Source organism: Thamnophis elegans, chromosome 8 (genome assembly GCF_009769535.1).
Source record: "Thamnophis elegans isolate rThaEle1 chromosome 8, rThaEle1.pri, whole genome shotgun sequence".
NCBI classification, from domain to species: domain Eukaryota; kingdom Metazoa; phylum Chordata; class Lepidosauria; order Squamata; family Colubridae; genus Thamnophis; species Thamnophis elegans.
In genome coordinates, this window is record NC_045548.1 from 41,778,288 (window position 1) to 41,922,466 (window position 144,179).

The window sequence follows — 144,179 nt, forward strand, 5'->3', positions numbered from 1 at the left end:
CATTCGTCTCTTTATTTTTTAAAAATGCTTCTAATTTAAAAAATAAATAAATTTGAGGCTTAAATGCTGGTACTCTTCTGCTAAGAAAAGAAGCGGGTATTTACAAGCCAGGGTTACCTAAGAATGGATCTGTCCCAGTGGTGGAATTCAAAATTTTTACTACCAGTTCTGTGGGCATGGCTTGGTGGACATGGCATGGCTTGCTGGGAGTGGCAAGGGAAGGATACTGTAAAAATCTCAATTCCTGCCCCACTCCAGGGGAAAGTTACTGCAAAATCCCCATTTTCTCCTGATCAACTGGGACTTGGGAGGCAGAGAATAGATGGGGCTGAGGCCAGTCAGAGGTGGTATTTACCGGTTCTCCGAACTACTCAAAATTTCCGCTATCAGTTCTCCAGAACTGGTCAGAACCTGCTGTATGCCACCTCTGAATTCTGCCCAAGAAATGAAACTGCAATTGCAGGGAGTAACTGTCAGCGTGTATGAGAGTTCATGACTGGCAGAGACATGGTAACAAAGTCAGTCAATGAATAGACATGGCAACTGGGTCAGCCAATGGGGACTGTTTGGAAACTGAAACAATATTTGCTGGAGAGAGCTAGGAGTCTGGGTGTGTCTTAGTTTAACTTCTGTACTAAAGCTGCAACTAGTCTGAGCTCTGAACTGAAACAAAACCCAATCTCTCCTCTCTACCACATTGGAAGAACCACTCATGGTATTGTATATATGTCTTGTGTGTTATATTATATATAAGAAGATGTAATGAATCCTGCTGAATCGGTTACCTGTGTTTGCTTTCTGGATTTGATTTCTGCAACACACCCTGACAGTATCCTGAGAGGCCAGCGGAAATAGTCCATGTCACCATTGTACTTCCCAGAAAATCAAATGAACCACACCCACGCTTGATCATACTCACCAATGCAGCCACTTTTCATTTTATTTACTTATTTGTTTTATATTTAAACAATGTATAGACTGCATAACTCCAACAATTCTGGGCAGTTTTCAATTAAATTGTTTTGAAAAACAGAAACAGAATCATGAATGTTTCCCAAAACAACATATAACCAAATAACCCCCAACCAGCAGGGACTTAGTCTTCATTCTGCCCTTAAGGTAACCCTTCAGTAACCTTCACTATATTGTTTGCATTTATTAAGGCACAGATTTTTTTAAATTTCACCAGCTGTAGTTTATAATAACTATAGAAACTGGAAAAATATAATACAGGCTTGATTTGAATACTGCATTTAGCCCAACAAAGATTTCAAGTTATTGAAAGCATGCTGAGATGAAACGAGTAATGGTTCCTTTTTTTCTAAGTAAATTCCCTTAAGAATTCCCCTTAAGAAAAACAGATTGATGACTTTATTTAGGGTTTTTTTTTTTTTGGCTTTATACATCATTTTCTTTCTCATCAATCTTGTTTCTCAGTAGAGATGGTCTATTTCTCAGTCATTTTTACAATAGAATACAATAGCAATGATGATAGGGGGCTCAACCTTCATGATAAATACACGGCTGAAATGAAAAAAATAGTTAATGGGGAAGGAAAGACTTACAAAGGGACAATGACATTCAAACCAAGTTCTTCAGTTGCTTCGGTTGTAGTGTGTGTCTTTTGTACAAAGCCATGGTTGCTGCATTTCACATTTCTACCAGCCACAACATCAACATCAGCACTATAAGACTGGACTGTTAAGATAATATGGGGAAGGACACCTGTGCAATCTTTTTCTAGCTACTGATATAGGAAAAATTATAATGAGATAAAGCTTAAATTGTAAAGTCCTCTCTTTTGAGTTTTACAGAAATCCAAAGGTCCACCACTAGGTTTTTAGGATCACAATATTGGATAACTGCAATTGCCAGTAAATGCTTTCCAAACATTTTTCTTCATTCACGTCAGTAATCAGTTTTGTCCTTATTTATATGGCCCTGCCATGATCAGGTAATGAATTCATATATTGTTACCTAAAGAAAAAATGCTTTTACCCAATTTTGGTTAATTTACCCAAGTTTGGTAAGCAGTGTTTAAATGAGTGCTGCAAGACATTATTCAGTTCAATGAATATACAATATGACTTGAAATATAGTGGCCTCTGTACTTAAACAAAATTTGGAATCTTCCCAAGCTGCTGTGGATCCAAAACTAATCTTCACAGACTGTAAAAATGAAGCCATTTTGATGATTTGGATACTACATTTCTGCTTCATTCAAAGAAAGAACAAACTTCCATTTACAGAATAAGAGTTGTAAGTTTTATGGATGCACTTCTCTGAAAATAATTTTCATTCTATTCATGGAGGAAAAGCATAAATAGGCAATATATTTGACATATATATTCAGCCCTACTATATACTCAAAATTAATTGAAATAGCATATTTATTTTCTAAATATTTTATCAGAAGATGTCTACTTTTTGGTAAAGTAGCCTCTTTTTATTTGTAAAAATGATAACTTCCTCATAAGCTATTAATCCATATTTTTATTTACATGTTCTGGAGAAATAAAAGTGATTTGAACATTCAAAACTGCTATTTAAAAAAGTAACTGATACATCTGATATACCTGCTGCTGTTCATTATTTTTCCATCAAACATGCTGAAAAGTATAGGCCATAACAGAGGAGTGCTGGACAAAACCAGAGCCTCGTGAGCAATAAAAAGTTAAGAAAGCATGTTGGACGATTTAATGTGTTTTCATCTTGTAACATAAAGCTCATTCCCAGAATTTCACTGGACCATGTGGATAGGCCAACTGTCACAGCTGTCTATCATTCCTGAATTAGCTGAAGGCAGACAAAGCAGGCTCTGTAAGGAAAGGAAAGCAGGAGCCTCCAGCGGTTCCATTTCTCATTCAAGGGCACTGTGGCAGCATTGTCTTCCCCCTGTCTGAGAAGAGAATGGAACAATTATGTTAGTGAAATTCCATAGTGAGTTTGAAAGACTGTTTATGTCCAGCCAGGGAGACAGTGAAGACTGAAAAGAGTTTCGTGACAGCAGGATAGAAGGTTTGACACAGATTCTTCTGTGGCAGGGCAGATCTGATGGTCCTTTCTCACAACAGTGTAAGTCAGAAGAAAATCTACAGATGGAAATAAGGTAGAATTCGTATGATCATGTATTCCTGACTTTTGTAGCAAAACCTTTTCATTTGGGAATTTACAAAATTTCTTCTTCAGCTAGTGATTTTTATTCTAGACCATCTTTCAAGTGCAATCTCAAGTCTCCATTTTGAAGGACAGAAAAGTAAAAAGACTACATTTTGAATGGGATATAGAAGTGTTATAGAAATGTACATATCACTGAAATCTTTTATAAAAAATTAGAAAAGTGAGTTCTGTGCCTGTGAAATATTGTGCAAGATTTCCATTTGGGTTTATTAGTTTAGTTTGTGTAATAATACTGAGTCATCAGGTCTCCACATTCCTCAAAGTTTAATATATTGTCACCCAGATTTCCTCAGCAACTTCCTAGGTCAACTTAATACTTTATAGATTACATCAATCTGTTTTAACAATAATTATTTTTCCTTGTACTGTTTTTGCTTAAGGGGACTATACGTGGAATAAGAAATTCTGTATACACACACCAATAAAACATACAAAATACTTTATGTTTTTATTGATATGCAAACAAATATTCATAGGAATGCAGTTGGTCTGTAGAATGGCTGTCTTAATTTTAATATCATTAAGTCACTTCTGTAACTGAAAATTGAATGTGATCCTAGTATTTTTTTCTTGTATTTAATTTTTCTCTTTGAATACCAAATTTTTATCATAACAAACTATTGATCAGTTTTATTTCAGCCCTAAAAATATTCCATAGTCTATTGTTACTGGAAACAGTCAGTTGGGCTTAATTCTAAATTTCCAGTTGCCATCAATGGCAGTCCCATGAAATCAATGCCCAGGAGCACAATGTGGTTCAAAGAATGATTGTCCCCCTCTTCCAATTCTATGACCGGCTCTGAACAACCACTAATTTCTACGGCTGATACAGAGAGGAAAGTAAGTGCAGAGGAGGTGGGATGAGGATGAAGAAGGATGAAACAACACATACAGAAAGAAGTAGAGTATGGACAAAAGGTTAGGATGGAGAACAATAACACAGGGAAATTGAATGAATAAAAACATTTGCAACAGAGTGGTGGCATGCAGCAGAGAAATTGTGTACATATCTAAGAAGATTTACTCAGATAAAGGTGATTCATATGAACTGAATGAGAAGATTGACAGAGATGATAGCAAGAGGGCAAATAGGATGAGTGTGGTAAGGAAATCTGCAAAGAGCACCAACTTATTTTCCTCTCTGACACATACCCACATGAAGTGAGGTTACCATTAGGCTAAAGAACATTTTCTAAAATGGAAATACACCCTTTGGCAGTAACTCTTCAGGACAGCCATTTTCAAAACAGTTTTTAAATTAAAGCTTGGACTGTTAGGAAGTGGGGTAAACAATTCCTGCAAAAGACCAAAAAACTCACAGGTGCATTTCTCTCTATCATGAAAGATTTGGTTTCTAGATCAAATTACTAATTTTTCAGTCTCACCAGATTTCAATTTGGTGAAATGAATATAGTCCAGTGAAGCAAAACACTGCACACATTTTATTAAGGCTTTATAAAGACTTCATTGTCATTAGACAAAACACATGTTTTCATTGTTGGTTTGGCCACGGCTGTAGTTGGATGGGATGATATTTGTCTTTTGTATCTTCTAGGACTGAGTTTCTGTAATAATTCCTATTCTGCACATTTCTGCTCACTTATATTATTGTGCTTTTTAAATCATCACTTTTTAATGTGAGTAAAAGGCACATTATTTTACTATTGATTGTAGAAGAACTTTAATGCCAGAGATCACTGAACAAAGTTCTGAGAAAATATTAACTAAGTACTTACAAGAAAACAGAAATATATCACTTAATTTAGAACATGGCCTATTGTGCAAGTTCCATGTCAAGATATAAAAAGTTAAGCTGCACCATTACAATTATAATGGCTTTTGCTAAAATCTCTTAGGACAAGCATATACCTACTTTCTCGGCCTCAATTAGCACTAAACTAATTAACACAGCTCTCTTATATACTTGTGTACAATAGCTCCATTATTTCTTGCCAGTCCCTGGTGTGATGTAAGAGTGATTGAGTAGCTAATTAGTCCATAATTGTATTTAAACATTATATACTTGTTCAAGCTGAGTACTCCTTCCTAAATAAAACTAAATGAAACTGAGCTGGAGTGATGTAAGAAATATATTCCCAGTATTAAAGAAATAAAACTTGTCTGTAAAGTATCGAACAAAAATGAATTTTATTAAAAGTAGTGTAGATATATAGAAAATGAAGTAATACAAATGTTTTGGGCTGATTTAGAAATTATTACATCAATGTATGTTCCTTTAATCATTTGTTAAAAATTAATATCTGATTGTATTAACATATAAAAATAACACTTTAGGGAGTAGTTACATTTTCTTTTTTAGCTATATGATTGCATCAGGTTAACAATATATTGCTTTTATACTTGAAATCATATTGGCTTTTTTGTATTCTTATTCCAGTAAACTTGCTTCTTTAGTTCATATCTGACAATTTTTAAATTATACACTGTTTCATTTGATGAGGCTTAGAATAATTACATGGTTAGCTACATTAGAATTGGATATGATATAGTCTTCATCTTATACCCACCACTTTCAAGAAAAATACCAAGAACACTTGGAATTCCTGAACCTTATCAATTGAGAACTAGAAGAAAATCAGAAAGAAATCAAAGAAGTTGTTAATGAAGAATTTGAAAAGAGAATGCCAAAGACCAAGAATAAATGATGGAAATTGCCTAGAAGAGAAACCCAAGGCCAAGAAAGACAAAGATCTAGTGAAGGAACTTAACAAAGAATTTCAGAGAGCTGTTGTAAATTACAATGGCATGTGTAAAGGCATCAAAAATTAAGAGACAGGAAAAAACAAGGAAAGCCTTCCAAAGATCTCTGAACTCAGAAAGAGCCTCCAATCTTGAATTGGTATGTAAAAGAACAGCAGTAGACAGATAATAATTGATCAAAAGAGTATCTAAGAAAGAGGGAAGGCGTATGCTGACATTCTGTATGGTAGAAGTATTAATATCTAAGCTACCTTAAAAGACATTCCCTTTTTTCAAGAATTTCTGATACTAAAATATAAAGTTAGATCAGCATTCCAGTTAGTGCCAAGTCAAAAAGCTACAGTAATAGATAGATTCTGCAGATACATGGCAAGCAACAGAAGAATAACATGTGAAGGCTCTAACTAAAATCTATCATCAAATCTGAGGAATAACATAATTATGAGATAGTTGGAAAAAAATAATCTATATATCAGTACAAAATAAAGGATATTTGACAGAGAGCAAACTAGTATATAAGTTCACCCAAAGGAGCTTTTTCCAAAAGGCAACTGGACTTTCTTGTTGTTTTCTTTGAAAAGTTTTCGCTTCTCATCTAAAAAGCTTCTTCAATTCTTCAGAATTTATTTAAATCCTTGAAATAATATGAAGGTTGGTTTTATAGAGGTAATCCAATTGAAACTCTTTCAAATTAAATCAACTTTAAGATAGCCCCATGCAGTTCTACTAGGCTGTATGTAAAAATGTAAAACAGCATTCAAATATTCATTAACTTTACCTTACAGTCTAAGGCACTTTTTTTTCAAACGTCACAACTTTAAAAGATCTGGACTTCAAGTCATAACTGAATTTCAACTTTTAAAGCAGTATTAGTACTGCTTTGTAAAGCCTTAGTAAGACTACACCTGGAATACTGTATCCAGTTTTGGTCACCACATTATAAAAAAGATATTGAGACATGGAAAAAGTGCAAGGAAGAGCAACTAAGGTCATTAAAAGCCTGGAGACAAAAATATAAGAAGAACCATTGCAGGATTTGGGCTTGGCTAGTCTAGAGAAATGAAGGACTGGGAGGACATGATAGCAGTATTCCAGTATTTGAGAGGCTGCCACAAAGAGGAGGGGATTAATTTATTTTCCAAAATACCAGAGGGCAGGACAAGAAACGACGGATGGAAACTAATAAAAGAGAAGCAATCTGGAATTGAGGAGACACTTCCTAACAGTAAGGACATTTAACCAGTGCCTGGTTAACTGCTTGCCTTCAGATGTGGTTCAGGGGTGTCAATCTCACAGACCAGACCACTCCCAGTTTAGTGAAGGGGAAAAAAGTTGTGATACGTCATGTGATAATATGTCATTGCATGTTGGACACATGTTGCGTGTTGTGGATACATCATCACTGTAGGTTTTTAAGAAGAGACTGGACAGTCACTGGTCTGAAATGGTATAGGATCTCCTGCTTTAGCAGGAGGCTGGATTAGAAAACTTCCAAGGTCCCTTGCAGCTCTATTCTGATTCTGAACTCCATGCTGGCTGGGGAATTCTGGGAGTTGAAGTCCACAACTATCCATGATGAAAATCCTGGCAGCATAATTAAGTTCCCCACTTTTGTACATATACTGATATTGATACTAATTTGTCCCATTATTCTGCTCCATAGAATCAGTATATAAAAAATGTCACTTGTAAGAGAAGACTAGAAGTTTTTCAGAAGTTGCTTCAAAATTCTTCCCCAAACAAATAGCAAATAAAATACAATAGAGGGAATGTTTATTCAGTTATACCAACACACTTCACTGCAGAAGTTTCCATTTCTTTCCATTTAATGTCTCAACACATTGCAATTCTACACAGTGACTTTTTTTCAATTATGCTTCAATTAATAACCACTCATTCAGCAACCAATGAAAGTTATGATGGTGCAGAACATATGGTACTTATGACTGGTTCTCAAAGTTCTGGTCAAGTGATCACAATTTGGGCTTCTGACAACTGGCTCACACAACAGTTGCAGTGTCCTGTGGTCACCTGATCATTGTTTGCAATCTTCCCTGCCAGTTTCCTACAAGCAAAGTCAATGGTCATAATTCACTCCTGTAAGTCAGTACCACTCATTGTTTTTTCTTCTGTGGAGCCCAGCTATAAAGTATGAGCCAGCTGTGCACAATCCTGTCTCAGGCAACAGTTCCTCTCCCCTTCTGTTGTGCCATGGCAATCACCTGGGTGCCTTTCCAAACTTGGCAACAGCCACACCTCATATGACCATGCTCGCAATGCACCATACCAACCAATTAGCCACCTTCTAGACAGATTGTGAGCCACTCAGTCTTGTCATTTCACCACCCATGATTCTCATTTAACAATAGCAATAGGAACTGTCAGAATTGCCATCACTAAGCAATGCAGTCTTATGATGTCACACATTATGAACGCATTGCTTAGCAATGGAAATCGAAGTTCCTATTGCTGTTGTTAAATCAGGAATAATTGCAAATTTATTTCTGGAAAATTTTCTCCCCATCCTGCTCTCTTGCATCTTTAGTTCTATTTTCCAGGTTTGTTTCTTTACTGGACAAGATTTTCAGTTCCTCTGACAATCTTTACATTAATCAGGATCCCTAGATTAATCTCAATTCTTCTTTATTCAAGAAGTTTCTGAGTTTAACTTTTTATTGTTTTCTTAAAGAATAAATCCCTTGGCTAAATTAGTGGTCTTTTTTTTCAGGGCAGTATTTAAAGAAGAAGGAGCTATGTTAGATCCAGAAAACAAAAACAAAATAATTGAATATTTCATTCTTTCTCATAAATTCTTCATGGGTATGCTTTCTTTCATAAGATATATCAAACAGTCATGTGTAAGTGCATGTTCAGTAACTACAATCTCCAAAATCCTCTCTGTTTTATTGTGATAAGTTATTACTGTGAATAATTTATATGGTGTCAGAATGATACAAGCATGAAAATACATACATATTTAAAAGAAGATACTCTGTAAATTTAAGTCCTTTGAAGTATCCCTTTTCATCTTTTATCCATACCACATATCACAACATAAATATGAGTGTCCTACATATCTTATTTTGGGTGGAGGGTAGAAAAGGAATTAAGTATTAAAACACTTTGAAGTGTTTTAAGAACGAGTGACTTAACACAACAGATTCTACAACCATCAATTACTAACAAACTAACAAAATATTTTTCTCACATCACGTCTTTATGTGACAATTTGTGACAACGTGACATACACAAGCTTCCAGGATGAAGTCATTCCACTGCTATTTGTCACTGGATACATCAAATTATCTTGCGTTTCACTGCTTTGTGCTTTGCTTCTAGGACAGAACATAAAAGGGCTCATAACAGAAATAGATTCAATCACTTCTCCTTTATAGGAAGCCATTAAATTCAGTTAATAACATTAATGTGCACATATACTACACTCAGTTACAAGCAGTCCTACACCAAGTGAATATACGTTCAATTAATGGAGAGTATTGGAATTGACTTGAAGCAGTTGGAAAACTATAGATGCCAACAAGCAAATAGTAAAATGAGAATGAAGATTATTAAAAAAAAGCTCCACCAAAGCTTGTGCAATATCACAGATCTTTATTCCAACATAAACCTAAAATTATGTAAGCTCTTAAACAACAATGTAGTCTCAAAACTATTGTTAGCCTTTAGATAAAAAGAAACAGTCTTCAAGATTATATCTTTGCGCTGTGTAATTGATGAATGGCTCCACATTACATCTTCAGCCATCTCTACTGAAGCAAGTCATATTAAGTCAATATGTCAGTTCAAAGGGGAATCATATTCCTTGCTAGAAAAATTCAGTTCAGTATCTTCAGAAAAGTATCCAGCAATGTGATCCATTATTCAAAAAGAATTCTAGGGTGACTCTTTTTAATAGCTTTTAGGCAAGTCCAAGGACCACAAAATCTTCAGACAAGATCAACTGGCTTAGATCAGAATCAAGGGTCTGGGAGATGAAAAAGAACATAGTATATCATAGTTAATATATTTTTCATTGTGTAATTAAAATTCCTATTTGAACAAGCCAAAGTTCACAGTCTGTGCAATAGAGTTAGCAAGCTACAGAAGGAAATCCATTTGTGGTTAGCTACCTCTATGAAAGTAAGCAAAGAGCATGATCTGAATGTCATGCACCAGCTTTACTGCTTTGTTATGGCTTAGTGTGATATCCTAATGAATTCTTAGATTAATTTGCAACCATGGATACAGTCAAATACTGCAGAAACCTTCATTACTCTGTAATTTTGTCTAGCATGTTTGTGATGTGCATCCAAAACACAAAATAATGCAAAATCACTAAATACAACTTGATATAAGGTTAAATGTTTGAACCAGTGTGGGAGAAAATAATATGAAAAACTTGACATTTATATTCTACAATTCTAACTGAATATCGCCTTCCATGAATATTAATATATTCCATATTCAGTTCTATTATAAGCTTCTAAAATTGCAAGTTATTTTAAAAATTGCAGCCAAAATGTAGCCTTCATTTCTTCCCAGACAAAAACAAGCTAAATGATATGTTGGAGATCCAAAATCAGCGTTATCATTTATTTCAAAATCAACTATTGAACATCTCATATTGAACGGACACTTTGCCAGAATAAAAGATTTAAAACTTTTCCTTCAAATTTTTCTAAGTGGCAGTTTTCCACGATTTCCAGCACTATTTTCCTCATTAGGGGAAACATTGAGAAACATTTGTTCCCTAATAAAACAAAGAGCAACAACTGAGAGAATTTAATTTTTTAAAAGGTGCAGTGGGGAAAACATTACTTTTCATCTTTCTCAGTATTGTGCTCCCAATGCATTTCCAGCAATCCTGAAGCTGCTTTGCACAGAATTTAAAAAATGGTGCAACAATGGAGATCTACTATCTCATCTTCTTGCACCCAGAACTGCTGAAGAAACAAGATTAAAGAAAGGGATCTTGTAAAATTTAATAGTTCAGCCATCCCCTTTATTCTGTCCATTATGAGAGTAAAAATTATATGAATTACGATAACATTTATAAGACTAGCATTTTATAAACTAATTATTATCATTGCAATTTGAGATTCTGCTGCTTGGCCCATCATAAAATTGGGCACAGGGCAATTCATTTAGCTGATAGCCCTGCCATCATAAAACAATTGTCTTAGCTTCCTAACTTTCAGCTACGCATGCTATAAGGATTGTTTTATTTCTCCAAACCTTAAAACCCTTAGTTAAAATGCTATGTGATCCTGTTAAATGATAAAAATCATTACTTTTAGGTTTTTAGTTACAAGTAGTTCTCAATTTATGACCACAATTGGGAGTAGATTTCTTGTTTTAAGTCATTGCAATCAAAAGTCAAGGTACACATATGACCAGATTTGATTTTACTTTTTTTTAATTAGGATACATCAGCATAGCTGTTAAGCGAATCCATGTTTGTTAAGGGAACACAGCAGTTGTTAAGTGATGGTTTTAAATCAAGAACTATCTGTATAAGTTACATTATAAGGACCTGTCCTAAAATTTATCAACAACAAATTACACATTTGAGAAGAGAAGATTATTGGCAGAAACATGACATCATTATCAAATGCATCTGACAAAGGTCAAGGCTTATTTTCTGCCATTCCAGAGTACAGAACACAGAATAATGGATTTAAATGAAAGGAAAATATTAAGAAATATTTCCTAATATTGGAAAAAATATTAGAAAATAGGAATATTAGGGAAAAAATTGTAATAGTAAGAACAATTTATTGACAAAAATGGAAACAAATAGTCAAAAAGGGGATGAGCTCCTTTTTCATTGGATATGCTAAAATAAAAGGCTGAATTGTTATTTGCCAGGGAATCTTATATGAAGACTTTTTGCAGAGTGCAAGATTAGATTTAAGGTATAAATGTCCTCTTTCAGCTCCGTGATTCTCTGACTTTAAAAATGAGTTCATATCATATTGAAAATATGGTCAAAACACAATGTACAGATATTATACTTTTCCACTTCTCCAAAATGAATGAATATGTCTTTAGAGGAAATTATGCTGAAGTTAGCACAGAAGTCATATTTTATACAAGTCAGTATTTTCATTTTTCACTTACCTATATTTTGACTTCATTTCTTTTTCTTTTTTTAATTATTTGTCTCTGCTACTGGAAAGCAGCCCTTATGACTCTGTCATTAAGTGGCTGTGTTGGTCTGAAATTATCTCCTAAATTTCCATCGCAACCTTCTAGGAGCTCTGCTCCTTTAATATGATTCCTCAGTCCGCGAAACTCTTCTATCTAATAAAACAAGGACATTGTTATTTAACTCCCTCAATTAGTAGTTACACTGTTAAAGATATAGATTTTTTAAAATTCTATTTATTTTTTCTCTCTTTAACATACACCCCACCATTTCAATTGTTATGACATATAAAGCTTTAAAAAACATGTAACCAAGAATACATTTAAACTGAATTAAAATTAACTAAAATAAAGAAATAAAGTGTATCAGATGCTCCCCATGCATTAATTCCTTTCCCCTCTTCTCACATTAAAATTTAAATTTCTTATCATCTTCTTATCACCTTCTGAGGAAGGCTTTTGAGGCATTGTAGACTTTACTGTATCAAACTAGTGATTGTTTCCAACAAAAATTGGATTAAAATAGAAATGGAAAAAAATCATTATGAACTTGGCAATGTACCAACATTTCAACAGGTTTCCATTCCTTTGTTTTATGACATGATTACAAGGCTGAAATGAACCTACTACACCAAAGCCACTTCGCTATTCTAACTGAAGACTAAGCTTTGATAGCCTATTCTTGCTTAATCGTAACATGAGCCTTATATTTCCACAAGGAGACATCCCAATTGTTGGAAAACCAGGACAAAATTGACCTTTTAAAAACAGAAAAATAAAGAAAGTGTTTATGAGAAGTAGGCAAAACTAAGTCTTCCACAGAACAATATGCTTTTAAAATGAATCACCAGGACAATGTAAGGACAAGATTTCTTTATGGAATTTATTTTCAGTTTAGTAGTTTTCCTTTATATGGAGGAAGTTTTTAAAGAGTTGAAGTGAAGGAAAAGGGCTAAAATACATTTATTAATTCAATGTTAAATATAGTGCACTACTGAAACATATCTTCTTTTCCAGTAGGACCTGCCATTCTGAATAAAGATTTTAATTCTTTATAATCAGGTTTTTTAAATTTTGGAAAACAAATCTAATGGAATTCTAGCCAGAAATTATTCAGATTCATAATGGAGGGTTCCAGATTGTGCACCTTGCAGTTGAGATGGGGAGTTACATTTCAAATAGGAAAAAGATATTAAAATATCAGAAATGCATGAAGATGGCTTCTTGGATGTGTTTCAAAGTCTTTTATTTTTGGAACACAGGAGAGAAAAAGCAAATCAGAAAAGTGGAGAAAAATTATTCCAGAATTACTGAGTTATACTAGTGAGAAAATATCAGTCAATGAGTAAAATGATTTTCTTCCCTCCTTACAGGGACTATAGAAAGTGTCATAAACACAGGAGGCAAAAAATTTTTTAGCCAAGCAAGAAATGTCCCACTTCTCACCAAGAAGACATTACTGTATAATCAACTGATCTATAAGCAAAAAATAGAGAAGGGAAGATCTGCTCTGATTGTTAAATTTTGTAAACAGTTTATTTTAACTATGTAGTATTGTTAGAAATGACCTTATGTAAAACAGAAAACTTTCTTGCTGAAAAAAGCAGAATACTGTAAAGTTAATAGTATTGAAGGTGATGGCTGTACTACTATTTAACAATCTATCTGATTGTTAAATTCTGTAAATAGTCTATTTTAACTATGTAGTATTGTTAGAAATGATCTTATGTAAAACAGAAAAATTTCTTGCTGAAAAAAGCAGAATACTGTAAAGTTAATAGTATTGAAGGTAATGGCAGTACTACTACAAAGCAGCAGCAGAAGAATGAATGAGTGAGGACAAGAAACAGCAATGAATATAGATAGATAGATAGATAGATAGATAGATAGATAGATAGATAGATAGATAGATAGATAGATAGATAGATAGATAGATATAGATATAGATATATAGATACACAGACAGACAGATATAATACTCTCTTCTGGGACTGCATGGACAAATCCTTGTTATCTCAACTATCTTCAGCAATATTTTGTAGGTCTTCCAAGATAGCCCTGTAATATCTTTGATCCCATCTATCTACTTTATCTGTTGTCTTTACTCAATGCTGTCCCACCGTTGTAATTTTTTTGTCTAGAATATTACCTAGGTACACCACATACAGTATCCCAAATAGGTCAGGCTTAATTTTGTGAAAAATGAATGAGTTCTTTTACAGTTCTGTGGTACACTTAGTAGTTACCTACATATTCATAATTCTCAGCAATATTATTCTTTTGTCTTCTGTTTTAAAATCCAGCTATCAGATCCATATATTGCTACTGTGAAATCTACTACTTTTAACTATTCTGATTTTTCTGATCACAGCAATATTCTTAGCCTTGGACCTTTTCCCTAGAATTACTCCTCTCCTCCACTGTTATCTATTCTTTAGTTCAGGAAAACTGAACCATCTTTGCCATGCTTGTTGACAACACCTTTGTCTTTCTAATCTGTAACATTATCCCAGATTTTTCAATTTTCTTTTATGTTCCTAATGAGATCTTCTAAATCTCTTTTATATTAAGTGAGGAAAATGCTTCTGTCTGCATATCCTCATTGTTTTAATGTGTACAGAACTCTACAGTATATATATATATTTATCAGTATTTTCTATTTTGTGGCAAGAAGCCTGGAACACCCGTACACATAATTTAATGCGTCAAAACTTTATATAGGACATATTTTATATATTAAAAAATCCCCGAGGTTAGTGAATGAGTATGCTTGGTAATGACTTATTCCCCTACAGTTTATGGGATTTTTACTTTTAATGGAAACTACTAGTTTCTATAGTATAGAGATTATTATGAGTCATTTATGATAAATAAGAAAATACTGAAGCCAGACATGTATATAAAACTTTGATACTGGATCACTCTTTGTCTACTGGAGATTGTCAGTCATCCATGCCATGGTTGTTGCAAAGGTGCTTTTTGAAAAGGCAACTGGACTTTCTTGTCATCCAAGAAGCTTCTTTGGTTTTGACAGAACTTCTGCACTTCTGACAATCCAATCTGAAGAAGTTTCTTGGATGAGAAGAAAGTCCAGTTGCACTTTCAAAAAATACCTTTGGGGTACTCTTTGCTTTAAAATATGCTAATCAGATCCTTCTGTACACTTTGGCATGTTCCGTTGTAGGCAGACTGTAGCAGATTTTTATCTGCAGCCACTTAGAAATAATGTCCTGAAGTTCACATTTCATTAAAAGTAAGGTATCTGTCTTTACCTGAGCAGGAATACCTGTGAAGCTGATGGATTTCCACTCCATATAGTTAGAATCTACTACTGTAGCCATTTTGAGAAGCTAGTCTTTTGTAACAAAAACAACCCAAAATCCTCTAATAGTTAAAAAAAACTAATGAAATAAAAATGGTAGTCATTGAAGAAAATGAGAATTAGTTTGACACACAGTTGCTTGCCACCAATGCAAATGAAATAAGTCAGGCGATTTGAAGAAGAAAAATACTATTAACCTGGTCTGGTTCAGTAGCCTCTACACCTCTATTTAAAACAAGAACAGCAGGTGACCTGCAGTCTATCTATTAAACACAGCATGCCCCTAACTATCTGTTGCCTGCTGGCCTCGCTTGCAATGCTGTAATCATGTCCTTCATGGATAGTAACAAGAAGGAAGCCTATATCATTCAAAAAACAAGTCCTTTCAGAGAGGCAGAAACCGAAGTTTCCCATGAAGAGAAAATTGCATGTATCAATAATTGTCCTCTAGACTCACGTGAGTTCTGTGTCAGCTATGGAATATGCTGGCACTGGTTGAAATGGCTCTGGAGAGCAAAACTAGCCAGCAACTACTGGATAGTATTGCATTAAGTCCTGGAGCACACAAATAAGGCTATTTTGCACATCTGTTCAAACATCTGCTAGTGTTTATTTTAAGGGGAAAAAGCGTAAAGGTTTTTTTAAAAAAGAAAACTGCTTGGCATTTATTGATTTATTTCTCTTTTCCCCTCTACGTTTCCGTCTCTCTTTCATAGTAAGTTTTCATTTTTATAATAAATGAACAAAATGGCAACCACGTTCTTCATTTCTGACCTTTCCATTTTAATAACACAACCTTTATTTTGAAAGCCATAAACTGGTCAATTTAATGAGATTTCCAGGAAAAAAGCAAGAATAATGCCTTGCAACATATTTGCATGCTGTAACCTTTCACTGAGAATTTCAGGTTGTGGTCATAAGAAAAACCATTACCTGAACTTGGGATACAGTTAAAGGATATCTAAATAAGATCCACGTAACACCTTCACTGCAGGGTGGGACCGTGAGAGAGCCTTCATACACCCAAAAGTCTCTTAGTAGTGGATCTGAAATGGAATGAATACCTTGGTTTGAGAGCAATAATGTAAACATATTTGAAGAAACGAAATCATTTTACCATATGCAATCTACAACTGTTCAGAGTCTCTAGGAAGTATCTCATAAAAGGCAACCTGCAGGATTTGATCCCTAGATCATATTGCAGCAGAGAGAGGTTTGTGTGGGGTGCAACAGAATGCAACAGAAAACATGGTGATCTGCTTCCAAGGATAGTTCTTATAAAAGCAGTCCTTTCCTTTAGAAACATTTCTATTCTTCACAGGATAGAAACATTTCAAACAGAAAGTAGGGCAACCACAATGCTTCTTCTAGTTTGTTACTTCCAGTTTGAGGACATCCATATGATCTTCTAACAAGAAAAACCTCTGAAATAGCCCAGTTATCCAAACTTCCCCTATTGCACTGAACTCAAGATATGATGCATGGTATTTGTGCAAATAGACTTTTATGTTGTTTTGTGCCTATGTAGATTTCATTTCCAACCCTCTGCTAATAGCTCCAGTATTAATCATCTTCTTCACTTTTCAGAATTATCCTAAACAAGTGTACAGATTTAATGCTGATGATCTTTTCTTCCTAACAATTTTTCTCTTGCATATGTTCTTGAAGTTCCTTTCATGTTCAATCTAGCTTCCTCACATGTAAATAGTTATCTAATTCCTACTGAAATCTATTAATAAGTAAATATGTATAAAACTGTTGTTTCTATACACTTAGCTTTATCTTGTTTGGTTGAAAAATACTGGCATGCAATTATTTAATGCACTTAAATAATGGAATTATAGGGACAAAATTTAAAAACAGATGTAAGATGTTCTTCCCTTACAAACAAATAAAGGTCTAAATGCTAAAGGTCAAAGAGGAGGAAGGCATTTGTTATAAGCTACAGATCAAACAACAGAGCAGATTAATCTGAATATTGGTGTTACTGTGGAAATTAGAAAAGATTTTTAAAAAATTTAAAGTTAGATGAAAACTAGGGTTGGAATTTGTCGGCCAATTTTATCATCTACCCTGTAGCTTTAAGTAGAAAATATGTTATTTAAAAATTAGATACTGTTCAATGTTGTTGTTATTATTATTATTATACAATTGTATCACAGCGGCCAGTTGTTTCGCCAGATTTGGCATTGGTTACTAGTCAGGCCCCACCCAGGGGCCTAGGACGCCGTAACGTATTTTCATAATATGCGTGCAGATCCAAGCAGTGCGGCTTTTTGCATTTGACTGATGGTGATTTTGTCAATTTTTAACTGTTTTAAATGTAATTCCAGTGCTTTTGGAATAGCACCCAGTGTGCCAATTACCACTGGAATTACCACTGCTGGTTTGTGCAATAGTCGTTGAATTTCGATTTTTAAGTCCTGGTATTTTGCGATTTTTTCATGTTCCTTCTCGGCGACCCTGCTATCACCTGGTATTGTGATGTCTATGATTGTGACCTTATTTTTCTCAACCAATGTGATGTCTGATGTATTATGCACCAGTATTTTGTCGGTTTGTATACGGAAATCCCACAAGATCTTGACCATCTGATTTTCGGTGACTTTTTCAGGCTTATTATTATTATTATTTAGGATTTACTCTTCAATTCCATTCACAGCCTGGGAGTGGTGAAAACTTAGCAATTCACGTACTAACAAAGGACATAAGCTGTTAAGATAACATCTGAGTAGTTGTTTTTTTTTTTTTGCAAAGTCAAAATATTCAGTTCTAATAAGTTCAAAATGTTCGTGTATCTTGGCAATCCTTTGGGTATTGTTCTTAGAATGTATTTCTTAGTTACGGTTCGTGAAAAATATGTGTAAAACTCAGAATCTCGATACCTATTTGCTAAGTAGTTCATACATTCCATTCATAATAATTTCATGTGTCTATAGACAGAGCAGTAACTTACTTTATTTCCAACCTGAATTACAGAATATGAACACAATAAATGTACTGTGAAACTAATATTATATATATATGTGTGTGTGTGTGTGTGTGTGTGTATGTATATATATATATATATATCTTAGATTTACAACCCCCGGTATGCCCAAATATGGGAGGAAGATCACTACTTCCATTCTCTGTCTTTCGGCTCGTCACAAGAGGCTCGATTCCCAGTAAGGGTATGGCTAGCTGATGAGAGCTAAATAGCTTGAAATAGATCTATACTAGTCTCCCCTTATTTATTTATCAGCACAAATATAACATACATACATACATACATACATACATACATACATACATACATATATATATATATATATATATATATATATATATATACATATACATACACACACACACACACACACACACACACAAACATTTATATATATATATATATATATATATATATATATATATATATGTATATATATGTATATGTATATGTATATGTATATGTATATGTATATGTATATGTATATGTATATGTATATGTATATGTATATGTATATGTATATATATATATAATTTAATACAGTAATAAATACTTCAAAAACTATGATTCAATCCTGTGAAGAATTGAATATGTTACCTGATGAGTATTCCACACGTAACGTTTTCCTCAAAACTTTTGTTATAATGGGCTATACCAGTATTCCCATCCTGATGATCTCTTAATGAGAATGAATTTGCAATTCTGAGAATGACTAGCTGAAGCTGCAGCCTCAATGTAGCTAGAGTATAACTAAATTACAGAACGCTGAAGTGTCTTGTGTTCAGAGATATATTTGTTAACCATTCAGTTAAGTCAAAACTGTTGGTCAAAGTTGATAACTTGACAGCAGTTTAATTTGATTCATATCCCATTTTTATGCAAAGACTGTAATTATTAACAAAACCAGGAAGCAACTGTTTAGTGTATTCAAAAATATGTACTCACCTGGTAATAATGTGTTAGGATTGAAGCAAGGTATTATCTTGGAGTTTCCCTGAAAAGTTAATAGAATCCAGATTGTTTTTAGTTTTTAAACGAAGAGGATATGAATTTAGGGGAAAGTGGACTGTAATTTCTGCAGTACGAAGGAAGGAAGGAAGGAAGGAAGGAAGGAAGGAAAGAAGGAAGGAAGGAAGGAAGGAAGGAAGTTATCCTTAAGGTATCTATCAATCTCTGACAATATCAAAGTGATTGGAATTTGTAGTACTTTTAATTGAAAATAATGACTTGATCTAGAGAGGACTGTTTGAATACTACAAATATAGAATTTTCAAAACATACAATTAAATGGTTTACATAATCCAATTCTATCAACATGGAAACCAATATAGTTACAAAGCATCTGGAAAATCTTCCCTACTGTAAATGTTTACTGCAGGTTCAGTATCTAAAATTCCTACACAGGGCTATAGTAGAAGACTATTAATGAATGGTATCCCTTTGGACTGTCTGGAGGGATTGATCTTTGGGGTCTGCAAGAGTTATGTTCCCTTCTCTCAAGCCAAGCTCCGAAAGAATGTTGATACTGAGTTATGGTGAGCCATATGATTTCATTTTGCCTCCCTTCTGTTCAATACTATTTGGTGAGGGGATGGGGTGTGGGGTTATCTAGGTTTTTGGAAAGGGTATAATCAGTAGGCCTATAGTATTTTAGAATCCAAATCCAACAATGCTAGTACCATTTATAATTGTCTAAATTCAATAATAACAAGAAGATTAAAGTTAAATTCAGATAAGATAGATGTGTTCTTGGTAAACTGGAACTAGGAATTAAGAGAGAGCTTAATTTTGGATTAAGTTTTAATACACCTGTAAAGCCAGGTCCCTATTTTGGAATGCTTATAATTTTAGCTTGTTTTGTTTGTTTGATTGATTGATTTCCATAGCAAATGACTTTGGGCGGCTCACAATTCAGAAATATATATTACAATTAAAATCCTAAAAACAGTTTAAAACAGTAAAAATAGTAAAAAAAACACATTAAGACACTAAAAACATTACAATCTCTAAAGCTGTTTATGGCTTCTGAACTGGAAGCATATCTGCAAATTAAGCACCTTTTCACTTTGGCTATCAAATTAAACTTTACATTTTAGCTGCCTCTTGTCTTGATTATAAAGATGTTTCCCTTTTTTATTAATTAATGTTAATGTCAAATATGTTTTTAATATATAATTGCAATTGATATTTCAATATTTTGGAAATATAAGTAAATTAAATAAATGGATGCTAAACATTCCATTTCTGCAGAAATTAAGATCACATTAAGTCCCTGATCCCAAATTGTATATTGAAATTTTACCTTATACTGAATGTCTTGCAGAATCTCAGTCACAGCCTTTAGGCCTGAATGTTCTTTTCCTATCTGAAATAAAACCAGCAATAAATACTAAAATATAATAAAGGTTATTCTACGTCTAAAATAGGTTAAAGAATACATTGTTCTCTGACACTTGGGTATATCAAACTAAAAACTTATTGTTAAATAAGTTTATTTATTCATTATGTATATGTGTTATTCTTATGTGAAGTTCAAGACATTTATGTTGTTGTTTCTTACATGAAAAACCATCTTCCTTCTAAAGAGTTCAAGGGAACTTACCTCTATTACAGTGATGGCTGACCTTTTTGTCCTTGCGTGCCGAAAGCATATGTGCGCATGCGATAGCATGTGCATGCCCACACCCATAATGCAATGTACACGTGACACACCCTGGCATGCCCCACCCCCCTGTGCATGCACAAACAACTCACCCATCCATGCATGCACGACCTCCACCCATACCCTGTTTTGGGTTTAGCAGAGCTCCCTGCAGTCTCCTGGCAAAAATGGGCCGTGGGGGAACCACATTTCCTTGTGCCCTGTTTTGGGCCTCGCAAGCCCCCATGAAGCCTCCTGGGACCAAATATGGGGTGCAGGAGGGCAATGTACCCCCATGCTCTCCTCGCGCATGGGCACCCATGTCCTGCAAGCGCAACAGAGACCCAAAATCAGCTGGCCAGCGGGAGGTGCACACATATGCACGGTGGAGCTGAGCTGGGGCAGTAGCTCGCATGCCCGCAGAGAGGGTTGTGACATGTTGCAAGGAAATAACTACCAGAGTTATCCAGTTTTTTTACAGTGTACTTGGATTTAAGGTCCTAGTCTGCACTACTCTTGGTACACTGTGTCTCATTTTCTTTCGTCTGTTTTTTCTTTTCCACATTTAACTTACATATTCTATGAAAGGACAAAACAGAGAAAAAAGGAAATAAAACTCAATGAGTCGGGAAGGCTAGGAAAGCGTAATTTAATTATCCAAGAACACTTTGCATGATTCTTTACTGAGTAAGGTATGAACTGTTGTAGACTTCTTATCTATGATGCAACATAGGCTATAAAGTAACTGCATAATCAGCAGTTGAAGGCAAGATTCCATGCAGATATTGTATATATCCCAATTTTGTACAGGTAGTTGATCATGATTATTGTTAGATTTTTTTAAAATCCCACCTTTTTATATAATTGTATATAAAACACATGTCATGCATATATTTATAACATTATTCTATAATAATTGCAAGCATGTACCTGTGTATGAATTAGGAAAAAAACCTATTCAACACTGAGTTTGAACGGGATTTTTAAAAATTAGCTGGTTTCATTGAAGGTCCTTCTATTACTCCAAACCTTTGTTAGTGGGCCAGACTTGACAAACTGAATGAATTGAATTGAATGAAATTGAAAGAATAAATAAATGTTGGCAGAGACATGAAGAATTAAAGTTACAAGGAATGAGTTAAAGGGAATGCTAATAAGTCAAGTTCAATCAGCTAATGTGAGACACCAAGAAGGAGAAAAGAATATTTTTTTTGTAATATTAAAGGTATCTGAAGAAGCAAAAATGAACATTAATAAACAACTATAGGCTATTAAGACCCACAATGCTTATGACGTAGTTGTCTTCCTGCCTGAAAATAGTATTTGAAGTAAAAGCAAGTTCATAGCAGTCCTTGACAGTTTGATTATGGAACCAATTACACAGAATAGCAATTGCTTCCCTTTGGTTGGATGTGTTCAGAGGTTAAGTTTCTATTCTTTTCAGGTTATAGTGTGCAATCTCTGGGAAGGGAAATGAGAGAACATTGAAAACTCTTATCAGATTATTGTACAAAATTAAGGTTGTTCTCAAAATTTTGTATATTAAAAAAATGAAAAATATAAACACATTTTGGAAGCTGATTTAAAATGCATTAACTGGACAGGAAACATTTGCATAAGTTAAACAACCTTCACCAACATCTTGCCCATTTGCTGTGCTGAGTTTAATTGGATTTTGTTTGGTCTGGCCATAGGAATAAAAAACTAGAACCATGTAACTAATTGAGCTGCAAATACATCCAAGTGATTATGGGATAGAAGCAGCTCTAAAATGTGGACAGCGTTTCATTCATAAGAATGAAAGTTGCATTCTGAATCCAAGCCACAATATGAAAATGATAGATACCAGAGAGGCCAACATATAAATAGAAACCATTGATTAATATTATTGTTTTTATTTTGCAAAAGTAACTGGTGCCCGGATGGGCTGATTTTATTATTATTATTATTATTATTTGAATTTTTTTTATTGTTTTAGTTAAACAAAAACACAAAAAAAGAATCATCTTTCGGTACATCTTGTAGAAAGCGTATCAATTGGTTACAAATATATTCCGTGCGTTTCTTCCACCATCCTTACATATACTTCATTCAAATCGAGTTGTACATTTTAAGTCAAGAAAGAAAAATTGTGTATTTTACTATCCCTGTACCACAATTCTCATTTAATTACCATTATTTAAACATGTTTTTATCTAGAATCATTTATATTTAAAGACACAACCACCATTCATTTGCAGCTTCAATAGATTTCCAATGACATTACACCTTTGTGACATATTCTAAAACAAATTCAGTTAAGTAAGATATCTAAGCATTTCCCCCCCCATAACACACCTGTATGTATCATTAAATATTATCCATTATTTCTTTGTTATTATTGTAGTTGACTAAAAGTTATTTATTGTTTTTCTCACCTCTTCTGATTTTATTATTTTTTTAAAGATTTTATTTATACATTATATTATTGTTTTTATTAATCAGCATAAAATCTAATTGGGCTGTTTTGACTCAAGCCTTGAAAAAAAGCTATTCAAATATCTACAACTCTTAAATATCCCACAGACATATACAACACCATATGTCCATGCAGAATTCTGGCAGCCATGACTGTGAATTATCATTTGCTTGAAGGGCTATACAGATCCTCATTAAATTATACATAGCCCTAAGAGGAGAGAGGAGGGGTCTTGAAGTTGCTTGTGAATAATTGGCACCTAGGCAGAAGACTGCATAGGCATATCCTTCAGTTGATCAAAGATTTCTCTAAAAGTCCACTCATTGAAGAGTACTTAAAATTTCTCCAGCACCATTAAAAAAAATGTTCCGCCTGAACATAATTTAATGATGTGGAGGAGGGCCATGGGAAAGCGGGAATTAACCCTTTTGTTCTACCAGGAGAGAGCACTCCTGCTGATTCACAGCCACGACATTCAAAATCGCTGTGTCCTTATTATCTTTTGTTCTTGTTGATGGAAGTGATAGTACATTCGCTCTATTTTGGAGCTGTGAAAGTAGTTTTTGTGGGAACAACTGACTTAATATATTGACAGAAGTGGAAATATGTACCTCATCTTAGATAGTCAATTGTTATTTGTACCTAGTTGCTCGTTTATATAACATGTACTTATAAACTGTATAACATGTTCTTATAAATGTGTATGTTTTCATGAAATGAATTTGGCATTTACCCAATTGGTTCTGAATCATAGGACATGCAGCACTTAAGAGTCAAGTGAAGAGGTATTTTCAATTAAAGTAAAAATACCTACTTCCCCTGCTAAAAAAAGATTACATTGAACCAAGAATGGAATGGAGTAATAAGTTAAAAAAGATGTATTTAACAATTTAATTTAACTTCCTGAGTAATTCCAAGGTTAGATCTGAAGAAATTGGATAACAGCTTCCAAAGCAATTATAGTCCTTTAGGAGACCAAATTTTCATTATTTTTAGCAGTCTTCTCTGCACTAGAGCCATACATCTTTCCCATCAAACACCGAAGTCTCCCAAGAATCTAACACATGAGAAATAGAAGTCTACAAAAAAGCATTCAAATATGGTTCATAAAGAAGCATTTCTATTTGCCATCCACTATTACACTGTAGGTCAAGGCTGTCAAACTCCCAGCCAAAGGGCCGAATACGTCACATGCTGGCTACTCCCATGCCCAGTTTAGCGAAGGGGGAGGGGGAGTCCTGATATGTCACATGATGCCACTGTGATGATATTAGCTTGACACCCCTGTGTAGGTAGTCCTTGATTTACAACCACAATTCGGATTGGAATTTTCAGTCTTTGCATAAGTTGAGTCAGAACCATTTTTACAACAATTTTTCAGTCAGTGTTAAGCAAATCACCAGGTCATTAGGCAATTTCAACTTCCCCATGGGAATTCTTTGCCAAAATTTGGCAAAAAAATATCGCAAATCATGACCACACATTCTTCAAAACGGTCATAAATATAAGCCAGATGCCAAGAACCTGAAGTGATCACATGACCTAGGGATGGGGTACATTCAAAGTGCAAATATTGATCATTAGCTACTTTTTCCAAGGCCATCTTAGCTTTGAACTATTAATTAATTAATGATTAATAATTAAGTGAAGTCAAGGACCACCAGCATCCTATTACTTGGAAATGTACAGCAGTTCCGGACAAGACATGTTCCATGATTCCTTCATTCTTCCAAACTTCTACTATATTTCTCTTCTAAGTTGGGAAGCACAAAACCCCAAAACTAAGAAACCCGTTTGGGGATCCCAGAGAACCCCCATAATGAAACTGATTCTGAAAAGTGAGAGTTTAATTTTTTGTCAGAAGAAGACGACAGATAATTCAAAAACATAATAAACTTTTCTTGAACAAAGGTCCCAACCTTTTCCAACCTCAGAAATTCCATCCTGGTTCATCTGCCTAGCATCAAAAGTTATTTATTATCCCACCTTTATTATTATTTTAAACCAATAACTGAAGATGGGAAACATACCTAATTCTCTTTTTTCCTTCCATTTTCCTTGTGAGATGGGTTGATCTGAGAGAATGAATGGCTCAAATTCACCCAAGGCTTACATGCCTAAGGTGGGACTACATCTCACAGTCTTCTGGTTTTCAGCCTGGTGCCTTGAGCCTAGCCTATCCTCAACCATCAAAACTCAAACCTGTCACTCTCTTTCAGCCCAACAGCCACAAGGTTGTTGATGTGAGTAAAAATGGAAGTAAGTTATATTACTTCTTAATTTTATTTATATATGTAAACAACTCTGAGCTTCTGGACAAAATACAGGATATAAATTGTCAGAGTGTGCACATATACACACATACATGCACATTTCTTGGCACATATCAGGCAATCAATCAATCTCCAACTCTACACAGAGAACTACAATGCAGATAGAATCATGAGGAGAGAGATACACTAGGAGAGAGAGACGCCCTCACATGGCCTGTCTTATATAGACAGCTTCTTAAAGTAGCAATACCTCTGCTGACTCATCCTCATTTCATCATCTTAAGTTACAGGCTTACATTGGCTGGTCAGCTTTAAATCATCATTACCCTGACATAAATTTAACCCAAAAATGAATACAATATACAGTAGACTATCTGGAGTGGGGAAGATGTGCATTATTTTAAATGTGCATGGGCTACACAAATCAAGAAAACCACAAAATGGCACCAAGGAGATACAGAAAAGTCTAACTTTTTTTCTTCCACCTAGTATTTGTGTGAGGGAAAGAAAAGATTATGATTATTTCCAAAGGCTAACAGTGCAAGTTACAAAATCTATTACAAAAGTAAAATCATAATCTTTTTTTAAAAATTAAATACAGCCCTTTCTACTCTACTGGCAAAAGACTGTGAAAACTACCACCTTGCTCATTCTTTAGACCACTGCCAGGATTGGCAATATCCTGATTCATGATTGTTAAATGTCAAATTGAAGGAGACCAGCTTAGAACACAACTGTAGGCATGCAGGCTCCCTCCACAAGGATATTGACCAAGATTTTGGTTCTCCTGAGGTATGGCCAACACGCACATCAATATTTTTTGAAACAAACATATAATTAATGTCCTCAGGGGGACTCAAAAGTCCTTCATATATTTATTTCAAAAGCTTGAAGAGGAATTATGAGTTCAGTTCACCACAGTTCAACTTTTATAAGTTCAGTTTATTCAAATATAAAACACAAACTTGTGGCATCTGCAGCTTGAATGAAAGGGGCTTGTATTGCCAAAAGACATAGAGTATAACTGACATAATGACAGTCTGCTTTTGTTTCTGTAATAACTGTTGAAGGGAGGAATTGACAACCATAGTTTCACTCATCAGGCAGTATTGCAATGAAACTGCAATTAAGAGACAATCAATGATCACGGCAAAGAGAAGGAAAATTACCTGCACAAATAAGGCAATAATGGCTATACCATTCTTCTTTCCGACTGCCTCATCAATACTGTGATACATGGTAGTGTTCCAGTGGATCAGATGGAGCTGGAGAGAGAGAGGGAAGGGGAGGGCGGGGAGAGAGAAATCACTTGTAGCAGAAGACAAAAGAAGTTTCCTAGCAGTTGCTGATTAGAAACCTTGCAAACATCATTTTCACATAGTCACATTATAGGGGAGATGGTCAGCATAAACATTTAAAGAATAAATAAAACATAAACTGTTTTTGAAACATTTCAATTTTGTCTTTCCACACAATGACCTAAGATCATTTAACATTTTAATGAAAACAGTTAAACAAAAAGTGTAAAGAACTGACAAACATCCTAAAAATTAGTTAACTACAATTAAAACAATAACCTAGTACCTGTAGCTCACTTAGCATAATAAAGACATTTATTAATGTCTTCACAGAGTAGTTGAGAGAAACTGGCAGTTGGACTTACCTGAACTGCATGTTTCGTAGAGATGCGTGGGAGGAGTAACACGTGGGTATTACCCAAGCCTTCTTGCCTATTGGAGACTGAGGTATTAATCTTTTGGAGCCACACCTCCGTACCTCCTCCGACTCTCCCAGATTACCGATGGATCGTAGCAGAAACTGAAAGGAAGGACAAACAAAAAACAGCCAACACATATCCTTCCTAATAGCTAACGCTGAACCTGGACTCGCTCAGGCCCCCCCTAGACGCGGGGGCATCCAGACGGGAGGGAAGTGACTCCTCCCACGCATCTGTACGAAACATGCAGTTCAGGTAAGTCCAACTGCCAGTTTCCGAAGAGAAGGCGTGGGAGGAGTAACACGTGGGACATACCAAAGCTAGATGTCCTGGGAGGGATTCGCTGGGCCTGAGCCCCCCTGCAGAACCCTCCTGCCGAAGGCAGCCTCCGCAGAGGCGTAGGCGTCCAGTCTGTAGTGTTTAATGAAGGGAGAAGGAGAAGCCCAGGCGGCTGCCCGGCAGATCTCCTCTATGGGGGCCTGGGTGGACCAGGCTGCAGAGGTGGCTGCACTTCTAGTGGAATGAGCCGTGATGCCCTCAGGGACCGGAAGACCTTGGGCCTTGTAGGCCTGTGAGATGGCCGCCCTAATCCATCTACTGATGGTGGCCGGAGAGACCTTGGCTCCCCGGGAGGAAGGCTAATAAGACACGAACAGAGCCTCCAACCGTCTAAAGGGGGCCGTGCGTTTCAGATATATGCGCAAGGCTCTCCTGACATCCAGCTTGTGCCAGGATTTCTCCCTGTCACCTGAGGGGTGAGGACAGAAGTCCGGGAGAATAATCTCGAGAGCCCTGTAAAAGGGGGAATTAACCTTGGGCATGAAAGCGGGGTCGAGCCTGAGGATGACCCTGTTATCTAAGAAGGTGCAGAGATCCGCCCTACTGGAGAGGGCGTTGATTTCAGAAACTCTCCTGGCCGAGGTGATGGCGACCAGGAAGACAACCTTGAGGGTTAGGAGCTGAAAAGAGACCTCTCTCAGGGGCTCAAATGGGGCTTCGGTGAGGGCCTGAAGGATGGTAGGAAGGTCCCAGGTGGGGAATCGATGGACCACTGAAGGTTTCAGATTCGCCGCCCCCTTGAGAAAGCGCTTTAGGACCGGATGTTGGGCAAGGGAGGGGCATTCACCCCCCCCAGGACTGTGGATAGGGCGGAGACTTGTCTCCTGAGCGTACTAGTGGCTAGACCCTTTTCGTGCCCCTCCAGGAGGAAGTCCAGGACCTGTGGAACCGAGGCTGCAGCTGGACGGAGACCCTTGGCTCGGCACCAGTCCGCGAAGGCCACCCAAGAGGCGTTGTAGATGCGAGTGGTGGACTGTCTCCTGGATGCTTCCACAGTTCTGATGACCTTTTCGGAATATTGAGCCTCCCTTAATTGTTCCCGCTCAATTGCCAGACGGTCAGATGAAGCCACTCCGGGTTCGGATGCTCCAGAGACCCCTGGCGCAGGGCCAGCACCCCCGCTGGGATCCTCCAGTGGGGAGCTGTGGACAGATCCACGAGGTCTGCCAACCAGGGACGACGAGGCCAGAAGGGAGCCACCATTATCATCTCCTCTCCCTCCGCCACCACCCTCCTCAGGACCCCGGGAATGAGGGGAAGGGGGGGAAAGGCTTGAAGAAGACCTGGTGGCCATCTGCAATGAAGGGCGTCCGTGTCCATGGCTCCCCTGGTCGGAAACCTCGAAATGAACTCTGGCAGATGGGCGTTCTGCGGGGTCGCGAAGAGGTCCACCGACGGATGACCGAACCTCTCGCAGATCTGATGGAAGATCGAGGGATGGAACTGCCACTCTCTGTTGTCCACCGTCTCCCTGCTGAGCCAGTCTGCTTGATGGTTGTCCGTTCCGGAAATGTGTTCGGCTTTTATGGACTGAAGGTGCCTCTCTGCCCAGTTCCCCAACCGCAGGGCCTCATCGCGAAGGGCCCTGGAGTGGGTGCCGCCCTGTTGGTTCACGTGAGCCTTGGCCGCTATGTTGTCAGTCAGAACCACGATGTGTTGACCGGCTACCGAGTCCTTGAAGTGTCGAAGGGCCAGATGGATGGCTCTGAGCTCCAGCCAGTTGATGTTGTTTCGTAGATCTGACGGGGTCCAGCGGCCCTGGGCGATCTGATTCTCCAGGTGGGCCCCCCAGCCGAAGAGACTTGCGTCTGTGGTGAGGATCCTCCTCGTCGGTTCCCTGAAGAGGCATCCTCTGTTCAGTGCTGGGGAGAGCCACCAACAGAGGGATAGCCGTACCTGGGGGGTCATTCTGATCCTGAAGGTAGCATCGCTCGTCCCGGCTCTCTGGTGAGGTAGCAGGAACCACTGGAGCTCCCTGGCGTGCAGTCGGGCCCATGGTACGATTCCTATGCACGAGATGAACTTCCCCAGGAGCCTGGAAAGAAGAACTACAGGGACAGAGCGTAACTTGCGAACCTCAAGAATCATTTTAATGATGCTGTCCTTGCGATCCTGGGACAGGAAGACCTCCCCAGCTACCGAGTCGATAATGGACCCTAAGTGAAGAAGCCTGGTGGAAGGGACCAGATGGCTCTTTTCCAAATTGATGGAAAACCCCAGGGCCCTAAAGGTGTCTATGGTGATTCTCAGGTCTTGCTCAGCCAGGGCGGGAGACCTGGCTAAGACGAGGATGTCATCCAAATAACAAAACAAATGCACCGGGAGGGAGCGTAGGTGACTGGCTGCTGCTGCTAGGATCTTGGTGAACGTCCTGGGGGCTGATGCCAGCCCAAAGGGAAGGGCCCTGTATTGGAAATGTTGCCCTTCATGTGAAAACCTGAGGAATTTACGGTGTTCCGGGGCGATCCTGATGTGTAAATATGCCTCTGTGAAGTCGATAGAGGCTAGGAAGTCGCCCGGTCGAATGCCCTCCAGAATGGATTTTAGGGAGGCCATTTTAAATTTGCGGTATACCACCCTGGAATTTAGGAGCTTAAGGTCCAGGATGGCCCTCCATCCCCCTGAGCTCTTAGGGACTAAGAAGAGGTTCGAGTAGAACCCGGATCCCTCCTCCCCTCCTGGGACTCCTTCAATGGCCCTGATGTCAAGTAGATGTTTAATGGCTTTGGCCTTAAGGGCCCGCTTGGCCGGGTCCATAGAGGGGGCGAAGGTGCGGAATCTGCTGGGGGGAAGAGAACGAAACTCCAGGTGTAGCCCGAGCCTTACAGTCTGGAGAACCCACTCATCCGAGGTGACCCGTTCCCAGGCATCCGCAAACAGGGAGAGGCGACCGCCGATGGGGAAATCCGGGCCCGGATTACCTGAATCTGCGGAAGGACGACCGCTTCCCCCTCGAAAGGGCCGCTTGCCCTGCTGCTGGCCCCTGAATCTGTCCCTATGGAACTGTCTATCCCCTTGCCTGTGGAATCTAGGGTACTGGTACCTCTGATTCTGGTTGTCCCCGTCGGGTGATCGGTACGGGGCCCTCCTGGGGTATGGCGCGTGGCGGAAGTCCGATCACTTAGTTGTTGTTGGGAGCACCTTCCGCTTGTTCTTATCCTCTACGAGGAGAGGATCCAGCGCCGTCCCGAATAGCTTCTCCCCGGTGTAGTCTGCGCCCGTTAGGTGCCACTTCATCCGGGATTCTGCCTGCCAGTGACGTAGCCAGAGCATGCGCCTAGAAGCAACTGAGGAAGACATAGCTCGGGCTGCATACTTTACCGCATCCAGCGTGGCGTCTGCTAAGAACTGCGTTGCCGCCAGCATCTTGGATATGTCTTGTAGCAGGCGCACATCAGAGGCCGGAGTCCTGTCCCTCAGCTGCTCCAACCATAGGACTGTGGACCTGTTAAAGAAAGAGGCAGAGGCAGCCGCCCTGATAGCCCAGGTGATAGCCTGAAACGTTTTGCGCAGGACAATGTCTGCCTTCTTGTCCTCAGGTTTGAGGCAATTGGCAGTGTCTCCTGCGACCACTGTTGAGGATGAAGCCAGAGTGGCCACTGGGTTGTCCACCTCCGGTACCTGGAGAGCCTGGGCAAAAGTTTGATTAAGGTTGTAAAACTTTCTTTCATTCCCACCTGGGGTGGGGAAGGACCCTGGTTTTACCCACTGCGATTTAAGGACTTCCATGAACATCTCTGGAGTGGGAATCTCCTCCTTAGCCACAGGAGGTCTATGGAAGGGCCCCTTTTTCTTCTTGCTCTTACCCTTGTCAGATGATTCCGCTGCCGGTTTGGGATCCGGGGGGCGGGGGGATCCAGGTCGGCTGTGGCCGCTGCCTTGCGAAGTAAGGAGCTAAATAAGGAAAGGGGAAAAAGCCCTGCCATGGTGGAATCAACCTCTGCCTGGGGATCCTCATCCTCTGAGAACCCCACCTCCTTCAATTCTCCTTCCTCTAGGTCGGAGGCCTCGCTAGCCGTGGAAGGGGAGGGAGACCTGGCTCCCCTGGCAGCTGATGTGCTGGGGTGTTCTTGCTGGATCCTAGGGGGATCCTGTGGGGCCCTGCTCCTGGAACCTTGAGGTTGCTGACCTAAGCTAGAAGCCATTATCTGGGCCAGAGCCCTGGCTACTGTTGGTTAAGTCCTGGAAACTGTTGGTTAAGTCAGGTAGGGCAGACTGTAGTTCTGGAGGCTGGGGATATTCCCTGGGCTCCGGAGAAAGGGGAGCCAGGCGAGGCCTGGTTGGGCTGGTGGTTCTGCGCCCAAAGGGATCTGCTCTGGAGTCCACTGGGGGAGCAGGCGAAAGGGGGGGGGCGATAAAGAGCTATGTCTTCTAAAGGAGCCCCCTGGAGAGGCTGGAGATGCTGCCCGGGCCTCCAGCCGGGCTGGGGCCCTGCGAGGGGAACGAGACCTGGAAGGGGAAGAGCTGATGGTCACCCTGAATTCCCTGGCCGAGGCCCTGGTGTTTCTGGCCTCCTTCCTGGGGGCTGCCTGTTTGGGGGCCCTGGCCTTATCCCTCCTCAGTGGGGATCTCCCCCTGGGTGCTGGGGAAAAACCTCTGGAAGTTCCCTCACCGGGATCCTCACCCCCTGGGGCCTTGGGCATGGTGCCCTTGCTCCTGGTCGCCTCCACCATTACTCACGGTTAGATGCACACCACCTCCTCTTCCTATAGCCGGCTGCAAGGTCGGATTCTGCTCTCAGGGGCTGGATCCGCTCTTTAAGCCCTTGTGCTGATCCTCTGAATCAGTTGCCGGCAGGCCCAGCTCTGGATCACCCCCGGATCACCGGCGGGGTAGAGCGTAGAAGAAGCCTCTTCCGGCTTGCTGGAGTCTTCTGAGCACTTTCGGCCTCCGTAGGGAAGCTCCGATCACGTGCTCGACCACGTGCTCTTTTCAAAATGGCGACCGCCGACCTGCAGACCGATCCTCCTGCTGCTGGAGATCGTAGGGGGTAGCTCCTGGAAGTCCCCGAGCCTCGCAGGTCCTCTTCTGCCTCCCACAGGCCTGGGCTTCACCTGGATCGATCGTGCCAGGCAGAGGCTTATTTCCCCTCTCTTACGCGACCAGCCGGTCGCACGGGGCGCGCGCACACACGCTGGTTTGCAACAAGGCTTTTCCAGCGGCGCGGAGCACAGCGGAGGAGAGGTGAGGAGAAAGGCAAGGTCCTTATCGGAAACCTTTGTAGCTGGAGATAGCTGATCCAATCTTGAGGAAAAAAACTCTTCTTCGAAGAGAAGGGAGAGAAGGAAAAACACTCCTTTTCAGGCCAAGACTGAGGTAATCTGGGAGAGTCGGAGGAGGTACGGAGGTGTGGCTCCAAAAGATTAATACCTCAGTCTCCAATAAGCAAGAAGGCTTGGGTAATACCCACGTGTTACTCCTCCCACGCCTTCTCTTCGGAAACCTGTTGGGATACCAGGTAGATTTTTCAGAGGAACACATTCCAATTTAATGAGGCACCAGACAGAAATTGTATTTTCCAGGAGCCACTACCTTATTCTTCCAATGAGATCAATATTTAGATAGATTCATATAGATATGCTGTTATTCAGAGTTCATATTTGATATCAACTGAGCATGGGCAGCTCATAAAATTAAAAAGCAACAAAAAACAATCAAGTAGAAATTACAGAAATAAATTACAAATTAAATTATAAAATAAGAAACAAATCACCACAAACAAACAAACAAACAAACATAGACAATTATTACAAGATAGATAGCAATCCAGGCAACATATCAAAAGAATCATACCCAGGGTAGTCCCATATCTCCTACTCCAAGGCCTGAGAGATGAGAGCTTGATGGGGATATTCAGAGGGGACATCATTCCAAAATGAATTAAGAAGAGAAATGAATAGCCAATCCTGCTATTATGTTTAATAGTCCCTCATTTTATCTTCAGTTATTTGTACTTTTAACATATGCATATACCTCTGAAAAATTTAAACCATTCTAAGTATACTAACAGGTAAAATGTAAAGGAGTTTCTGCAGATTTTATTCCGCTAGTCATTGCTAACTAGTGGGGGGGAGGGTGCTCATCTCCATTTCAAGGCCATTGAGCCAGCACTGTGCAAAGATGTTTCTGCAGGTATGTAGCCAGCATGACATCACAGAGCACTCGTACCTTCCCACCGAAGTACTGCCTATTTCAGCGATGGCCAGCTTTTTTATTGTTGTGTGCCGCGAGCACGCCCAACCACATCCATAATATAAAGCGTATGCGCCCCCATGTGCCCTGCCCCTGCGCATGGATGTGACTCCCCTGTGCATGGGCATGTGACCCCCTGCGCTACCCTGTCCCCTGTGCATGTGACCCTTCCCGTGCCCCGTATTGAGCCTAGTAGGCCTCCCTGCAGCCTCCTGGGAGCAAAAACAGACCATGGCGGGTACATCACACCCCTCTGTGCTCCCCCCATCCCCGTGCATGTATGTGCAACCCTCTGCACGTGTATGTAAGCCCCCATCCCCTGTGCATGCATGTGCATCACCTGCATGCACCACGTCTCCAGTGCATGCATGGCAGAGACACAAAAATCAGCTGGCGGCAGGAGGCACACACACATGTGTGGCGGAGCTGAGCTGGGCGATGGCTCGCGTTTCCGCAGAGAGGGTTCTGTGTGCCACCTGTGGCATGCGTGGCGTAGGTTCACCGTCACCGGTCTATTTATCTACTCGCATTTGCATACAAGTAAGACCTGGGCAAAGAATGGGGCCTCACTTGATTGCACAACTGTCAGTTCTCCAACCTGGGCTGTTGGCTTTCCAACTGATGAGCCTAGCATCTTAACCGCTAAGTCACCATATGCATATAAAAACCTCTTTTGATAATTTGCAAATCAAGTTAGCATAGGTAATAAAATAATAATATTATTATTTTTAATTAAATGCATATTCTAAATGAACTGCACAGCTTTTCAAAATTGGAATTCAAAAACATTCACTACTATCTAGCTGAATATTGGACAATGAACATTACTTGGTCATATTCATTGTACAATTTCTTATAGCATCAATATATTTTAGAACAAAAAAAGAAATATTAATATTATACAATATAAAATGTGACAGATGGTGCTTATCACTCAGTTTGGCATTCAGAATGTGTTAATGTGTTTGGTGAATTTAAAGAATAAAAATATTGTTTGACTTTGTTCTTTTCAATTATTTATCAGTTTTAAAACTATAGATATTTTCTCTTTCTCTCAATGCTAAATGATTCATTTATATACTAAATCATGTCTTGACATTTCAGTCTCTATTTCTTTTTAGTATTATGCAAACCTTGCAATAATCACATCTGTTTTAAGCATATTTTAATTGGCTTTTCTCATTGTCCCCACTAGAGGGCACTCGTGCTCTCTATCACATTAAGTAAAAAGGAAAACAAAACAAAGAAAAAGTTATTTTTCTCTTTTGATCTTACAGACAGATCTACAGAAAGAAAACCATTGCATTAAAGAGTTAAGAGTCTAGGCACAAATACTATCGTGAAAACAGTGCTCTCTATGTGACTCCAACTATCTTTTTAACGTCAACATATAGAAGAAAGAAAGTTGTAACAATGCTATGAAAGACAATAGTTAAGTTTACACAGGTGATTTTATACCTGTTAGCGGATAAAGCCATAGAGAGAGCTAGTATCAAATACAGAGGTAAATTGCTACAAAGGATCTTTTTCTCTCTTAAATAGAAAAATATTGTTGTAAAGCATTTTAAAGGAAAAGTGAAGTAAGATTTTTAATAAAAGAAAATTTTCATGTATTTATTTTAAAAAGAGCTATTTATGTCAAATTGAGACAATAATTACAATGTATTTTTAAAACAAATTTCATAACTAATTTTTCAGGTTCAGTTTGTGACTGATGGTACCTGATCACCCCAAATATATTTACTAGATTCATTGTCCTACAAAAAACATGGTGAAGTGTTCTGTCCCCCCTTCTTCTCTTGTTAACAGACGACAGGCAAACAAACTTAAAAGGAAATCTCTTTATCAGTCCTCGGCTCAAACTGGCTACGAGCCCAAAATAATTAAAGTCTCTGCCTGAAGATAACGGAATGCAAAACAAATCTCTCTTACGGCAACACAAAGTGAACAAAAAGAAAGCAAAGCACTTCTTCAAATGTCTCTACGAATCAGGGTTACAGAAATCAAATCACTTTTCCAAGTGTCCATCCAAGAAACCATGACCGAGGATCAATGAACGTTGAACTCACGAATGAACGTTGACTCCTGCAACCAGGGCGTGGCACCATCCGTCCTTTTATCCCCAGAAGATGCCCCTAACGAGCCCCAGCTGCATAGTTAATCTTGCATCCCGAAAAGACTCACAGAAGACTGCTGCTGAGTCACAACAGTGAAGTATGTTTTTGCATTAAAGTTTTACAAATTTACTCCCCAAAACAAAAAACTTCCAGAAAAAAAATAAGTACCTTTTGATTGCAGTCCATGGTCTAACTGAAGTCATGGACTACAATAGATTCATCTTTGGCATTATATTGGTGAGAAAAGAGAGGAAAAGGCCACAATGATTACTTCTTAGACGAAAAAAAACCCACAACCTGTTGAACTTACCTCCTGATCTTATAAAAACATTTCCTCCCTTGTTTATTCAACCTTTTGACTTTTCTATTTTAAATGAGAATCATTTTGAGAAGTGGCTTAGTTCACTTATCATAGAAAGCCATAATGGGGCCTGGCGGTTGGTTATGCATGAACAGAATCATTTTCACTTAATGTAGTAGGAAGCCAGGCATAATGCTTTAGTCAACACACCACTCTTTAAAAAATCCAGCCAATGGAAAGAACATTGGTCCTCACCTGAATATTTCTTTTATGTAGAGTGGCGGGAGGGATTACAGCTGGGTTTAGTCACAGCCTGATTGGTCCAAAGACTGAGGGAAATTTCTTAAAGTATCCTTCCTTCCCTATTGGCTCCCAGTTTCCTCGAGGTCGAATGGAGAAAGCTGCAAGACACAAATCGAGCAAAAAAACAACAGACCACCCGACCACCCCTCACCCACCCTAATAGCTATACTAAGGCAGGATGTAGCCCCTCCCACCACTCTACATAAAAGAAATGTTCAGGTAAGGACCAATGTTCTTTTTCTTGTAGAGATGGTGGGAGCGGCTACAGCTGGAACATACCCAAACTCGGTCCCAGGACGGGATGTTGACCCCGGGGGAGGAGAGGTCGCCACCTGTTGGAGAACCCAATGTCCAAAGGAGCGAAAGAGTCGAGCCGGTAGTGTCGGATAAAGGACATTGGGGACGCCCTAGTGGCTGCCCTACAGATATCCTCCAGTGAGGCACTAGTGCTCCACGCGGCTGTGGTAGCGGCACTCTGCATAGAGTGGGCTGTAATCCTTTGAGGGGGAGTCTGACATAAGGCTTCATAAGCCACTGTGATGGCCTGATGCAGCCACCTGCCTATAGTGGCAGAAGAGACCCTAGCTCCAAGAGTACTAGGCTGAAAGGAAAGAAAAAGGGCCTCCTACCGCCGAAAGGAAGACATATGCCTGAGATAAATGTGCAAAGCATGGCGGACATCTAATTGGTGCCAAAGGTGTTCTCACTCGTGAGAGGGAGAGGAACAGAAGTTAGGGAGGATGACCTCCTGCGATCTGTGAAAGAAAGAGTTAACTTTTGGGAGGAAGGTTGGATCCAGCCTAAGGACGACTCTATCTTGGTGGAATTAACAGAGGTCATCTTTGGATGACAATGCCCCTAGCTCCGAGATTCGCCGAGCTGAAATAACGGTGACGAGAAAGGCCACCTTTAGAGAAACGAACCTGAGATGTACTGTTCTTAATGGCTTGAATGGCAGCCCCGTAAGAGCCCTAAGTACTAGGGCCAGGTCCCACGTTGGAAACCGATGCACCGGAGGGGGACACAGGTTCGCTGCCCCTTTAAGGAACTATTTGATTAAAAGGAACTTGTGATAGGGAGAAATGGCCATTCCCCACCAGGACGGAGGACAGTGCAGCTACTGTCTCTGTAAGGTGTTATGAGAAAGACCTTGGTCTAAGCCGTGTTGTAAGAATTCAAGGACTTGGGAGACCGAAGCATTGGCCAGCGAAAGGTTGAATCTCCTACACCAGAGAACAAACGTTGACCACATTGAATTATAGATCCGTGTGGTCGACAGGTGCCTAGAGGCTTCAATGGTGGAAATGACCTTGGCTGACAGATTAGCGTCCCTCAGGAGGCACCGCTCAAGTGCCAGGCGGTCAGATGGAGCCACTGGGGCTCTGGGTGGAACAGGACCCCGTGGCACAGGGCGATCTCCTCCTGAGGAATCCTCCATGGGGGAGATATGGACAGTTGGACAAGGTCCACAAACCAAGGTCGTCTTGGCCAATATGGGGCTACCAGAATGATGTGTGTCCTCTCTATTACTACCTTCCTCAGGGTCCCCTAGATTAAAGGGAGAGGGGGAAAGGCATAAAGAAGGCCTGGAGGCCATGGACTTCTGAGGGCATCTGTCCTCTCCGTGTTGCGCACTGGGAAGCGGGAGAAGAACCGGGACAATTGAGTGTTGGCTGGGCTCCTGAACAAGTCCACCAATGGGGTGCCAAAGCAGCGGCAAATCCTGTGAAATAGTTCTGGAATCAGTTGCCACCCGCCGTGGTCGACTGTCGCTCAACTCAGCCAGTCGGCCTGAAGGTTGGCTATGCCTGAGATGTGCTCTGATGTTATTGATGCCAGGTTGTTCTCCACCCAGACTCCGAGTTTCTGAGCTTCCAGCCAGAGGCACTTGGAATGCGTTCCCCCTGACGGTTTATGTGTGCCTTTTCGGCTACATTGTCCATCAGAAGCAGCACATGGTTATTGACAATCGAGTCCCAAAAATGAAGGAGGGCCAGGTGAGCTGCCTTCAGTTCCAGCCAATTTATATTGTGATGCAGGTCTGAGATTGTCCAACAACCCTGTGCCAGTTTGGGTTCCATCAGGGCCCCCCAGCCATAGAGACTCACGTCCGTCGTGATTGTGATACGATCCGGCTCTCAAATGTCGGATCCACGTCGCAGGGCCAGAGATAACCACCACCTTAGGGACCAGCAAAGGCCTGGTGATAGTTACTGTCTGCAGTGAGTTGCTCATGCGGTGGCATTGGTAGGAATGAGTGTCCACTGGAGTGTCCGAGAATGAAGACAGGCCCAGGGTACTATCCCTATGCATGACACCATCTTGCCCAGCAAGCGGGACAAGGTCAGGATGGAAACTAACTGACTTGTGCAGACGTGACGTGCTAAGGCTTGAAGATTTGTGAGATGTTCTGAGGAAAGTCGAACAAGACCTGCTATAGAGTCTATTACTGTACCCAGATGACAGATTCTCGTCGTGGGTGAGAGATGGCTCTTGGGGAAGTTGACAGAGAACCCCAGAGACTGTAACAACTGAATGGTCAGGTTCAGGTCTTGAATTGCTGCGTGCGTGATTGGACCTGAACGAGCATGTCGTCTAGGTAGCATTGGAGTCTCACTGGGTGGGATCAAAGGTGAACCAGGATTTTCGTGAACGTGTGCGGGGCGGAGGCCAGACCAAATGGGAGAGCGTGTACTGGAAGTGGCATCCCTGGTATGAGAACTGGACGAATCTGTGATGGGCAGGCATGATCAGAATGTGCAGATACGCTTCTGTAAAATCTACAGATGCCATGAAGTCGCCCCGCTGGATCCTCAGGAGTATGGACCTGAGAGATGACATTTTGAAGCGCCGGTAAACCAGATAAGAGTTGAGGCATTTCAGGTCCAAAATTGCCCTCTATTCCTCTGAGCTCTTTGGGACAATGAATAGGTTGGAGTATAGACCCAACCCATACTCCTCCATCGGGACCGGTTCTATCGCTCAGATGTCTAGCAAGTGTTGGATGGCCAGACTCATTAGGCAGCGCCATTCCGTATCCCTGAACAGAGGGAAGGTCCTGAAGAGCATTGAGGGGAGAGAAATTCTAGACGGAGGCTGTCCCTGATGGTGGACCTGACCCAAACATCCGACATTATTTGGTTCCACTGATCCATGAAGGATGCTAGGCAGCCACCAATGGGCTGACTTGAGTTGGAGTCATTTCCCTCTGCAGAAGGGGCAGCCGCCACCCCCCACGAAAGGGCTGCTTGGGCTGACCCTGGTACCTGCCCCTGTCCTGATAGAAGGGACAGTGACTTTGTCTGTTGAATCTATAAGGGAAGTATCGCTGTTGGCGTTAATCCGGTTCAGGTGCCCTGTAAGAAGGTCTACAGTAAGGAGCTGGACGGGGTCTGGCTTCTTGGTGTTAGGACCTTCTTCTTATCTTTGTTCTCAACAAGAATTGGATCAAGCGATTCCCCGAAGAGATTGGGACCAGTGTAAGGGGCCGCTGCTAAATTCCATTTAGACTTGTCCATTTGCCAGTTGCGAAGCCGCAAAGGACATCTGGACATTACCGAGGTGGACAATACCCGGGATGCAAACTTAATAGTATCTAGAGTGGCACCCGCAGAGAACTGAGTGGCAGAGATGATTTTGGTGAGGTCTTGGTGAAGATGCTCATCTTGAATCAGGATGTGGTCCTGTAACTGGCGTAGCCACATCACGTTGGTGTGATTAAAATAGGAAGCAGCAGCGGCCGATTTGATAGCCCAGGCGGAAGAATTAAAATTCTTACGTAAAGAAAGTTCCACACGCTTGTCCTTGAGCTTTAGTTTGTCAGCCACATCTCCTGAGACGATGGTAGAAGCATTTGCGAGAAGAGCAATAGGGACGTCTACCATCAGCAATTGAAGGGCCTGGGAGAAATTATTGTGATCTGGAAGACTTAAGTTCAAATGCCCATTTTCATATAAAACCTATTAGGTAACTTACATATAAAACCTATTAGGTAACCTTAGCCAAGCCTAACCCATAGGGTTTCTATGAAGTTACAATGTACTTTGAGCAATTCTGGAAAAAAAAAGGTTTTATCTGTTCAAGATGTCCTCAACTATGTCTCTGCTAAACCCCATACTGTATTGAAATATTGTGGCTTTGCTTCCAGAAAAAGTTCCCAGTTGCCCAAGTGATTCTTGTATCCTATAGGACTATTCTAGCTCATGTCAGTTCCAATTTGAGCTCTTATATAAACCTTCAGCAATCAACAGATGAACATCTATCTGAATTGCATGACCAGTGGCCCTGGATGAAATGAATTACTGTAACCCCTTTCAGTCAGAACTCAGGTCTAGGCATGGGATGAAACCAAATTGGTTACTTTGAGATGATTTCTGGTTGGTAGCTTATTTGTCTTTGCTCTCCTTGAGCTTTCAGTGTCCTTTGATAGCATTAACCATGATAACTATCTGGATTAACTCTGTGGGATGGGAGTCAATAGCACAGTATTGGACTGGTTTTCTTCCTTCCTATGAAGCAGTCCAGTTGATGTTGATTGGGAGTGAGCTCTCACCTGCAATTTCTAATATGTGGGATGCTGCAAGGTTCAGTAGTTTCTCTGCTTCTATTTATCATCTACATGAAGTTAATGGGTAATGCCATTTCTTGCTATGGGATGAGTTATTACACTGATAATACCCAATTATACATTTCCATCCCTTGCGAACTAAGCAATGATATTACTGTCTTGTCCAAGCCTCTGGAGGCTGCGGGGATCTGAATAGGAAACAGTAAGCATTAACTGAACCCCAACAAGACTGAATGGCTCTGGATTTGGGGGCTTTTTTATCTGAGATATTACCCTCTTTGGCATGGATGAGGTTGCACCACTTCAGACAGAACCCACATGCAATCTAGAGGCCTTCTAAACTCAGAGCTCCTACAAGAGGAGCAAGTGGCAGTCTTGACTAGGAGGGCCTTTGCACAGTTTTGCGTTGTATGCCAGTTGCACCCCTTCTTGGACCATAAGGTTCTGCTCATAGTCACTCATGTCCTGGTCAACTTCCGACTGGATTACTATAATGTGCTCTTCATGGGACTGCCCTTGAAAAGCATCTGGAAGCATCAACTGGTACAGAGTGTGGCTCCATGTACAGTTATGTGCATCCTAGAGTGGCACAGTTCCACAAACTGCACTGGCTGCTGGTTTGTTTCTGGATACAATTCAAGGAGCTGGTTTTGACCTTTCAGTCCATATTATCTAAGGAACCACACCTTCCTAATGACATCTACACATCACATTAGGCTGAGAGGGAGAGGTATGCTAAGGATCTCATCTACCAAGGAGTGCTATCTGGCATGTCCCTTTGGCTGTGGCTCCTGCTCTTTGGAACATGATTCCCCCACAAGATGAATTAGCCATTCAGAAACTTTTCAGAACATGATTTATCCAGAAACCTTGGAGATCCTGTGGGCATCTATGAGTAGGTTGTATTGTGCCTAAATAGTTTTTCTCCTGCAATCATACTTCTTTATTTTTATGTATCCTGTTTTAAGTGTTTTAATAGTTGTGATCTCATTGAAAGCGTTTGTTGTACACTGCCGAGAATCACTTCTAGTGAAATGCGAGGCTGTATAAATATGCTAAATAAAAAAGCTAAGCCATATTATTTCTGAAATACATATCCAATTTAGAGATATTTCAAGTAATTGCCTTGAGATAAACCAACATTATCTTCTTAATGCTGCTTATTAGAGATTAATACTGTTTCATAGTTTTCATAGAGTAGCATAACTCACTTTAATTATTTACATTTATATTTAACTTTGTTTTGCATATTTAGTGTTCCTTAATAGAGAAAAAGATGCAATTTCCAGTCATTTAGTCACCTAATATGAAGATAATTTTGTTTGCAATCTATAATATAAAACTTGATTCAATTAGACGAGAGGGCAGACCTGGCATGTATTACTGAGACCTGGCTGGGCCCGGAGGGAGGAGTCCCCCTCGTAGAGATGTGCCCAGAGGGTTTTCAGGTGCTCCATCAGCCGAGAGCTCAGGGAAGGGGGGGGGGTGGCCATTGTTATCCGAGAGTCTCTAGCACCTCGTAGGATCCCTGCTCCGGAGCTTGTCGGGTGTGAGTCCCTGCTGGTGAAGTTGGACCTCAAGGGTCAAGTGGGTCTGCTGCTAACGTACCTGCCTCCTAACTGCGTTGCAGCAGCCCTCCCCTCGCTCTTCGAGTCGATAGCCGAGCTGGCAGTTGAGTTCCCCAAACTTATGGTTCTGGGGGATTTCAATTTGCCTTCGCTTGGTGAACACTCTGATGGAGCGCAGGAGTTCATGGCTTCCATGACAACCATGGGCTTGACCCAAGTAATCCGAGGACCAACCCACTCAGCGGGTCACACGCTTGACCTCGTATTCCTCTTGGAGCAGTGGAATTGTGATCTTGGTCTGAGGGGTAGCGAGATCTTGCCCCTGTCATGGTCAGACCACTACCTATTGAGGCTTGACTTTCGGAGACCAAACCCCCACTGTAGGGAGGAGGAACCGACCAGGTGGTTCCGCCCCAGGCGACTTATGGACCCTTTGGGGTTCCAGACGGAGCTTGGGGTTATTCCTGATACTCTCGCCCACAGTCCGGCGGAGACGCTGGTTGCTGCCTGGAACTTGGCAGTGACAAAGTCTCTTAACCGGATTGCGCCTCTACGGCCGCTCCGAGGCAGTGGATCCCGGAGGGCTCCTTGGTTTACTGAGGAACTCCGGGAGAGGAAGCGCCAAAGGAGACGCCTAGAGCACTTATGGAGGTCCAGTAAATCCGAATCGAGCTGAGCACTTTTAACAACCTGCACCAGAGAATACATTCGAGCAATTAGGACGGCTAAGAGAACACACATTGCCTCTCTGGTTGCGTCTGCCGAGTCGTGCCCAGCCGCCCTGTTTAGGATAACCCGTTCCCTCCTAAATAGGAGGGATACGGGTGATCCGCTGCAGGGCAGGGCTGAGGATTACGTCCAATTCCTCGCAGACAAGGTTGCTCGGTTCCGGGCGGACCTGGACTCCAATTCTGCAGAACCAGCCGAGGCACTAAGGGATAATCTGGTAAGCCATCGCTGGATTGAGTTTCAAGCTGTTACCCCTGAGGATGTGGACAAGGTGATGAGAGCTGTAGGTGCCTCCACATGTGTGCTGGACCCGTGCCCCTCCTGGCTGGTTGTAAACAGCAGAGAGGTGACACGAGGCTGGATCCAGGCGGTTGTTACAGCCTCTCTACGGGAGGAGGTCTTTCCTCCCGTCGCTTTAAAGGCGGCGGTGGTGAGACCCCTCCTGAAGAAACCATCCTTGGATCCAGCCGTTTTAAATAACTATCGTCCGGTTTCCAACCTCCCCTTTGTGGGGAAGGTTGTTGAGAAGGTGGTGGCCTTTCAGCTCCAGCGGTCCTTGGAGGAAGCCAGTTATCTCGATCCATTCCAGTCAGGCTTCAGACCTGGCTGCAGCACAGAAACCGCGCCTCCATCCTGGTGCTCCTTGACCTCTCAGCGGCTTTCGATACCATCGACCATGGTATCCTTCTGCGACGACTGCGGGAGGTGGGGGTGGGAGGCGCTGTTTTACAGTGGTTCTCCTCTTACCTCTCGGACAGGTCGCAGTCGGTGTTAGTCGGGGGGCAGAGATCGACCCCTAGGCCCCTAACGTATGGGGTGCCGCAGGGTTCGGTCCTGTCCCCCCTTCTTTTCAACATCTACATGAAACCGCTGGGTGAGATCATTCGACGGTACGGGATAAAATACCACCAGTATGTGGACGATACACAGTTGTATTTGTCCGCCCCGTGCCAACTCAACGAAGCGATGGATGTGATGAGCCAGGGTCTTGAGGCTGTTAAAGACTGGATGGGGGTCAACAAACTTGTGCTCAACCCAGAAAAGACCAAGTGGCTGCTGTGTTTCCCTCCCGCGAATTGGCCAAGTGTCCCATCTCTCAGGCTGGGGGGTCAAATTGTATGCCCCTCAGACAGGGTTCGCAACTTGGGAGTCCTCCTGGACCCACAGCTGATTTTCGCACATCATTTGTCAGCTGTGACCAGGGGGGCATTTGCCCAGGTTCGCCTGGTGCACCAGTTGCATCCCTACCTGAACCGGGAGGCCCTCACAACAGTGCCCTTGTGACCTCTAGGCTGGAATACTGCAATGTGCTCTACATGGGGCTGCCCTTGAAGAGCATTCGGCGACTTCAGCTGGTCCAGAATGCGGCCGCGCGAGCGATCGTGGGTGCACCTCGGTTCACCCACGTAACACCTATCCTCCGCGAGCTGCACTGGCTGCCTGTTGATCTCCGGGTGCGATTCAAGGTGCTACTTATCACCTACAAAGCCCTTCATGGTATTGGACCTGGATACTTGAGAGACCGCCTACTGCCAATTACCTCCACTAGACCGATACGATCGCATAGATTAGGCCTCCTCCGAATTCCATCATCTAGCCAGTGTAGACTGGCAACTACCCGGAGGAGAGCCTTGTCGGTGGCTGCTCCGACCCTCTGGAACGAACTCCCCATGGAGATTCGGACCCTCACCACCCTCCAGTCCTTCCGCGCCGCCCTAAAGATCTGGCTGTCCCGGCTGGCCTGGGGTTAAGACTCTAACCCCACTCGAATTGTGTGGCTGTTGTGTTTTTTTAATATGTTGTATTGTCTGTATGTTGGAAACTGTTTGTCCTCCCCCCCCCTTTTTTGAACTGTGAGCCGCCCTGAGTCCCCCCAGGGAAAAGGGCGGCATACAAATAAAGGGAAAATGAAAAAAATGCAAGCATATAAACATTGAAACGAAATACATATGTATTTCTCACTGACCTGAGAAATACATATTCTTTCAAAGAACAAATTCATATTCCAAGAATGAAACACATGTTGCCATTATGTTTCAATAAGTCATGCATCATTCATACTGTTAAAACAAACTAAAGGCACCAGGAAAGCAATTAAAGGCTGTGTACAAATTGTTTAATATTAAGACTTTGATGTATGATCATTATGAGGTTACTAGGAAACCAAAACACACATAGAAAGCCCTGCAGTTATACTCATTGATGATTATATTTTGATGAACACACAACCTTTATATCATAACATAATCATATTTGAGAGAAACAGATATGTAGGCACTTGTGCTTGGATTCATCTTGAGCAACATTAATTGGGAAGAAAATAAATGGTCCATGTCCCCACAAAAATTATTTTTTCAAGGAGGCCCTCTTTGGATCAACACAGAATAGATTAGCATGGAATCAGAGTTTGGCAGCTCCTCTAGACGTCAAATGTTATTTGAACAAAATTTGTATATGCAACTTGCCCAAACTAGTGTTATTCAATTTGATCTGGCTCATGCTTATTTAAAAAATACAGAATAACAGAGTTGGAAGGGACCTTGGAGGTCTTCTAGCCCAACTCCCTACTTAGGCAGAAAACCCTACACCACTTCAGACAAATGGTTATCCAATATCGTCTTAAAAACGTCTAGTGTTGGAGAATTCACAACTTCTGGAGGCAAGTTGTTCCACAGATTAATTGTTCTAACTGTCAGGAAATTTCTCCTTAGTTCTAAGTTGCTTCTCTCCTTGATTAGTTTCCACCTATTGCTTCTTGTCCTACCTTCAGGTGCTTTGGAGAATAGCTTGACTCCCTCTTCTTTGTGGCAGCCCCTGAGATATTGGAACACTGCTATCATGTTTCCCCTAGTCCTTCTTTCCATTAAACTAGACATATCCAGTTCCTGCAATCATTCTTCATATGTTTTAGCCTCCAGTCCCTTAATCATCTTTGTTGCTCTTCTCTGCACTCTTTCTAGAGTCTCCACATCTTTTTTTACATCATGGAGACCAAAACTCAATGCAGTATTCCAATGTGTCCTTACCAAGGCATTATAAAGTAGTATTAAAACTTCATGTGATCTTGATTCTATCTTTCTGTTTCATTAAACTAGACATACCCAGTTCCTGCAACTGTTCTTCATATGTTTTAGCCTCCAGTCCCCTAATCATCTTTGTTGCTCTAAATAAATGTCACTGTTTTTAAACTTCCAAATAGGTGAACATGCATTTGCAAAACATTTTGCTCTTTTATTTCTTTCTACCGCTGATTTCTATTTTTCCAAATATAAATACATAGGCATTAAACTTTTTCCCAACCTTAAAAAAAACCCTAAACAATGTCTCTTTAAAAAAAAAAAACACATCACCATTACCTTTTATTTCTCTGATGTTCTTATGGTAGTTAAGTGATAAGCACTAGAGCAGATTTTTTTTTCCCACTGCTAGAAAAATCAATGATTTATTATACCTGGCACTGGGAACACAAAGGAGAATGAAGAATGCACAGCTTTTAAAATACCTCAAAAATTAAATATAAATTTAATCTATATATAAACTTCAACTGGTGCTGAGGGATTTTTTAAAAGGAGGTGCTCTGAGTATGCACTTTTATACCTATGATGATCTATTATTCAAACATGATAAAACAGACTTTTATTGATCAGAAGAAAAAAATTCAACATTCAAGAAGATTCAAGACAGGCAAAGATAAAAAGTCAGATGATACACATAGAAGCAGAAAATGTATCCAAGTGATGCTTTGGATAATTTACATGGATTCCAGGTATCAAATACAATAGCTAGCAGAGAATGTGTCTACCTGAAATAAATATTGCACAGATGCACATATAAACAATGGATATTCAATAAACATGAGATTAGGTACATTTTGAAGAAAACATTTAACTTTTGTCTAGCAAGCAAGTAGCAAATTATTATTTTTTCAATGTGTATTAAAAGGGGCATAAATAGGGTACAAAATAGTCCTATGGCCACTGGTATGCCCAAGATCCTAGAATAACTTAAGATGCTTTATATTTTATCCAAGCAGTATCTTTTATATCTAAATAAAACAGTTTAGTGGGTGACAGTCCTTTTTACAGATACTCAAAAATACAGAAAGGTTTATTTGTCTTTGGAAGTTAGTTTTCTCCTACAAAATAAAGAACAAAGTTAGAAAACTCTTTGTTTACAAGAATATTTTTACAATTTACTGTTTTTCACCCATGTTTCCAAAGGGCAAGAGTTCATCAAAGAAAAACATTATATTAAGTCTTGGGGCCAGACTTCCTAGCTTGTTACCAGCAGAAACGGGGAGGAATTTTAGCAGGAAATGCTATATTGGGTCACATGCTTGAACCTAGACATCCAGTTATACAAAGTCAAGATTGCCATGTAACCTCTCCTTCCTGCAAAGGTGCATTACTGACCACGCCTACTAAAGAACAGGAACAGACACAACGCCTTTCTCATTTCCTTCTGCCACTCACAAAGCAGTCTGTACTGTGACAAATCTATATGCAGCAATGCACCAATGCACCAGTGACAAAATCACAGCTTGCTTCCTCTTGCAACACTTCTAAAAAGTGGCTTAAGATTGGGGTGGGGAGGGTGGGGGAATCATCTATAAAAGTAAGACAAAAAGAACACCCAGAGACATGAAATTTCTGCTGGTCTTTCGAGCCTACAGATTTCCTGTGGTTCAGAAGACTGTTTTGACTGAAACTAATGGGGAAATCTGCTTCACAACTTTTCCAAAGTTTTCATCCCCTAAAGTGTTTTTTTTCTTCTAATTCAATTCAAAGTGCTTAAGTGTTGATTACTTTTTGCTCTTAGGGTATTGTGATTTTATTTACTTGATTGCAAGTATATGACATGACCTGAGTTGGGACATCTAAGTGCAAAAACGGGACAAATCTAACCCTTTCCTCTAGGCCCATTATTTATTAGAAACAAAGGCAAACAATACATAATTATTTTTCATGGATGCATAAAGAAAGAAAAAACATCAGAGGTGGTATTCAGCAGGTTCTGACCAGTTCTGGAGAACTGGTAGCAGAAATTTTGAGTAGTTGGGAGAACCGGTAAATACCACTTCTGATTGGCCCCACCCCCATCTATTCTCTGCCTCCCGAGTCCCAGCTGATCAGGAGGAAATGGAGATTTTGCAATGGCTTGGTGGGTGTGGCATGGCCCTGGAATGGGGTGGGAATGGAGATTTTACAGTATCCGTCCCCTGCCACGCCTACCAAGCCACACCCACATAATCGGTAGTAAAATTTTTGAATCCCACCACTGAAAAACATGGAAGGTAAAATAGAAATTACATGAAATATAATGAGTATAATGTTTAATATCCTCCTGAAAGTATAAAACGCTATTAAAACTAAAATAATTTGAAGAGACTTTTCCTGTGGCTAAATAGACATTGCTATTTCATTTAATAAATATTTGAATTGGCTTCAGTTATAACCAATTTAACAATTTATTTGAGTTTAAGTTGGAAGTAGCCTCTTTTCTCAAATAAATGTGCTATCTACAATCTGTGTAGTGAGCTGAGCATTTATTCTAAATCAATTGATTAAGTACTGCTGAGCTAAAAACAGTGAAATGATAATGAATTTACACGTCTGGGAGTCACTTTATGATGTGAAACTGGAATACTCAATCTCAATTAAGGTGATTTAAAATAATTTATGCCAGCTATAAACTAATAAAAATGAAAAAGATATAAAATAAACAACTCTAGAATTAGTATGTGTGCTGCTTAAGAAAACAACCTACTGGTTCGTCTTAATGGCTAATACAAAGATACTTTGCATTAAATAGCAAAAGAAAGAAAGGAAGAAAGGCAGGCATTAGCCATTCATTGGCCATCAAAGAGCGAGCTTTGGAAAGAAAACACAAAGCAAAATAAAACTGAATATGCTTCTAGAATAAGGTACTGTATATACTCGAGTATAAGCCTAGTTTTTCAGCCCACTTTTTGGGCTGAAAAAAGCCGCCTCGGCTTATACTTGAGTCAGTGAAAAATTTGCCCGAAATGGAGGAGAAAAAGGGGCGGGGCCATGCCGCTGGGTGACACTCGTGAATGGCCCAGTGCCCCTGTGAGTTTCCCCTCCCTCTGTGTCAGTTTGCCGCGCAGCACGCACCGCACCATCCCCCCTCCTCACATTCTAATGTAATGCAGGGCTGTCTTACGATTCCCCTTCCTCCCCCTCCTGCCGCTCTGCAACGATGTCCCACCTCCTCCTTGTTATGGCAAGCAGCCACATAGCGATGTCCCACCTCCTCTGGTACAGTGATCCAATGATAGGAATCACTGTGCCGTGTGTCATAGGAGGCGGGACATCGCTCCCGCGGCTGCACGGGACATCATCATCACAGCGGGACATCAGCATCATGAGGTGAGTGAAGTATTTCATTGAATACACCGCTAGTTTACTGTTTTTCTTTGAAATAAATATTCAAAAACATTATTGGTATCTATTTTTATTTTTGAAATTTACCGGTAGCTGCTGCATTTCCCACCCTAGGCTTATACTCGAGTCAATAACTTTTCCAGTTTTTTGTGGTAAAATTAGGTGCCTCGGCTTATATTCGGGTCGGCCTATACTCGAGTATATACGGTAAGTGTAAACTTCTATTCCTTCTTTGTAGGCTTTAGAAATCTCCATAGGTTGCAGTACTGGCATAATTTTGCTATAATAGACAGAAGTAGTGCTGTATCAAATAGATTTTTATTGCCCCCAACAATCTGGGTCCTCATTTTACTGACCTCAGAATGATGGGAGGTTGAGTCAACCTTGAGCTGGTAAGAATTGAACTGTCAAATATTCTTATTTTAAGTCTCATTTGAGTAGGGCTCATTTTCCATTGATCGTATAGACTCCTAATGTTATTTACCAAATGTGAAAGAGATTTGCCATTTTATTACTTCCCAAGCTAGTCTTCAGCTCTAATATTTCCTGGTGGTCACTAATCCAAGTACTTATTAGGTTAAACCCTGCTTGGGTATTTTTTTTTTAAGATAAGCCAATATTAGCTAATGCTACCATGTGGGTGGGCAATAATCTTTTTACAACTATCAAATATTAACAAAATGTGTGCAAACTTTAAAATTCTCCTGAAGGAATAGCATGGGTTTAATAAGCACTATTGGAAATAAATGAAAGCCAAAAGGAGTTAAGGCATCAGATGAGAAACCAGGAGACGGGGAGTTCTACTCATTCCTTAGGCACAAAGCCAGTTGGGTGATTTTGGGCCAACCACTTTCACTCATCCTAGGCAGGAGAGAATTGCACACCACCTTTGAAACATCTTGTCAAGAAAATTGCAGGGACTTGTCTAGGCAGATTCTGAGAATCAAGAGTTCTGTCTATGCTTCTGAATATGGTAGCTAGTGACACGAGACTAGTCTGTCTAACTCATAAGTTGTCTTGTCTTAATGTAACCTTCCAAATGCGGGAGCCTTCCAACTCCTGGAATTCTTAGCAAAACCCATTCTTCCCTTTGTAAGCACTATCCTAACGGTAATGGGTCAACATCAAGGGCAGGACACAATGCATAATTCAACTCAGTGTTGGGATTCAGCACCTATTTGGGAGAACCGGTTATTAACTTTCTAACTAGTTCGGAGAACCGGTTGTTGGAAGATATCTCATTTTGTTTTTTCCCCACTTTACCGGGTTAGTCCTTTAAGGAAGGCAGGAAGTAAATATTCTGGTGTTGTTTCTAGCCTAATCTTTATTGCCCTACTTACAAAAACTGCCTCTCCAGTTAACCCTTATTACATTGTAACAGCTAAGGCAAAGCACACATCGACATGAGTGATGAGCTGGCCATGCTCACCCAGTCACATGACCACTGAACCCCACCTACCCAGCTGATCATTAGGGCAGAGAACAGATTGTTAAATTATTTGAATCCCACCATTGGTTCAACTATAGAATTCACTGCCATCAGATGTAATGATGATCATTTCCAAACATACATACAAACATAGCACCTCTCTGCAATTATCTTAAAGCAGCTGCATCTTTTCCTGGGATCATACAAGCAGGACACAGCTGCTTCGAAATGAGCAAACAGTGCTGTATGAGGGGTCCTTGGTTCTCTCTGGGCTTGCTTGTTTTCTTGCCCAAGTTTCATTACCTTAAGTAGCTAACATCATCAATGCTAGTGTACTGCACACCACTTACTGCCATAGCACAGATAATGTTATATAGTTAGGGTAATGAAATGTCTGCAAGAAAACAAGAAAGCTCAGAGAGCACCAAGGACCCCTCATTTCAAACCTGAGCTACAAATATTCTCCTTTATTGGTACAGTCAGTGCTACATGCCTGTTTCCCACACTTCCCCACAAGTGCTTTTTGAGGATTAAAATGGCTAATCACTTCTATAGCTGGACAAAGATAATTAGCCCTCTGCAGGTGCCTTCTTTATTCTTGTAGGTGTGATATACATAATTGCTGCATAGCAACTTTTGTGAATCGTACAAATCCAAGGACATAACAGCACAGAATTTTTAAGACAAAAGTGAAAAAGAACTGCATGGTATCTGCCCAACACATAAGATAGAATGCTAAATGGGCTGCCCTGGGACAAAGCACTTTTTGTACTGTTGCAGCTGACATGGCAGCATTAAATCAGACTGCCAGGCTGTGAAATCAATGAAACTTCCTTCCATGTTAAATGGATTTGGAGCTTTGTGTTAAGGGTCGCTGCTAAGAGCTTATCTGTGATTTTATCACGCAGGGAAAAAGGTTTTGAAAAAGGGGGAAAAATTCATTCCAACAACATTTAATAACCTTATTATCGAATAGAATATAGGATAAAGGGAGATGTTTCATGAGATCAGATATTTATATGAGAAAAGTACACTAAGTTAGGCAATTTGTCCATTAAGTTCTTATTGTCTGGTCTAGTTGGCAACACTTTTCCACAGCAGAGGTTTTTCACGATATTTGTTATTTACTTTCTTTTAACTGGAGAATGAACTTGGCAACTTTTGTATGTGAAGTGTGTACTATGCCCTAGAGCTATTTTCCCTTGTCCAATAACCAATTTAATTGGTTCTATGCAAAGTGCAATCTGCATTCTTGCTAGATAATCCAGAAAAATTCAGAAGCACAGGTCTCTAGGTAATGCTTCTTGTTTTCCAAGGTGGAGGATATATTTATTTACATATAAGCAGAATAAAGAACTTTGCATCAGATTACAACAAGCTTTAGCTTGCTTTTGATAGTATTTCCTTCCTTTTTTAGCACTAATGCTAAATACTTCTTTTTCCTATTAATTGTGTTTGATTCTCAGAATGACTTGGACAAATCCCTGCAGTTTTCTTAATAAAGTTTTTCAAAAGTGGTCTGCCATTGCCTCCTTCCTAGGCCTGAGAGGAAGCTCAAGATCATTTAGCTGATTATGTGCCTAAGGCGGGATTAAAACTCACATTCTCCCAATTTCTAACATGATGCCTTAACTACTACGCCAAAATGCCATTCTAAATACATTTTAAAGGTAAAGGTTCCCTCGCACATATGTGCTAGTCATTCTCGACTCTAGGGGGCGGTGCTCATCTCCGTTTCAAAGCCAAAGAGCCAGCGCTATCTGAAGATGTATCCATGGTCATGTGGCTAAAGGTACACGGAATGCTGTTACCTTCCCACCAAAGGTTTCTATTTTTCTACTTACATTTTTACATACTTTTGAACTGCTAGGTTGGCAGAATCTGGGACAAGTAACGGGAGCTCACTCCATTACGCGGCACTAGGGATTCGAACCACCAAACTGCCAACCTTTCCAATTGACAAGCTCAGTGTCTTAGCCACTGAGCCACCGTATCCCTGTATGTTTTACAGAGCAATAAACACTGAATACTTTTAATAATGTTTCCTATTACATGGACTGGGTCTCTTTCTCAGCTGCCTTTTTCAGACAGCAGATCAGTTTATTCTGTATTGGGCTGAGGCAAATAACAAAATGGCAGCTTCTCTCTAGTTCAACTACTTATGTGCTAATGGAACCTTATTTTAACAGTGGAAAGGGACAGGTTTTTTTTGCCACAAGAGGGGCAGCAAAATAGTGCTAGAACACACAGCTCTCCACACAGCTAATCACAGCTGAGATCTCTAAGAGCACATCATATAAAGCAGTCAAGGTCCTATGAACAGAACATTTGTGTAAAACAAACCAGGCAAAGCAAACGTACTTCTCTCAACAATTTATCATTGGAAAATAATACAATTGGGAAGCTTTGATGTACCAGTATCTGTTGACTTTTTTCTTTTTATTCTGTGGCTTAATTTTATAAAACAAACGATTTTACTAATCTGTGTAGTCTGCAAATATTATATTAGCATCAGCTAATCCAAACTGAAAAATATCTGCTATAGGATATTTTTTCATTTAGCAACCACTACTGTTCTAAGGATCAGGACATTAATTATATTACTAAATCTATGGGTCTTTGTTTTTGAATACATGCCATGTTATAAATTGGAGAGAGAATGTGTTCTCCTTGCCCTTGTCATATTCCTCATCTAAATTGGAGGACCGGCTTTTGCTCTTTCCTGGAGAACATTTATTTTATTTTTATTTTATTTATTTTGTCAAGATAACAGATATAAATATAAACATGATTATGAATACAGGAAATGCATATGAATAAGTGGGGAGAGTAGGACAGGGATGGTAGGCTCGTTGGTGCTCTTATGCACGCCCCTTACAGATCTCTTAGGAATGGGGTGAGGTCAACAGTAGACTGTTTAAGTTTGAGGAGATATGCAGTATGCAGAATTTCCCTCCCTGCAGTTAGCCTCTTACGCATTTCAGTCAATAAGTATCACACTATTGAGAGCACAAATATGGTATTTTTTCTACCATCATTCAGAATATATAAGATGCTTTCCTTCCCATAGGTGATGCCAATCAATTTCGTTGTATTTAAGTACAATGACAATAAAGATTAAACTTATACTTGATGGGAAGGGAAACAAAGCCAGGACAATCTCCCAATCATTTTTTCTTAAATTTTGCTGATTGAGGCTGAAAGGACAGCATCTACCTTTTGATTTGTTCCTGAAATACAATAACCCTAATCCTTTGGGGTTTGGCTGATGGGATTGTGAAATTTACAGTCAATGGGAAATCCAGTGGGAAGTTGCAAGCAAGTTGGCAGATAGTTAAGTAGCAACTACTGAGTGGGGGATGTGCCAGGGCATGACTGCTGCCAGGTGCCTCAGTGTATACAGGTGCCAGCCATGGGCAGGGGGATGGCATAGGAAGTCGGGGTCCTCAGGAAAAAAAGCCACTGGAATGTAAACAATTTACCAGAACATGCAACTTTCTCTGCCAGCTTCCCCTTTGGCTTTGCTTGGTGGGAGCTGACAGGAAGGTTGCAAATGGTGACTGTGTGCGGCTATGTGACTCTGCAGCCACTGTAAATGTGAGTCAGTTGCCAAGCCGGAGGTACTGAGGACTATCTGTAATTCTACTATGTGTTCTTTTCAGATCCTAATCCTGAAATACTAAATCATAAATTTCTAGCAAAGATTTTCAAGATTTGCCAGTACATTAATCATTGTCTTGTTTAAAAATATAGGAGGTTGCTTCTTCCTGTAACAAAAGGAACAAATGTTCTATAAATTTCAGCCTTTTAAAAAAAAAAACAACTGAACTTTATAAACTGTTTTTTTTACAAATCTGATTGTAAAAATTTCTATACAGATAATACTTTAGTTGTTTGCAAACATCTGAAAAATATAATTAGTGGAAAAAGCAAGCTACATGTGCCAACCAGATTGTCAGATTCATTCTTGGTTTAAATATCTATTAACATTGTTCATCAACTAAATCTGTAAATTCTCATTTTAAGGCCATTCACAGACTACTTTAACCTCTTTTTTTTAAACCACATAGTTAATCTTATCCATGAAATTTTTCACATTATTATTACGCTTTTAAAACATATTCCAGGTTCTAAGGAGAAAAATGTGTATTTTAGAAATATATTGTAACAGTATGCTCCACAGTATGCTCCACAACTAGTTTGAAGTTTTAACATCTTAACTGTAGACTCTTTGTTATACTAAATAAGACCAAGAGATTTATCTGGTCTGATTCACCCATTATAAAAAAACAGTTACTGTACAGTGGAATGTACATTACTGGTGCTTTCGTAGAACAGCTTCTTTAATATTAATGTTATAGTGTATATTTTTGTTATATGATTGACCAATGAGGAAAAAGGACCTTAAAATTTAAAGGAATCTAATTGACACTTCCCTGTTTCAGTTTTTCTTACCTGTCTATTGTTTGTTTTTAAGAATAAAGTGGAACTAATTCTGCAAGCCTGAATTTGATCCCAAATTATTTTGGCACAGAGCCATCCAAGAAGGGTTCAGAAATGTCAATATGGCCATGTAAGTGAAGCCCTGCCCCCTTTTATTGCATATCGTCATATATTTCAAAATAAACAGATCTTTGCTTGTTCAGTCACACCCACCATCTTGATTTTTTTGGGTTGCTCCTTAGGTACAGAAAGCTAAGAGATTCCTAAGAGAAAAGTGTGAAGAGAAAGAGGAGAAATGATTGACAGGAAACAGTAGAGGGAAAGGATATGCATCCCAGAAACGGGGGATTTGAGATAAGAAATTCTGTAGATAAGCAGAAAGTTTTGTAGCTTTGAACAGAAAAGTCATAGTCCATATTGTTTATTCATGTAGTATAGTATTCATATAGTTTATTAATATAGTATTGTTAATAGTAATAGCACTTAGATTTATATACCGCTTTACAGTGCTTTTACAGCCCTCTCTAAGTGGTTTACAGAATCAGCATATTGCCCCCAACAATCAAGATCCTCATTTTACTGACTTCAGAAGGATGGAAGGCTGAGTCATTCTTGAGCCCAAACTGCCAAACTGCTGGTAGCCAGTGAACAGCAGAAGTAGTTGGAGTACTGCACTCTAACCACTGCGCCATCACGGCTCATAATTTAATTGTTGATTACAAACTGGTCTACCCAGTCAGCATACTATACACCACTAAGGAATGCCAAGAAAAGAGCTAATATGAGACACAATAACATCAGATTAAGAAATCTATATTTCTCATCTTAGGTGGGGGCAGGAAAATTTTAAACTATTTACAAAAAATAGATTTAAAAAAGGAAAAAATGTGCTGTTTTTCAATTTATAAATAGATGAAGATATACTGTATTTTTCAGAGTATAAGATGCACTGGAGTATGACACACCAAGATTTTGAAGAGGCAAATTTTTTTAAAAAAAGTTTTTGCACTCTGCAAACCTCCCAAAAAGTCCTGTTTTTTTGCAAAAACGGGCCCATTTTTTTTTTTTAAAAAAGGGCATGAATAGCCTTTAGGAGGCTTGTAGAGTGTTCCGGGGCAGGGGCAAAAATGAGCAAAAAATGGCCCATTTTTTCGCAAAAACGGGCCCGTTTTTTGTCCAATAAAAGGGCATTAGGAAGCTTATAGAGTACTCTTGGGGGCTGGGGGACAGCAAAATTGAGCAAAAAGCAGCCCATTTTTCGCTCCTTTCTGCCCTCCCCAGTCCCCAGGAGTTCTCTGAAAGCCTCCTATGCACAGCCATTTTGGTGAAGGAGTGGGGTTTCAGGAGGCAAAAAATGCTGTATTCGGTGTATAAGCTGCACCCAGATTTTCAGCCACTTTTTTGAGGGAAAAAGGTGCATCTTATACTCTGAAAAATATGATAATAGCATGATATTTAAAGCCAAACAAAAATGTACTGAAAGTTTTTTGAATATATAAAAAAATCAACTTAAATGCATGAGGAAACTCTTAAATATTGCAACTAGCATCACAGAAACAAGAACAGATTTGAGATATTCCATCTACTCAGACTAAGCATTATGAATACTTGATCCATCTTCAAGATTAGTGCTTCTTCAGATATGGTCATAGAACCCCAAGGGGTCTCCCAAGACCATCTCAGAGGTCTCTGTAATCAAAATCATTTGCCAGATATTGAAGACACTTGCAAAATTTAAAATAATATCACTCTTCATTATTATTTTTCATTTGTTAAAAATAGCCTTTTATGAAAATATATACAATTGGTCCAGAATGCAACAGCACAGCTAGTTTTGGAGGCGCCTAGGGTTGCACATGTAACATCACTGTTATGTGAGCTTCATTGGTTGCTAATCAGCGTCTGGGTCCAACACAAAGTTTTCATTATGACTTTTAAAACCCTCTATAGCATGAGTCCAGGATATCTATGGAACCATCTTTTTGCAATGGCACTGACTTCCCTTTCCCCACTCGTGGTAGCAGAAGGCCTAGCGTGGACTCCATCAGGCAAGGAATTTCAGCTGGTGGGATCCAGAGGAAAAGCCATTTCTGCCATGTCCCCCATCCTTTGAGACATCTTGCCACATGGGGTGAGGTATGCTCCCATGTTTTTTAGGGCTTCAGGAAAACTCTTAAAACTTGGCTATGCTGGCTAGCATGAGGCCCTAAAGGACCTGATGGCAATAGAGGGTTGGCGCAGTAACAGAGAAGGCATCACCACTTCTCTAGTCCAAACCTGTGATTTTTTAAAGTTTGTTTTAATGTTTTGTAGTTTAAATATTTAATGTTTTGTAGTTTTATATTCATAATTATTTTGACACCTGCATGTTTTATCTCATTATAAGCTGCTCAGAGTCACCTCAAACCACAAGATGGGAGACAAGTGCAGTTTAAGAAGAGGAAGCAAAACAACTTGTTACTCAAGGTGACATAGAAATTATTATTGTGGCAGGTATTTTTAGTATATTATTAACGTCAAAGTTTATACTACTGTTTGTTAATTTTACGATCAATTAATCATACAGAATTTGCACCAGAGGCATAATCCTATGCATGTAAATTTAGATTCTCTGTGACCACCTCAATTGACTGTCTTTAATTGTTGCTATAAATCAATAAGATGCTGGGTTAGAATGAAACCAACTGGTATTGAGGTAATGATTTAACATTAAGAGAATAAATCCTAAGGCTATGTAAGGTGAAACCACACTTACCTCCATGGGAAATGCTTTAAAATTAACTGTGTGTTCTGAGCCACGCTGATTTTCTCTGCCCCAGTGAAATCGAACATTGTGAAGTTCAAATTCATGGCCCCGAGGTAATGGGCCTCCCACTAACACTGGAAAAGAGCACAATACAAATTATAGCAAGTGATATTCATGGCTAGCAATGTTCCAAAACCCCTCTCAACAAACTGTTGGAAAATTGCTTCTCTTTGGGCAAAGGTCAAAAGTGAAAACTGCAGTGGAGTTCACACTTAATACAGCTGATAGAGCAATAGTTATACTATGCAAATAGTATCCGGTTGCATTATTTTATTGTTGCAATGTCATCATTTTTCTTAGAGAAAAATATATGTTGAACTGTGTTTATGAAAAGAAACTATACTGTACAAGAGGTCCGTGTTTTACTGTGTGACATTTGCCTTGAGACTACATTTGGCCATCTGAATACAAAAATGAAATAAGTAGTAACAAGCAGTGGCTGAACACACATTACTGTAACCCACAATGTGATCTGTTGGCTGTAACTTTACATACTGTCTGATTTCAGCAACTGAGGCTCATTCAACCAATTGTAAATAAAACATCACACTTGAGCTCCATGTGTGAGTCCTGCTAATATATAACAATGAAGATTGATCAGCTATTCAAAATTATTTGATAGAGAGAAGCAACAAGAGGCAAGTAAATCTCAGATGCATACATTCTATAAAGCTGTATTGAGTAACCACAATATGTTAAATTTTAGAAGACCCCCATCAAATGAGAAACTAGTTTAGATGGTCTCTCTCTCAGTAGACATTTCATATAAATATACTTGAGGGATAAGTATTTTAAGCTGCGTGTTTCTCCTGTGTTAAAACTATATAATAGTAAATGTATGCAAATGTTACAAAAAACAAATTAGTCTTCAATTACTTCTTTCCAGCCAGACGCAGAAATAGCAATAGCACTTAGATTTATATACCACTTCACAACACTTTACAACCTTCTAAGCGATTTAAAGAATCAGTATATTGCCCCCAACAATCTGAGTTCTCATTTTATTGACCTCAGAAGGATGGAAGGCTGAGTCAACCTTGAGCCTGGTGAGATTCAAACTGTCAAATTGCAGGTAGCCGGCAATCAGCAGAAGAAGCCTGCAGTACTGAACTCTAACCACTGCACCACCACGGCTCTTATGTTGCTCAAGCTATTCATTGGAAGTTTGGAAAGTAATTTTTTTAAACCAATTTTTCATAAATATTGTGGATGAAAAATGAGACTGACATTATAAAACAGTATATTTTGAGGTTTTCTGGGGAGATTACCCACACACATACAATTTGTAAGTATTTTTTATTTTATTTTAAGCTTGTGGAGTTTTGCTTATTATATTCTGCATAACTAAACAACTGTCTTAGAAGGAAAGCATGTTTGATAGATTTATATAATGTTGAACTTCGTAATCTTACTTCAGCCTGTAAAAGATAAGGGCCATGGACAAAGCAAAACATCAGTCAGTCTTGGATCTGGTACATAAAAACATAGGCTTTAGGGCACACAGTTTTGACTCTTTTTCCCCTTGATAACAACAACAACAACAAAAACCAGACTGCTAAATTAAAGGTGAATCTGTAAATTTTGAGATCAAGAAATTTACTGTATATTTACTTCATCTATCATATTGTAATAAGACCACTCTTTAAAAAATGGGAGGGAGATGAAATCCTAAATTTGAAATATTTTTTTTCTGCCAAACCACCCAAAGTATGCGTCAATTCTGGAAAAATTTTTTAAAGGATTTACCTTTATCTCTGTGCTTCACTAGGTTTGACATTCCCCCGTGTGACACAAATCCAGTTATCCATACATATACAACATATGCCTCTCTCCAGGTTGTAATTGGATGAGGTCTGGTGGATATAATTTTCCATTGATTTCTGTTCCTAATTTTGGAGAATATCTAAAGTGGACTTAAAAACTTTCCTGACTCAAAGCTACAAGTTACCAGGACAGTTTTTCTTCTAATCATAATGAGATTTCTTTTTGTCTAACCCCAGCTGCCTTGTATCATTTAGAACATTGCCAAGAATATGATAAACACTATTTTTTTGTATATAATCAACTCTGAATGCTGGCAAAGGAATGTTTGTTTAAAATGTATACTAGAGAGGGTAATTTTCTGAGCTCTTTTCTGTTTGAAAGAGATATAAAAGTTGTACATTCGTATCTTCTATTTGCACACACATTACACATATGTTTCCTGGTGAAGTGAGGTTTCATTCCTTTCACTCCCAGCAATCAGCCATCATCTGCTTTTCCAAGCAACCTTTGAGTTACAACAATATGTAGCTAATATCTCCATGAGGTTCACAGGATGCCTTCTCTATACTGTTCACTTGGGTTATATACATGAAAGTAGAGAAGTAGGAATTCAATATTCTCTAAACAGGCATTCTATAAACATATTTAACTATTGTTCATAGTTAACCAATTACCAGGAGTGCCCTCTACTTCCTAGGATGGATTCTGACAGATTATTTTAAATTATTACCATGAGCAGCAGATTGGACTTAATGTCTACATTCAGTTCTCTGATTCAAATAGAATATTTCTCAATATGTTGCTACTATTGATAGTAATGATAAGTAACATAATTTTAAAATGAAACAATGGGTGCTGGTATTAGTTTGGTGTGACTGCTGATGCTTGTACCCACTTTATTAATCTATTATCATTGTAGTTTGTATTTTTTAATTGACTTATGTGGGGACTGTATGGGTGAGCGGCTGTGTATGTCTGAGAGGACTGGGAGTACAGCCTGGTGCCTCCTCCACTGAGTGCTATTACAGAAGTGGTAGGGGGCCCAGGCCTATCTCCCGTCCTTGAATGACTGATATAAATGGCCTGCCGGAGAGAGCGTAGGCTACGGGGGGGGGGGGGAAATGGGGTCTACGGGTGCGGGGGTGGGCCGGAGCATTACGGTCATGACTGGGAGGGGCAGGTACGACGGGAGCTTCAGGGCTAGCCATTACCGGGGAAGGAGGGTCCGCTACATCACAGTGATCCCTCCTTCCGGCCCTGTTAGCTCCACTCCAGGACCAGATGGCGAGAGTTGTCAGGGCCCTGGTCTGAGGCTGTTGTTGCTAAATGCCAGGTCTGTGGTTCACAAAGCTCCCCTCGTCCGGGACCTAATATTAGACGAGGGGGCAGACCTGGCATGTATTACTGAAACCTGGCTGGGCCCGGAGGGAAATGTGCCCAGAAGGGTTTCAGGTGCTCCATCAGCCGCGACCCCAGAGAAGAGGTGGGGGAGTGGCTGTCATCATCCGAGGGTCATTAGTTCCTCGTAGGATCCCTGCTCTGGAGCTTGTCGGGTTTGAGTCCCTGTTGGTGAAGTTGGACCTTGAGGGTCAAGTGGGCTTGTTGTTAACGTACCTACCTCCCAACAGCATTGCAACAGCCCTCCCCTCGCTCCTCGAGTCAGTAGCCGAGCTGGCGGTAGAGTTCCCCAGGCTTATGGTGCTGGGGGATTTCAACCTGCCTTCGCTCGGTGAACGCTATGATGGGGTGCAGGAGTTCATGGCTTCCATGACAGTCATGGACTTGATCCAAGTAATCCGGGTTCTGACTCACTCAGCGGGTCACACACTTGACCTCGTATTTCTCTCGGAACAGTGGAGACGTGATCTAGATTTGAAGGGCATTAAGATCTTGCCCTTGTCATGGTCTGATCACTTCCTACTGAGGCTTGACTTTCGGAAAACAATCCCCCACTGTAGGGAGGGGGAACCAATTAGGTGGCTCCGCCCCAGGCGCCTGATGGACCCTATGGGATTTCAGACGGCACTTAGAGAAATACCTGGCGCTCTCGTCCACAGACCGGTGGAGTCCTTAGTCGCTGCTTGGAATACAGTGGCGGCGGGGGCTCTAAACCGGATTGCGCCTTTATGGCCTCTCCGAGGTAGTGGATCCAGGAGGGCTCCTTGGTTCACCGAGGAACTCTGGGAGATGAAGCGCCAAAAGAGACGCCTAGAGCGCCGCTGGAGAGCTAGTAACTCTGAATGTGACCGAGCACTGATGAGAGCCTATATCAGGACCTATTTCGTGGCAATATGGGCGGCAAAATGTTCGCATTTTTCCGCTCTTATTGCATCCGCAGAATCACGCCCAGCTGCCTTGTTTAGAATAGCCTGCTCCCTCTTGAAAGGGAGGGATGCGGACGACCCTTTACAAAGTAGAGGTGAAGAATTTGTCCAGTTTCTGACGGATAAAGTCACTCGGATTCGGACGGACCTGGACTCCAATTGCACGGTACCAGCCGAGGTACCGGGGGAAGGTCTTGAGCGGATTTTATGGAGCGAGTTTCAACTTGTCGCTCCTGAGAAAGTGGACAAGGCCATGGGAGCGGTGAGTGCCTCCATCTGCATACTGGACCCGTGCCCCTCCTGGCTGGTCTCGACCAGCAGGGAGGTGACACGTGGCTGGCTGCAGACAATAGTTAACACCTCTCTCCGGGAGGGATCCTTCCCGCACCTCCTAAAGGATATGGTGGTGAGACCCCATCTGAAGAAACCTTCTCTGGACCCAGCCATTTTGAACAACTATCGTCCAGTCTCCAACCTCCCCTTTGTAGGGAAGGTTGTTGAGAAGGTGGTGGCCTTTCAACTCCAACGGACCTTGGATGAAACTGATTATCTGGATTCCTTTCAGTCGGGTTTCAGGCCTGGTTACAGCATGGAAACTGCTTTGGTCGGGCTGATTGATGATCTCTGGCGAGTCAGGGATAGTCACTCCTCTATCCTTGTGCTTCTTGACCTCTCAGCGGCCTTCGATACCATCGACCATGATATCCTTCTGCGACAGTTGCGAGAGGTGGGAGTGGGAGGCACCGTTCTACGGTGGTTCTCCTGCTACCTCTCGGACAGGTCGCAATCGGTGTTGGTTGGAGGGCAGAGATTGACCCCTAGGCCCCTCAATTATGGGGTGCCGCAGGGTTCGGTAACCCCCCCTCCAATTTAACATCTACATGAAGCCGCTGGGTGAGATCATACGTCGGCACGGGATTAAATACCACCGTGCTCTACATGGGGCTGCCCTTGAGGAGCATCCGGCGACTTCAGCTAGTACAGAACGCAGCCGCGCGAGTGATTGCGGGTGCACCCCGATTCACCCGCATTACACCTATCCTCCGCGAGTTGCGCTGGCTACCTGTCGATCTCCGGATGCGCTTCAAGGTGCTATTGATCACCCATAAAGCCCTACATGGCAGTGGATCTGGATACTTGAGAGACCGCCTTCTGCCAATTACCTCCCTACGACCTATAAGATCCCATAGATTAGGCCTCCTCCGCATTCCATCGGCCAGCCAGTGTCGGCTGGCAACCACAAGGAGGAGGGCCTTCTCAGCAGTAGCCCCGACCCTTTGGAACGAGCTCCCCGTGGAGATTCGTACCCTCTCCACCGTCCAGGCCTTCCGCACTGCCTTGAAGAACTGGCTCGCCCGTCAGGCCTGGGGATAAGGATTTCTACCCCGCCCGAATGTTGTATGCATGTTGCTCATTATTTTATTATGTGTTGTTGTCTCAATGTTGTATTTCCCCTTTCCCTGGTTTTCTGTGAGCCGCCCTGAGTCCCCTCAGGGAAAAGGGCGGCCTACAAATGCAAATAAAACCTCTAAAACCTCTAAATTTGCGGATGATACACAACTGTATCTGTCCGCCCTGTGCCAACTCAGCGAAGCAGTAGAAGTGATGTGCCAGTGCCTGGAGGCTGTCAGGGTCTGGATGGGAACGAACAAGCTTGCACTCAATCCCGACAAGACTGAGTGGCTATTGATGCTCCCTCCCAAGGATGGTCCAGCTATTCCATCTCTTAGCCGGGGGTGTGTGTGTGTGTGAAACTATACAGCCCTCAGAGAGGGCTCGCAATCTGGGAGTCCTCCTGGATCTGCAGCTGACGCTAGAACATCACTTGTCAGCTGTGACCAGGGGGGCCTTCGCCTGGTGCACCAGTTGTGACCCTATTTGAACCGGGAGGCCCTTCGGATGGTCACTCACACCCTCGTCACCTCAAGACTGGATTACTGTAACACGCTCTACATGGGGCTGCCCTTGAAGAGTGTTTGAAGACTTCAGTTAGTCCAGAATGCAGCCGCGCGAGCGATAGTGGGTGTACCTAGGTACACCCACGTTACACCTATCCTCCGCGAGCTGCACTGGCTTCCCATTGGTCTCCGGACACGCTTCAAGGTGCTAGTTGTTACTTTTAAAGCCCTACATGGTATAGGACCTGGCTACCTGAGAGACCGCCTCCTGCCATTTACCTCCCAGAGACCCATAAGATCCCACAGACTGGGCCTCCTCCGGATTACATCTGCCGGTCAATGTCGGCTGGCGACTCCCCGGGGAAGGGCCTTCTCTTAGCTGCTCCGGCCCTATGGAACGATCTTCCCGTGGAGATCTGGACCCTTACTACCCTTCCGGCCTTCCGCAAAGCATCCAAGACCTGGCTGTTCCGGCAGGCCTGGGGCTGTTGATCTTTCCAGCCCCATCCCAAGCTATGAATGTTGTGGAATTTTAATGTTGTTTTTTTAGTTTTTGTATGTTCCCCTTTCCTTTTTATCTGTAAGCCGCGCTGAGTCTCTCTAGAGTGGGCACCATACAAACCCTATAAATAAATAAATAAATAAATAAATAAATAAATAAATAAATAAATAAATAAATAAAGTTTATTCTAAAGCAAACAAAGGAAGGAAGTAGTAAAGAAAGCATACTTGATTTGGTCTTTAAAAGGATCTGAATTGAGTGTCCGTCATTGAGGATCTCACAATCACGGCATACAACATAATTTGGTGATAAGTGTACTTCCAATAAGAATGGGTCATATTTGGCCTCTCTTGAATTCAAATTAATAGGAGATTGATATTCCCCATTTGCATCAGGAAAGATTAGCCCCCACTCAACACCTGGAAAAGAGAATAACACATTTCATTGAAACAAAAATTAATCGTTTTCCTATACACTATTATAAAAATGGACTGTGACAAGATTTATCCTGTTCTGCTATACATTTTTCAAAGTCTGTTGAAGATAGTTGTCATAAGATCAGAAGTAAACAGTCTGACATCAGATTAGTCCAAACAACAGCAGGTAGAAACTGTCCCTCCCATCCCAATAAAAGTAGTTATATTAGTTAGACTACAGAGGCAAAAGGAAGCAACACAAGAATTTAACCTTGATTTCATTATCAATAGGCCTTGCATTTGAAGCGTAGGAGTCACTGGATTTATATAGATTCACTAGCTTCTACCTTTTCTAGATCACATTATCAAGAGAAGTAGGACAAAATCCCTAGGAAAATGAACCAAAATTATTCATACATATCACATTTCAAGACCAAAACAGAGTCAGAGTATTAACTATTCAATAAAATCCAGAGGACTGCTTCTTTATATGCAAATAGCAGCTTCAAAGTTATGGTTTGCATAAGAGCTACAATATTTAGAAAGATTGCATTTTCCACCTGCTCAATACCAGCAATAAACAATGTATACAAACATATTCGTGAAGACATTTTTTCAAAAATGCTTGTCTAGTGCGAAGATGCATTTAATCTCTTCTCCACTTTGGGCCAGCAGGTCAAGCCAAAGATTTCTTCTTAAGAATATTAAATGTACCATAATATAAAAATGCCAAAGATTTCTTTGGAGAAAATAAAACTATGTGACAAAACAGCTCCTGTTCTCATTTTCAATTCCTATTATCACAATCATTGATCAGAAATAAAAAGTATATTCAGTTCAAAGACTACTTTAGATTGACATGACCATCATTTGATGAACATAGAATAAATTAACTACAGAAGAGTGTCATTTTTGACATGCAATAACCTGACAGGGATCTACAAGTAAAATTCCAGCAGATATGTTAAACAGGAACCAGCCAAAGAATCCTAAAATAACATTGTAATAACACATGAGCTACTAATTCCTTCTATATTTAAGCCATAAAAATTTCATTCAGGTATAAAAACTGGAAATAAAGATTTTAAAATAAAGTTTTCTTAGCCTGAATAAAAGAAACAGTAAAAATAAAAGCATCACAAAACAGGGAATACATTTAAGTTGATAAAACTGTTTTTTAGAATAAAGGAATTAAATTCCTGTTTAACATCTTCTCCAAGTGTGTTTTTCAAAAGGCACTATATTTTCTTGTCCCCCCCCCTCCCCATGAAAACATTTCGCTTCTCATCCAAGAAGCTTCTTCAGTTTTTCAATGAAAAAAACAGGAAAGTCCAATTGCCTTTTGAAAATAACCTTTGGGACCTGCAGGACCTGGATGTTGAGAATTTCCATAGATGTTTAATGACTTGATTTCATCAAATAAAATCTAACTTTTCTAATTTTGTATAATGCTTCCTTCACATCATCTCAGAAAATGTACATTTTTAATTTTTCACCACAACCACAAGAACAGCATCCATTCAAAGAGAAAAGCAACCTGGAATTAAGAAGAAACTTCGGAACAGTGAGGACAATCAACCAGTGGAACAGCTTGCCTTCAGAAATCATGGGCACTTCATTACTGGAGGTTTTTAAGAAGAGATTGGATCAGGGGTCTCCAACCATGACAACTTTAAGACTTGTGGACTTCAACTCCCAGAATTCCTCAACCAGCAAAACAAAGCTGGGTGAGGAACTCTGGGAGTTGAAGTCCACAAGTCTTAAAGTTGCCAAGGTTGGAGACCCCTGGACTGGATAGTCACTTGTCTGAAATGGTATAGGTCAGTGATGGCGAACCTTTTTTTCCTTGGGTGCCGAAAGCACGCTTTGCGCGCGATATAGCATGTGTGTGGTGCTGACACCCATAATGCAATGCCCCCCGCAGGCACCGGCCCACGTATGCATATGCAAACCCCTTGTGCATGCATGCGCAACCCCCGTTTTGGTGCTAGCAGGCCTCCCTAAGGCTTCCTGGGACCAAAAATGGGGCACAGGGGGGGCACTACACCCCCCTCCCCCGCGCATGTTTGCATCTCGCAGCAGAGACCCGAAAATTGACTGGCTGGCGGGAGGCGTGCATGCATGTGCAGTAGAGCTGACCTGGGCAACGGCTCACGTGCCCACAGAGATGACTCCATGTGCCACCTGTGGCACTTGTGCCATAGGTAGGCAATCACAGTTATAGGTTCTGCTTGAGCAGGGGGCTGGACTAGAAGATCTCTAAGGTCCCTATCCTATCCCATTCCCATCCCATTCCTGCATGCACACACAGTTTTTCACTTAATATCAAGCCTGAAAAAATAATATAAGTCCCTAGCAAATCCACATTCCCTGCTTGTTTTCTTAGTTCTGTGTCACCAGATCAGTGTACACAATATCCCATCTGCAACGCTGGCTGCATGCTGCCTTGAAAGGCGTGTTGTCACCTTTCGAAACGCACAAATTATTTTTTAGAAAACCAAGAGATTAAAGCTCTCTTCCAGGAGCCACAGCAGTTGACAGCGGAGACTCTGTCAAGCCAACTCCTCGGTATTTGAGCTTTGAACGCCACACGGCAACGTGTTGTTAAAGCGATTCTGAAGCTTTTTGTTTTACCTCTAAACAAATATCTCACTTTGGGATGCAGCTGGCTTCACCTGGCAACCTTTCGTTTTCGTCGGAAGAAAATTGCTTTATCGTACACCCCAGACAGCATCTGATAACGAAGGCAAGTATTACCTGCACATATTGATGAGGTACAAGAGTCAGCCTAGGCTTTACTTTACCCTCAGTCTTGTCCTACTCCCTCCCATTCCTCCGACTGGTCGCAGACCACAAACTCAACCCAGCTCCCCTCCCCCCGGCCGCCGCCTGCTTACCTTCTTCGTAGCCCCAATCCACCCTCTCCTCTCTCTCGGCGACTTGCCCCGGTTCCTCCATGAAGTTGCCGGCTTTTCCCGCGCTTCGCGGGCGTTCTCGATAAGAAAGACCCCCGCGCGGAAGCCGGCTCTCCGCCTGGTTGGGTGCCTGGGCTGAAAGCAGGAGCCGGCGCTTTCTTTGCCAACTGCTAGGTTGGGACAGTGTGAAGACAGGCAACCTGGCTGCAAAGAGACACGTGTTCAGAAGGCGGTGCCTCTCTTGAGACGGCACGGTTTGTGCTTGTGCGCAATTAGCTGTGTCTGCACCGTTGCTTAGGTTAACGGCGTTAGGGAAAGAAATGTCCATGTCAGAAAGGCCAAAAGGTAAATCGATGCAGCCTAGAAAATGTGGTGAAAAGGAAGTTGGAAAGTGTGACCTGGATCACTAGTGAATTAACTAGAGGTTTTTTTAAAGCCTCTTGTTTTCCCCTTGGTCTTCCCTATTCCAGGAATGTTTATAGCTGATTCTTACATTGTAGCAGAGCAGAATTATTTCAAGCCCACAAATATTACTAATTTTTTAAACTACAGACTGTCTTCAGTCCTAATTTCAGTGGTCAGGAATACTCATGCCATGGGCCTGTAATTATATAATATTGCACCTTTTTGTTTCAGACAACCAGCTTCTTGTTTTGGGGGCTTAGGATTGTTCTTTTACCTGGTTTCCTCGTGAGTCAAATCCCAAAGATCTTTCCCACTATCTGGACTCACCAGACTATTCCAGGGTCATAGCTTTCTGAAGCTATAAAGCAAAGGAAAGCTGAAATAAAATTGTAAGCACAGTCACAGTCATGTGATTTTTCACTTAGTGGATGCTTTGCTAATGACCAGGTGCCAGTTCTACTTGTGGTCACTAAACAAAAACTACCTATCTGTCAAGAGAAGTGCTATCTGTTCATCCCTGAGTTATCACAAAATAATATCAGCATGAAATAGCCTGCCTCCCTTCCCTATCCTTTTTTTTTTTTTATCTATTCTCTCTCTATCTCATCTATCAGTGCTCTCTAGATTTTTCAGATGCTACCCATAAGAGACAAAACAATTGGTTTAATCTTCTGGCTTTGGAACACTTTCTCTTTCTCTCTCTCTCTAACATGACTCCATCCAGTTAATGACATGGAAACCCATTCTGTCAAGAGACAAATTTGGTTAAAGGTTTTATTTTATTAAAAAAAAAAGTATTCACATACGGATCTAAATCAAAGTCAGGTTTTTGAAAAAATATTTTTATTTAGAACTTTGTCCCACTGTAGGCATGTTTTCAAACTTGCATAAAACCAAGAAAGTCGTAAACTTAAAGTGAACTAACACAATTTAGTGCAATTATGCTAATCTGGTTGACCACTAACACAATAGCAACCTCAACTCCTATCAGTTGCAAGCAGGAACAGTGCTTCCATGTAATATTGGAACCCGATCAATCTCTTCCTGCCAAAGCTGATTTTTAAAGGAAGAAAGTGTAGCACTTGTTTATTTATTCATCACATTTCTGCATCACCCTCTCATTTAAGGGATTCTGGGCAGTTTACAATTAAAAATATAATGTAAAAACATAAATAAGAACAAAGTTAAAAGCTGAATTAAAAAGATTACCTGGGGGGGGGGATCCTGATGGCATCACTATGGCAAATTTATTTTAGTAAGATATGTATAGTGAGATAGGACTGTTTTTTAAAAAAAAGAAAAGACCAAAACTGATGAGATCCTCATAATACTGAATTAATGAAGTAAAGGACAATAATTAAAGATATGAGATGACAGAATGTCTACAAAACAATATCTTTATAGGCTAGAAAGAGAACAAATGATAAAGGAAGATAAAATGGAAAAACATAAATCAAGATTTATCATAATGAAACTGTCATCATGAGATATTGGAAGATTATCAACCTAATTTAATTGATTCAAAGACCAGATGGGATTCCTGAAAGAATTAGGGAAACTCATTCATTCATTTGACTTTAATTGTTGTTACCTTTGAAAAACTGTATATACGTGAGAAAAACTGCAGAATCAAGAAAGACATGCAAATGCTAGAATAAGATTTATTACAGCTCAGTATATTTAGAAAGGAATAAAACAGAATGTATGGGATTAAGTCTCATACTTAAGATGATGTGCGATTGATGTTTTGTGCATGCATGCATGCATATCTTTGTGCATTTACATTTAAGATACATATATAGATATAGATTGGCACATTTGAAATATATTTCTCTGTCTATCTGTCAGTCTTTCTATCTTCTCAGGTACAATTCCTATTTGGGAATATTGTTCAATAAATGTCGTGAACTCACCTTATAATGTTTAAATATTTGTGCTTAGAATTGTTTGAGTACAAACATCTTGCACACAATTGACATTGAGGGGTTTTTTGTAGCAACCTTACAAAAGAATCACTCATCCTTCACCTCACAAGAATGGGGTAGTGAAGGGAACTTGGCTGGGGCATAGCAAGTGCTATAGGCAAACAAATACAGGTCATGAATAGAAGGCATAAAGTCTCCTTATAAATGATGTCGCTATAACCTGCAATATGTTGAGGAATGTGCAGAGGACCAATTAAAGGAGATGTGATCACATAGGGTAACAATGGCCTCTAAAGGATAATGAACAAATAAAAATATCTGATCCCTCAGGAGAAAGATGAAAGGCCAATATCCAAGGATTGTGATTTACTATCTCCATTTGACAGGAATGACTATTCCACAATAACCCCAAAGCTCTATTACAGTTAGACCCTTATTTGAGGCATATCTTTAGTTTATTTAGCTTTAGATTATCTTTGAAAGAGTTTTTGTAAGGCTATCCTTTGCACAGTCAAGAGAACACTTGGAGGAGTAGTTTACATGCTTGCCATTCTCCATCTCATAAAAATAGTTCATATATGAATATAAAGAGGATTTCCTTGGATAGATATACAAAATGTAACGTAATTTTCACATTGTACACCATATCAACGGACTTGTTTTTGAATACACATACAAACACAATTGCAGTAGAAGAGCATTTTTGTCCAAAATATGAGTCCACGAAAAGCAACCCAATTATTTTCATCTAAACAAATGTTTGATAGGTTAAAAGAAATGGAAAGCTTTGCATAGCGATAGTTGAAAGATGAAGAAGATATTATAATGAAAAACATCCAAAACTCAAAATGATTATTAGGTAAAGAATATTATGGTCATCTTTGTAATGTTTTTATTTTCAAGTCTACTAGACTGGAACAGGACAATAATAATACATTAATAAATAAATGAATAAACAAATAATAAGAAACAAGTGCTAATTGCTGTCCTGCACAAAAGCATTTAGCTCACTATAATACGAGGATGGAAGAGTGCACTGTCTGCTTGCTGGTTCCATGATAAATATGGCTTGTAGTTTACACTCAATAATTACTGGATTTCTACTTTGCAGCTTTCCTTGTTTTGCAGTAAACTTAGCTTACCTAGAATTGTGTCTGCCTGCAGGGTTTCTAATCCCAGTACCAGCTGAGAGAAGAATGAAAATTTAATTATGAACAAAAGGAATGGAACTAGTTTCAGTTCAGAGCTATTATATTTCTTTATACACTACAGCAGAATTTTTCTGGTTCTTTTTAACTACTTTTTTCATGAACTTCTGAGAGGTTTATCTCTTCATTGTAGATGATGAAATTTTTCAAGTGGTTGTTGATGTAACAGTTCTTTGAATCGTTTGAAAGCTGGAAATTCATTCTTCAGTTATGCCTCAGTGCACAGTGATAATGGAATAACCATAAATTAGTTGAGGGGAAAATTGTGCATAAATTCCAAATGAATATATTTTAGGGGGAAATTATCATATTTAAGTAACATGAATGGATTGGCAGGACTGAAACAAGACAGTACAGAAAAAACAATTAGGCATTTGGAGATGCAAAAATGAATAAGAATGTGATTGGTGAATATCTCCTTCTAAAATGGAATATGAGGTTTATGTATAAGTGTATTTGTATGAACATCATGTGGCACTGTAGGGGAGATGGGCAGCATAAAAATTTAATCAATAAAATAAAGAATGAATGAATGAATAAAATAAATAAAATATTTATGATTTAAAAAATGAAAGAGAAGGGTTGAGGTAATGAGAGGTTCTGAATGTGGACTTATCTTTAAACTGTGCATTGATGGTTAATTTAGAATTTGCATGATAAGTACCAAATAACAAGACCATTAAGGGATATGCCAGTATGGAACTAAATTTTGAAAAAGGTTTATTAAGAAATTTCCCCTGAACTTACAGTACTTACTTCATTGGAAGAATACCACTCCCAAACAGCCAGGTGAGCCCAAATGGTGGGGAAGATTTCCTGAACACAATTCATGAGAAGCTGGGAAAAAGGAATAAATTTTATACGCCTTTTTTGCTACTTTACCACTCTTTGGAATTCTATCTCAATTCTGGGATCATTGATAAAGGGAAATTAGTGTTTGTATTTACATTCACTGGAGGGAAATATTACAAGAGAGTAAGCAAGCACACAAAAGGGAATCCACATTGAGAGAGATGCCTTAGAGCTGCTTAGGAGGCTGAGGGACCATTGCAGCTATTATACATTTGAAACAGGGATGTGTGTAGTTTTGAGGTATTGGTTGTAACTTTGAACCATTATAAAGTAGCTTCGTGTTTCTCAAGGACTACCCATAATTTAAAAAAACTAATTTTCTGACCTTGTGTAAAAGTAGACATTTGTCGCTACACAAATTTTCTGACTATCCAGCATCTAAGACTGCTGCATTCATTCCCTACAGTGGCTTTGGAAAACAATTTCCTTGGACTTTATTGGTAGTGTAGCACAGATCATAGGCATAGATGTATTCTGATAAAGTTGACCTTTCTTTAAAATGGCTAATTATCCTTCACTCCACTACTAAGATAGCCCATCTGTTTATTTGCCTGATCTTCTGAAACCATTGTCTTTCCTCAGCATCTCATCTCAGACCAAACCCCATATTTATGACATAATTTGGAAGGCTCTATTTCAATTATTGTGTAAAATGCAATGTTTAAATTCTAGAGCTAGATTGCTGCATCCTGTAACAGCCGTCTTCATTGTTAAAATTTCTTGCATTAGTAAAAAGAACAAATTACTTAATTAAGCCATTTTTTACTCTTCCGGTATTTTCTCCTGAAAGCGTGTCTCACAAAGACTGAGAATGTGTTGTGCTACAGCATTCTGGTTTCAGTCAGGACTTCAAATTAAAACCTGTGGAAGCCGAAGACAGAAATCCAGAAATTAAAATTTCAGACAGGACTTTATGCATTTCAAGACAGAATAAATTGAATTTTCCCATTAAACCATTCAAAAAAAGTTAGGAAGAACTTTAATGAAGACTATAGCCTCCGATGTCTGTATCCTAATGTTCAAAGTATCAGAAAGAAAGGAATTAAGCCATAATTATTTTGTAAGAAAGTAGGTTAACTGGTAAACTGATTCTTATGACTGGAATAAAGCTCTTTAATGGGATAACTTGTTCCAAAGACTACAAAATAATACAAAGAGGAGTTGTACTGCATGTTAAAAATATCTCCAGCTTGTATACAGAAATACAAGTTAATCAAATTGGTGATGCTAAGGGAGCTAGTTTTAAAATGCAGAACAAAGTGTAAAAGTTGCACTAGTATCAATATTCAGAAACTGCCAAACTAACAAGAAAATGTATAGGGATGATTCTCAAAAACAAACTGCAGATCTTTTTTGTATGATCATTTTATTAAAAATTATAATTAATAACAATACAAACTAAAAATAAAACAATAAAAAGAAAAAATAGTACAGAAAAAAGCAGAAAGGAAAATAGAAAAGAAAGAAAAAATAATATGGTAAGAAAAGGATGTAATATAAAATTGCTTTATTTGATCAAGGTTAAAATAGATATGCAGTTATCTCTGGTAATCACACTCAACATTCAGTCCTTAATGGAACTATATCTAGATGGAGGGAAATATATGAAAAAACAACTTCTCTGTTCATCACATCTACATAGGTAGTCCTCGGCTTACAATCATAATGAAGCCTCCCTGGCATAGTCATAAGTCATGATAGTTGTTAAGCTGCAATGGTTCACTATGGGCTGGTTTTGCTGAAAACCAGAAATGCAATTTTGGCAAAATATGGTCACATGACCATGGGGATCTGCAAACGACCATAAAAGCAGGTCAACTGCAAGTGCTTCAAATGTGACGAAAAGGTTGCCATCAGCACTTCAGAACTAGGCCATAAGTACTCTCAGGGAGTCTGTCATAGTTTCATAAGTCATAAGTCAACCTGTAAACAATTTTAGTAACTTATCATCTTCTCTAAAGTACAAGCCATATTGCATTTCTCATCTATCAAGATATCCTAAAAGGTTTAAAGAGGAGCCTTTAAACTCGTCAGCAAAACTCCATTAAGGGATTATGGAATCATAGGGCTAGAAGGAATGTGAGGTCTTCTAGTACAACTCCCCAAGGCAGGAGTCCTCATACCATAATGGACCAATGGGATTGTTCAGTCTTGAAAACCTGTCCGGCTCCCAGAAGCACTCTGCAGGCCAAAAATGTGATGTGTAGAGCACTGCAGAGTGCTTCTGGGGGCCTAGGAGGGCGAAAACAAAATGCACAGAGGGCTTGAGAAGAAAAAACAGGATGAGTGGAACACTGCAGAGGGCTTCTGGGGGCTGGGGAGGGTGAAAATGCAATATGCAGAGGCCAAAAACAATTTTTTTTCTTGTTTTCCTCCTGTAAATTTAGGTGTGTCTTATAGTCCGGTACGTTTTTAGTCCCAAAAATACAGTAATTTCTTTAGCCTTTTTCCTAGAACCTTTATCATCTTCATTGCTATCCTCTGGTCTTTCTAAGGCATCAGCATCCTTTTTGTATTGTGTTGACCACAACTGAATGTAATATTCCAAATGGGGCCTTTCCAGTGTAATATATAGCAGTACTATCATTTAACATGAACTTGTTATTATCCCTCCAGTGATGCAAACCAGCACTGCATTTTTTTGGCAACTGCAGCACACAGCTGACTCATATTTAAGCAGTGATGTTTCTCATAGGCAATACTGTTGACCCAGGAATGCCTATTCTGTACCAGTGCATCGGTTTTGTTTTTTTGTTTGTTTGCTTGCTTTTTCTGTAGTTATGGACCTTATGTTTCTTGCCACTGAATGTCGGATAGGGCCCAAATCTGTCAAGATTCTTCTGAAACTTGAGTCTATCGAAGTATTAGCAATTCCCCCTAGCTTTGTGTCATTTATAAATTTGATGACTGTCCCTTCAACCTTCTGATCTATGTCCATTATTAATATGTTGAAAAATACTGAGCCCAAGACAGGACCTTGAGGAAACCAACTTCCCTCCAGCTACATAGTTCCATTAAGGACTGAATGTTGAGTGTGATTACCGGAGATAACTGCAGATCTATTTTAACCTTAATCAAATAAATCAATTTTATATTCCTTTTGTTTTTAACAATCTTAATCTTTAATTTCTTCAAATAATATTCTAGAATTTGATTTTTCAGAATTTGAAAGTTTGGAAGAGTAAATCTCTGGTCCTGGTGACCGGCCCAGATTACACTTTGCATTATTATATTGGGACACTTATATTTGTCTTCATTTGTAATTTGATTTTTTTTTGTCCCTGTTCACAAAAGCTTTAAGAGGTTTAATGTTTCAATTGTAAATCCAATATAAGAAATTTATCCAAGTCACTCTTTTGATTTTTGTATTATTCCTTTTACTGTAAGTGTAGATTTTTCCCCCAAATCATTCCTATAATCTGTTATTTTTAAATCCACATTTAATTTAGTATCAGTCTTGTCTGGTAAAACGTATTCCTTTCAAAACAACAAAAATCCTAGTGAACTAAAAATAAATCTCAGCAATTTTCTTCTCCTATTTTTCCAAGTGATTCAGAATACAATTCTCAGAATTGTCAACCAATTAGCCAATTGTGGAAGTTGAAATTTCAACATAAAAGATTTAAGAAAGTGGATAAAAGCTTTTACCCATGACTCAGGTGAAAATGCATAGCTTATCCAAGGCAGAGATTCTTATTAGCATAAATGCCATTCAAAGGGGCTTTTATCAAAAGATCAAAAATAATTCTTGTTTCATTTTGTTTTATCATGTACTATGTTTACATGCTTTAGGACTTTAGGACAAAATTCTGCTATCCCCTGGGTTGCATGCTCATATCATTGTGGGTGTATCCTACTTCACAGAAAGCGTATCGTATTTTCTTCTATTACTAATTGGTCTAAGGACATGGGCCAAACGAGGTGCCCTCTGAATGATTTTTTAGATGATTCAGATATACTAATTGATACGGTACAAAGATTCTAGCACATGAAAAATGCAATAAGAAAGATCATATAATTATTTGCTAACACTGAAAGTGTTATATGATAATTATATGATCTGAATATTAAAATGGAGCAGGCTAATAGAAGAATGCTTCATAATTAGAATTCTGCTAATTGATTACCTACTAATAACTGATATGATCCAGTCAAAGCAAAGCATTTTGAAGTCCACTGATTACAATGTGAATGTTAAGTATAGGTTTAAAAGTTTCATTTAAATCAATAATATTTAAAAAGTTTTATACTGACTGGATACTGCTTACTTTTTCAAGCTAATTGGGGTTATTTTAATGTACAATATACTGTTCAGAAATTAGGTTTATCAAGTATCAGAATCTCACTACAACTCTGTGATACACAGATGAAAAATAATATCTGAGAACATTCATTTGTTATGTAAAGTACTTAATATTATATTACAGTACATGTGTTGAATGTAACTTAATGCAAGTTCTCCACCTAGTGGACTAATTGCTACCTTGAAAAACAGATAGATTTCTTTTTTAATGTGTATCGTTAAAAAACTTAGCTGTCATGTAAATGACTCACTATAATTTACTAACTACATAAATCAATACTATGTAAGAGTAATATTAGGAAACATAACTCCAAATAGAATTTTAATTGTTACACAAATAATATGACCAAATTCAGTATATTTACAGGTTTTACAGTTTACAGAAGAATCAGATTATTAAAATGATTTTGTTAAAATTAAATTGTCAACATTTACAAACTTTTTAAGAATATCACCATTCAAATTTAAGTGAGATTTTTTTTTAAGGATACATTATGTCTACTCTTGATCATTAACTATTTAAAAATATAAGCTATTTAAAAATAAGCTTTCCAAAAACCATTAGAGACAATTACATTAAGTCAATTTAAGTGCCTTAAATATGTGAAGGTTTTTTCAATATTTAATATATCATATTCGATACTCAAGTATGTTTATTTGTTTTTGTGTACAGGCAGCTAGCAATCCTTAAAAACTTTTCAGATGCTTCTTTCTGCAGCAAATATTCTCAGGTAATCATAGAATCAAAACCTTTGCAAGCCCTGCAAACATCAGTTTAGAACTTCAATGTGAATAGGTTATACTGAGACTAGACTGAAATTTTAAGAGTACACGTCCACAAATTACTGGGCTGTAAACAGACATTGTTCATAAGAATGAAAAATATTATCTACAAATTATCAAGAGAAACAAAACAGGCTTTGTAAAAAGGTTAGTAAGTGAAGTCCAAGAAAATGTTATTATATTTAAAATGACACACTCTGCTAGTTGGCTTGCAAAGTTTATTTTCTTATTTCTTTTTGAATGTATAAAAATAAAAATATTTCCAGATGGAAAACTCTTACTAACACATACTATACAGCTAGTCTATCTTAAATCAGAAGAAGTAATTGGGAAACAAGGGAGTGTTATAAATATTAACTTGTATTTCCTTCCTGTTTCCTCTGGCTGATGATCACATCTGAAAAAAAACTGCAATTGATGCCTTAGGTGTGTCAACACGCACACACACGTATATAAACACACACATACACACAAGTAAAAAACAGCAAATGTTGACCCCCTCATAAAAATAATCGCAGTAATTATAGCTCAGTGTCAATTGCTGCTTCACTTAGTAACCAAGAAAGAAACCACTCAACTCCATTTTGCAGAATTAAGAGTACTTTTACTGATTATAAGTAAATAGAAGCTAAGCAAAGCTGGATTTGAGCAAAAGCGCATGAAAGCATTAGATATCAATACATGACCCATTCCCCTCCCCTTGGTAACCCCAGTCCATAGTCCAATCCAATATTTCCACAGCTGTCAGGTGGGAGACATCTTCAAAAATCATCATCAGGTTGGTATGCCGGACAGTTGGCCTTGGCGGGAACCTCCCCTCCTTTCCACATGCGCAGATGATGGTGAGAACAACTCCCAATTAACAGTCCTCCTGTACAGATTATTTCCCTCACCCAAATACCATGCCCTCCCTCCCCATTTCAATGGCAGCCGAAAAGGCTGACATCCGGCACTCCTCCAGAAAAAGGACCATCATCCCTGCAAAAACGAAAGAACAGAGAGAAACAGACGAACAACATAACATAAAAGAAAAAAGGAAAGGGAAAAAAAAGGAGAAATCAATCGAGGTCAAGGCTTGTTTGGGTAGGTAGAGTAGAATTTACGGAGTCGAGGACCCCGCACATGAAATTATCGACCCATTCAGCATTAGAGGGAGGAAAGTGTTTCCATTAAACAAGATACTGAATGCGGTTTCTATGTTTTCTAGAGTCCAAAATTTCTTTAACTTCAAAATGCTGCTCACCCTCAATCAGAAGTGGGGCAGGGTGGAGCCGCCAAAGGGCCACGCAATGGAGAAGTACGTTCCGGCTTCAGAAGATTGACATGAAATACCGGGTAGACACGGTTGAAATATTTAGGCAGTTCCAGGGTTTATGACTTTGATAATCAGGAACGGGCCAACATACTTGGGACCCAATTTCTTAGACTTTTGAAAGGTCTGGAGAAACTTGGTGGATAAATATACACGATCACCAATTTTATAATCCTTTGGCCTCATTCTTTTTTTATCCGCTTGTCTCTTATGTGCTCGATATGCTGCATCCAACGCCCAGTAAGCCAAAGGCCACACCTCTCGGAGTTGGTCACTCCACTCGGAAAGGGACAGCACTTGTGGTTTTTCTCGAGGTACCTTGGGGATAGGCACAACATCATGTCTGTACACTATTTTGAAGGGCGTAAATCCTGTGCTGTTGTGCACCGAGTTGTTATACGCCACCTCAGCATGAGGCAATAATTCCACCCAATTATCTTGCTGGTAATTGATGAAACTTCGGAGGTACTGTTCCAGCACAGAATTAGTCCTCTCACAGGCCCCATTAGTTTGAGGGTGGTGGGTGGAGCTTAAGTCCTGGGTGGAGCCTATCAACTTCAAAAACTCTTTCCAAAACAAGGAGGTAAATTGGATCCCCCTATCTGAGATGATGCGGTCCGGTACTCCACGTAGACGATATACATGTGTAATGAACAACTTAGCTAAAGATTTAGCGTACGGGATCTTGGAACAAGGAATAAAATGAACCTGCTTGGAAAACAAGTTGGTAATGACCCAAATTACCGTATTACCTTGACTTTCCGGCAATTCAACAATGAAATCCATAGATATCTCCTTCCACGGTGCCTCAGGACGGGCCACTGCTTGGAGCAATCCTTGGAGTTTCCCCGGTGGCCGCTTTGCTGTAGCACATGTGGGGCAGCTAGCTACATAAGATTCAATGTCCTTTTTCAATGAGGGCCACCAAAATTGTCTTTTAATGAGATGCAGGGTTTTTACAAACCCAAAATGTCCAGCCATGCGTGAGTTGTGAGCACGTTGAAGAACCAAGCTCCTAATAGTTGCGGGAACATACAATTTAGCTCCAATCCAAGCCAGGCCATCCTTCATGGTGAACTAATCTGTATGTTGGCGAAACCACTCATCAACTTTAAGGGCCTCCTTGAGTTTTGTAACGAGATCCTGTGTGACTTCCAAATTGGAACTGGTCTGGTTTCTGGTGACGACCGGAGTGACGAGGCTTCTCGTTGGCATGACTGGTTGGACGACACTAAGCTTTGAACTGTTATATTGAGGAAGTCTGGACAAAGCATCAGCCATAAAATTCTTCCCTCCTGGGATATACTTCAAAGTGAAATTGAATCTAATGAAGTGTTGTGCCCATCTCATTTGTTTGGGGGACAATTTCCAGGGGGTCTTTAATGCCTCCAAACCTTTGTGATTAGTCCACAACTCAAAAGGGTGTTTAGCCCCCTCCAAAAAATGACGCCAGATCATCAAGGCCCACCTGACTGCAAAAGCCTCCTTTTCCCAAATAGCCCATTGTCTCTCAGTCTCTGTTAGTTTCCGAGAGGTGTAAGCGCAGGGTTGCAACTTTCCATTAGCATTCGCCTGAAGCAGCACCGCCCCTACTGCAACATCACTAGCATCTGCCTGGACCACAAATGGTGAATCCATGTCCGGGTGTTTCAAAACTAGTTCAGCTGCAAAAAGCCGTTTTAACTTTTTGAACGCCGCTTGACATTCCGTAGTCCAGTTTAAGGGTTTACCCGGTCAAATGAAGGAATAAATTGACGATAGAAATTAGCAAAACCTAAGAAACTTTGCAACTGTTTGTGGGTGCGGGGGGCTGCCCATTTGGTGACTGCTTGGACCTTTGCTGGGTCCATCTCTATCCCTTCGTGGGAGATGCGATATCCCAGGTAATCCACCTTCTCCTGATGAAATTCGCATTTAGACAATTTAGCATATAGTTCCGCTGCACGAAGTTTTTTTAGTACTGTGCGAACTAGTTTCACGTGTTCTTCATGTGTTTCCGTGTCAATAAGGATATCATCAAGATAGACCATCATGCCTTTGTAAAGGTGGTCATGCAAACTTCATTAATTAACTGCATGAAAATGGCTGGCGCCCCCTGTAGTCCAAATGGCATAATGCGAAATTGAAAACAACCAAGAGGGCAGTTGAACGCAGTTTTCCACTCATCCCCTTCTTTAATTCTGACGAGGCCTCTCGTAGATCTAACTTTGTGAAAATCTTCCCTTTACCCAGCTGGGCCAGCATGTCCTTCATTAACGGCAAAGGGTAGAGATTTTGGACACATACCCCATTCAGCTTTTTAAAATTCACACACAAACGAAAGGAGCCATCTTTCTTTTCTCTGAACAAGACCGGAGCAGCCACTTGGGGTCTAGCTGGTTCAGTGAACCCCCTTTCTAAATTTTTGTCAATGAATTTTCTCAATTCGTCCATTTCTCTAGGAGTTGAATAAATCTGAGGTTTAGGGAGTTTCACCCCAGGGAGAATATCAATGCTGCAGTCGGTGGGCCTGTGTGAGGGTAATTTATCTGAAGACTTTTCACTGAAAACATCTTTCAGGTCCCAGTATTCTCTCGGGATTTTTTCCTCCACCTCAATCTTTTCTTGCCCTCTGGCTGCTAGAATGGGGTCTGACTTATTCGGTTCCGGCACCCCTTCTTCCTTTTCAGGGGGTGTAGCAGACCAGATGTGCAACCAACCCTTCCTCCAATTTATGTGTGAGTTCCATTTACACAGCCAGGGCAATCCCAATATAAGGGGCCGGTCCATTCCTGGGGCTACAATAAAACTTATTGTCTCTTGGTGGGTTCCCATCCACATCTCAATAGGCTCAGTAACAAAGTGAGCAGGGCTCCCTCCCGCAATAGAACCATCCAATTGGCAAAAAGCGATTGAGATTTTCAAAGTTTTTAGCTTCAAACCCAATCTTTCTACTATTTCTGGGCTCATAATGCATCGTGTGCATCCGGAATCTAAAAGAGCTAGAATTTTCTCTTGTGCACCAGAAGAGGCACCCTAAGCTCAACTGGAATGTCATGGGTCCCGATCAGGAATTTACCCAGCATTCATTGTCAGATTCAGTTTCTTCCGAAGAGCTAGGGGTATCCTCCCCCCTCTCACCAGGGCTGAAACACTGAGGAGGTTCCTTCCCCTTCAGGGCAGGTTCTTTCCTCTTGCTGGGAGGTTTTTCCAGCCTTTTTTCTCTCCGAGGGGGCCCTTTTGGGTCATTTTGACACGGCAATTAATGGTACGATGCCCCTCCTTTCCACAGCGGAATCACACAAAGGGATTTGGTTTGCTTGCAGATCCACTTTTCCCTCCTTTCGGGGCTCCTGGGGAGGGGGGTTTGGCAGGCGGGGATTTTTCGCCCTCACTCTCCCCCTGGTAATTCAGCCTGGCCAGGTCAATTTCCACATCAGCAGCTACTTCATACCAGGGCTGCAGTCTACAGGGAGGCCTCCGGTTCACACAATGCTTGTAAATCTCTTTGTTTAACCCATCAGTGAAATAGTCTAACAATGCTTCTTCAGACCAACCCCTCATAAAAGCTGATAGCTCACGAAATTCTTGTATATAATCAGCTACTGGCCGTTTCCCCTGGGTAAGAGTTTTGAACTTAATTCTAGCTTTACACTCTGTGAGGGGATCATCAAAGCATTTTCTCAAAGCAGCCATAAATCCATTATAGTCTCTCAATAGTGGGGAATCAGCGTTATGCAAGCCCACCATCCATGCCGCTGCCTTATTTTCCAAAGCCATTATAATAACTCTTACCTTCGCTTCATCAGTAATCAGTTCATCACCATACATTTGCATATAGTTCCATACTTGAACAATGAAGAACCCTAGATCTTTCAGTTCTCCATATTTTACACTTAAGGGAGGAACCTTAGCCGTCCGGCGTCTGCGGGCCCACCCCTCTTGGAATATTTCTAGCCGCTGTGATTGGGGTCGGCACTGGGTTATCTTGTTCAGCTCCCCTTTCAGCCCCTCCAGTTTCTCTCGGATCAGACAAGGTTTCTGTATACCTTTCCTGTTTCCTGGAGATCGGCTTCTCGGGCTCGGCGCATCTCCCACGCCCCTTCAAAAGGTTTCATCGCTTGGGACATCATAAGGTTCTCCTCCTCAGGGTCCCGCCAGTCAGCCACTGGTTTTCTGGGTCTCCTCATAGTAATCCCAGTCAAAGGTTTTTCGGGGTCCTCTTTCCGTCCCACTCCCCAAGTCCATCTGGGTCGAACGGATCGTTCTTCCAAGTGCAGGCCAGCCATTCGCTCCATCTCCAAAGGGCAGGAGGATGCAGCTGTTCCCATATCTTCTTCTTGATCACTGCCCTGGTGGGACATCCTTCAGGTTTTGGGTGCACCCCCCTCGGAAGGTGTCAGCTCCAGGATGGGTGCAAGATGAGATCCAGCTTAATGTCAATTGCTGCTTCACTTAGTAACCAAGAAAGAAACCACTCAACTCCATTTTGCAGAACTAAAAGTACTTTTACTGATTATAAGTAAATAGAAGCTAAGCAAAGCCGGATCTGAGCAAAAGCGCGCGAGAACATTAGATATCAATACATGACCCATTCCCCTCCCCTTGGTAACCCCAATCCATAGTCCAATCCAATATCTCCACAGCTGTCAGGTGGGAGATATCTTCAAAAATCATCATCAGGTTGGTATGCCAGACAGTTGGCCTTGGCAGGAACCTCCCCTCCTTTCCACATGCGCAGACGATGGTGAGAACAACTCCCAATTAACAGTCCTCCTGTACAGATTATTATGCTAAGAGTCAACATGTCTTTGTCAAAATAGAGCACATGAGGCAAATTTTGTCTCCTTCTATGACAGGGTAACTATTCTACTGAAGAAAACAAATACTGACACTAATTTACTTTGATATTAACCAAATTATAAATGACAAGCAGTTAAAGTGTGGTTTGGATAGCATTACAATAAGATGGATCTACAACTGGCTGGCTAGTCACAAAATATAAGATGCATACAGGAATAAAACTCCATGACTTGGGAGACACATCTGAGAAGGCCTTGGATGTGGTAGACAACAAGCTGAACATGTGTCATTAATTTCAGTCAGCTGCTGGTAGGGCTAGTGCTGTTCTGGTCTTGATTAGAAGAAACCATGTATTAAAGACGCGTGAAGTCTTTCATTATTTCTTTTTATATGGAACTAGTGAAATCACATCTAAAGTACTATGTACAATTCTGGGCATCAAATTTTCAAAAGGTTATTGACATTTTGGCGAGGGTTCCAAGGACAGCAGTGTAGATAATCGAAGGACTAGAGCAAGGGTCCATGGACGATAACCGGTCTGCAGCCCATTGAGATTCAGGCTGCACAATTAGTGGTCGAGTGCACGAAGCTCCATTTGCGCTTGCACGTGATTAAGTGGTGCAAATGCAAAACCATTCCCCCCACAGACACTGCTGCCAGTCTGTGGAATGGGAAAAATTAGAGACTGTTGGACTAGAGGACATACCCTATGAGGAATTTGAGATGTTCAGTCTGAGGAAATGAAAACTGAAGGTAGACATAGCTTTATTCTGATCCAATGAAGGAAGCTACATGGAAGATGATCAAGAACTATGGCCACAGAAATCAGAGTAAAAAATAATAGATACAATTTTCAACTGCTAACTGTTTAAATGTGAAGAAACCTTTTCTGACAATAAGACCTGTACAACAAGGGAATATATAGAGTTTGTGGGTTTTTCCAACTCCTGGAAAAACCACTGGAACTCTAGTGGTGGATGGACAGCCACAACTCATGGATAATTTAATTGCTTCTCCTACACACTGCAGAAAGTTAGGCCAAATTAACTTCCAATTCTACAGTTCCACGAGTCTGTGATTAGCAATAGCAATTTTCCAAAGGATCAGTCCTCTTGTGTTGCCTGAACCTGATGGACTGCTATTTTGGAGTTGTGGAAAATGGACTTTTTAATTTACAGTGACCTTTGGTATCAAATTTTGAGTTTCATGTTCAAATGCTGATCCTAGAATTGGGATATTTTCTGTAATTAAAAATATGGTTACATATGATAATTTGTAAAATATTAGTACAAGCACACTGCTTGTGAAATGACCTACTCTGTTCCTAGTTGCATCAGCTTCAGAAATACTACATAAAAACATTTTGCTCTTTTTAATGAAAAAAACTTGCAGATGTCATTGAAGCTCTCAAAGTTCTATTCTATAGTTCAATGAGATTTAGTTATTTGTAACTAAATGTATAGAAAGACCCATTCAGTTCTTATTGCTAAATGTCACATTCTTGCCCTGTACACAGTATTAAGCTAAAAAGAAAATTGTAAATGGCATTCAGAATTAATAGCTGTTATAAAAATAGTTTATCTCAACTAGAGTTGCCTATATGAGTTCACCAGTATGTGACCAACAATATAAAAACCTACCCCCGAGCTACATATGTGCTGTTACAGAAAACACAATCCCCATTCAAACTATTATCTTTAAAAAAAATCTAAAGGGAATGCCAGAAAGACAATTTAAACAGCACATTCATGGATAGATGATACAATCATTGTGTCACAGGACTGAAATATTCTGAAACTGTCTTGTTGATATTTCATAATGCTTAGATAGTTACATCTGCCAATAAGTATGGATTGCATTTATTCATATGCCAGAAATTCTCAAACTTTATGAAACAGTACTGGGATTTAATAAAATAAGAAAATTAAATTATGAAATTCTTCCCCCACCAATAAAAGTAATGGTTTCATTAATATTAGGGTCAATTCTTTTACGGGCAAAAGAATTATATTACATTCTAAATTGTTAATTTTTAGTTACATTTTAATCTATACTAGAGCAGTGTTTTTCAACCTTTTTTGTGCAAAGGCACACTTTTTTCATGAAAAAAATCACAAGGCACACCACCATTAAAAAATGTTTAAAAAATTTAACTCTGTGCCTATATTGACTATATATAAAGTAATTTTCCCACGGCACACCTTACACTATGTCACGGCACACTAGTGTGCTGCGGCACAGTGGTTGAAAAACACTGTACTAGAGAATCCTGTGAAGCCATTGGGCCCTTTGAGACAGCGAAGTCTGATGTGATCAGAATAAATATTAAATTTTAGGCTGACAATATTTCTTTTATGCCATTGCTGCATTGACCCATGATCATTTAAGAAGAGTATATATCATAAATAGAAAAATAATTGTACTGGCAAACAAAGTACAATACTTAGTCAGCATTTAATTACCTAAACAGAAAAACAGAATGATGCGGGAGTGGGGACAACTTCCAACTTCCTGCTGGTTATCCCATTGACTTGGCTTGTGGGAAGCTAGCAGGGAGTGTAGGAAATCATGATTACATGACTGTAGGGATGCTGCAGCAGCCACAACTTTGAAATCATACTGGTGTGAACATCACAGAGCTATCAATTTCATAGGAGTAATGAGTTCCATCTTTTTTTTAATTTAACATATAATGGACCATCTGAACTAATATGAGATACAAACAGGCAAACAGAGTGAGAAAGTTATACATACATACATACATACATACATACATATAATTAAAACAGTGATATAACCTTATGACTTTATAAAGTAAAATACAACTTTACAAAATACACTAGAGGAAGCAAAAGCTGAATTAATTTTTAAAACATGTTTTTAATGGGAAGGATGAATTTCCTTGCTTTTGCAGAAATTCTGAAATTTGCATTTCTCTTTGAAGACAGCCACACACATTTAATGGAATTAGAAAGAGAGGAAAGCTGTTTTAGTTTAAAATGTATTTTCTTAAACTGCTTTTACAATTCTACAACTTGTGAATTTTCTCTCTGGAAAAAACAGCTCAGAGTACTCAGGAAAGCGCTCTGACAACCATCCAGTCAGTGTGTCGTCATACTGTGAGATTTGCAACTCAAATTTGGAGAAATAGGGTAGTAGCCAGTAGCACAGAATTTACTTATGCAGTACCAACATGTATGATGGCCTTAAGGAGCCTTATTGGATTAGGTCAAGAGTTTATCTAGTGGAGCACTTATTTCTGTCGCTGAGAATCACAGATTGTTAAGCAAATACCACCGCAATCCAAGCCATTCCTGGCTTGGTCTTCCCAACTCCAAGCTCATTCCTTAACATATAAGGCTGTACAAAGACTGCTAGTCTTATATAAAATCAACATTTAAACCTGTTCCCAAAGAGATGTGTATGCCTGATCAAGGCTCTAAAATATCATAATGCATCAGGCCAAAGTCTCAAATGATCATCCCAGGTAACTGAAATACAGTGATACCGTAGCATACATTGGCAAACATTACTGCATCTGAAAGGGCAAGGCTAAAATTGAGAGCAGAATAATAGAAAGGCATGAAATTGGATAATGCTGAGCCTTAAAAGTATGAGTTGCATGACTGGAATAACAGTCCTAGTAAGGTTAAATAGAACGAAAATGCTTGTGAATAACACATTTTGCCTATTTTCAAGAGTTTATTCTTCAATTACATGCCAGGCCCATACAGCCTTAGGAAGGTTTTTCTAGTCCTTGGTCTGTTCTGTGATCTTGACTGTCATTCCAGTACCAGGAATGATGCCAGTTCCTCCTATTTCTGGGGATAGTAATTCCAATGCCTGATCTTTTTTGTCTTTTAAGAGCCATCTTCCTAGCCTTTGGACACACTTTTTCTCCAGAATCCATCATTTCTGCCATTAAACTACCCTAACAGTACTTACAGGAGCTACTATTCCAGTCTTGTATCATTGGTTTCTACATAAGTAGATTCCTGTTCCCACTCCAGTCGCCCTTGTAGGTCCTTGGCTTATTTATATCCTACCTTTATTACTTTACAAATAACTCAAGGCGGCAAACATATCCAACACACCATCCTCCTATTTCTCTCTCCCCACGCCCCAACAAGAAGCCCGTTGCTCCTGGCCATTCTTTTTAACGCGAAGGCTTTTATTTCAGCCCCATTCCTGCCCTTCAATTCAAACCGTATCATTTATCATTTTACATGCTTGTAATTCACAAAGCAATGCAATCTATGCCAAGTCGGTTATTTCTATTAGCCCATTCCAACTTGTTTTCATAAGGCATTCCGCCAGTTTAATTTCAGCTTTCCACTGATTTCAACAGAGGAGTCTCGTCAACGGCCTTTCTTAGCTCTCCTCATTGCCCACGGAGAGATCCGGTTATTTCTTATGGGCATTCCGCGATCTCCCTTCTCACGTGACTCGGATCCACCATCGAGACCCCTCCCTTCCATGCCCCAAGCTCTTAAGCCTCCGCCCGTATGTCACTTCCAAGGCTCCGCCCCCCCGCCCAGACGAGGCCACGAAGGGGTTGGCGAAGAGCGCTTCGTGACCAACACTTCCGGGTTGGCGAAGAGCGCTTCGTGACGTTGCCTAACCGTGTAGGAGCCTTACTGCCTGTTATTGTTCCTGCCCCGCTCCATTCCTCCCCCTCTTGTCGCTCCCATCTCTCGCCTCGGGACGTTTACGAGCCTCTTCGGAGACGCGGCGAGAGAAAAGGAAGGGGGGCGCGCGCGCCGGTACAGCCGAAGGGCCGACGTGAGAAATTGCTGGTGACAGCTTCGGAAAGGGGGTGGGGTAGGGGGTAGTTGGAAGTCGTGCGGCGCGCGCGGAGGGGGGGGGGGGAAGGAAGTCGCTAACGGCTTCAAATCTTACGTAGCGCGAGCTCTGACATAGAAGGGCGGAGGGGGCGTCACGTCACGCCGCGCCACGCCACAGAGGAGCGACAGTTCTACCGGAGAAGGCAGGAGGGTGAAGCGACGGGGATCGGGAAGACATGGCCTACGCGTATCTCTTCAAGTATATCATAATCGGGGACACAGGTGAGAAAGCAAAAGGGGGAGGGGAGGAGGGAAAGAGCCGCTGCGGAATTGGGAAGCCCGGCCTCAGGGCCGAGCCGCCTGCGCAACGCCCGCCTCAGCCGCTCCATTTCCGCAGTGTTGGCTGCGCCGACGTGGTAGTGACTGCTGAAGAGTGGGAGGTGCTCGACTTAGGGACCGCCCGCAGCTTGACGCCGGCCTACTAAGGCCTACACCGGCGGCCGGGTCTCCGCCGTGGTTCCTGTCAAGCCTCTGAGTGTTACTACCCTTCCAGTTTCCCCAATTTCGTTGAGCGGCAACGCCATTACCAACCTGGTAGATGTGAATCACAAGAAGAGCGGTTGGGGTGGGTTAATGAGGGTTTTTTTAGGCCTGAAAGAGCGCTGTTCGGCGAATGCTTCGGTGAGGTTAAAAATATATATGGTGACGGAGCGTAACAACGCCCCGATAGTTTCCCATTCTAGACCTCAAACCTGCCACGCTTGAAAAGTTACTGTCTAAATCTCCCATTACGTATAGTGAGGCTAAACACTTCTCTTGCGGATTTTTAGTTGAAGGTGCTCCAGCAAAAATGCCATTCCTTGGAGATTGGCGAGTTAATGGACAAACACAAAGGTTTAGAATAGAGTTGCTCGGAAATTGAACTGAAAGGGTAGCCTTTTTTAACATAGTTTTTTAACATTAACTGATGGTTTGAGGCAATTACTTTCTTTTGGCCTCAGCATCTTAATATGGAGAATATGCAGTCTCCTTTCAGCATTTCTAGGCTTGATTTTTTCCCCTAATTGCTATACCTATTTGTACTGTTAGTTTATATTGCCCGGGTTGAGTTTAGTCTCTTGTTTATTATCATTTTCTCTTGAAATAACTTGTCATCTGATCTGTTTATATAGATATAGCAATGTGGTAATTAAATCTTCTGGATTCCATGTATTTGCTTTTCCTAAGAAGCAGTGGTTGCCTGTTAAAGTGGCTGTACTTGAAGGTGTATGTATCCCCCAACAAGACATTACTCATTTTGTTAATATAAGAAAGAGATATAATAAAGTTTGACATTATCAAGTATGTACAAAGCTAAAGCCAAATAGTTCCTTCAAACTTAAAAAAAAACATTTGAAAGGGGATGGCTAATATATTCTTGGCAGTTCTGTATTCTAGGTTTTTGTATTTTCCAGTGAAATTTTTTTGTAATGATTTATGGAATTAGCCAACTTTCCCCAAGCAGACCAGATAAAGAATTATAAGAGAAGTCCAGAGTATAAGGGACATTGCAGCTGGTAGAAGGCTGATTTTTAGGCCTGGTTCATGCAGAATGAAGTATACATACTGTAATTTGCTTTTGAGTAGGCAGGATGTCCAAATATAATCATGTTGCTTATGTATAGCAGCTATAGTTATTTGCAAAAGAGACATTAAAAATTTGGCAACTTAAAATGGTGCAATTATGTAATCCTGCCTTTATTAGCAATTGAGGAGCAATGGTAATTTTGAGCCTTATTTTTCATTCTGAGATTACTAAAAATGAATGCTTGTTTATATAAAGCATAAACCTCTCAGAATGGTTTATAAAAGTTGATAAACCCAGGGACTCCCTTGTCAATAATACCTTGTAACAAAATAAATTAAGATTGGGAAAAAGGAATCTAAAAGGAAATAGGCATATATTTACATAGCTACAAACCTTGATTTGGAAGAAATCCTTTGGATCTGATCTTAACACAGCACACTTCTCTTTTCATTAAACAGCTGTTTAATTAACAATTGCATTAACTTTAATAAGTCAGCTCTTTCATGGAACAACACCCACCCACACACATATGTTGAGGCTCAAAACAATAGCCAAGCTTCCTTAATACTAGAGCAGTGCTATGCAGATCTTCTGTATACTTTTTGAAGAATGCACAGAATATTTTTATTTTCAAACTTGAAATGATCTAAAATAGAAAAAGGACTATTTTAGTATATATGACAATTTTATGCAGGTTTTTTTTTTAATAGTGGGAAATTGACATTTGGGAGTGCAGTTGGACCATATTTGACTTTGGTGATAATTCATGTATTTCTTAAATAGTGGTACAAAAATAACACAAAATATTAATATATACGTATTCCTCATTTATCAATGGCTCATTCAGCAACCATTTAAAGTTATAATGGTACTGAAAAAGAACATTTGCATGATCACAATTCAGATATTTAACAACCAGTGCGCATTTACAAGAGTTGCAGCTTTGTGTGGTCCCATGTTTGCCATTTGCGACCGTCACAGCTAGCTTTCAACAAGTAAAATCAGGGGGAAGCCAGCAGGAAGTTGCAAGCTGCATTCACATGATGTTGCACTTAACCTACATGGTTTGCTTAACAATTGCAGCCACAAGTGACATCAGTTGGGCACATCTGTGCAATTTTTCACTTTATAACCATGTTGTATAGTGATGGGAGTTGCTGGTCTCATTTGTGGTTGGTAAGTGAGGATTACCTGTACTTTTACTGCTACATCTTACAAAAAAGGGCATATTTACTTTAGAAAATAAAGTTAAAATAGGGGATAGAACCAGTATGGGTAGCTGTTAAGATATTAAACAAAGACTGCAGAAATCCAGATTCAAATCCATATGTAGCTCAGCAAATGAATTTGGAAAACTCTTTTAAACCAATCAGTACAAAAACTAAAGTAATATGAAGGATTTTTCACAGTTCTGGTATCCTGCTCCAGCAAATACTGTATAATAGACTAAAAATGCTGAAGCAACAGCTATCCAAAATATTCAACCCTGCTTAAAAGTATGATGAAATAATGTTTTTAATCAATTTTATGAAATATTAGGAGGCAAGGAGCTGCTTGAACTTTGGAGGTGAAGAGTTTCAAAATACATTCTTGAATAGAATTATTTATTGGCCTGGATGCACAAGGAATCTGCTGCCTGATCCACCCCCTTCACTTTTTGTAGACTCTAGGGGGCCATGTGAACTTCGTACTAGATATGCAGATTCAAATTTAACAAGCCGGTACTTGATGTAACAATATAATGCCGTGGAAGTCATCAGCAGCATTTTGAATTTTGTCCAGCAGCTTGCTAAAATAGTAACTAGTGCCCTGACTATGGAACAGGAAAAGATCTGTATCTTTTCCTGTTCCATACATTTCTTTATGATCTTTCTGAAGTCACATTAAATTAAAAAATGATGACATATTCATATTATAGTGTCAAATGTATTTATTTGTACACTACCTTTGTAAATCTGAGAGATTTCACATTATTCACATACATTTTTAGTATGTGTATTAATAAAGTTCTTTGTGTGTGATCTGTATGCTAACAGCATATCATTTTAGATATTAATCTGGAGAAGCAAAGCAAGTTCCCACAAGGAAATCTGTTTTCTGAGATGTCCTTAGTTTCTTCTAACTATGAATAGATCTACAATGGAATTATCTTACAGTCTTTTATATAGTGTGCCTCATATTGATTAAAATATTAAATTAAAATATTCTTTTTATTGTAATTCTATTTCAGTGGTTAACTCATCTGAAAATCATAATTAAAATATACAGAATCTTAACACTGAAAATGGCAAATCAGTAATGGAAGGGTGGTAAGAGGGAACAATCATAAAAGCTTTAAGTAATTTTGAAAAGAATAACTCAAGAAAGGGGGAAAACTTTTTTTTAAAGGTGTTGCAGCACCCGCCATATAGAACATCATTCCTTATAAGTTTCAGATGGCCGAAACCTTGTTGCTATTTCAGCAAGGATTTTAAATTTGGCTTTGGCCTGGGATGTTAGATAAGCTCTAGTGCATGGTGCATGCTATATTATTTTAATATTATGATTGTGGCTTTCATTTGGATATGGTGATTTTATTTGGATTTGGATTTTTATTGTGGTTTTATTTGGCAGGGGCTGTAGAGCCAGTTAACAAAGGGCACACAACAGGGCACAAGCTAGTTGGCTGAGCCACCAGATTGCAGGGCTACCAAGAGGGCAGAGATAGAAGGAGATAGGTAGGTAGGGGTGGGGTTGAACTGCCCCTGTGGTTGTCAAGTACCTGAAATTTGATTATGTAATAGTGGGGTGCTGCAGCAATGGTAACTTTGGAACTTGGCATAACTACCATTTATTCAGCACCATCTTAACTTCGTAGGGTCACTGAGAAAATAGTAAGTTGAAGTCTATTTGTATAATTTATCAATGTACATTTCTGCTTGTTCTCACTGGCTTAGAAAACATCCCTGGTTCATTTGAGACTCATTTTTAAAATACTTCTAGATGGCAATAAGCAACAGTCATTTTCATAGATTTTATTTTTTAGTTATTTGTGTACTTTATCTGCTGACTCTATCCTAGTGCATATAGGCAATTTGCAAATATATCCATGGAAGTCAGCAGAGTGACCTTTGGCCTGCCGCTTTGTTTCAGTCCAACTCATCTAACAGAATTGTTGTGGGGAAAATAAGAGGAGAGATTGTTGGATATGTTCGCTGTCTTGAGTTATTTATAAAAACAACAAAGGCAGGATATAACTATCAAACAAGTAAATACAATATAAGAACACTGGAAATTCTGTAACTTTTTTTTAATGTGTGGGAGTGTGTTTTTAGTTGTACCATTTGATAGGAAGGAAGCAAAGGGAACTATGAGGCACATTTACTAGAAACCATATTTAGTGGGTTATTAACTGGGTTTTCCTATCATTATTAAGTAAACCAAATTGCTTGGGTTCATGTAACCTACCAACTAAAATTGAACATCAAATGCAATAGCTTCTAATACTCTGTGTAGCAGGCAATTGTTTTACTGTGCATCCACATTTTTTCAAGTAACATTTTTTAAAGCATAAAAAATATATATAAATGGACTTGAAATTTTCCGAGTTCTTACCTGCATAGAAACTTGCAACTCTAACTTCAAGCTTCAGTACTCCATAGGGGAAAGATAAAGATAAAGATGAAAGCATTTCAATAGATTGAAATATTTGAAAAATACTAATAGCAGCATGGAATTATTAAATCCTATTAATAGATGAGATTTGGATTAAACAACCTACAAAATAGTGTAGAACATTGATGGCTAATCTTTTCCAGACTGTGTCCAAAGCATGCTCAAACCCCAGAATGCAATATGCATGCATCCCCTGTGCATATGCCCATCCCCACATGTGTGCACCCTCTGGATGCGCCATGACCCCCATGCATGCGCATGCAGCCCCTGCGCATGCACCCATACATGTGCAGCAGAGTCCTGATGAATAGCTGGCTGGCGGGTGATGCATGTGCATGTGTAGTGGAGCTGAACTAGGGCGATGGCTTGCGTGCCCTCAGACAGGGCACTGCGTGCCACCTGTGGCATTTGCCATCATGGGTGTAAAATCTTGTGTCTTTATTGAACACAGTAACATAACATTCTCTAATTTTGTTGGGGGAAAATATGTGTAACCTTTGATTTAATAAATTATGGAATCTTCTTTAGCAGCCGTGATTTCAACCAAACTTTTCCTGTCCCTCTTGATTGTTTCTGTAAATGACACATCACTCCTTCTAGAACTGTTTCAACTGATTATTTTTAGACTTCTGTTGAGTTACAGTCAATATTTTGACTTGGCCGCTTCCTAATGTGAATTCTTTTATTCTTTAGCCATTCTATTGTAGTTTTACTTGTGTACATTTACTTGTGATTTACTTGTGATCATTGTAGTACTGCATGACTCATTTGCTTAAGCTTTATTTCATGGACAGATTTGCTGACACTGTCTTATAAATTTTGCTGACATAATCTAAAATAAGTTGCTCTCAGAATGGTAGCGTGCAATCCAGACACACTCCAACTCCCATCTTATTCATATTTGGATGAAATCATTTTGTTGCAATGCAGTCTTTCAAGGAGTCCCCCCCCCCCCCCGTCAATAATCTTCATTAATGCTAGAAAGTTCCAGTCTTGTGTCATTCACTACAGAACGTAGTTTAAATAACCTTCTAAATCAGGAGTGTCAAACTCGATCCTATCGCAGGCCATATCGGGATTTTGTTTGCCCTTGGGGAGTCAGGGTGAGCACAGTCGGTTGTTGTGGCTGACTGGGTGGGTGGGACCACAGTGGCCCGTTGCTGGGGCAGCATGGGCCAGTCCCTTGCCATCTCTGGGACGGCCCCATGAGACAACTCTGGGCCTATCGCAGGCCAAATCCTGCCCGCAGGCGGTGTGTTTGATACCCCTGTTCTAAATCATTCAGGTGAATTTTAACAAACTTGAAAAAGGGGGCAGTATGTTTTCTAGAGAGCAATAATTTTACTACCTTCCCATGTGCGCCATTCTTGTTCAGTGCTTTCCTTATGGGAGATGCTGGCATTAGGCAGAGCAAGAGTAACCTTCAACTCCTTTATTGCTACCTGAGGTCCTTTACCACCTCTCAAGGTATTGTATGACTTGCTCTTGGGGAAATTTCATTGGACAATCACTCTTGGGAAGAGAAGCAACAGTACTGTATTTTCTCTATTTGTACACATTCTGTCTTTTACCATAGGTTGTTAGAGAGAAACCTACTTTGTGATGGTTTTGTGGCCCTTTCAATCTTCATAAAATTATTACTTTTTCTGAAGTTCACAGATTGTTTTTGATCAGGGCATCATTCATTTGCAGAAAACTCTGTCATGAAGAGCGGTCTACAATGATGATGTTTTTATAGAGAAAGATCCACCATTTACACCTGATTGTCATCCCGTTTATTGGAACATCTATATTATTCTGTAAGAGTGCTGATTTCCTATGACTTTATAAACTTATTTGAACAAGTACAGTAAATGTCGACTCTGTCCGCTAAAATCATTATGTCATTCACTATTTTGTAACTTGTTTGCCTAATTAGAATTTCCTTATCTGTTAAAAGGACAAAGGTATGAAGAAGCTCTGATCATAGTATCATATAGTGTAGACGAGAAGAGAGCAGGCCAGAACAGAATACTTTATTTGGCCAAGTGTGATTAACACACAATGAATTTGTCTCTGATACAGAGGTTTTACGCTCTCTTTCACAAACAAATAAACCTTGATTCAAATTTTGTGATTGATTTAGTTGCCCATGTTTCTTTTCCCCGTTGTAATGTACCTTAGAAAGGTTGTGTTAGCAAGTGCTATTAGTGCCCACGCTGTTCTAGCCTCGGATGCTACTATGTGTCAAGGCAAATCCTACTTAAGTAAGGCATTACTTAACAACAGATATTGCATGGGTTGATTTCAAATGTGCAAAGTCATAGCTTATTAAATATGCATGTGCTATATATTCTGGTTTACACACTATCAAGTCCCAAAACAGGTTTGGCTAATTTTTTTCCTTATCAAGGGCAACATTTATTTGAAGATATTTGTTCAGACCTACATGCCAGATGAGGGCAGTGTGGGTGCAATAATGTAATAAGGGCCACTGTTCACTTTCTGATACCTTTTTTCTTTTCTCTAATTTTTTTTTGGTGGAAGGATTACCAAGTAATCATTTGCAGACAAGGAACAGGCACAAGAATGAACACTCTTGATTCCAAGATATTATAAAATCCTGGAATCTGGTGGGATATGATTAAAGCTTAAATGAAGTTTATTCAGGAGACAGACACAATAAAATGGTAGTGGAGTAATTTTGTATGTAAATAAGCCATGTGCCCAAAAATATGACTTAAAATATGGAACTTTTGTTGAAAGCTTCTGGGTAGGATTAAAAATCCTAAAAAACAAAGTCATAGCTACGTGGGAATTTTATTATAAGACATTGAGTGCTAAATTTAAAGGATTTAGATTTTTAAATCATGTCCCAAGTTTTCAAAGAGGCAGACTATAGTGATAATATCTGCTGAAAAATTAATGGAACAAGTAATGGGAGGCCCAGCAAATTTCTGATTTCTCTTCCTGACAATTTCATTTCTCAGAATTGCAAGAAGAAACAAGGGTTTCAGCTATCCTGGATCTAATCCTGATCAACAGAGAGGAATTAGTCAATGGACTGGAGGTGTGTGGTACTCATGGGAAAGCAAACATGTCATATTGGAGTTCAAGATAACTTATGAAAAGTTGAGTAAAGTCAGTCATATACCTTAGCCTTCAAGAAGGAAGATTTTAAGATTTTAAAAGTTGGGCATCATGCCACTCCATGAAATCTTAAGATAAATAAGTAAAAAAAAAGGTTGGGAAATCTCCCAAAACAAGATACTGAAGAAATAGGCGCAAATAGTTTATAAAACAGTTTAAAATGGGAGAAATTTTAGCAGGTCTGCATGGATGAATAACAATACCTACTAACTGAAGCAGAAAAAGAAATACATAGAAAATGGAAAAGTAATTTCAGAACCACAGACCAGTTAATTTAGAATTTGTTCTGGAAAGGGAATTAAAATGCTTTGTCCAGCAGAATGTCTTGAAGCATTAAGAGAAAATGCTATTGTTATCAAGAGACCGCATGGTTTCTTAAGAATAACTTGTGCCAGAATAGTATTATCTATTTTTATGATGGAATTTGTTAACCAAGAGAATGCTGTATAGTAAACCATATAACAAGACTTTCATCATAACCTTGCAAACAGGGTAACATAAGGCTAGAACAGGTTTTCCCAAACTGTGTGATATACCCCTTTGGGAGGAAGACATGGACAGTGTCCAGGGGAAGTATGAGAAACCTTTTAATTACATTGCTACAATAAATCCTCCTTCCCCTGTTTCATTGCATTGTCATTGTTTATTTGTGTTTATTTTGCAGTTTGAATTTTGGGTGGTGGTGTATATATTAAGATTACACTAAAGGAAAGTGTGATGAAAAAAGTTTAGGAATCCCTGGGCTAGAAGATTTTGAGATTTGGTGGACTTGTAAATGATTCTACATTGATTTAAAAGGAAGTAGTGAGTGAGGTCACAATTAACGTGATAGTGTTCAAAAGTAATAAAGTGCTGCATTTAGTTAGGAAAAAAATTAATTGAATAGGTATACAACTGTAGAGTCTTAAGTTTTGTGGCAATATCAGTATGAATGGTCAGTTGAAAGTGAACAGCCAGTGTGATGCTGCAGTAAAACAGCCAGTACAATTTTGGTCTGCATTAACAAAAGTATTATAGCAAAATTATATGAGGTAACAGCTCTATTGTACTCTGGGCTAGTTAGAGTACTATATCCAATTGAAATGGACATAGTAAAGCTGGAGTGGATTTTTAAGAGGGATTATGGGGTTGAAAATTTATCCTCATGAAAAATAGCTTAAAGCAAAGGTTCCGAAACATTGTCATGAAGCTGTTTTGTTTATTAAGTAGTAAAATATCTTACAGCATCCTTGTGAGTTCGCTGGATTACTGTGGCATATGATTTGGAAACACATGTTCAACTTGCAAAACAAAAGACTTAAAGACCATAAAATATTATTTGAAATTAAAAGGAGATTCAAACTTAATAGCATAAGAAATTTTTTGATGGTAAGAGCTGTTAACAGTCTGACTAGAGCAGTAATGGATTCCTCCTGCTTAGTTTTTTTTGCAAACAACGATGAGATAGTTGCCTGATTTGTAGTAGTTTACTAAATTCCTCTATGAAGTAAAACATTGACTATGGCACCTGTAAGGTATACTCTAGAGCAGGGGTCCCAAAACTTTTTAAACGGGGCCAATTCAGGGTCCCTCAGACTGTTGAGGGTTGGACCAGATGGATGGGCATGGCTAGGTCATGTGACTAGATGGGTGTGGCTAGGTCATGTGACTAGGTGGGTCTGTCCAATTTAATAGTCTATTAAACAATGCACACAAATTAAACTTTAATTTGTTTTGCTCCTGGGGGTGTTTTATTTCCTTTTGTTTGTATTTTGCTCTTATGGTTGCCTTTTCTTTTTTCTAGATCATTTTTTCAGTTGTTTAGTAGTCTACTGGTCCACTTCACAAACTCAATTTTGCAACAATTCTTTTCAGCCTCAAGGAGCTTGAGAAATGTCTCTCTGTCTCTTTCTGTCTCTCTCTCCCCCTCTGTCTCTCTCTCTGTTTATCTCTTCTTGATAAAGAGGAGAGAAATGGGCCATTTTGCCAGTTATTTTTGCCCCCTGAGGTATCTCTGTACCCCATTTTTACCCCCTCCCAAGCATTCTGCAGGCCCAAAACAGGTAAAACCAGCTCATTTTTGGCCCAAAATGGGCCATTTTCACCCTTTTTTGCCTCCTGGGGTGTCTGTGCATCCTGTTTTTCACCCCCCCCCAAAGCATTCTGCAGGCCAAAACCAGGCAAAAACAGTCCATTTTTTTAGCCTCATGGGAGCTCCATTTTTCACCTCCCCTGCCTCCAGGACATCTCTACACGCCACAATTGTTGGCCTTACCTTTCAGTTCCAGCCCATGGGGCTCGGAAAGGTAACTCCTGCGCTTGACCGAAGAGTGGGCGGGGCGATGTGGACAGGGCAGACTCGTAGTCGTGCGTGGACCAGGTTAATGCTTTCGGTGGGCCACATGTGGCCCACGGGCCATTGTTTGAGGACCCATGCTCTAGAGAGTTTGTTTGTTTGCTCTTTTTAAATTACATTTATTTAAAACTTTACTTCACTTCATGTATTGCAATTTAACAAAATTATAAATTGAGAAATTTTATAAGTATCTTTTATCACTCTCTTTTGGAATTATTTAAACACATTTTATAATTAAGAATAAATGTGTTATGTATCATGGGGTGGTTCAGATGTTTGTATATAGTAGCATTAGATCTTGCATTAAATAAAATACATAAGTACTGTACGTTTCCTCCCATACTTGGTTTTGAGTAATTCTAAAAAATGTTCTAAAAAATAATATACAAACCATGCCAGAAATATAAATTTCATTTAATGTAATTTAAAATAATTGTAATACTGGAACCAATGATAGGAAAGCATGTGCAGTGGATTTATTAACTTCTACATATAATTGGACTATTTTGGAGAGCATTATTATTTTAGAACACTGTTTATTATGAAGCAATCAAGACCAAATATACCAATTTGACAGTCTGACAGTGAATCATCATTTTGGTCTGTATGCATGTTTGTGTGTGTGTATGTGAAAGAGAGAGCAGGATCTACATTTTTTCTAGGTTTTTCTTGCTGTATAAGCAAAACATCAGAGAAAGAGAGTAGTTTAGAAGCTGAAAAGTACATTTTGTAATTATGACACACCAGTCGGTTTTTGGGAATAGATATGGATTTTTTTCCCTCAAGCTCAAGCTAGGATGTTGTTTACAAATGTGGATCTTGAACTCTAGGGGGAATAATGCCGAGTAGAAACAGAGTACCTTCATTTTCAATCTATAGCCTTGGTGCTGACAAAAGCCACTTTTCAATATGGCAGGTTTTGTTGTTTTCATATAAAAATATTGATAATTGATTTAAAATTAAATCCTATCCCTATACCCACCGTTAAATTCTGGTAGAGTTTTTTAAAGTATGAATTTCTCAAAAATAACACAACTGGTTGTTGATTTCCAGAGATAGACATCTCTGGTTCTTCACATCACTACTGTACTCAAATATAGCTGTAAATAGAAAATAGTTTTTGAATTGTTAACGTGTTAACAATTGTTATTGTAATAACATAATATATGTTATTTTCTGGCATATATCAATGAAATCTTATACTTCTTAAAATGCTAGTAAAATGATTTACATGCCTGTTTGAACCAAACATACAATCATTATTTTTTTTATTTTAATATACAAAAAATATTTTTAAAAGGAGAAAGAAGTTTCCATTAAGTAAATAATTAGTGATTGGAGTTTGTGTAAAGTAAGAAGGACCTTATTTGGAACATTCTTAGACACAATCTGTTCTCTTCTGGACCAAGCATAATAACTCTTTTTTCCATTGCTTTGGAGACAGTTCCTCTCAATAGAATTTGAGAACTAATCGTTCTCACATGTCATAGTTTCTTGGACTAATAATTATTAGTTGCAGTCTAGGACTGAAAAAGCGATTTCTTCTTTTTTGGTAATGGCTATTTTGATACCAGCTTGTTTGAAGCCTGTTTCACTTAACACACTATAAAATTAAGTTCAGTTATGTACATCCCTCTATGACTTGATTGAGAATTGTCATTTAGCAAATATAGCAGAAGGATAGGTATGTTCTAAGATATGTCTTTATAAATGTTACAAGAATCTTAACTGCAAAGTCTTTACATACATTTCTAACAAAATAGGGAACTTCTCAAACTTTAGAATGATAAAATCCTAGCAATTATGTAAAGTAGGTAAAGTTTTTTTCTTAAAGTATATTCTGTTCTCAACATGCAGTTTGTCCAAGTGTATTTGGAAAATAGAATAACTTAATGTGGGCCAGATCAACAACTGTCTGCTCCTACTTTGGTCCAAATCTGAAATCTAGAGAAATGAACTTACTCTGTTGTTAAATAAGGAACCATACATACCTATTATAAGTTTTTGCTTTCTAACAACAAGGAATAATATTTTTAAATACAATAGGTTCTTCCAAGCAATTGCTGCCTGTCCAGAATTTTTTTAAAGGAAAATATAATTTATTTGATCGTTGTATATAATTCAGTATTATTTATAAAAACCTGGGGTCAAGACTGGTTAACAGGTATAAGAGTTTAGTGGCGGGTGAGGGGGTTGGTAAGGAGAGTCTTTAAAAATTGAAAATAGTGATTCTGTTTGAATTGTGTTTTTTATTATTTGGCTTTAACCACTCAAAAAATGGATAATAATCTGACCAGATACAGAAAGAACGTTGGTCTTACCTGAACGTGTGTTTTAAGAGGACGGGAGGGAGTGGTCACATGTGGGTATTCTCAAAGCCTGATTGGTCCAAAGACTGAGAGCAAAGACTTAAATACTGGTGCCTTCCAATCCTGGCCCAGTTTTCTTGAAGTCGAATGGTAGACCTGAAACAACAAAACACAACGACAACAAACTCCTGGGACCACCCGGGCCCTCCCCTTGGCCCCAACGGAACAGCATTCAGGGCGGGTCATGACCACTCCCTCCCTTTCTCTTAAAAGACACATTCAGGTAAGACCAACGTTCTTTTTCCAGAGGAAGGGAGGGAGTGGTCACATGTGGGACATACCCAAGCTATAGTCCCAGGGTGGGAGAATAAGAAAACTACTAGGACCCAAGGGGAGCATCAGCCGCCACCCACTGCAAGACCCTCCGACCAAAGGACGCGTCCGCACATGCAAAGGCATCCAGACGATAATGCCGGATGAAAGGCGTCGGAGAAGCCCAAGTGGCCGCACGACAAATGTCCACAAACGGGCCCTCGAGGCCCACACTGCCGTGGTCGTGGCACTCCTGGAAGAATGCACCATGATGCCCGATGGGGCCAGACGACCAGCTGCCCCGTAGGCCTCCGTAATGGTGTGACGCAGCCATCGGCCAATGGTGGCCGAGGATGCCCTAGAACCTAGCGTTCCCGGCTGGAATGAATCAAACAAGGCCACTGACCTATGGATCCCTGCGGTCCGCCGGAGGTAACTCCGCAGAGCACGGCGCACGTCCAACCAATGCCATAGCTTCTCCCTATCATTGGACGGGTCCGGGCAAAAGTCGGGCAGGACGATCTCCTGAGCCCTATGGAAAGGAGAGTTCACCTTTGGGATGAAGGTAGGATCAAGGCAAAGCACCACCCTGTCCTGGGGAAAATGGCAAAAGTCGTCCCTGGATGACAGGGCGCCCAGTTCTGAAAAATGTCGGGCGGAAGTAACTGCCACCAGAAAGCCACCTTCAGCGACAAGAACCGCAGATGAACACACCGAAGAGGTTCGAATGGGGCCCCTGTCAAAGCCCTAAGCACCAGGGGAAGATTCCACGTGGGGAACCTGTGGACGGGGGGAGGCCTGAGATTAGCCGCCCCTTCAGAAAACCGCTTGAACAGGGGAACAGGGGAGAGGGAAGAAGACCCACCCCCCCAGGACCGAAGACAAAGCCGCCACTTGGAGGCGCAACGTATTCTGTGAAAGCCCACCGTCAAGGACCTTTTGGAGGAAGCCCAAGACGTTAGGAATAGTGGCCCTATCGGGAGAATGCCAAGAGGAGAACACCACCGGACAAAGGCCGCTCAGGTAGAATTGTAAATGCGGGTCGTCGATGGACGCTGAGACGCCTCGATGGTATGAATGACCCTGGAGGACAGGTTAGCCCCCCTCAGAAGCCGCCGTTCAATAGCCAGGCGGTCAGATGGAGCCACTGGGGCTCCGGGAGAATCAGGGCCCCCTGCAGCAAGACCACCTCGGAGGGGCCACCGACAGCTGGATCAGGTCTGCGAACCAGGGCCTCCTAGGCCAATAAGGGGCCACCACAATGACCAGGGTCTTCTCCGCCACCACCTTCCTGACGGTCCCCGGGACGAGGGGAATGGTAGGGAATGCATAAAGAAGGCCTGAGGGCCACCGGCTCCTGAGGACGTCCATGCCCTCTGCAGACCTGGACTGGAAACGGGTGAAAACCCGAGGAAGCTGGGAGTTCGCGGGCGAGGTGAACAGATCCACCAGAGGAGTCCCAAACCTCTGACAGATCTTCCGAACAATGACGGGTGGAGCTGCCACTCGCCATTGTCCAGAGTCGCCCGACTCAGCCACTCCACCTGGATGTTGGAGAGCCCGGAGATGTGTTTCGATACCAAGGACAACAGGTGCCTCCCCGCCCAGGCGCCCAGTCTCTGAGCCTCCAGCCAGAGAGCCCGAGAGTGGGTCCCCCCCTGACGATTGATGTGGCCTCGGCGGCCACATTGGCCATCAGGAGGAACACGTGATGCCCCTCCACTGAGGCCTGAAGTGTTGCAGAGCCAGGCGGGCCGCCTGCAGCTCCAACCAATTGATGTTGTGGCGGAGAGCCAAGATCGACCCCCTACCCTGAGCTATCCGGGAACCCACCAGGGCCCCCCATCTGAACATCTGTTCCTGTGGTGACGGTCACCCTGCCTGGCCCCAGAAACCGCAGCCCCGCTGAATTGCCGGGGACAGCCACCACCCCAGCGAGACCTGGATTCCCACTGGGAGACGGAGGGACCGAAGAGAATTGCTCAAATGCCCCCTCTGAAAGGGGATGAGTTCCCACTGGAGAGGCCGAAGATGAAGTCCGGCCCACAGGACAATCCCGATGCAAGAAACCATCTTGCCCAATAACAGATAGAGAGAGGATTGAAACTAACTGACTTCCGTGAACGCTTTCTGCCAGGTGACCCAGGCTGCCCTGGCACTCCTGGGACAGACGCGGAGTCTACGACTGTCCCCAGGTAAAGAATGCGTGTGGAAGGGGAAAGGTGGCTCTTGGGGAAGTTCACCGAGAAACCTAGGCTCTGAAGACCCCGGATGGTGAGCTGAAGTTCCGAAATGGCCTGAGGAAGAGACTCCGCCTGAACCAAAACATGGTTTAACTAACATTGGAGTCTCACCAGGATGGAGCGCAGATGAGCCTCCAGGGCCACCAGAACGTCCGTGAAGGCCCGGGGAGCCGAGTCCAGCCCGAAGGGAAGAGCCCTGTATTGGTAGAGGCAGTTCCCGTGTGAGAACCTCAGGAACCTGCAAAGACCGGCCAGAATAGGGATGTGAAGATAGGCCTCTGTGAGATCCACCGAGGCCAAGAGGTCCCCCTTACTGATGCCCTGAAGGATAGATTTGAGGGAGGACACTTTGAATCACCTGTACACCAGAAAACGGTTCAGACGTTTGAGGTCCAGAATCGTCCTCCAGCCCCCCAGGCACTTCGGAACCATGAACAGGTTGGAGCAGAGGCCTAGGCCCCGTTTCTCTAGAGGAACTGCCTCCACCACCTGAATGTCGAGAAGGTGGGGCAATGGCCTGATCCATCAGGCAGCAGCGCTCCAGGCTCCGGGATGGACGGAATGACCTGAATAGATTCGGAGGGGTGGAGGCCCTTCGGACAGTCACTCACGCCCTCATGACCTCAAGACTGGACTACTGTAACGCGCTCTACATGGGGCTGCCCTTGAAGAGTGTTCGAAGACTTCAGCTAGTCCAGAATGCAGTCGCGCAAGCGATTGTGGGTGCACCTAGGTACAACCATGTCACACCTATCCTCCGTGAGCTGCACTGGCTTCCCATTTGCCTCCGGACACGCTTCAAGGTGCTAGTCGTTACTTTTAAAGCCCTGCGTGGTATCGGACCTGGTTACCTGAGAGACCGCCTCCTGCCAGTCACCTCCCAAAGACCTATTAGCTCCCACAGACTAGGCCTCCTCCAGATTCCATCTGCCGGCCAATGTCGGCTGGCGACCCCCCGTGGGAGGGCCTTCTCTGTGGCTGCTCCGGCCCTATGGAACGATCTCCCCGTTGAGATCCAGACCCTTACTACCCTTCCGGCCTTCCGCAAAGCAATTAAGACCTGGCTGTTCCAGCAGGCCTGGGGCTGTTGAATTATCCAGCCCCATCGGATGTTATGTCTGTTGCTGAATTTATAATTGTTGTTTTTATTTTTGTACCCCCCCTCCCTTCTTATTGTTAGTCGCCCTGAGTCTTCCGGGAGTAGGGCGGCATACAAGCTTAATAATCTAACTAACTAACTAACTAACTAACTAACTAACTAATCAACCTGAGACTATGACGAACCGTGGCTCAGACCCAAGCATCCGACGTGATCTTGTCCCATTGCTCCGCATAGAGGGAAAGGAGGCCGCCGATCTGTCGACTCGGGTGCGAGTCACTTCCCTGTGCGGTAGGGACGGCTGCCTCCCCCATGAAAAGGCCACCTGGACTGGTGCTGGAAACGGTGTCTGTCCTGAAAGGACAGCCTGTGAAACTGCCTGTCAGAGCAGAAGGAAGAAAAAGCCTACGGTAAGGATGAAGCCTAGTCCCGGGCTTCCTAGCAGTAGATGGCAGAACCTTCATTTTGTCTTTAACCTCGACTAGAAGGGGTCGAGGGCCTCCCCAAAGATTAGGCCCCTGAACGGAGTGGCTGCCAAATTCCACTTGGTCTTGTTATTCATCTGCCAGTGGTACAGCCACAAGAGTCCGCGAGACGCGACTGAAGTGGTCAAGACCCTGGACACAAACTTGACCGTGTCCAGGGTCGCATCAGCAGAGAACTGGGAGGCTGCCATGATCTATATTAGATCCTGGTGAAGCCGCTCGTCCTGGATGGGAATGCGCTCCTGGAGCTGCTTAAGCCACATGACCGTGGCGCAGTTGAAATAGGGAGTCAAGGCTGCAGACTTGATAGCCCACGCAGTGGCATTAAAATTCTCCCTCAAGGTAAGTTCCGCTCGCTTACCCTCCGGCCTTAATTTATCTGCTGCACCGCCGGATACCACTGGAGAGGAGGAGACCAGGGAGGCCACCAGGTTGCCAACAGCCGGCAACTGAATGGCCTGAGCAAAAGTCTGCTCCATGCTATAATGCCCTCGGACATTACCCCCAGGAGTCGAGAAATTGGAGGGAAGTGCCCACTGGTTGGTCAGTACCTCCATAAACAAGGGAGGAGCCAGAATCTCTTCCTAGCCCGTAGCCATGGCAGAAAACATAGCCAGGTCAGAATTCCTAGGTGGGGGCACCGAAGGGTCCCCGGTCCCCACCTTGGTGGTCTTCCTTGCCTCGCTCAATAGACCTCTGAACATGGCTGGGACAAAGAGGCCTGCAGAAGAAGACACATTTGAGGGACCCACATTCTCATCATCGATAAACCCATGTCCTGGATGTTCTCCTCCCCCAAGACCGAAGCTTCACCAACCATGGAAGGAGAGGAAGCATGAAGATGGGCCCTGCCCGGGTCCCCATGCCTGGAAGAAAGGAGCTTTTGCCCCTCTGGGCAATGCCCCACGAATGGCAACAGAAATAAGCCTTTTCATACCTTTTGTTAAATGCTCCAAATCTTCCACATCCCCATAAGAAGAGCTAGGCCTCGGGAGCCAACCTGTGAGAGGAGCAAGAGCCCCTGGAAGTACCCTCCAAAGGGTCTGCACTGCCCCTCCCTGTGTAACCTGGAGACCCCGAAGGAGAGGGGGAGGGGGACAGAAGGAGAAGGGCTAAAACCCCTAGGGGAAGAAAACCCAGAAAAAAGGCCTAATTGGAAACCTGGATGTGTCCCTGGAATTAGGCCTTGAGGCCTTGGCCTGCCTCTCTGTCCTTGCAAAAGCCTTTTCAATGGCCTTATGCCTTCTGGCCTCCACCCTGGCGGACGCCCTAGATGGGCGCTGAACCAAGCTAGGCATAGGAAAGGGAACCCCCTCGGAGCCCTGCACCAAAGCCTCCACACCCCCCATCGGGCCTTCCACCTGGCCCTGGGGAAGATCTGACCCCCTCCTCCATGCCCCACTCACGTGTCCGACGAAGAAGTCACTGGCCTCTGTAGGCCTCACCGGGACTGGGCCTGCTGGGTGGAGTGGAGGGACTAGGCCAAAATCGTCCCCAGTTGAAGCACACGAATGGCCGTAGAATGAGGCAAGAGCCTTGCGCACATGGCGGCAGTCAAAATGGCCGCCAAAACTCCATGCGGAGGCGAGGGGCCAAAACAAGCACTCGCGGCTCCGCTCCTAGAAGCCACCGCCGCTCCAGATAAGGATGGGGGGGCCACGCGGCCCACTGGCACGCACTCCTCGCCCCCAAACTCCCCTCACAAAGGCCGGTAACTGCGGAGGCATGCGGCAGCCGCCCAGATCAAACGGCAGCTCCGCGGCAGCTTGTGCGTGCTGAGGTGCCAAAATTCACGCTCTCTCGCTCGGGAAGGCAAGTTGCCTTCCCAGAAGCTGCACCTGGAACTGGCACCCGCGCAATCCCGGGGATAGGGCTGAGGCTCCAGGCCCGCGGGGGGAGGCTGGATGCCCCACAGGGCCCTCCCCCAACTGCCAGAGGCAGAGGACTGTCCCTTGGGGCCGCAGCAAGGAGGATTTAGAATTTGTAAAATTTAAAGGTGCCCAATTAAGCCAAATAGAAAGCCAGATCGCAATAAAACAAATCCTACCTATGGACTATTCTCAAACTGTACTTGGAGCAAGAAAGACAGAGAGAAACTGGGCCAGGATTGGAAGACACCAGTATTTAAGTCTTTGCTCTCAGTCTTTGGACCAATCAGGCTTTGAGAATACCCACATGTGACCACTCGCTCCCTTCCTCTGGTAAAGCGTAATGTGGAGTTTCCAAAGTTAAGTTATTCTTTTAAAAATCTGCTGAATCCAAAGAAAAATAAATGAATGCCTTTTGCACCCTTACCAGCAAATAGAAAGTACAGTCAGTAGTCCTGCTGCAAAGCCCCTCACCTCTCTCCCCATCCCATCCCAAAGGGGCTCCACAGGATTTGGGCCTGTTCTGATGCCTCACGAACACACTCCAATTCCTTGCAGAAATGATGGCTGCTTTCAGAGCTTTCTGTCCCAATCAGCTGGCTGTTGGAAAACCGCAATGCTCTCCTGCCTCTTTGGGAAACCAGAATCTGTATGCTAAGGCAGTGGCTTCAGGATGAGCTTTCCGAAATCTTTCCCTTGCTTTAAACCCCTTCTATCCCCGCCCCCACAAAAAAATTGACATTTCTTAAAGAAAACAAAAACATCAAAGAAAAAACAAAAAAGGCTGGGACAGGAAAACTTGTTCATCTTTTTCTTTCCCAATCCCGTTAGGTGTTGAAACTAAATTCCCCACCTCTGTCCTCCAATCTCTATCCCCTTTAACAATTTAATTTATTAACTTCCTGCATGTGTGGAAAGATGGTGACAAAATCTGTAAATTACTTATCTTGACTCCACACTAAAGAGTAGAGGAAAGGAACGAAGCAAGCGAAGAAAATTTTTTTCCTTGAGGAGCCAGCTAGAACTCCCCTAAAAGTGTTTTGCTGTTTGTCTAATTGCCTTTAGAACCTAGCTAGGATTCTAAAGCCAAGTCCTAACTGGATCCTAAAGGCAGTCATACAAACAGCAAAAATATTTTCAAGGACCTATTTCTATCCAATTTGCTGCATATGTTTTGCTCTAACCAGCTAAATTTTTTGAGCTGAATTTTTTATTTCAGCTTCTCCAAACAAAAAACTGCAGAAAGATTTTCTTTACTTGCTTCATTCCTTTCCTTTACTCTTCAGCCTGGCACTTGCTTCTGGGCCACAGCCATGCTGTGTAGGGACACTGGGGGACCGAGCAGCTTGCTTTCATTCCTAACGTGACAAAATTTCTAGATGGAGGTTATGGTAAAAAGTAAGTGAGTGATTGGCAATGGAGGTGAGGAGGCCTGAAGCAGGTGGGCTTATATCTGCACTAGGCCTTCTAGGATCTCCCCATACCTGAGGCACCCCATGCTCATTTTAACGACCTGCACATTCATTTAACAATTGCACTAGAGAGAGTACGGATGGTTAGTTGTAATGTGAGGCAGTTCATTTAATATTTGTCCTGACTTCCAACCATAATGGTCAGGTTCCATTATGGGCAGGCTCCATTATGGTTATAACTTGAGATCTATCTGTATATATGTGGATTCTAACTATCACAATCTCAGGGGATAATGACTTTTAAATCACTTATTTTGCTATATGTGCACATTAAAATGATTTGCTGATATTAAGATTTATCAATAGCCTTTTTAAACTTCAGAAACAGGTGTTTTAGTGAGTGTGTGCCTTTAAATACTTCCATTTCTGTAAATATTGTATGACTGCAGATTCTTGAAATTCCTATTTTTCAGGTGTTGGAAAATCATGTTTGTTGTTGCAGTTTACAGACAAAAGGTTTCAACCAGTTCATGACCTTACTATAGGTAAGTCCTTAGTAGATAAATGATGAAAGATGAAACATTTATACATAAATAGCTCTTAATCCATTTGATATGTAATTTAGGTACATACTGAACAATTATTATTTCCACAATTATAATTACATTTGTATATAATTACTGTTTTTCACAGTTGTATGAAAAATTTTGGGAATTTTAGCTTACTGTGGGCAAACTGTTGATTCATGTGATTCATCTACTCTACTATGTGATTTTTGATTGGGCCAGGAAGCATGTGCTTAGCAAATAAACTGGAAATGATAGCTTATCATTTCCTTTGACAACCAAAACAATGGTATGTGAAGAAATAACAAGCCAGGATAATCTTTTCAAGTAATAGTAAATCTGGGGAACTCTTAACTAAAATGATCGGAAAAATAGGAAGATGGGAATTCAATATGTTGCTCTCTGCTGGAGACTTGTACAGGTAGTCCTTGACTTACAACATTTTGTTTAGTGATTGTTCAAAGTTACAATAGCAAAGAAAAAAGTGATTTATGACCATTTTTCACAGTTACAGCCTTTACAACATCCCCATGATCATGTGATCAAAATTCAGGTGGTGGACAACTGGTTCATATTTAGGACCATTGCTGTGTCCCAAGATCATGTGATCACCTTTGGCAACCTTCTGACAAGCAAAGTCAATGAGAAAGCCAGATTTACTTAATGACCGGGTTACTAACTAATCAACTGCAATTATTCCCTTAACAACTGTGGCAAGAAAGGTCGTAAAATGGGTCAAAACTGTCTTAACATATGTCTCACTTAACAACATAAATTTTGGGCTCAATTGTTGCAGGACTACCTACAATCACTCAAGAGAGACCTTCTCCACCCCCACACATATACATAAACACACATAAATATATAACAACAGTTAAAATTGTGCACAATGAAAACTATTTTAAAATCTTATTAAAGGATGCTTTGCGGGAGAAAGGAGATAACTATTTCTTCGTAGTAACCAACCCTATATTGAAACTATTACAAAGTTATTCCTGTAACTCTGTCAAGGAACTCCTCTAAAATTTCCTCAAAATCAATCCTACCTTCCTGTCATACGGTTCTATGATAAAATACAGAACCCTTCAAAAATGATTTTTGACTCTGGCCATTTGATGGTAGAGTCTTCTAAACAGAATATAAACCTCTTTTGGGATACTTTTCCAGAAACATAAATTCTGTGTTCTTGCGATAAGCGTTTATGAGTGTGGTGGTGGTGGTGGCTTTTAGACAGTTATGTTAATGGAAAGGAATATACAACACCAGCATATTGCTTATTTTTTTGATAAAACTACTGCCCTATTGTTTATTATACAGTAATAATGCCAGTTTAAATTATACAGAATAACCCAGTTTCTAAAATGTTTCCCAAAAATAAAACATGAGTTTAAAATTATATGAATTATGTTTCTCTGAATGTATAGAGTTCAATTAACAGATTTATTTTCTTGTGTTCTTAATAGCAGTTAGTTACCAGAAAGTAACTTTAAAAGAAAAAAAGAGCCATATAGTATAGTATAGTATACCATTTCTTAAAGTATGAATGTCTTTGATCTATTTTCTCTTTCCCTATTTTAACAAAGAAAATCATACTTTGGGATGATTATTCTTATTTTTCCTACCATAGTTCAAATGCAGCAGATTTTTATTTTATTTTTTCTTGCGTTTCCTTGTGATTAAAGGTTTTCCTGTAGTCCTTGAACTTGTAGAAATATATGCAAACATTGATTGTATTGTCACAGTGACTGAGTCCTGTACTCTCTTTTTGTTGTTCACAATTAGTGAACTCTCCTACCTGCATTTTGCCTCTCAGAAGAGGAATTGAATATGGCACATACCCACAGAATAATAATAATAATAATAATAATAATAGGAACTATGGCCATGCATAAGATTTGACAAGAGTTTCAGAATGAGCCAGGCAGGCATTATGAAGAGAGATCCTTCTGTGGAAGCCAGGCACTCTTTCTGTCCTGGAGTCCAATCCCAAAACATCATGGTACGCTGTGCTTATTCTCTGGAGGGAGAGGGCATACAAGCTACAGCTTCAAACTGTAATTTAGAACTAGGCAGATCCCAATCCACGTTATCACTAACATCATCAGTAAGGCATCTCCATTCATTTGCATGACAGTCTAAATGCTAAAATGAATATAAGTTGCCTCTACCATAGCCTGTAGAGATAAAGGCAAAGTAATAATTATATTTCCTTTAGAAATGATTAGTAAGGCCTCTTCATGCTACAGTAGTGGGTTTGAATGTGAGCCGTCTAAGTGCTAGAAACTATACTGTGATTTCTGGCATGAATGGAAACTTAGCAAATCTGTATCAAATAGTGTAAAGGAACTAGAATTCTGAAGCAACTGCAGAACAGTATTGCAATGTTTTTGAAAGATTAATGTAGATCCTTATTTCATTTTCTTCTTTTACAATTTTGTGTATTTTTCTGATTGTTTTCGTATATAGTTAATCAAAACTAAGAAACGATGGGTTTCATTGATTTTGTTTCATTATTCAGGTGTAGAATTTGGTGCTCGAATGATAACCATTGACGGGAAGCAGATAAAACTTCAGATATGGGATACAGTAAGTAAAAATCTTCCTGCAAGAATTTTTTAGACAAATTCAGATTGTTATTTTTTAAAAATAGAAGCTACCAAAAATAATATGATCCTCCAGTTTAGCAAAATTGGTCCTTGATTTTGCACTTGTTAAGCTGGAAATATTATGAATCAATAGTTTATATCAGGATACACTGTGGCTTCATTTTATACTTGAAGTGGTGGTGGTAATGATAATGATTATGATTGTGAAATTATTGTTAACTTGTTACTTCTAGGCTTTGTAAAGAGTAGGGAAATGATAATTTTTTGTCTTGTCTACCTATGGTCTGAATTAGCATGTTTTGTTTTAGGGGCTATTGTAAATTAAACATGTTTACTGAATGAAGAGGTATTAAGCAGATGCATTATAGAATTAGTTCATTCAATAATATTGCATCATTTACTTCAGTGCAATTGGCAAAAAGGCTTTCACTTTAAAACAATTCTTTAAAAATTGTTTTGAATTTTTTTTACCATTCTGATTTAAAAATAATAATACATAATGGTCAACTCACGGTTCTTATCCATAAAAAGAAACAGAAAAAAGTATTTATGTGTTGCTTTTGGCACTTAATAACAAGAAAGTAGAAGTTTATTGCAGGACATTGGAAAGAGCATTGAAGTCTTGTTGCTTTCTGTTTCCATCAAATAACTTTGCTTAGAATTGCTGGAAGGGAAACAGGACCAAGCCTTCGATTTCCCTTCAGCTATTGAGCTTTGTAATTAGCAGGGCAGGTATGTTGTGAAAGTGAACACGGGTCATGATTTCCAACAATATTGTAATACTATTTCCAATAAGAATTAAATTATAGCTTTTGCAATATAACCTGGATGGATAAGAGAGACACATAAAAAAAAGATTGAGTAAGTAGGTAAAAGTTACAGATTGTCCATTGCTACAGTGGAAAGCTACTAACTTGCTCCCATATCACATTTATTAATGTATCTTCTATATTGATATTAGAGCAATACTTCATGAATGAAGGCAATTAAACATTTCCCAGGATAATGTTGCAGGATCCAATATGGGTTGGAAGCAATACAATGCAGCTTTCGAGATATGCAAGTGAGCATTGCATATCGCCCAGAAGCTACTATATGAGGACAAAACATGCTTTGCAAAGATCACTTGGAGATGGGAAATACTTTTAATGTAATCTATCAGATCCTCTGCATGGATTGCCCCTGTGACTATGTAGGGCAGATGGGGAGGAAGCTAACCACCAGACTGCAAGAACAGAAGTGAGCATCATATGTCATTGGTAGCCTGACATTGCAATGAACAAGGACATACATTCAATTTCTCAGCTGCTAAAGAGTTTTGGCCGAGCAGATAAAAAGATAACCAGGGAAATGATTGAAGCATGAGAAACAGTTCCCTTATCAGTCAACTGCAGAGCTAATTTGCCACCATCTTAACAGATACTTAGGAGGACTGGATAGCACAAGGAAATAACAGCCAATAGCCAGCCATCAACACATCAATCAACCAATAGGAATCCTCACCCATCAGGCACCGTGTAAATATAATGCATGCCAGTAGTAGAGAAAAGTTCTATGAGGATGGGCTCCAGCATGAGGCCAAAAGCTCGGAAAACTAAACCTCTAGTTCTGATGACTGACCATTTGGCTCATGCAGTAATAGTTCAGTTTCTGAAAATTTCACAATATCAAGTAATACATAAGTTAGATTTAGTGTAAAGTTTCAATTCATGGATGGATCAAATCCAGCAAGAAATGAGAAAATGACCATTTTTAACAGGACTAACATTTTGCTTTAAGAAACATTAACAGATTCACTCTGGTTTGTTCAGTTTTTTAAAAATCCTACACAGGATATATTTTATTTCTGGTTTCTTTAAATACTGCCTTTATCTTTCAAGTTTTCAAGATTGTATTTTATTTCATATGTAGGCTTACAACCATTTATGACTACTTTACAACCATTCATTTAGTGACTGTTCATAGATACAATGGCACTGAAAAACTGAGTTACGTCCTCCCACTTATGACCTTTGCAGGGTCCCTGCAGTCATGTGATCACAATCTAGGCACTTGCTAACTACCTTGCACATATGAAAGTTACAGTGCCCTATAGTTATATGATTACTACCTTGTGTCCTTCCCAGCAAGCTTAATGACAGAAGGTTTCAAGTTAGTCATGTGACGTCATAATGACTGCAGGTGATTTGTTTAACAAGACAAAAAGGTAGTAAAACATGCCTCACCTAATCACTGCACTGCATAAGGATGAATTTTTTTATCCCTATTGTTATAAGTCAAGGCTTACCTATATCTAGGTTCCTCTATTTACCTAAAATATCTCTTTAAAATTTTACTGTGTAAAATGCACAATGGCGCAGTGGTTAGAGTGCAGTATTGCAGGCTATTTCTGCTGCCTGCCTGCAATTTGGCACTAGGCTCAAGGTTGACCCAGCCTTCTATCCTTTCGAGGTGGATAAAATAAGGACCCAAATTGTTGGGCTAATATGCTGGCTGTGTAAATTGTTTAGAGAGGGCTGTGAAGCAGTATATGTCTAAGTGCTATTGCTATTGCTACAGTTTACTATTTTTAGGAATAAAGATATTCATAATAATTTGTTTTTAGCTATTTTGTGTACAAAGCTCCATGCAACTCTGTTTCAAGTACAAAACTACTGTTATGTAGTCAAGACTATAGCATTATTCCTGTCCTAAGTCTTATAATTTGCAATTAGAAATCTTAACAATGTCAAACTTACAATTAAAACAGCAAGATAGAGAAGTGCAATAAATAGTAACATAGAATTGATCTGGATATAACTCATGAAGTATGGTTTATATATGATCATTGGCTTCTGACATTGCATGTTTTATGTAAATATCTTCATGATATCAGAGCTGTATGCAGACCTAATACCATACAAATTTCTATAATATGAACCTATTGCCTAATATTATGTAACAGAGCTTATGAAGTAACTGCCCTGGTCTGATTAGACTGTGACTTCACAAGCTTACATAAACTTGGCATATTTAATATTGATTGCTAAATATCCCTAATTTATTTTCACTATAATTTATCTAGACATGACAGCAAAGCTGTCATTTCCCTTTTGCAGATGATGTTAGAAATATATTTTCTTCTATATATTGTTTACTACATGATTTAACCTTGCTAACCGATAACAAGCAGTTCTCCATAGTGAGGGGAGGAGTATCCAGGATGCGTTGACCTTGTCCTCTCATTGATTGGGCTGAGTCAGATAAGCTCTTTGGGCCATGCCCTGGTGTCCAGGTACCACCCAGTTATCGACTCAGCCCCTCAACGGGCGGCTGTGATCATCCTAACTCCTGGAAAATTTTAAAGAAAGGACTGAACTCATAGTTAACTGGATTGCATTCGCTGTCTCCCTGCCTGAGTGAGTAACTGGCTCTTGGGTGATTCCCTGGCCGGCAAGAGAGAGAGTGAGCACGCGCAGCAAGCCCTTCAGGGCAACGCGGAGCCAGCCCTTCAGGGCAACGCGCAGCCTAGGTCATAAAGAGAGACCTAGGGCACTAATCGAGACTGCGGGCGAGGGGATGCTCCCCTGGAAGCCCCGGGAAGGCAGTTACATCGGAGAGGCTCAGCCGGGCCTGGAGCGCTCCGCCCCCCCGGGGGTCGAGCGGGGCATTTTTAAATGCAGTGGAGCGCCCATGCCTGCCTGCGAGTGCTGGAGAGAGATAGCGGCCCGCAGGAGCTCACAAAGCTCGGAAGAGAGCAGAGGAAGCGAGAGAAGAGCTCTCCAGCAGCAGCAGAAATCGCACAGCAGCCCCAAAGGCACAAGCCGCTTCCACTTGTTCCCAGGGAGAGGAACTTTTTGAATTTGGAGCCAGTGGCCATTTTGGAACCACGTGATCCAAAATGGCGGCACCCAGCAGCACAGAGGATGTCGGCAGGACTCAAGCCTCCAGCCCAGCAGCCAGCAGCCCCACCGGAGGAGCAGAGGAGCAGCTAAACAGGTCAGGGACTGTTACAGAGGCTGCTAGGGGAGGAGAAGGCAAGGCAAAGGCAAAGAGAAAGCACGTCTCCTCCAAGGGGTCAAAGAAGCAGGCTGCAGCTCCAGCCCCCAAAAGCTGGCTCCAAATATGAAAGGCGGAGGCACTGAGCCTTGGAGTGCATTTGCCATAAGGCCAGCAGCAAGAAAGCTACTCCTGGCCAGGAATCTGGGGAAGGATTTTCAGGGATTCTCCCTTCTGGCACGACTGCAGATGCCCCCCCCCCCACACACACACAGGTGAGGATGCTCTTTGATACTTCAGGCATCTGGGGGGCTGCACAAGGATGGCAATCTCTCTCATGCCCCACAGCAGCGGGACTCTCGCCATAGCCCTTCCCATCCACACCTGCTGGGACAGGGGAGGGAATACCACCTACATCAGGGATGCCCAACTTCCAGGATATGATGATGCAGGCCTTCCAGCAGTGCATGGCAGCAACCTTTCGGCAGCCACAGATGCAGACCCAGGCAGCCTCCGTGCCTAGGGTGTCGGAAGGGCTAGAGACTCAGGAGGAAGATTTTCCAGAATTACCTGCCTCCTTCCAGGGGGACAGCGATTCGGATTCTGAAGAGGGCGAAATCAGAGAGGATAGACTCTCTGAGGACAAAGGCATGCCTCCTCCCAAACCTACCTTCTCTGGATTGTTCCAGCCCTCTCTGTACAAATCCCTTCTGTTCACGGCCAAGACATCTGCCAAGCTTGGCATCAGGCCAACAGAAGCCCTGGCACAACCCCAGGGGTTTTCAGCAGAAAACATTTTCGAGGAGCAGGCTATTGAGGCAGACACGGTGCCCACACCCAAGTCTTACCTAAACATGATCAAGCGGCAATGGGCCTCTCCCACGGCAGGCCCCATGCCCACTTCCACAGACAAGACCTTCTTCAACGTGGACAGGGACATGGCCCAGGTGCTTTCACAACCCACCATCGATGCACTTGTCATGGCCTTGCATACGCCTACTAACATGCCAGGGGAACAAGAGGATGCTCTGAGGGCGGAAGACAAGAAAGCGGACCTCATCTTACAGAGGACGCATCAAGCAGCGGCCTGGGCAGTGAGAGCAGCCACCAACGCCTCCTTCTTCAACTGGTCTTGTCTGCTGTGGCTGCAAGTCCTGCAGCAGCGAATCCCCATTTCATATGGCAGGGCCCACCAAGACATCAACAAGCTGCTGGCCACCACCCAATTCTCCTCAGATGCCACCTTAGCTGCAGCCAGGTTTGCCTCCAGGGTGATCGCCTCATCTGTGGCATCTCGCAGGCTGCTTTGGCTGAAGCAGTGGCAAGCGGAAGTATGCCACAAATGGCGCCTGGCATCGGCCCCCTTCATGGGAGAATCCCTCTTTGGAGCAGCCCTCGACCCATTCCTGGTAGAGAACAAGGACAAGCGGAAGGTGCTCCCCGCTGTTCACAAAAAGTCCAACTTCAGGGCGTGCCTTTTCAACACGGTGCAGTTCCAGGGGCCACAATCCTGTTCGAGCCACGATCCCGCAGGTTCTGGACTCCTTCAGGTGGGCCTGGACAGAGGGTTAGCTCCCAACATGATTAGGAGACAGATCTCGGCCATCTCATCGGTACTTCTGTGTGGTAGGTCTCAGACCTTGACTCACCACCCTATGGTCAGGCGATTCCTCAAGGGGGCATCCAATCTTAAGCCACAAGTATCCCTCCTGGGACTTGCATAAGGTGTTGGACGCTCTGACAGACCCTCCTTTCGAACCCTTGCGAACTGTGTCTCTTACGTTTTTGACTCTTAAAGTGGCCTTTCTGGTGGCCATCACCTCAGCCAGGTGGATATCCGAATTACAGGCTCTGTTGGCCAGGGAGGATCTCTGTGTGTTTCACCAGGACAGGGTGGTACTAAGGTTGGACCCCTCCTTCATCCTTAAGGTGTGCTCCTGCTCCCATCGCTCGCAGGAATTGATATTGCCCAATTTCTGCCCGGACCCCACTCACCCGTTAGAGAGGAAGTGGCACACCCTAGACGTAAGGAGGGCTCTGAGGATTTACCTCAGAAGAACCCAGCCGAACAGGAAGTCTGAAACCCTGTTTGTCTCTTTCCAGCCGGGATCCCTGGGGAACAAGGTGACATTCACCACCATAGGCAGGTGGTTACGAACCTGTATTGTTGCCGCCTACCAAGCACGAGGTCTGCAAACACCAAGCTCTATTACAGCGCATTCCACATGAAGCGCAGCCGAAGTGGCGCAGTGGTTAGGGTGCAGTACTGCAGTACTGAAGGCCACTACAGCTGACTGTTATCTGCAGTTCAGCAGTTCTAATCTCACCGGCTCAAGGTTGACTCAGCCTTCCATTCTTCTGAGGTAGGTGAAATGAGGACCCAGACTGTGGGGGCGATATGCTGACTCTTTAAACTGCTTAGAGAGGGCTGAAAGCCTATGAAGCGGTATATAAGTCTAACTGCTATTGCTACCTCAACGGCCTGGGCCACCCAGGCCTCATTGACTGAGATCTGTAGGGTCTCAGTGGTCTTCCCCCTCACCATTAGTGAGGAACTACAAACTGGACTCCTTTGCCTCTGCAGAGGCTTCATTCGGGCGTAGGGTGTTGAAGGCTGTGCATAGGGCGGAGGTGACACCTCACCAGGCATAAGGTTGTGCAAGCTCTTAATATGGGTAACGCTCCCTAGGGACGTGTAAGCTTTGGTATGTCCCACCCTGGATACTTGTCCCCTCACTATGGAAAAAGGGCATTGGTACTTACCTGAGGCGCCCCTTCTCATAGTGGGGGAGGAGTATCCAGCCCCTCCCTGATATGGTTATGTAGCAAAAACAGTATGTTTGGTTGTTAAACTGTTACGTTGAAGGAATAAATAAAGGTTGAAAACTAAGATAAAGTCTGGAGTGGATGACACAGCGAGTCGGATAAGGTTCTTCTCCGATAACTGGGTGGTACCTGATGGCCAAGGGCGTGGCCCAAAGAGCTTATCTGACTCAGCCCAATCAATGAGAGGTCAAGGTCAACCCATCCTGGATACTCCTCCTCCACTATGAGAAGAGGCGTATCAGGTAAGTACCAACGCCCTTTTCTGTTAGCTGCTTATTAAAAACTATTGATATTGATGTGGATTCTGTTTATTTTTTTATCTCTATATTTATAGTATTTATAAATACTCTATATTTATAAATTATATTATGGGTTAAACATCTATTACATATTTATGTAGACTTCTGGATCATTTATTTGAAAGACCAGCTTACAAGATGTTTTGTACGTTTTCTGTGCTTGCCATTCTACCAGTGTTTGTTTGTGTGTGTGTGTGTGTGTGTGTGTTTCATTCTCTGGATAAACTTTGATTCAGAAGTACAGGATATTATTTAAATGATAACAGACATATATAAAACCAAATTCAAAACTGTTGCTTTTCATAATAAAATGATGGAGATAAACCCATCTGAATATTGTTGAAATCTGGCTGCAGTTTATGATATAATGGATAAAATCTGCATCCTTGGCCTTCATGCAACTTTTACTCCAGCAGATGGTGGGCGTAAAGTTGTCATTCATCATTTATTTACAATGGGCTTTATTTATTCTAGTGTCAACAGCTGCCCCAGGGAGGGAGTTATTGAATTCAAATGTGAAGCACTGGGCTATTTGCTTCCTTTCAAATTTGTCTTCAGAGCTTAGTTGCTAGGAGTCCATTCTGTACTCTAATAATGATTCATGTATTGTGAAGCCATTCAGTAAATTGGGTTGTCAGGGATTGCCAAAAAAAGGTTTAGGGGTCTTGTTCTTGATTTTTCCCCGTAATGGTGCTGTAGATTTTTTAAAAATATGTAAGTCTTATTTTCAAGAAATAGTGGCTGTTTATTTTGTTCCCAATCTCAGTAAAATAAATTTCATTGTAGAAGCTAAATAAACTGAGAATTCTCACACATGAGGAATAAGAAGCTGTTGCTCTTGTTTTACTACAGGCTGGGCAGGAGTCCTTCCGTTCCATCACAAGGTCATACTACAGAGGGGCAGCAGGTGCCTTACTAGTGTATGACATTACAAGGTGAGAATCTTGCAGTTTAATGTGATTTAGACTCTTGTAAAGTATACTGGGTTGGTGGTCTACTAGTTCATGCTTTATTTAAATTTTATTGCCATCAGTGGACCTATTTTAAGCTTTATGAAGATGGATTATATCTATTGTCAAAGTACGTTCAGGTTTTGTAGGACTGAATGTGTATATTCATGTTCAGTTTTAGAGATAATATTTAATGTGGCTAAGATGAATACTTAATTCTGAAGTGGATCTTCTGTGTAGATGATAAAGCTTGTAATCTGAGACAGTATTTCATAGTGTTCTGCTGCTACATTCTTGAGCATTTATACTTTTTTGTAGAGGAACTCAAATTCCCAACCAGATGAATGCTAGGTATTTTTTTGGTTAAAGATTACATAGACACTGTGGTGTGTGTGTGTGTGTGTGTGAGAGAGAGAGAGAGATAATGGATTACTTTTCTGTCTGGATTATGTTATATTTTAATATACTGTGCTGAGAGTTTTATGTTACTCAGATTATAAAGCATGTGAATGAAAAGAATTTTAAATATTTAATTTAAATTTAAATTAAGAATTTCAAATATTATTCCTTTATCACATCAGTCAAAGCAAGAATGATTTCTAAATAGTTTTTGCTGATTCTAGTTGTGTTATTTGGTTGAATCTTATGTAAATTCAAAATGTAAGACCTTTTTAAGAAGGGTGAAGAGTGTTTGATCTTTCCCAAGTTATTAATTAGTTTTGATTTGTAAGTTACTTAGAATTGATATCAATTATATGGATTATAAACTTTAAATGTTAATCTTTTGAGATATTTTATTGGGGTTTTTTTGGCATTCATTTACATTTTAATTTCTTTTCAGGAGGGATACTTTCAACCATTTGACAACGTGGTTAGAAGATGCCCGCCAGCATTCTAATTCCAATATGGTTATTATGCTAATTGGAAATAAAAGGTATTTTAACAAATTAACAAATTTGGTATTTTAACAAATTAACAAATTAACAAAAGGTATTTTGTTTTCTGAAACGGTGTACATTAGGATAATTTTAATTCTATAGTTAGATATATCAATTTAGAGTTTACATTTTTTTATTCCACTCTTATTTTTATAAATAACTCAAGGTTGTGAACATGTACTCCTTTCCCATCCTATTTTTCCCACCACAACAATCCTATGAGGTGAATTGGGCTGAAAGAGAGTGGGTAATTAAATTTGATCTAATTTCACTTAACATTTAATTCAGCTAAATGTAGGTATGCTAAATGTGTATTTATAATTTTCCATTAAAATTAGAATTTCATAACTACCTCTGAAGGATATGGGAGATTCACTTAAAAGCTTTGGGCCACATGTGACTAAGGTTGTAGACTTCTGCCATTATGATGAGTCATACGCATTAATAGGCAATTTATAGACAGGATTTGTTTTTATTATTGCTGCTTGTATCTCATACTGTAGCAAAGGCAATTATTTGGAAATAGTTAGCTAAGATAATGAACAACCATTCGTTTGTTTGAATAGGCATGTCTTCTGTTAAGCATCAATGCTGGCAATTCTGGCAGTAGTCAGAAATTTTAAAGCTTTCCACTTGGAGTTTTTAATCAACAATAGTGAACATATTTGCAATTTAATAAATCTGGACTTCAGAAAAATAATACTACCTGAGATTAAAAAAATTGACATAATTGTAATATTACTTAAATATTATGAACAGATACAGTTAAGTATTCTGATATTTCTCAATTAATTTTTCTCTCCTTAGTGATTTAGAGTCTAGAAGAGAAGTGAAAAAAGAAGAAGGCGAAGCATTTGCAAGAGAGCATGGCCTTATCTTTATGGAGACATCTGCCAAAACTGCTTCAAATGTAGAAGAGGTAATTTTGAGTATTTTTTAATATATTAGATGAGAACTCTAAGTATAGAAAAATATCTTTGAAATAAAGATAAATATTTTTCCTGAACTAGTGAACCATACCAGGATTCCATTAAAAGCCACAGGATGAAATTAAGATTTCTATGCAGATTGTAAGGTTGTGCAGCTGTTGGCCATGTCTTAGTCCTTTCACTGATATCTTAATGCCTACTTACGATACCTCAAATGTGTTTCCTGAGACCACATATCTAATTTGTGAATACACAAAACTGTGGGTTATTTTAATGAGACATTGAGTGATATAATGAGCATCATCATGCCAAATTTAAAGCACTTTTCCTACTTTGGAACTGAATAGCTATATATAGGTATATTGTTATATATAGCATGGTATCTTCCATGCTATTTCAGTCAAGTGCTCTAGGGGTAGGGAGAGGGTCTGAATGTCAGCTGAAAAGCCCTGCTTTTTCTACTATACCTTAGAAAATTTGCCAATTGACAAGTGATAATTACTTTTTTTTTTACATTTAGTGTGTCATGCAACACCAAGTTTTCACAGAGCCATAGGTTTCCTCAGAACAGTTCTCTTCAGGTTTTTTACTCAGAGGAAGTAGAATAAATGCTGGTGATTACAAATAAAATCTAAAGAGAGAGATTCAAAGGCATAGAAAAGCCAGAAATCAAATAACAATAGCTATTCTTTTCTTAATTAGATGGCACATTAAATCAAAATTTACTGAGTTTTATTTCACCAAGGAGTGGAGAAATGATTTTCAATATAATCTCCAATGTAAATCACAAGTTGCATTAAGAGACCATTGATCTGTTGTTTACAAAAGAGTTTGATCAAAATTGGGATGACAGAGGCAGGAGGCAGACATTGAGATTTGTACAATATTCAGGTCAACAAACAGCAAATAATCATTTGTAAATAAACCACTTTGTATCATTTAACCTTATTTTAAGTACCCAAAGAAGGTAGAAATATGGATGTCACTTTACATTCTCATATGCAATTCCTTATTTTTCTCCTATAAAATATACTAAAACAGTCTTGGCTAAAACATTTTTGTGGAGAGGGAACGAATGGATTGTGCTAGGAAGATGTATTAGCTGACTGGCAAAATATACCCACGCTAAGGATTACAATGTTAAGGAAAGAGCTGATGTGCTGATCTTGCCCTTCGTATCTCCCTGGATTTTATTTAATTGAATCAGGAATTACCAAAAACTTCCATAATTAGGTTCATATGAGAGATGGCTGATTCAAAATAAAATGGCAGACCCCAAATAAAATGGCTTGTTCTGATATGTGTCTGAGTTTGACAGGGATCCCTATACAGAAACTTTTGCTAAAGTTTTCTCTTCCACTGTTGTAAAATCATCTTGGTTTTAATTTCTCTTATTTTTCATTATTATAGGCCAGTGATTGCGAACCTTTTTTTAAAGCTGTGCCTAAATTGTGAGTGCGCATGCCCAGACCCACAATGGAATGCGCCCCACCCACCTGCACATGTGTGCGCTACCCCACCCCTGAACACATATGTGTGTGCTCCACTCACATGGGGGGGGGGAGTTTTCACACTCCCCAAGCTTCAGGAAAGCCTCTGGAGCCTGGGGAGGGTGAAAAACAGACCAACAGGCCAACTGGAAGTTCAGGAACAGACTTCAGGTTGGCCGTTGGGCCTGTTTTTCGCCCTCTCCAGGCTCAGGAGGCTTTCCTGAAGCCTGGGTAGAGCAAAAAACTGCCTCCACCGGCCCTCGGGAAGGCTGAAAAATCAGCTGGCCAGTGCCAGAGCTGACGGCTGGCATGCCGGCAAATATGGCTCCTCGTGCCACAGGCTCACAATCACTGTTATAGGAATTCAATACTTGTGAAATTGATTTTTCATCCAAAGAGAATTTAGTTATTCCAAAAGTGTTTTAATCTGGTTGTCATATATTTTAAATACTTTAAAATAGATGATGATATGAAATATTTATTTGTGTTTCAAAAATATTTGCAAGTATTCATTCAAGACCTGCAATCCAGCAGTAGTGATTTTTTAAATACAAAAATTCTGTGTCTAAAATGTGTATTTTAGAGATTTAAAACTATTTTGTTTTTGTATTTAGGAAACCTGTCCAATTTAATTTAAAATGTTGGGTGAAATTTTGGAGATTTGATGCAAACTAATGTTTGTAAAGTGAAACATTTTCCTTTCAAAAATATACTAAGTTTTTTTGTTACTTTATGATTGATTTAGTAGTGTAATTCTCATTAACAATATATTGCCACCAGATGGCAGCATGTTACATAAAAAGTTTAAGGAATTTGACTTTTTCGTATCATACAGATGGATTTTTAAAAACTTAATAATATCCTAAATTATATTTTTCTTTATTTTCCCAAGTTTGCAAGTTTATTGTTTTATTGGTTGTAAGCTGCCCAGAGTTCTATTTAAAATGGGCAACTATGCAAATGTTTTAAATAAATAAACTTCAGCAGGTGTTGTACAATACAAATAAATATTTCATATCATCATTCCCACATTAGAATTTGTAAAATTCACATATTTTGAATTATTGTCCTGCATTTTCAAAGTAATTTGATACATTTATATAATCTTGAGTATACAATTCTCCCTTATGTTAAAAGGGTTCTTTAGTCCATGTTGATTAGTATATAATCCTACTGTCAATAGATTGATATCTTTCTCAGACTATGTACAGGAACCAACAATCATTAATTTGGTGACCATTTGAAGTTATAACATGATCAAAATTTTGGTCACATGATAAAAAATTATATGCTTGGGAACTGGTTCATATTTAGGACCATTGCACTATCCCAAGATCATGTATTCTCCTTTTGTAATCTTCTGATAAGCAAAGTCAGTAGGGGAGCCAGATTCACTTAACAACTGCAGTGATTCACTTAACAATTGTAGCAAGAAATGTTACAATAACTGTTTTGCTTAGCGATAAAAAATGTGTGGTTGTGAATCGAGGATTGCCTGTATTAAGACTGTTACAACTGGAAGATTCTGAGACCGAATGTATTTAAACCATTTATTGTTTTTACGAACCCTATAGTTTATTTATTGTGGGCCCAATTGGCAAAAGAAAGCTCAGGACCATTATTGGTTGGAAACAAGCAGAAGAGGCCTTCATCCTGCGGATACAAAATAGCTAAAATTATGATGATGATGATAATGATGAATTTATTTATAGGATCCTGGCAATATATTTTGTTAGAATATTTTGTCGTCCCAAATAGAACTCAAATTTGTTTGTATCTCACCTTTATTATTTTTACATATAATTCAAAGCAGCAAACATGTCCAACTTGCTTTTCTCTTCCTATTTTCCCCACAATAACCCTGTGAATTGGGTTAATGATGATAGAGAATGACTGGCCCAAATTTACACAACTGGTTATCACAGCTAAGGCAGGACATGAACTCGCAATCTCCTATTTTCAAAGGTCTGAATCAAGACACTGGAGTATATTATATGTTTATTTTAAGTAAGTCAGTCTAGATTTTGGTCAGTGTACTGAGAAATAGTTCTGTTAAAAGTTATATTCCTTCCAATCTATTTTCCTTTAAATTGGTCTATCATACAAGTCATAATTAACATGCATGGTAAAGATACTGTTAGCTTTCATGAGTTACCCTAGCAAGAACTGTAGGATACAAATTGTTGTGAAATTTATGAAACAAGCTATAATTTTAAGTGCTCAAACAATATAGTTTTTAATTTATTATCCTGCATCAACATGGCTATTGATATTTAACTGCTTTTTAATCTGAAGGATTTATGTATTTCAGGCTTAAAATTCGGGAATCTCAAAGTTGATTCTCTGAAAACAAAAAGGACTAGTATCTAATGCACTCACCCTGTCACTTAGGCCGATTTATCATTCATTGTGCAATTTACATTCTAGGATGTAGTATTCTAGGAGTAGTCAGAACAGTATTCTAGGAGTAGTCAGAACAGAATGAAAAGGAGAATCTCAGTCATCCAGTTCATAGATTAGTTCATAGTTCATAGATTATTTTTTTGCTACAGAAAAATATAGGAAACCCTCATATTCCAGAATGACAATGGAAGACCTATACTGCTTGTAGACAGCTGGTCATCTGCATCCTTTTAGAGGGTTGTTGAACCACTTTGAGGTTTATCTGTGTCCTCAGGTTGCCGGAGTGATGCTCCTAGTTCCTGTAGTCTGCAGTTTTTGTCTCTGGAAATCCATTCCAATTGCAAGGAATATAAATCCTCCCATTCCCCACTATCCTGTCAGAACTGAAGAGCTTCTTGGATGAGAAGCAGAATGGCTTCAAAAGAAAAAAACAGTCCAGTTGCAAAAGTACCTTTGGGACAACCATGACCTCGATGACTAACAATATCTACAGACTTTTAGCTGTACAATTTCGGATAATGGCGTGGGAGTAGGAATGGATTTCCAGAGGAAAAATTGCAGACTACAGGAACCAGGAGCACTATTCAGGTGACCCTGAGGACACAGATAAACCTCAAAAGTGCTTCAGCGACCCTCTAAAAGGATGTCAGTGACCAGCTGTCTGCAAGGAATATAAATCCTTCCATTCTCCACTATCCTTTCAGAGCTGAAGAAGCTTCTTAGATGAGAGGCGAAACATCTTCCAAAAGAAAAAAAAACCCACAAGAAAGTCCAGTTGCCTTCTGAAAAAGCACCTTTGGAACAACCATGTTAGTGGACTGTCGACTATTTGTCACCATTCGTTGTATTTTTAAATAAGCAACAGATTGATGATGTGCATATGTGTGAGCTTTGATAAAAAAGTTGTTCTGTTTTAGAAAATAGAAAATCTCTTAAGAGATTGCAACTGTGAGAAAATTTAAAGTTTGGACTGTAGTTTTAAATTATTCGAATATTTATGCCCTCATAATAGTTAATTTAATTGGAACCCCCTTTTTAATATTGAAAACAATTATTTCTATACACTATAGATCAGTATAGAGTCATCAGATCTATTTCCGAGTTCTAGTGCATGTCTGAAAATTTTCTTGCTGCCTACATGTCCTGTGAAGCTGTAGTGATTAATTCTTCTCATTATGTTGCTGCATATTTTCATGACTCTCTGTGATGATTCGATCATCCACTTACAGTTTATGCATATTCATATCTTTCTACTCATGGCTGCAATTATTTGAGTCTCCTTCACTGGCTGTAGTATGCACTTGGTGCAGTAATTGAGCTGCAGTAGATTGATTACTCTAGGGAGCTGTAAGGCTTTTAAAGGTGAAAACATATCAGTCCTGTTAATTAGGAAACAAAGCTCTGGTGGCAAGTTCAGCAGTCAAATGCTTCTAGAGTAGAAATTAGGAAAGGTGTGATTTGTTCTCCACCATGAACCCTGTTTATTTTTTAGTATTTAAATTAGATTTGCAATCAAGTATAGCATGCCTAGATATATGATACCAGAATTTAGTGACTATAAAAAGTTGGTAAGACAAGGTTTGATTTACTCTCGGCTTTCTCTGTTACTGTCAGTACAGTACATCATGTTAAATTCTTACAGTGATAGGAACTGATTATGTGTCAAATACTAATTGGGTTGTCTGTGTGTGATATAAGTTGATATAAAATAAAATATTGTTATGTTTTATGTATACTTTACAATGTAGGCTCTTGCCCTTTGGAACATCTTAAAACCCCACACACCCTGGTGAGATTTGTTCCTACCCTCCTGACCTTTCATAAGGGCCTGAAAACCTGGCTTTGCCAGTTGGCTTGGGCCCCCAATAGCAGTAGACTTATATACCGCTTCATAGGCCTTTCAGGCCTCTCTAAGCGGTTTACAGAGAGTCAGCATATTGCCCCCAACAATCAGGGTCCTCATTTTACCCACCTCGGAAGGATGGAAGGCTGAGTCAACCCTGAGCCGGTGAGATTTGAACCGCTGACCTGCTGATCTAGCAGTAGCCTGCAGTGCTGCATTTAACCACTGCGCCACCTTGGCTCTTCAATGGACAAGTGCCATGCTGGAAGTAGTTGATGGATTAATAGCAGATCCCACCTCATTCCCTACACACTTTGACCCTTCCCTCCCTATTGTTTTACTGTTACATATATTCATATTGTTTATTGTTTTAATTTTATAAGTCACCCAGAATTGCTTTGTGGTGACAGCGAAAATAAATGTGTAAAATAGATAAAAAAAATAAGGCCAATATTCTGTTATATGAAAGAGGATTATTTTATTTATACGCCACCTATCTCCATGAAAAGATGACCCTGGGCTGCTTTATATTTGAATAATCTTAATAAAGAGGGAAGAATAACTTACTATATATGGTGATGCGACTATAGTACTCTAAAGAAATAAATGTAAGCAAAATATCCTGATCAACTTCATATGAATTTATTTTCTCTTCTTTCTCTTGAGAGACAGGGAGAGGGAGAGAGGAAGAAATATTATTTTTAGTATATCCATTTGTTTTCCTGATACTGGATTTCCAGATGAAGTATCCAAATATTGGATCTACAACAAAGATCATGTTGTTATTTATACTTTGGAAATGTATTCAGGCAAGAAGGCAAAAATTATCCCCTACTCCCCTTTCGCACAACTAATTTGTTTCACCCAGCTGTGCTACAAAAGAATAGATAGTTGGTGATATGAAAAATCTCTGCTTGAATTCTTGTAGAACTGCTGCCAAGTCATATCATAATAGGTTAGATGTCAAAGGATATCACCTGGAATAAGGTAGAGCAGCATTTTTTAATTTCACATTGTTCTAATAATTTACTCATCAAGTCCTCCTCACATATGTATATTTATATTGCAGAATCTTACCTCTTCCTCTCCTCAACTGAGTTGTCAATATTATGCATTCTAGACACTATTCCTTTGTTTGTAAATAAGTAGCATGGTTCATAGGATTTTTTTTGTTTGAAAATAGTGCTTGATTCTCTGCTGGTGGACATACTAATTTGCTTTGCCTGCTGAGCTACATTATTTGTACAGTTAAACATTTGAAACGATTTTAAGATTATCCTTAGATTTCATTAGTAACCTGGTAATTAACATATTTCTCAGAGAATAAGACACACTTTTTTCCCTCAAAAAAAAGGGCTGAAAATCTGGGTGCATCTTATACACTGAATAAGCATTTTTTGCCTCCCGAAACTCTGCCCCTTCACCAAAATGGCCATGCGTAGCTTTTAGAAGGCTTTCAGAGAGCTTCTGGGGGCTGGGGAGGGCAGAAATGAGCAAAAAATGGGCCATTTTTTCCCACCCAGCCCCCAGCAGCACTCTATAAGCTTCCTAAAGGCTATCCATGCCCTTTTTTAAACAAAAAAATGGGCCCATTTTTGTCCCAGGAGCACTCTGCAAGCCTTCTAAGGGCTATTCATGCCCCCTTTTTTAAAAAAAAATGGGCTTTTTGCGAAAAACGGGCTATTTTTGGGAGGTTTGTAGAGTGAAAAACTTTTTACATTTTTTTTTCAAAAAGGTTTCAAAACCTTGCTACGTCTTATGCTCCAGTTCATCTTATACTCCGAAAAATAAGGTACTATTAAACTAGTCCATTGGAACTAGCAATGTTGAAATTTCTCAGGATTCAGAGAACCTCCAAATGAAGAATTCCATTTTCATCAAAAAACCAGAAGAATACATACATTGACCAAGTGGAAGGTTATCACAGTCTAACAGAACCAGGTAATCCTTGTTTAGTGGCAACTTAACCAAAAGTTAAGCAAAACGGATTCTAAAGTTGACAAACACATAGTAAGCCATAGTAGAAGTAAATGAAATATATTTTGTATTTATTTTAAACGTTTGTTTTCTTTCAGGCATTTATTAACACAGCAAAGGAAATCTATGAAAAAATACAGGAAGGAGTTTTTGACATTAATAATGAGGTAGGTTTTCCAAATATTAGTATATAGCCTGTGAGTATAAAATACATTTAGGAAAAATAGAGGTGCAAGAGAAAAATAATAATCATATGCATTTCTTAGATTATGAAACATCTTATTTTGGGTTGAGTACAACCATGGAAAATATACTGAAGTCTCTAGTGTTCGAATCTATATTTTATATAGTTGTCATGTCTATCGTGATGGGTTTTGTTCTCTGGAAAAAAAAGAAAATCAGGTACAGAAAGCACCTGCAGATTTTGATTTCAGAAGAACATGGTGTCAAGCAGAGGCTATTTTGCAAAGAATTTAATAATTGATCTTGATGGACAGAATGAGTTCCCCCACGTTTTATTGATGTTTCCTGAGATGAACGCCTGTAGATGCAGTATTATCTTGCAACAGGATTCACCGGATCTGGAACACTTTCACAGATTCATAAACACAAAGACCTATGACAAGATGAGAATTTCCAAGACTCACCATATAGAAAGCTTGCATTTCTAGCTTACCTACATCTTAGACAAACACCATTTTGAACCTTTTCTTCAGCCTTCCTTGCAGTGATCTGAATTCTCTGATGATTTTGGATTCATCCAAATATCTGCTTGCATAATTCTTGTGGGTTCATTTTTTGCTTTCTTAATCTTGACCCTGAATCTGAAAATGTCCCTCTTCCTATGGCTTTAAGATCATTGATTCTGTTTGTTAAAAAATTCCACCAACCATGAAGTTTCCAAACAGGAGAATGAATATTTTTAGGCTTAGCTGTCACTTTAAATGCCCCTTAAAATGTACTTATCAACGATACTTAATTGACTTAGATGTAAGATCTCTCCATATGTCAGGACCTGTTAAGCTGTTCCGTGTGTAGTACCATTCAGAGGGTGTCACGGCCCCTTCACTTAATAACCAAGAAAGAAACCACTCGACTCCATTTTGCAGAATTAAGTGTACTTTTACTGGTTATAAATGATGAGAAGCTAAGTGAAGCTGGATCTGAGCAAAAAAGTGCGAAAGCGATAGAGATCAATACATGATTCATTCCCCTCCCCTTGGTACCCCAGTCCATAGTTCAATCATATATCACCACAGCCATCAGGTGGGAGACATCTTCAAAAATCATCATCAGGTTGGAATTCTGGACAGTTGGCCTTGGCAGGAAACTCCCCTCCATCCACATACGCAAATGAATGGTGTGAACAATCCCCATTTAACAGTCCTCCTGTACAGATTACTTCACCACCCAATTACCATGCCCTCCCTCCCCATTTCATGACAGCCGAAAACAAGCAGCAAAGCAGAGGCTGACATCCGGCCCTCCTCCAAAAAAAGGACGATCAGTCCTGTAGAAACGAAAGAAAACAGACAATATAACACAGAAGAAAAGGGGGTGGGGAAAAAAGAGAAATCATTTGAGGTCAAGGCTTGCCCGGGTAGGTAGAGTAGAATTTACATATAAGATGAGGAGCCCACACATGGGACTTATCGACCCATTCAGCATGAGACGGAGGGAAATGCTTCCAAGCCACAAGATATTGAACACGGTTTCTAATCTTCCTGGAGTCCAAAATTTCCTTAATCTAAAAATGCTGTTCACCCTCAATCAGGAGTGGGGCGGAGGAGCTGCCAAAGGACCCCGCAACGGAGAAGTACGTTCTGGCTTCAAGAGATTGACATGAAATACCGGGTAAACACGGTTGAGATATTTAGGTAGTTCTAGACGAACGGACATGGGGTTGATGACCTTGACAACCGAAAATGGACCCACATACTTTGGGCCTAATTTCTCAGACTTTTGAGAAGTTTGGAGAAATTTGGTGGATAAATATGCACAATCACCAACTTTATATTCCCATGCCTTCGCCCTCTTTTTATCCGCCTGCTTCTTATGTGCTTGATGCGCCTCATCCGGCACTCGGTAAGCCAAGGGCCACATTTCTTGGAGCTGGTCACTCCATTCAGAAAGGGACCGTACCTGCGGTTTTTTCCGAGGTATTTCGGGGATAGGCACAAAATCATGTCCGTACACCAGTTTGAAAGGTGTAAACCCCGTGCTGCTGTGTACCAAGTTATTATACGCCACCTCAGTATGAGGCAACAATTCCACCCAATTATCCTGCTGGTAGTTGATGAAACAACGGAGATACTGCTCCAGTATAGAATTAGTCTTCTCACAAGCCCCATTAGTTTGAAGGTGGTGGGCGGAGCTTAAGCCCTGGGGGGAACCAATCAACTTTAGAAACTCTTTCCAAAACAAGGAGGTAAATTGGACCCCCCTATCCGAGATGATGCGGTCAGGTACCCTATGCAGACGATAGATATGGGTGATGAACAACTTAGCTAAGAATTTAGCGGAAGGGATTTTGGAACAAGGAACAAAATGAACCTGCTTGGAGAACAAGTTGGTAACCACCCAAATCACCGTATTTCCTTGACTTTCAGGTAACTCAACAATGAAATCCATAGAGATCTCTTTCCATGGGGCTTCAGGACGGGCCACCGCCTGGAGCAATCCCTGAGGCTTCTCTGGTGGACGTCTTGCCGCAGCACAAGTGGGGCAACTAGCCACATAAGACTCAATGTCTTTTTTTAATGAGGGACACCAAAACTGCCTCTTGACGAGATGCAGGGTTTTCACAAAACCAAAATGTCCGGCCATGCGAGAGTCATAAGCACGTTGAAGGACCATGGCTCTAATAGTTGCGGGAACATATAATTTAGTACCAATCCAAGCCAGGCCATCCTTCACGGTGCATTCATCCGTATGTTGGCGGAACCACTGATCAATTTCAAGAGCTTCCTTGAGCTTTGTAATGAGGTCTTGTGTGACTTCCAAATTGGAAGTGGTCTGGCTTCTGGTGACAACAGGAACGGCAAGACTTCTCGTTGGCATGACAGGTTCGACAACACTCAGCTTTGAACTGTTATATTGAGGAAGTCTGGACAAAGCATCAGCCATAAAATTCTTCCCTTTACCCAGTTGGGCTAGCATGTCCTTCATCAGTGGCAAGGGGTAGACATTTTGGACACAAACCCCGTTCAGGTTTTTAAAGTTCACACAAAGCCTGAAGGAACCATCTTTCTTTTCTCTGAACAAGACCGGAGCAGCCACTCGGGGTCTAGCGGGTTCAGTGAACCCCCTTTCCGAATTTTTGTCAATGAATTTTCTCAATTCGTCCATTTCTCTAGGGGTCATTGAGTAAATTTGGGGCTTAGGGAGTTTTACTCCAGGTAGAATGTCAATGCTGCAATCGGTGGGTCTGTGTGAGGGCAACTTATCTGAAGATCTTTCACTGAAAACATATTTCAGGTCCCAGTATTCTTTTGGGATTTTTTCCTCCCCCTCAATTTTTTCCTGCCCTCTGGCTGCTAGGTTGGGGTGCAACTTATTCGCTATTGGGACCCCTTCTTCCCCCTCAGGGAGCGTAGCAGACTGGATGCGCAACCAACCTTTCCTCCAATTTATATGTGGGTTCCATTTACGCAGCCAGGGCAATCCCAATATAAGGGGTTAGTCCATCCCTGGAGCCACAATAAAACTTATTGTTCCCATCCACATCTCAATAGGTTCAGTAACAAAATGATCAGGGCTCCCTCCCGCAATAGAACCATCCAATTGGCAAAATTCAATTGGGATTTTCAGTTTTTAGCTTCAATCCCAATTTCTCTACTATTTCCGGGCTTATAATGCAGCGTGTACAGCCGGAATCTAAAAGAGCTAGAATTTTCTCCCATGCGCTAGAAGAGGGCACTCTAAGCTCAACTGGGATAGTCATGGGCCCCAAATGGGAACTTACCCAGCGTTCCGCATCATCAGAATCACTTTCTTCCGAAGAGCTGGGGGTTTCGTCTCCTCCTTCCACAGGGTTGAAACGCTGAGAAGCATCCTCCCCTTTTAAGGCTGGTTCTTTCTTCCTGCTGGGAGGTTTCTCCCGTCTCTTCTCTTTCTGAGGGGGTGGGGTATTTTGGCTCATCTTGACCCGGCAATTCACGGCACTTTGCCCCTCCTTCCCACAGCGGAAGCACACGGAAGGCTTGGGTTTGCTTACAAATCCCCCCTTCCCCCCTTTCGGAACTCTTGGGGAGAGGGGTTGGCAGGGGGGGATTCTTCGCCCTCACCTTTCCCTTTGTAATTCAGCCTGGCTAGGTCAATTTCTACATCAGCGGCTGCTTCATACCAGGGTTGTAATCTATTTGGGGGGGGGGGGTCTTCTGTTCACACAATGCTGGTAAATCTCTTTGTTTAACCCATCAGCGAAATGGTCTAACAATGCTTCTTCAGACCATCCCCTCATGTGAGCTGACAGCTCCTGAAATTCTTGTACATACTCAGCTACTGGCCGTTTCCCCTGCCTAAGATTTGTAAATTTAATCCTGGTCCTTCTCTCTATGAGGGGATCATCAAAACGTTTCCTCAAAGCGGCCATAAACCCATTAAAGTCTCTCAAAAGTGGGGAGTCGGCATTGTGCAATCCCACCATCCAATCTGCTGCTTTTTTCTCCAAAGCCATCAATGTAATTCTTACTTTAGCTTCATCAGAACCCAGTTCATACCCATACATCTGCATATAATTACACACTTGAATAAGAAATAGGCCAAGCTCTTTTGGTTCTGCCTTGTATTTTACACTTAAAGAAGGAACCTTAGCCATCCGACCTCTGCGAGCCCCCCCCTTGGAATGTCTCTAGCCGTAGGGATTGGGGTCGGCGCTGGGTCATCTTGTACAACTCCCCCTTTGCCCCCCCACCCTCTCTCAAATCAGGCAAGGTATACCTTCTCTCTGTCTCTGCTTCAATTCCTCTCTTCATTCCACTCTCCCGAGTCCGGCGTCTCTCCCACGCCCCTTCGAGAAGTTTCATGGCTTGGGACATCATAAGATTTTCCTCCTCAGGAACTTGCCAGTCAGCTGTTGGTTTTCTGGGTCTCTTCACCGTAATCCTAGTCAACGGTTCTTCAGGGTCCTCTTTCTGTCCCACTCCCCAAGTCCATCTGGGTCGAACAGATAGTTCCTCTACCTGCAGGTCAGCCAACAGCTCCATCACCGAAGGGCCTGCGGCCGCTCCCATATCTTCCTCTTGATCACTGCCCTGGTGGGACATTCTTTAGCGTTGTGTGCACCCCCCTCGGAAGGTGTCAGCTCCGGGATGGGTGCGAGGTGAGATCCACCTTTATGTTACGGCCCCTTCACTTAATAACCAAGAAAGAAACCACTCGACTCCATTTTGCAGAATTAAGTGTACTTTTACTGGTTATAAATGATGAGAAGCTAAGCGAAGCTGCATATGAGCAAAAGAGCGCAAAAGTGATAGATATCAATACATGATTCATTCCCCTCCCCTTGGTACTCCAGTCCATAGTCCAATCGTATATCACCACAGCCGTCAAGTGGGAGACATCTTCAAAAATCATCATCAGGTTGGAATTCTGGACAGTTGGCCTTGGCAGAAAACTCCCCTCCATCCACATACGCAAATGAATGGTGTGAACAATCCACATTTAACAATCCTCCTGTACAGATTACTTCCCCACCTAATTACCATGCCCTCCCTCCCCGTTTCATGGCAGCGAAAACAAGCAGCAAAGCAGAGACTGACAGAGGGATTTCTAACATCAGTTATTGCCCTGCAGAACTAGTACATTTGAGGTTTCTGTTTTAAGCTCAAAGAGTTGAAAGAGACCAGAGTATGATAATTCAACAAGGAAAAGTCGTTTTCTACAATTTACCATACAGATCTCTAGAGGCGCTCCTGTAAAAACAAAAGCTATTATTGATATAGAGACTGCTAGTAAAATGGATACTACTTTTGCTAAGGGCTGTCATATCTCCACAGGTATAACAGGAAATGTGTCACAGAAAGAGACTACAGATGTTTGTCTACTAGTTTCTGATTCTACTATTCAGGAAATTAGGCCTCAACTCTCAGCCATAGGGAAAAGATTCAGTTACATCTGGTTGTAGTGCCCATTTTTTCCCATGATCATAGTTAAAACTGCATGACTCCCACTTTGTATCATCTCTTGATCAGGTAGTTTTCCATTCCTCCCATTATCAGCAATACTGCCAGTCAGGAGGGCCATACTATTGAATACCCAGGATGAAGAGTTGTAAAGTTAGTAACTTGGCAAAAAATACAGGATTTTCCACTCATGTTTGGAATCCAAAGAGCTGACTGATTCCTACTTCAGTGTCCTTATAACCTCATGTTTTTTTTTTCCTGCGAAATGTTTCCAGTAGGACAAAGTTACTTCTTGTGTGAGCCCATTTTGGTGATGTTAAAATGCTTTATCCACTACCCCATTTCCTAATCACATATAGTACAGTACAGCCATTAATAGTATTATTATTTAAAAAATTGTACCATTTGCTCTTGATGTAATTTTTTTTAAAGTTCAACAATCAAACCTTTTTAATAAGATCAGCCTCTGAGAAATACCTTAATTTTGTTATTAAAACTATAAGCAGCTTACACAAACATCTTTATAGTATTTTAAAAAACATAGTTTGCCAAACTTGAGAAATATAAATTACACCTACGGTCAGTCAGTTTCCTAGAAACTACATTACATCATCTGAAATGTAGAACCCTACCAAAATAGAAGCCAAAATTTTATTTGGCAGGGATTTTGGTGCAGTAGGTGTGTGCAATTGTTAGACTACATGTTATTGCCATTTCAGTCTTGAATTCTCTAGACTGGTAGTACCAATCTCTTGTTTACTTTGATCTCAGATGAAGTTGTCAATGGGATGAAGTCATTACAAAAGGTTTCACTTGAAACAGGCTTTATGGTGGAGATCCCAACAGTTTTTTGGTGAGTGGCAAATATACCACATTGCCTACAAATTAAAGAAACTCAACTAGATTATTTAGTGGAAACAAGTTCCTTGCCATCAAAAGAGCTTTTAAAGCATCTTCTGAAGAGGGAATCAATACCTGACCCATTAGAACGCTTAAATGGTCAACATCAGGGGTCCTCAACCTGTGGCTAGAGCCTACTAATGGGCCATGAAGGGTTTGCAACTGGGCTGCAGTAACTGCTGGTGAACGTTTGTTCGTGTGCTCCATTTAAGTGAGCAGCAGGCGTGTGAGCACATGGCTCACACAAATGGAACTGCATGTGCATGCTTGCCAGCCGCTTGTGTGGAATTATCCCCTCCCTCCCGCCAGTCCACAAAGCCAGAAACGTTGGGGAACTCTGGCCTACATCCTAGCCATCCACAGTTGTCATGCATTTATGATGCTCACAGCATTTCATGGTCATATGAATACCATTTGTGATTTTCCCAGCTGGCTTCCAACAAGCGAAGTCAAGAGGGAAGCCAGCAGGGAAAATCACACTCACGTTATGTCTCACCTACCAACCATGATGATTTGATTAACAGCTGCAGCAAAAAGGTCATTAAATTGGGTATGTCACATGATGAGTCACTTAACGACTGCACCACAATGAATTTTCTGGTTGCTATTGTCATAAATCAGGAACTAGCTGTATGTTGCCCACAGAATCTAACTTGGGTGCATACCTGAATTGGATACTGTGGGTCCCTGAAGAGTGGAGCATTGTATCTTGGTAGATTCCTCCTTTTCTTGAGTTTCTCTTGCAGCCCAAAGAGAGAATGATTCTCAGCATGCAGGTTCAGAAAATACAGGACAGTGAAATAAAATGAACTTTACTATAGAGACTTTGTAGAATTAGAGACACTCAGTTTCATAAACTCTTATAGGAGTATAGAAGTAGCCATTACTCAGAGGATATAAAGTTTGTTTTCTAATTCATGTGAACTATAAACAGTTAATTTTTTTGTCCTGTTATCTAGCCCTAGCTTGGTATAAATCTAGATTCTTGGACTTTCTGAAATTTCCCACTTCACAGACTACTCTAGATATCAGCCTGTTTAATCTCTTTGGCGTGGTGGCCAGATTTGTTTTATTTTCCTGGTTTCTCAACCTCTGGCTCTGAAAATGGCTCCCTTCTGAGAATTAATTTTGTTTAGCTACACAGCTCCTAAACAGTATCTTTTGACAGCCTAAGGTGATAAAACAGGATAGCAAAATTTTATTGCAATTGAAATGGATTATAAACTGACACTCCTTATTCCTGAATCAATATTAATTCATCCAAAGAAAAACTTTTAAGTTGTAGTTACTTTTTTTTCCCCAAGGCAAAGATATCTTTCAAAATCACTTTTACTTATTTGTATGGGCACCCAGTTGAATTTTTTTTAATACTATTGAAGTAAGATGTTAAATTGAAATCTTTCTAATATTAGAATGATGATGGGATTTATTTACAAATAAATATGGTTAGGAATGTATTTTTAATATCTATATAAAATAATAAGTATATACATGAGTTTTGCCCAGCTATTTTAATGAATGAATGTTGCATTGTTGCATACTGTGTTCTCTAAAAGACATACCATAATATCTTAATCTATTTCTATAATTGAAAATGACAGATTGCCATGGGCTGCAAATGCCTGACTGTGATTTTCGTGTATAGCTCTGTGGGCTCAGTTGATTAATTAGTTGCTAGAATTTGAAGAACCACACAATTTGTCTCATATATCTAAGGTTTTGAACATATGTTTTAAGAACATCACATCTTGCCCCAAACTGTAACTTTTTTGTATAGCATTGAAAGTTGCTACTTAAAGCAATCAGGAGGGAGGGAGGGAGGGGAGGCCTGAATTTGCCTAATCTATTTTTTAGCAGTTTTAAATGGTTTAAAAAGTATAGTTTTTAAAATCTTTTTTGTATACTGGGAAATACTAGAGATTTTATCTTTAGAGTGGAGGGTATGTCCTATTAATTCTATTCATTAAGTGAAATAATAAGTAAGAAGTTATGTTTTCCTGTTTTCTCTTTTATTGGATAAATATTGTGAGAGAGAATGTGAGGGTTAATTGTTAAGGCAAAAACTTTAATGAGATGTGACTTTTACCTAGCCTGTAGTTCTTTATTATTTTCATTATTTGTAATTATGCTACTTTTGGTTCAGGAACTCAATGTGGCATACATAGTGGTCCTTCTGTTTTTCTCCACATCACCTCTGTGCTGCAGATGGGTATGAAAGAGAGATTGGCCTAAATTCATTGAGTGAGCTTTTGGGGTAGATATTTGACAGGAATCTGGATTTCCCCTGTACAGGTAGTCCACAACTTATAACCACAATTGAGCTCAAAATTTCCATTGTTAATATTTTTAAAGCAAGTTTTGCCCCATTCACGACCTTTCTTGCCACCATTGTTAAGTAAATCACTGTAATTGATAGGCTAGTAACCTGGTTGTTAAGTGAATGACTTCCTCAGTGTCTTTGATTTTCAGATCAGAAAAAGTGATCATATGACTTTGGGGCACAGCAACGGTCATAAATATGAGCCAAGTATCTGAATTTTGATCACATTATCATGGGGGTGATGCAAAGGTTGTAACTGAAAAATGGTCAAAAGTCCTTTTTTCCAGGGCTGTTGTAACTTTGAACAGATGAACTGTTGTAAATTGAGGACTACCTGTATTGGTCTATCATCTGTTGTACATCTTTTTTTTTAAGTTTCGTGTTTTTGCAAGGTAGCTTATCAGCTTTCCACAGTGATAGTTTTTTTTAAATATAATCATATATCAAAATATGAACAAATATGAATATTTTGTCTATTGTCTAAGATGGTGTATAACACAAAAGAATCTCCTCATAAGAGTCTATCACTGTTTGACCATTATAACACATTTGACTATGAATAAAAGATTTGTTGCTTATTTATGAAGGCTTGAATGTATATTCAGGACCCAAATCAAGTAGGCCATTGTGCCCAGTAAAATTAAGGCTTCAGTGAGTACTCATTAAAATGATGAGTATAGCTTAAATTGAATGAACAAATTAAAATGTGAAGGGAAATTTACAATGTAGCATCTCTTTCTATTTGTTTACACATTCCCCAGATTTCTCTTAATAACCTTATACCAGATGTTCTTTAGCTTATAGTTGATAGCATATATATTGGACAGCAATCATGGCTCTTGAAAAAGAATGCTTGTTGTATCTGTCAAGTTTCATACAACATCTGACTGCTTTACAATGCCTTATGAAGATTTGATTACAATATGCTGTCAGGAGCCAACAGTGCATGCTATTTACTTGGCTCAGTGCCAGCTCTGGCTACTTGATTCCTCAAAAAGTTGCTACCACCCAGAGGGGGCAAAACCAATGAGCCATAGGGCATGCTTTTTATTAAAGAGGAGTCAAAGAGCAAAAAGAAACCACATCAGCTGCTGTCAATACTAAGCTAGTGCCAGAAACCCCAAGGCTACTACTGTTGCAGAACAACTGCCAAGCACTATAAATCTGAGATTTACTGTGACGCAAAGTTTCCTTAAGAGCTTAATTTCTGAAGCTACTGTATTACTTTTCTTAAAGTGCTGTATTTTAGGTACAATCCACTTGAGGGAGTGAGGGTTAAGATATAAGTGTGAGTTTGATGAATGAAAGAACTACTCTCTGTGTGGTTCTTGGCAAGTTGCCACGTCTTTGGGGATCATAGAAATTATTGATGACACAGAACACTTGTATGCCTTAGCCTGTACAGCTGACTCAACATAGAAAGAAATGCATTCAGAAGAAGAAAGCATTTGTATGAGAGCAATGGAACTAGGAACTTTCTTTTGATGTGAATAAGAGTTTATTAGAAATGTTGAGGAATTCTAGGTATGAAGCAGTTTGAAACTGTTTCATGTGTAAATGCTTGTGTATATTATATGAATTTATAATAGGAAGACTTATATTTTGGTACTGCATTTATTAAAATTCAGTTAAAATTGTTTTAAAAATAGAAGTAATGTAATAAATCTACATATCATTTTCTTTGTAATAATTTATGATAATTACAGCTTGTTAAACATGAAAACAAAAGAACAACTTGTTCATAAATCATAAATAGAATGTTTTCCAACTCTCTGTCAATGTTTCAAATCAGTAATATGCATTCCACTTTTATTTCAGGCAAATGGCATTAAAATCGGCCCTCAGCATGCTGCTACTAATGCAACACTTGCAGGCAATCAAGGAGGACAACAAGCTGGTGGAGGCTGCTGTTGAACCTATTTTTACTTCCTAGCTGCCTGATGAGACCTACTAACTTTCATCCTCCCCTCTCTCCACTCAGTTTCAACTATGACACGAAATTATTGTAAGATGGCATCATGTTGCGGAAGACTTTATTCTTCAAATCTTGTACAACTTTGAATAAATGGTTAACGTTCACTTAAAATACAGGTTTTGGAGATTGTATTCATATCTATATTTCCATTTAATTTTGAAGTCCATTGTTGTGATTATTTTTGTCAAATATTGTCTTGTGCCCTTGACTACGAACTGTATTAAACACTACAAAGTCATCAGAGTACTTTATTCAGTTTATGTAGTTAGGTGGCCCAGCTACTGTGGTTACCTAATGTTTACTATTGTAGAACTGTCCTCAATTTTGTCCATTTTCAGCTCTGAAAAAAAAGGGATTCTTAATCCTGTATTTATCATTTACTTTCTGTATATATAGTTTAACAATCTGCTTGGATGTATTTGCCAAGCTATAATTCTTTAATGCATTTGCATAATTCAATACATTTAGAGCTTGGAAGTGCAAAGCATATTAGAAATTGCTTAGATATTGAATTTTAAACTTTATTGATATGTTAGCATGTTTGTTGTCTTGTCATTCTAGAGTCCCCACCTCCCCAAAATGCTTTATGTATATTATTAGAAGCTACATATGTGTTACCTATTTTAATGCCAAATGTTTGCTATTTGCTCACAACTTCCATAACACCTCTTCAGAAATGGATTAGCTGTTTGCCTTAATTGTGTAGGTTAAACATATTATGAATGAAAATAGAGAAAACATTGAAACTCCAAATGATACATTATGAAGAGTTTGATCTTAAATTTATTTCCATTTTCACTTATAGGTAAATGTTTTTCTCAAGGACAGTTTTTCAGCTTAGATGTACAGTAACTATGTAAAGTTGGTTTTCTTTTGGTTTGGGCTTTTTTATTTTTTGGTGGCAACATGTAATCTTAATATGGTAAACATCTTGTCTATTGTGAAGGAGGTGTGACAATAAAATTGCCAGATTGCAAATACTTGATTGAAGACAAAATTGAAAATACTTTAGTGCTGCACTCCACATGGTGATTTTATTTTCATTTTCTCCATAGTTTTCATTTATTTTCCTCTGTGCAAAATAAGTTTCTGGTAATCATATATTAAACAAGCGAAGATGGATAGGACTTTTGTATTAAGTGAGAATGCCTTTTGTTGAGCCAACAGTGTTGCTAATTGTTTTTTTTTTAAATCACCCAACTAACATTTCCAATTTAGAACCAGAGAGAGAATATGACATGATGGATATATTGAAATGGAAATGAAAATAATTTCTAATTTAATGTTACAACTTCTTGATAACTGAACAATATATTTAATTATTACATTTTTATCATATCACAAGATATAGCAAATAGTATTTGTGTCCAAAGGTTGCCCATTTTTGATAGTGACAAGTTAAGGTGTTAGGACAGTAACAATGTAACTGGATGGGCCACAGTCCAGGCTATGTGAAGGTGAGTGTTTGTGTGTGTGTGTGTGTGTATGTGCCCGCGCACTAATAGGGTGGATTTTTCTAAAAAGCTTTTCTACACAAGCCTTAATTTACCTCTTTTTTCTTGGATTTTGATGTTTCCTTTAACCAGTAATGGAAAGTGCAGCACCTTACCATCTAATTTTAGTGATATGATCTGAGGGATTTTAGAAGCTGCAATAAAAATACTGAACTGGCTTTGTGCTGCCCACAGGATGCCCACCTGTTCTAAGGTGCCCAGAGAAGCCTTTTAGCTTCATGACAATCATGAAACGGATTTCTTAGAGATATGATTACATGCTTTTATTCATTAGGGAATGCTCCATTCTCCTTAACATGGTCTGTAAAGGGCTGGGTATAGCAATGATAGAAATATGCGACATATAACATTTAGTTCAACTGCAATCCCTTCATCTGCCATGCTGGGTTAGGGATAATAGGGTTAATTTACCAGTATATGTGCAATAGACCCAAGACTGAAAATCAGCATTCAGAATACAAGGATTTTATAGGTTGAACATGCATGCATGATTTCAAGCTACTATTCATGATAGGAATACTAGTGCTGTTTTTTTCTTTGATGCTATCTTCTGTCATGATCTCAACTGTACTATTCAATGTACATTTTCTATAAATGTAATAACAAACTCATACTTTAAAATACCTGAGTTGTTGGCTTGAAAATTGAATTTCTTGATCTGTATGTGATGAATCAGCTGTTCCATACTGAAATATTTTGTGATGTTTTTCTTACCTCTTAAGGTACAGAGTGTTCCCTTCTTGCAAAAGTTGAGCAGTTCTGAAGATGAATAATTTGAAATAGAGAATTTGTACCTTTTAAATCCTATTCTTTTCATCAAACATTTTAAGCAACTGTATATGGTAGGCTAATACAGTTTCTGAGCCCTAATACCCACATTGTCTTGTGACATTTCATTGAATATGGCATTTTAATATTGTACACCACATCTAATACCCGCTCGCTGTGTATGTATAATATACAGTACACATACATATTTGAAATAGAAATCTCTGAATTTTCTATTATATTACAATATATGTGTGTATTAGTTGTTTCTAATCACTGGATTTGTATGGTACAAATTCCAGATGTAACAGATCTAACTGCTTTGTGCAGTGTTTCACAAAAGTGAGAGAAATGACCAATACATGTTACTTATACCATTAGCAATGCTTGGAAGCTACTTAAAACATGAAGTATTGTTTATATGTTCGAAATTTATATTTGCTTCATCTCTGTCATTCTCATTCTGCCTTTGTTACAAGCAAACGTTTTCCCCCTTTTCCCTCCCTTTCTCCCTGTCTCATTTCAAAAACAATGCAGAAT

The 144,179-nt window shown here is 40.2% G+C and overlaps 2 protein-coding genes across 7 annotated transcripts in view; one reads left to right on the top strand and one right to left on the bottom strand.

Moving 5' to 3' along the window:
* Positions 1-9,365: 9,365 nt before the first annotated feature.
* CA8 (carbonic anhydrase 8) lies at positions 9,366-68,663 on the bottom strand. Its single transcript, XM_032222220.1, has 9 exons — positions 68,448-68,663; positions 65,362-65,553; positions 58,596-58,720; positions 26,901-26,996; positions 20,662-20,724; positions 19,305-19,353; positions 16,304-16,416; positions 12,022-12,204; positions 9,366-9,886 (listed from the first exon to the last, which is right to left on the bottom strand). Exons 1-8 carry the CDS (start codon positions 68,506-68,508, stop codon positions 12,070-12,072), a joined length of 834 nt encoding a protein of 277 aa, XP_032078111.1. The 5' UTR covers positions 68,509-68,663; the 3' UTR covers positions 9,366-9,886; positions 12,022-12,069.
* A 19,907-nt stretch (positions 68,664-88,570) lies between these two features.
* The window catches only part of RAB2A (RAB2A, member RAS oncogene family), a 56,294-nt gene continuing 685 nt past the window's right edge, over positions 88,571-144,179 (top strand). The window contains exons 1-9 of one of the 6 annotated variants that reach the window (XM_032222416.1): positions 88,708-88,798; positions 88,939-89,101; positions 109,706-109,777; positions 112,317-112,384; positions 120,360-120,442; positions 121,299-121,391; positions 122,203-122,314; positions 130,136-130,204; positions 141,201-144,179. The exon at positions 141,201-144,179 is cut by the window's right edge and continues 685 nt beyond it. In XM_032222416.1, the coding sequence (XP_032078307.1) occupies positions 89,056-89,101; positions 109,706-109,777; positions 112,317-112,384; positions 120,360-120,442; positions 121,299-121,391; positions 122,203-122,314; positions 130,136-130,204; positions 141,201-141,296 (639 nt within the window). In that variant the 5' untranslated portion in view covers positions 88,708-88,798; positions 88,939-89,055 and the 3' untranslated portion in view covers positions 141,297-144,179. Of the gene's footprint in view, positions 88,832-88,873; positions 89,102-95,761; positions 95,840-97,009; positions 97,090-109,705; positions 109,778-112,316; positions 112,385-120,359; positions 120,443-121,298; positions 121,392-122,202; positions 122,315-130,135; positions 130,205-141,200 lie in introns of those variants that run through there. The other 5 variants (XM_032222413.1, XM_032222415.1, XM_032222417.1 and 2 more) reach the window with 5 other exon arrangements.

Bases quoted from the DNA above. Each gene is read 5' to 3' on its own strand.
- CA8 (XM_032222220.1), bottom strand. From the start codon at position 68,508: ATGGAGGAACCGGGGCAAGTCGCCGAGAGAGAGGAGAGGGTGGATTGG. The intron at 65,554-68,447 runs GTAAGCAGGCGG...TCTCTTTTCCAG, and splicing joins GGATTGGGGCTACGAAGAAG to GTGTTGAGTGGGGGCTAATC. The intron at 20,725-26,900 runs GTAATTTTCCTT...GTTTTATTTCAG, and splicing joins TTATTGCCTTATTTGTGCAG to ATAGGAAAAGAACATTCAGG.